Below are 134,751 nucleotides of genomic sequence, written 5' to 3' on the forward strand. Positions count from 1 at the left end.
CCTGGGCAGCCCCTTGCCCCGCCCACAAGGCTCTGCCCCAAGGGGAGGAAGCCAGTCCCCTCCAGACACATGTGGGGGGCACCGTCCCCAGGAGCCAACTGTCCCTTCACAGAACAGGGGTGGTGGGCCTCAGACCAGGCAGGAGACCCGGACCTATAGGGCCAGGAGGGTGGGGGTGGGGGGCTGAGAGGCCCTGTGGGGGGGCACCGTCCCCAGACACAGCCGGCTGGCTCCTGAGCGGCCGAGAAACCCTTCAGAGAGGGTGGGTCTGGGCTGGGTCCAGGCCAGTGGCCCAGCCTCCTTGGACCTAACCACCCTCTGCTCCTGTCCTGCCCCAGAACTTTCCGGCTCCGCCTCCTCGGCACCTTGGTGGGGGGAGGCGGTGTGTGCGAGCCCTGACCTCAGCCGGACCTGGCTCTTGGCTTCTCCTGTCCCACACATCTCCTTGAGAGCGAATAGCCCCCGAGGACCAGCGGAGCCCTGAGCCTCGGACGCCACCCCGCAGGGCCAGGCCAGCTTTAGAGATGGTGTCCCCGGGGTCTGGCCCATGGCCCACTGGCCCCACGGCCACCAAGGAGCCATCCCTGGCCAGGCTGTACACCCAGGTGGACCTGTGTCTGGGCTGCTCCCGCTGCACTCAGCGCCTCAATGAGAGCACCTACCTCCTGCGCCGCGTGGAGCACAGCTGCCCCCGGGAGATCCTGCTGGCCCGCTCCAAGCGAGCCGCCAAGAGCAGGGTCTGGCGCAAGGTGGACCGCAGGCCCAGCTTCCCGCGGCCTGCACGGTACGAGGTCTGCCGCTACTACAGCCCTGGGCTGGGCTGCCGGCGGCACCGAAACCAGTGCACCTTTGCCCGAAGCCCCGAGGAGGCGCTGGTCTGGACCTTTGAGCGCGAGCACAATGTCCACCGTCTATGGTTGAAGGCAGCGGTGAAGGGTGGCGGGGCCCAGGGCGAGCTGCGCAGCCCCGCTGACACCATCCGAGAGGAGTTTGGCGGCCACTTCCAGCTGCTCTGCTGCCACTGCTTCCGGCACTGCCCGCCACACCTCAGCCCCGTGGACGCCCAGGGGCGCTGCCCCAGGCATGGAACCTGCCCCTCGCTCCTGACCCACATGAGCTCTGAGGGCCGCAAGCAGCAGGTGGTGGAAGTGCGGCCACAGCCCCAGTACCGCCAGCCGCTGGCCTATTGCATGTATGTGGGGCGTGGGCGGCCGTGCCGCCATGGGGCGTCCCGCTGCCAGTACGCCCACAGCGCTGTGGAGATGGCCGTGTGGGAGGCTGAGCAGCTGGGTGGGCTCCAGCGGATGGACCTGCTCACACTCCCTGCCCCCAGGGGGGGTGGGCACACAGCCCCCCCCTACCCGCCTCCTGCACTCCAGCTGTACTGCCACGCCTGCCTGGTCACCTGCCGCTCCCAGGAGGCCTTCGAGAACCACTGCTCATCCCAGGAGCATGCGCAGATGGTGGCCCAGGGCCAGGCCATGGCCTGGGAGTACCGAAGCCCGCCCACCGGGCTCTCCACCTTTGAGCTCTGCCCTAGGTAAGGCCTGTGTTTGGGGCTTGGGGAGGGGGATGACCCACCTTCAGCCGGAACCAGGAGCTCCTTGTGCTCTCGGTGTGACTGGCTGGCACTTCGTCCACCTCAGGTGGGCAAGGGAGGTCTGTGGAGGTGGCTTCTGCTGGCCTTGGCCTGTGGGCACAGTAGTGGACAGGTTGGAGGAGGTCCCGCCCCCGCCCCACCCCCGCCTGGAATCTACTCCTGCTCCCCCACACAGGCAGGCCTCTTTTAGGCTGAGGGGTCTCACCCCAGTGGCCTGCTGACCTCCCCCCAGGCCCGACCTCTGTGAGTATGGGGACATCTGCACCAAGGCACATTCAGAGCAGGAGCTGCAGGAGTGGGAGCGGCGGGTGCAGACGGCAGAGCTGCGGGAGCAGGCGGCCTGGCAGGAGGGGCTGGTGTCCTACCGAGAGCGGCTGCTGGCCGAGTACCAGCGCAGCAGCAGGGAGGTCCTGGTGGTGAGTGGGGCCTCGTGAGTGGGCCAGGGTGGGCAGGGCCAGGGCCACCCTGCTGATGGCCTGGCTTCCCTGTGCAGTTGGCTGAGACTGTTGATGGTGTGTCCGTCACCTGCCACCAGCCCCTGGTGCATCAGGCCCAGGAGAGGAAAATTCAGCATAGCTGGACGTTCGTGGTCCACTCCGAGGTGAGGGGTCCGCATAGCCCTGAGTTGGCTGGGGTCTGGAGCCACTGCCCTGCACCGTGTCCCCCATGTGTGTGTGTGAGGGGTCTCTGTGCCCAGGGTCGTGGGGTTATTTTGTCGAGTGTCTGGCAGAGAGCAAGGGTCTGGGCCGGTTACCACCATGACTCTGCGCATCCCATGCTGCCTTCCCTCGCTCTGCATGCACGGGGCCCTCCTGGGCAGGTTCTGTGAACCCCCATGTGGGGGACACTGCGGTTCAGAGAGGCTGAGCACCTGCTGGGATCACAGCAAGAAGCGCAGCACTGGGAGGGGTCTGTGTCAACCTGGACCTTGGTGGGTGGGAGGGCCTCTTGCGCCACCTCACCATCCATTTTCTCTCAGGAGCCCTTGCAACATGTGGCCCTGCTCAAGCAGGAGCCGGGAGCAGACTTCTCGCTGGAGGCCCCCTGCCTCCCGCCGGGCCGGGTGTACGCACAGGGGGAGCGCTTCCAGGCGCCCGGCTGCCCAACCGAGTTCCGGGTGGCCGTGCGTGTGCAGAGCACCTCCTTTGGCACCTTCGAGCAGTGGGTGGTCTTCGACTTTGGCCGCAGGCCGGCCCTGCTGCAGAAGCTGGAGTTGCAGCTGGGTCAGGAGCACCACCCAGGGGGGACGCTAGCACCCGGCCACCATGAGGAGCTGGAGCGCTGGCACACTGGCAACCGCCACGTGGTCCCTGGTGTGGAGCGCACAGCAGAGCAGGCAGCCCTGATAGCCAAGTACAAGGTGCCGGCGCTGGCCTTGGAGTTCCGCCGCGGCGGCCCAGCCCCGGGCCCCCTGTCCTGTGCCAACTACCGGCAGAGGATGCACCAGTTCCTCTATGAGGAGGAGGCTACGCAGCAGCAGCTGGTGGCCAAGTATGTGGGGCAGCGTGTGTGGGCGGGTGCTGGGATGCCGGCTGCAAAGAGGTGGACTTGGTCAGCTGACCCACATCCTCCCCACTAGGCTGAACCTCCGGGGCCCTGTGTCCCTGAAAACCTCACTGCAGACGCCAGCCCTGGGCATGCTCTTCCCGCCACCGGGAGCTCTCTACGCCGAGGTCCCCATCCCCTCCTCCCTGACACCAGACACAGACCAGGGCTTTCTGCTGGGCCGGGCGGTCAGCACGGCGCTCGTGGCCCCTGTGCCCTCACCTGGCCACACGGTGTTCGAGGTGCGGCTGGAGACCCGGGCCAGCTTGGAGCAGGCGCGGTGGCTGCTGCTCCCCGCCCACTGCTGTGTGGCCCTGGGCTTGCAGCCTGAGGCCAGCCCCCTGCTGGAGGTGCAGTTCCAGGTTGACCTGCTGACCTTCCGCCTCTGGCATGAGGCAGTGGACGCACTGCCCGAGGAGCGCCTGGTGGTACCCTACTTGCCGGCCTGCGCCCTGCCCCGCCTGCGTCCCAGTCCGCCTGCGTTGCATGGCAACCACAAACAGAAGTTGGCGGTGGAGTTCATCGCAAGCAGCATCCCTGGGGGCACTCGGCCCGTGGCCCCGCTGCTTATCTATGGCCCTTTTGGCACAGGCAAGACCTACACACTGGCCATGGCCTCCCTGGAGGTCATCCGACAGCCCCACACCAAGGTGCTCATCTGCACACACACCAACAGGTGAGCCCAGAGCCACTGCTGCCTGGGCTGGGTGAGTACTGCTGAGGTGGTGTGACCCCAAGAGAAAGGAGGACCCTGGGCCTAGGGCTCTGGCTGGTTCTCAGGTTCATTGGAGGCCTGAGAGGCTAGAACGGATGTGCCTGGGCAGTCTGGGCACTGGTGGAGTGGAGCCTGGGCAGGGCTGCCCAGTGCACCCATGGGGTGAGTCCCAGTCGCTTCCATCTTTGGGATTCTCCCTGATAGACGGTCGGTCAGTCCTGGGCTGAAAGGGACAGGGGACGTCTATGCTTCAGGCACAGTCCCAGTGTCCTGGGGGTTGGGGTCTGCTGTTGGGGTGTGGGGCTGTGGGTGCCTCTGCAGAGGCTCTAGATGCGGGGGTGGGGAGAGGGGAAAGGGGGTGGGAGTGTGGGTAGGACGAGGCAGGGCCCACCAGCACTTTCCGGGGCAAGGTTCCACTGTCGCTTTTAAGTGACATGCAGATGTAAGCTCCGTCGGGCAGGCCACAGGGCAGTCTGCCTCACATGAGCCCCTGGCGTCCTGCAGGGCCAGGCGCACGGTAGGCGCTTTAGCAGACAGCTGCTGAGGCCCCTTGTGCCCTCTCCCCCTCAGCGCGGCCGACATCTACATCCAGGAGCATTTCCACAGCTATGTGAGTAGCGGCCACCCCGAGGCCACGCCACTGCGGGTGATGTATACGGACCGCCCGCCGAGCCAGACGGACGCAGCCACGTTACAGTACTGCTGCCTGACGGAGGACCGCCGGGCCTTCCGCCCGCCCACACGCGCTGAGCTGGAGCAACACCGCATTGTGGTGGCCACCACCTCGCAGGCCCGCGAGCTCAGAGTGCCTGCTGGCTTCTTCTCGCACATCCTCATCGACGAAGCCGCCCAGATGCTGGAGTGCGAGGCGCTCACCCCATTGCGCTACGCCCTGCCAGGCACCCGTGTGGTGCTGGCCGGGGACCACATGCAGGTCACACCCCGGCTCTTCAGTGTGGCCAGGGCACAGGCTGCCGGCCACACGCTGCTGTACCGCCTGTTTCAGCTCTACCAGCAGCAGACACACGAGGTTGCCCAGCGCAGCCGCATCATCTTCCATGAGAACTATCGTTCCACAGAGGCCATCATCACCTTCGTCTCTCGACACTTCTACCTGGCCAAGGGCACGCCCATCCATGCCCGTGGCAAGGTCCCGCGCCACCCCCGGCACTACCCGCTCATGTTCTGCCACGTGGCGGGCAACCCCGAGCGTGACCTGTCCCTGACATCCTGGCTCAACACCGCCGAGGTCCTCCAGGTCGCTGAGCAGGTGCAGGAGTTCTACAGCACCTGGCCCCACTGCTGGGGCATCCGTGAGCAGAGGCACATCTGTGTGGTGTCCCACGGCGCCCAGGTAAGCCCAGTCGTGGGGCAGCTCCACCCACTGCCCACAGGACGTGGCCTCCCATTGTGGTCTTCACAGCCTCAGTTTCCCCTTCTGTAGAGGGGCTGAGGAATCATCTCCCCGTGCTTGGCACCAGGTGCTGGGCGTGGTCGTTGGGGGCCCTCCGTGTGCTCCTCTGGGTCTGCTGATGTGGTCGTGTGTCTCCAGGTGAGTGTGCTGAGGCAGGAGCTGAGGCGGAGGGACCTGGGCCAGGTGTCTGTGGGCAGCTTTGAGATCCTGCCAGGTGGGTGGTCAGGGGTAAGGGTGAGGTGGGTTGAGGCGGGGCTGCTCCCCCAGCCGGCCTGACCGTGCCCCTCCCACAGGCCGGGAGTTCCGGGTGGTGGTGCTGAGCACAGTCCACAACCGCCAGAGCCTGCAGAGCCCGGGCGCGCCTGCCCTGGAGTTCTTCACGGACGCCCGCGTGCTCAACACCATCATGACCCGCGCCCAGTCCCAGGTGGTGGCGGTGGGGGATGCCGTGGCCCTCTGCTCCTTCGGGGCCTGCAGCAAGCTCTGGAAGAGCTTCATCCGCCAGTGTGTGGAGCATCGCAGCGTCCACCCCGAGGGCTTGTCGCTGGAGCACATTGAGCAGGCCGTTGTCCAGAGGCAGCGCTGGGCCCGCTGCCAGCAGCCCGCAGCCCCGCCGGCAGAGGGGCCTGTGGCAGTGGTGGCTGAGGACACGGTCCCAGTGGAGGAGGCGGCAGGGGCCCCGGCCACAGAGCATGCGGCTATGGCCGAGGCCGAGGGCGGATCCCTGGCCAGCACCTCAGTGGTTGGGGACATGGCCACAAAGAACGCAGAGGCTGGGGACATAGCTTCAGGGTCTGCGTCCAGTGGGTGCCCAGCAGGTGCGGATGGAGTGCCACCAGGGAACCCGGCCGATGTGGTGGCAGGGCCGGCAGCCACAGAGAGCAAGGACCCCGAGGACCCCGAGGACCCTGAGTCTGACTTTTGGCCCTCCGACGGGGAGCTGGGCGCCGACGACTCCATCCTGCAGGAGCTGCTGGACGAGAGCCGGAACGTGACAGTGACCGTGCGGGAGGACGGGCTGCTGGACACCGTGGCCAGGCCTGCGTCCCCACAGCAGTCCCGGCAGTATGTGAACCTGCCGCCCGACGCACTGCGGAAGCTGCTGCGCTCGGAGCCCCGGCTGCACCACAGATGTGCCTTCGTGCAGGAGACCTTCGAGCGGGCGACGGCCGTGCCGCTGGATGACACGGGGCCCGGCCCCATCCAGCTCAGGGGCCGCTTGCACTGCGGGATGGCCTTCAGTGGGGATGAGGTGCTGGTCAAGGTCCTCGGCGGCGAAAGGGGCCTGTCGGGGCGGCCACAGGGCCGTGTGCTGGGCGTGCTGAAGAGGCGGTGCAGTGATCTTGTATTCGTGTGCCGCATGGATGAGTGGGACTCGCGCATCATGACCCCCATCGACGGCTCTGTGACCAAGATCTTTGTGGCCGACCTGAAGGACCCACTGCAGGTGCCCATCCACCGCTTCCTGCAGGGCCGCGTGCAGAGGGTGGGGTACGAACGGCTCACGGCCCAGGCCAGGCGCCACCGGCTCTTCTGGGTGCGCATTGTGGTCTGGCGGGAGCGCTTCTACTACCCGCTGGGCATAGTGCTGGAGGTGCTACCCGAGGTCACCACCTGGGAGCAGGGCCTCCGAATTCTGGACCTGGAGTATGGCCTCAGGGAACCCTCTCCAGACCCAGCTGTGGTCTCCAAGGTGCTGCAGAAATACTGTGCAGAGCTCGGCCGGGCGCCAGGTTGCCGGGACGACTGCCGCAGCTTCCTGACCTTCACCGTGGACCCCCAGGGTGCCCGCAGCCTGGACGACGCCCTCAGTGTGCGAGACTTGGGCCCCAGGTACGAAGTGGCTGTGCACATTGCCGACGTGGCCAGCTTCCTGCCCAGGGATGGGGCGCTGGACGTGGAGGCCCGAAGACGGGGCACCGCATTCTATGCCCCCAACCGGGAGCCGACGCCCATGCTGCCCGCTGGTCTCTGCCAGGACGTGCTCAGCCTCCTCCCGGGCAAGGACCGCTTCGCCATCTCGCTCTTCCTCGCCTTCGAGAAGGGCAGCGACCAGCTCAAGAGCCTGCGCTTCGCACCCTCTGTGATCCGCTCCGACCGCCAGCTGTCCTACGAGGAAGCTGAGCAGGTGATCAGGGGGCAGCTGGGGGCCACCCTGGAGCTGCCCGCCCGCCTGGACTCCGTGGACGCCTGCATCCTGGCTGCGTGCCACTTCGCCCGGGTGCTGCGCCGACGCCGTTTGCAGGCAGCCTGGCACTACGAGCAGCCTGACGAGGACAGCGCGCTGGGCTTCCGTGCGGCCCACGCCATGGTCAAAGAGTACATGATCCAGTTCAACAGCCTGGTGGCTGAGTTCCTGGTGGGCAGTGAGCGCACCCGGACGGCCACACCATTGCGGTGGCAGCCCACGCCCAGCGGCCACCAGCTTGAAGCCGTGAGCGAGAAGCACGGAGAGCTGGTGTCTTTATCGCTTCACCTGAGACACCACCTGCGGGGGCGTGGCACCCCCCTTAAGCAGCTCCACCTGCTGGCTTCCCTCTGGAGGCACATCCAGCTTGCCGCCCATGCCCAGGACTTCGGCCTGCTGGCCGACCTCATCACCACGGACGACATGCACCCCTCGCTGGCTGCCGTGGGTCTGGACTTCCGCAAGGCCCTGGGCCGCTCTGTCTTCGGCCGCTCCAGCCAGGGTGAGCGGCAACCGGCCAGTCACTACTCGCTGCAGGTGGACTGGTACACCTGGGCCACCTCGCCCATCCGCAGGTACCTGGACGTGGTGCTGCAGCGGCAGATTCTGCTGGCACTGGGCCAGGGGGGCTCTGCCTACTCTGCCAGAGACATCAACGGGCTCTGCCAAGACTTTAGCCGCCAGCACGCACGTGCCCAGAGCTACCAGCGTCGGGCCTGCAGCCTGCACCTGGCCACGCGGCTCAAGGCCCAGCCGCGCCAGAAGCTGGGCTTCGTGGTGGATGTGGAATTGGGTGCTCGCTGCTTCAAGCTGCTCTTCCCGGTCAACCGGGAGACCCTGCCTGACCCCTGCCCTGTTTACTACCGCTTCCTGCAGCTGGCTAAGCACCCGCACTACCTGGTGAGCCAGCTGGGCCTGCGGCTTGAATGGCGACGCCGTGTCTACTCGGTGATGCCGAATGAACCATGTTTCCCACTGCCTGGCACCCTGCAGGACCTACACACCTGGCCCGTGGACACCGCCCTGTGGCAGCAGCTGCTGGAGCTGGTGGAGGAGCAGCGGTGGCCAGAGGTGGCTGCCCGTGTGCAGGAGCAGGACAGTGCCAGGCCGCCGCAGCGGGAGCTGGGACAGGTGTCACGCAGCCGCTGTGGCCACTTTGTGGAGGTGGCCCGGGAGCTGGTTAGTGGGGACACACTGAAGGTGCAGCTCAGCGCCACGCTGCATCGGGGAATCCTGGTGCCAGCCCTGCAGCTGTGGCTCGTGGCCCCAGGCCTCAGCCTGTGCCTGGAGCACGTGGAGCGAGCGGGTGACTGCTTCTCAGGCCGTGTGCCGCAGGCGGGGCGGGACCACTGCCGCAGCGTAGAGGACTACTGCCTCATGTGGGAGCCGTTTTGCTCCCTGGAGTCGGCCACCAGCGCCGTGGCCGAGAGCGACACCATCACGCTGCAGCAAGTGCGCATCGCCTGGGACGCGGAGCGGACGGAGCAGGGGCAGCTCCAGGGCAGCTTCTGCCTGGAGGCCGCCTTCCTCCGGGAACACAGCATCGATATCAGTTTTGGCCACTGCTACCTCTGCATCCGGCTTGAGGGGCTTCGGGCTGTGCCCGATGCCAGGATGCCGGACCCTGAAGCCAGCCCTGGCCAGCCGCCCCCCGGGCCCAGCAGCCTGGGCCCCACCCTGAGCATCGACCCGGACACCTACACCTGGGTGGCCCACGGGCTGACGGAGGACTGGGACCCAAACCCAGAGGGCCGTGCCGACCGGCAAGAGGCTGACAAGCAGGTGCACTTCTTCATCCACCACATGGCCATGGAGAAGGTTCCAGAAGAGGTGCTGCGGCCCGGCGCCCCATTCACCATTGAGGTGCTACCAAAGCAGCTACCTGACCTGTGAGTGGCTTCCCCAGGGCAGGAGGCCAGGGAGAGGCCGGTGGGTGGGAGGGTGAAACCTCCTTGGACTCCCCCTTCTGGGAAGGGTGGCCTGTGGGGCAGTGCTCCCTCCCTGGGAGAGTCCAGTTGAAGTTCCAGTGTCGGTCTCCCCCCCACCACATGCCCCAGCCGCAAGGAAGAAGCCGTGCGTGGGCTGAAGGGCGCGTCCCAGCTGGTCATCAACATCGCCCTGGGCCACCCCATCCCCCTGCCCCACCACCTTCCCCGGCACTCTCCCCGACACCTTCCTGGACACCTTCCTGGCCAGCAGCCCCTTCGCAGAGGTAGGTGGGGGCCCTCCAGCTTTCCTGCCCCTTCTTCCTGCCCCGGCCCGCCCTGCACCAGAGCTCAGGGAGCCTGGCTCCTTCCTCAGGAATCCCCAGCAGGTTTTTGGAGCGACAGACCTTTGACATCCCCGGAGGCCGCCACAAGCTGAACCCCAGCCAGAACGAGGCCATCAGAGAGGCCCTGAAGAAGCAATTCACCGTCATTCAGGGCCCACCAGGTGGGACCTGCACTGGGGCCAAGGTGCCTGGGCAGGCCGGTGGTGGCTCGGCTCACCTGCTCTCTGCCCACAGGCACAGGGAAGACGGTGGTGGGCTTCCACATCGTGTTCTGGTTTTACAAGTTAAATGAGGAGCCAGTGCCGGCCTGTGGCACTCCCTGCCAGGAGAAGCAGCTGGGGCCCCCCTGCATCTTGTACTGTGGCCCCTCCAACAAGTCGGTGGACGTCGTGGCAGGTGCACTGGGTCAGCCATGGGGGCTGTGCTGGGGACGGCGGGCCCAGGGCACAGTCGCTCACGCCCAGACTGCCCCCAGGAATGCTCCTGAGCAGAAGGGCAGAGCTGAAGCCCCTCCGTGTGTACAGCGAGCAGGCGGAGGCCACCGAGTTCCCAGTGCCGGGCGTGAGCAGCAGGGGCCCGCCCAGGAAGACCCCTCGGGAGGGGAGGCCCAACCAGAGCCTCAGGTGCCGCCTCTCAGAGTCTGTCTAGCTGTCTGTCTGTCTGTCTGTCTCTGGGTGGAGGGGAGAGGCCTAAACTGTCTGATGGTCCTGCCTTGGGCTGTGGGCAACACGGGGCTTCATGGGGGTTCCCCCTCCAGGACCATCACGCTGCACCACCGGATCCGGCAGTCCTCCAACCCCTACGCGCCCTCCATCAAGGCTTTTGACACCCGGCTGCAGAGAGGGGAGGTGTTCCCCGAGGAGGACCTCGCCAGGTAAGCGGCGGAGCCGTGGAGCGGCCTCCTGGTGTGGGGGTCCCTGGGTGACCCGACGGCGTCCCTGCGCAGGTATAAGAAGATCCTGGGGAGGGCGAGGAAGTTCGAGCTGGACCGCCACAGCGTCATCCTCTGCACGTGCTCATGTGCGGCCTCGCCCAGCCTCAAGAACCTGAACGTCCGGCAGATCTTGGTCGATGAGGCGGGCATGGCCACGGAGCCCGAGACGCTCATCCCCCTGGTGAACTTCTCCCACATTGAGAAGGTGAGGCAGGTGCTGATGCCAGGCAGGCATCACCCGGGGGGCCTCACACCTGGATGCAGGGAGCGCATGGAGGGCAGGATGAGGTGGGGTAGCAGCGGACGTGCTGGGTGCCTCTGGGTCTGGGGGTCAGATCCACACCTGTCCTCCAGGTGGTTCTTCTTGGGGACCACAAGCAGCTGCGGCCTGTGGTCAAGAATGAGCAGCTGCAAAGCCTGGGGCTGGACCGGTCTCTCTTTGAGAGGTACTACAGGGATGCCTACATGCTGGACACGCAGTACCGCATGGTGAGCCGCCCCACGCCTGTGCCTCTGACCACTCCCACCTCCTGCATTCACCCTGGCCTTCTCCTGGGACCCAGGGAGGGCGGATGGCAGCCTGTCCCTGGCTCATGTTCTTCCGGCAGCACGAGGGCATCTGCACCTTCCCTTCCATGGAGTTCTACCAGAAGAGGCTGAAGACCTGGCCAGGCCTGCGGCGGCCGCCCAGCATCCTGGGCCATGCCGACAAGGAGAGCTGCCCTGTCATCTTTGGCCACGTGCAGGGCCACGAGCAGAGCCTGCTGGTATCCACAGATGAAGGGAATGAGAACTCCAAGGCCAACCTGGAGGAGGTGGCGGAGGTGGTGAGTGTCAGGTGGTGCCCCTTGGTCAGGAGGGCTTCCTGGAGGAGGAGGCAGAGGAGCTGAGGAAACAGGCGAGGCCCGGGTGCCAGGGTGGGAGGCACCGGGGCCTGTTCCACTAGCACCCCCTCGGTCCTTCAGGTTCGAATCGCCAAACAGCTGACCCTGGACAGGACAGTGGACCCCAAGGACATTGCCATCCTCACGCCCTACAACGCGCAGGCCGCAGAGATCAGCAAGGGCCTCGTGCGTCAGGGTGTCACCGGCGTGGCAGTGTGCTCCATCACCAAGAGCCAGGGTGAGGTTGGAGGCCAGCCCTGGGTAGGGCTCCTGGGCCTTGGGGTCAGGAAGATGGGCCTCACTAACCCTGTCCCCAGGGAGTGAGTGGCGCTATGTGCTGGTGAGCACCGTCCGTTCCTGCCCAGAGAGCGACTTGGACCAACGGCCGACTAAGAGCTGGCTGAAGAGGTTCCTGGGCTTCGTTGTAGACCCCAACCAAGTGAATGTGGCCATCACCCGGGCCCAGGAGGGGCTCTGCCTCGTCGGTGAGAGCTGCTGGGGCAGGCCTGGGTGTGGCTGGGCACGGCTGCTATGGGGGTGGGGCCAGCACTGACTCCTCCATCTTGCAGGAGACCACCTCCTGCTTCGATGCTGCCCTCTGTGGCGCAGACTCCTGGACTTCTGTGAGGCCCAGCGGAGCCTGGTGCCCGCTGGCCAGGTGCGGGTCCGGAGGAGGCCAGCCGTGCTGGTCTGAAGGGCCCGCCTCAGCCATCCACTGCCCTCAAGCTGACCGGACGGCCAGGACAAGGCCCAGCCCTCCCCTGCAGGCTGCCTTGGCCCCGCTCCGCGGGATCCCACGTGCCTTCGTCAGCAGTCATCGCCGGCTAGGCCTGGCACCCTGCCCCTGGCCGGGCAGGGTTCGGAGGCCCGCCGTGGTGTGCACATTAGCCATTTCTGGAGCCGGGCTTTGTCCCCAGGGGAGCACGGACCTGAGAAGAAAGAGGAGGTCGGTGCTCATCCCCCGGGTGGCCTGCTTTTACTGCCGCTGTGGTGGCCGGAGCAACTCGGGTGGGGCCACTGGGAAGGTTTGGGGTCTGGAAGGAAATCCCAGCTCTTTGGTCTTTGGATGCCATCCCAGCCACACTGGTGCCAGCCATGGAGCTCAGCTTTATTTTCTATTTTTAAATAAACCCAAACTCAGGGCAGAGGGGCTTCCCTGGAAGCCAGGGCCTTTCTCTGCACCCACAGCGCCCCCTGAGGCCACCTCACCTTGACCTCCCCACCCACAGCAGCGCTCCCAAGGGCTGTGGGCAGGGCTGCCATCATGCCCCCCCCCCCCCCGCCATGCTACCACCCCCACTCCGCCCCCACTCCGCGGTGGGGCCAGGTCCGGACAGCCTGCCCACCTGGTGTGTCAGGAGGCATTGTGTTCTGCCTTCTCTGGAAGCCTCTGGCCCCCCCCGAGTCCGCCCTGAGGCAGCTCCGACCTGGGTCTCGGGGTGATGTTCCCCATGGGCTGGGGCTGCAAAGTTGTGTGTCCGAGGAGGGCAGCCCCCGTGGCCTTGCTGCGGGACCACGGGATGGGTCTGTTTCCTGAAGTTTTCTACAAATCAAATCTCTACATTCCAATTTTGTATCTTTTCTTGGACTATTATATGATTGAACATTAACTTTGTTATAAAGGCCACTCTGCTTTCTCACCCCTGGGTGTTTTGAGGCCTGTCTGGGGGCACAGAGGGTAGCCCTTCCTCTTACTTAGGTTGCAAAGGGGCTGTGAGGCTGTCAAGCCATTGTGGCAGGTGCTGGGTGGGGAGCACGGGGAGCACTGAGGACCCGCCGGCTGAGGGTCCTCTGCCAGCACCGAGGAAGCTGGAACCGGGAGGGTGAGGCCGCGCCGTGAGCTGTGTTCAGGTGTTGCAGGTGTGCCCAGCCTCTGAACGCTGATCTTAGGCCCGCAGTCTAGGTCCAAAGTCCCCAAGGCTGCCAGCGGGCCCGGTGCCACCCAGGACCTTGGGCACTGCCAATCCTGGGGATTGGCCTGGGCTCCTCATTCCCCTTGTGTGACTGAGCCCCCAGGCCTCCCACCCCCACCCCGTAGAGCAGCTGTGGGAAAAGGAAGGTGTGGCCGGGGCCCTGGGAGTGGATGGGTCGGGAGGTCACAGAGAGACCGAGACGTGGCAGGCCTTTGTGTACCATGTGTTCACTGTGAGGCCCAAAGTGAGTCGATGGGCCCTACCTGGAAGAGGCCTCCTCCATGGCAGCCTCCCCCAAGCATTGAGAAACTTGACCGTATCTTGTGAAAAACGCTTAAGGAGAGATGAGCAGGTGTCTGAGGCAGGGAGTTAAGACCTCACCAACCTGGAGTCAGGGAGGGCTTCCCAGAGGAAGAGGTGTTGAAACCCCAAGTGTGCTGTAGGAATCAGGGGGCTGGGGGGGGCGAGGCAGCTACGGGGTAGAGGTGAGGCTGAGGCGGGTCGGGCACAGACCAGCGTCCTGGCCTCAAGGGCTGTACTTAGCAGGTGCAGCAGAGCTGCTTACAGAGTAGGACCTGTGGCCTCTGGGTGAGGGCGCAAGCCAGGCCTCCAGCAGGAGACACAGAATGAGCTGCGTACCCCATGCACCTCCCTTGGTGAACCCCACTCCAGCCAGGCCCTCTGTTGGACTGGTATGACTCAGCACAAACCCCAGTTCCTGGCCTGCTCTTACCCCTGTTCCCTCCATTTCTGAGGAGCATGAGGCCTGGGCCCTGGGACCCCTGCAGGACATGCAGGAGTGCACCCCATAGCACACGAGGCCAGAGTGCGGGGCACACAGTGGGACAGGCCTGGGAGAGGACCCCCCCCGGGCTAAATCTCCACCTGTAAGAGCACCCTGTCCACGCTGAGGGGCGGTGCTGGGGCTTCTCTGGCAGAGTTGGGGACCCCCTTCACCAAACCACTTCTCGGCCAGTGGGAGAGGGGCTGTGTCCCATCATCCCTGACCACACGATTCTCCAGTGACCACGTGGTTACCTGTGCTGACCATCCTCCTCAGCTATGGCCAGGGACATAGGGCTGTCCCTCCTGGAGCTGGTGTCCAAGCCGCAGGAGCAGGTGGACACTGACGTCCACATTACCTTTGTCAGAGTGAGCGTGCGCACAGGGAGGGACACTGCTGGGCGCCCGGGGTCACAGGACTACTGCAGGGCAAGGGCAGACTATCAAGGCAACATCAAGGGGGTGGTCACCCACAGGGTGCTGGACAGAGGAGTTGGTGGGGAGGGCCAATGGACAGAAGGGAGTGCCACCTCCTTATGCTGGCCTGTGTGCTGGGGATGCCCCCGCCGGGCGCCCTTTCCTGGGACCCTCACCCACCTCCGAATGAGGTGCCGATGAACTTCAGCTTCATTTGGGGGAAAGATAAGACTTTTATTGTCATTTTAAAAATAAAATGTCCTTTTGGCCTCAGGCACTCTGATCCTGATAAAGCTGGGGTGAGAGTGATGGGCCATGACTGCCCCTGTGGGGTCTGGGCAGGACCTGGGGGATTGTCCCCCTGGGGAGCCTGGCCTAGGAGGGAGGAAAGGTGGCCAGAGCCTGTGCTGAGGTCACATGGCTGGTTATTGTGACGGGGGGGGGGGGGGGGGGGGGGGCTGGAGCTGACGTGGCCGAGCCCCTGGGGCAGCTGTCAATGCTGGAGGTGGCATCCAGGTGCCAGGGCTGGCGCTTCTTGCTCTGGGGCCAGCTGTCCTGGAAGGTCCAGCCTGGGGCCCCCGCCCCCCGAAAAGGGAGCAGGAGCTGCGGGGCCTGGGGCTCGTGGGAGTGCTTGGGCCAAGTCAGGAGAAATACCCATGTGGCTGCCGCTGCCCTCAGGACGGAAGTAGGTTTGCTTCTTTCATTGTGTGTGTGCGTTTATACTCCTCTTTATTAGTGGATAAATATTAGAAAACCATCTCTCGGAAGCTGCAGTCAGGGGCGGCCCGGCTTGCCCAGCCGACGGGGGGGCGGCCCTTCGGGCGGCCCCGGCCTGGTCTGCAGTGTGAGGCTGTCCCGCCAGGGCTCATAGACCAGCGTGTAGCTCTCTGCCCTCTTGACGGTGAACTTGTAGACACGGTTGGGCAGCAGGTTGTGGACGTCGAAGGTGCAGGCGGCCACGGGGATGATGCCGCGCTGCAGGTACTCCTGCTGTGTCCGTGGGTCCAGCAGCTTGAAGCGCAGTTCGAACTGTTCCGGCATCGCTGGCTGGATGGTGACAAACCAGCGCAGGGTGACCCAGTCCTGGTGGGCCACCGACTCCTTGCGATCGAACATGACGGGCATCTTGGTGCTGAGCATGAGCCGGATGTGCGGGATCTTGGTGGCGCCAACGTCAGACACCAGGCGGTGCTTGATATGCAGACGCCCTGGCACCATCATGGCCAGGAAGTTGTCCATGACGGCCGACAAGTCTGCCAGCCGCTGTTCCACGAGTGCCCAGCCCGCCAGGAAGGGCCGAGGGTCAGGCGACTCGAGCAGGGCATCCAGCTGGGCACGGCCGTGGTCCAGCTGCTCCAGCAGGTCTCCGAGCAGCAGGAGCTGGATCTTGGTCTGCGCGGTGCCCACCTTCTTCATGCGCTGGAACTTCCAGGGGTCGATGAGCTGGAACATGGTGCTGGGCAGCACCAGCGGGTTCTGGTCGCCCAGGGCCAGGTGCTTGGGGAGGATCTCGATGTGGTAGGAGCACTTCCTCAGCAGCTCCATGCGAGCGTGATGGCGCTTCAGCAGGTGGGGGCTCAGGTCGCAGGTCAGGAACTCCCGCAGCGCATTGCGGCGTGCTGTGTAGGTCCTCCAAGCCTCCGGCTCCAGCAGCTGCCGGTCCTCAGCCTCCTCCACCTCCTCCTGGTCCAGGAAGGACTGGGGACTGTCCAGCTTCATCTTGTCCAGGCCCAGGCCTGTCACCTGGAAACTCATTGTCTGGAGGGAGGGGTGGAGGGTGGGCCGTGAGCGAGAGCAGTCAGGCAGGCCTCTGCTGCCCACCTGGGGCTCACTTGGGGCTGTGTTTGTGTGTGGGAGTGATTTCAGGCCCATTAACCCCCACACTGGGCCCTCTATCCTTCCTGGAGGGAGCACCTTTCTCTAGAAGAGGCTGCCTGAAGGGCCGGGTGGGCAGGCTGCAGAGTCGTTAAAAGTAGACATTTAGAGCCTTAGCTGGTTTGGCTCAATAGATAAAGCATCAATCAGCCTGTGGACCGAAGGGTCCTGGGTTCAATTCCAGTCAAGGGCACATGGTCAGGTTGTGGGCTCGATCCCCAGTAGGGGGTGTGCAGGAGGCAGCCAATCAGTGATTCTCATCATTGATGGTTCTATCTCTCTTCCTCTTTGAAATCAATAAAAAAAATATATATATTTTTAAAAGTAGGCATTGAGGGGCAAACACTACGGATGATTGGTTGTGAGGACGCAGGGCAGGGCTAAGGCCTGGGCTGGGCTCTGGGGCCAGAATGACTTGAGCAGAAACCTCAGCCACGGACCAGCTGTGCGGCCTGGCCAAGGTTTCAGGACCTGTTTGAAGTGGGTGACAGTGCTCCTCGGGCACGGAGACTCAGTGAGGTCCTGCTGAGCAGCACCGAACTCCCCTTGGAACTCCACTGCCCTGCAGACCCACCACACCTCACCGCTGGTGCACCCCAGAGGGCCAGGCTCACCCCAGGACAGTCCAGTTGGGGACCAGAGCCAGCTGGGAGGCCGGCCCAGCTGAGCAATAGCCCGGCTAGCTCCCAGTTCCCAAGCACTGTGTCCCGGGCCTCCAGGGCCTTAAAGAGCCACGATTCCCTAGGAAAGGTCCAGAGGCTGAGGTCCTGTCACTCCCTCCTACAGGTGGACTCTCATCCAGGTGCAAGGCTAGCCATGGACCCCACAGCCTGAAGCTCCTTTGGGGCCACGACCCCCCTCCCCCACCAGGTTTCCAGCTCTGGGTGTCAGTGCGCCCCACAGCTGGATACAGCCACAGCGAGGCAGACCACTCCTGCAAGCTGGGGCTCCTTGGAGAAGGAGCCAACATCCCTGGCTGCTGTCCCAGGTCCCAGCCACCCCCAGGGTCCCGGCCTGCACCTGGGAAAGCTCGGGTTGTCCCAGCAACCCAAGGGTTGGGCTGCCTCCTCCCCAAAGGTCCTTGCCCTTCCTGGGGCAGAGGAGCCACATGAGGCCTGGGCACAACAGAGGGGCTATGGGGTGAGGTGCCAGCCGAGCCCAGGATCCCAGGACTTATGGCCTAAGTCCTGCTCTGGCCTCTGGGGGGAACTCTTGCCCCTGGATCTGGCCGCGGGTCAGGGATGTTCCCAGGCGTCAAGTCTTCCAGATGGAAAACCACAGATGGGTTGGTGTAAACTCCCAGGAGGGGTCGCTTGGAGTCCTGGCCTCCTCTACTCCGACACCACCCGTTCCCGCTCCAGAAGCCACCGCCCCCCACCCGCCCGCCCACCTTCCTGAGACCTACCCCCACCTCCGCGCCTCCCCACGTCCCCTGCATCCCCTACCCCAGGCCCTCCCCCAGCCCCGCGCGCCCACTTGCCCTGCCTCCCGGAGCTCCGTGCGGCTGACTGCGCAGAGCCGGGCGTCCAGTTTCGCACCCGTGGCAACCAGCGGTTGCCATGGGGATCGTGAGTCTTTGTGACGCCCGCGGCGCCCGGGAGTGGGGGCAGGGTGGGCGGAACCAAGGCTTAGAGTGGAGACCCGTTCCCTGGATTCCCAGACTTGTCTGCTGCGGGATGACGATCCCAGGACCCCGACGAAAGGAACCGCTGGCCTCTCCCCGGCTCCGCCCGGCCGGCGCGGAGGAACTGACCATGGGCTTTGCTCTCTCCGCTCGGACCAACCGGGAGCCGCCGCGAGTGCGGGAGCCAGGCCGCAGTCGGTCCCTTCAGGCTGGCGGTCCCTGAGTCAACCGCCTGGCACAGGGCTCCCTAAGCGGGGCTTCTGGTGGGACCTGCAGCCTGCGGGTGATTTTGAGGGGGGCTCCTGCTGCATCCCTGGCTGAGTGCCGCTCAGGGAACCTCTCATTGGAGCTGCCCAGAGTCGGAGCCATGGGCACTGGCAGGTGGGCAGTGCTGGTCTCCCTGGTGAAGGTGCTGCCCGCTTCCTCTCCCACGCTGGGGCCCCATCCGGGTCTGGACAAATGGGGTCTCCACAGCTCCCGGCGCCCCTCAGAGGTATTCTCAGCCTCTGGAGCCCCACCTTCAGGGGCCAGCTGGGCTCAGGGCCTCTGGGACCCCTCAGCCAGCCGGGGTGTCTCACCCGGAGTGGTAGGTCTGACTCCCCAAGACACCCCTTGCCCCCCTTGGGGAGGCTGAAGAGGCAGGGACACCCCAAGCCATGCTTGTCTGCTCCTCCTGGGAGGTCAGTGGTGGGGCCCCCTTCCAGGATAGAATGTCTGCCTGAGTCCCCTCCCAGTCTGTTCTGTGCCAGAGCCTGCCCACTGCACCCCTCCCCACTGGAGGAGTCCCCCTGGCTAGCTGCCCATCAGCCCTTCTCAGGCCCAGGCCTCGGGGGCACCAGAGGTGGAGCCCGAGGAGGGTGTGTTGGGGCCTGGTCTGCCCTCCTTGTCCGCCCTGGGCTCTGACTCAGCTATGAGAGCTACTGTTATTCAGGGATCCGCGGGGCAAGGGCTGAATGGTTTGGAAAGGGGGGTGCTGTCTGAAGACTGAGGGGAGAAGAGGGGCACACAGCAGCCCCACCCCTGGACCTCTTTGGCTTCACCCCTTTTGTTCTGTTTCTTGTTCCTAAGCTAATTTTTTACAATTAAATGTTTAATTTGAGATCATTGTAAATCACACCCAGTTGTAAGATGTAACAGAGACACCATGAACCCACTGCCCATTTCCTGCAGAAGCTGTGTCAGATCAAGCAGGGTGGTCCCACAGGGACCCGTCCATGCCCCTCAGCCCTGGCGGCCTGCTCTCTGTGGAGCCCTGCAGGCCGTGTGCAGCCCTGGTTGGTCCTTCCTCTTTTTTTTTTTTTTTTAAATATATTTTATTGATTTTTTACAGAGAGGAAGGGAGAGGGATAGAGAGTTAGAAACATCGATGAGAGAGAAACATCGATCAGCTGCCTCCTGCACATCTCCTACTGGGGATGTGCCCGCAACCCAGGTACATGCCCTTGACCGGAATCGAACCTGGGACCTTTCAGTCTGCAGCCGACGCTCTATCCACTGAGCCAAACCGGTTTTGGCTGGTCCTTCCTCTTTGAGTGCCGCTCCAAGGCATGGCCCCCATCTGTGTTCTCTCTCGCCCGACTCTGCAGTCACCAGGCCGTGCTGCCCTTGGCAGAGCGACCCTGGGCCCTGAGGGTGGGGAGCCTGGTGGTCTCGAGGTCACAGCCCTGGGGAGGGGAGTGCACCTGAGCACGGACACCCCCATCATGTGTCCTCCGCACACACAAACCCATCGGGTGGTGGCTCCTCAGCCTGCATGCTGGAGGCCCCTGCTCCCCACGTCACTGGGAGCTCAGTGTTCTTACAGATGGGAGATCAAGGCACAGGGAGGTCAGCACCTTGCCCATGGCTAGTGAGTCTGAGCAGGATTTGAACCCGTCATCTGACCACACCCAGAGTTGTGGAGGCCTCCGCGCTCTCATACCCACCCCCCCCACCCCCCCAGCACGGCCGCTCCTTAGGGCGATGGTGGAGCCAGAGGGCCTGCCTGGTGGAGGGCCCGTGGCGGGCTGTGGCGGCCAGCGGTACTCCTGGCAGAGCCTGGACCAACGAGGAGGAGCCTCTTGCCCTCTTCACTGGGGGAGACTGAGAAGGGCCAGCGTTCTTCGCGAGCTGGGAGGGGTGCCCACTTCCCACACAGGTTCCTGCTAGAAAAATGTCTCTGCTCTGACCTTGAGGAGGATGGACAGGATCTGTTTTCCTTGCCGGTAGGAGGAAGACCTCAGCCCATCATGGGGGTCTCTGTCTGGGCTTTTTGGGGGGCTAACAGGAGGCCTGGGACCAGGCGTGGGAGCTAGTCCAGAGGATCAAGGAGGGCCCTCCCTGCCTGCCCTGCACCCGAAGGAATGTGCTGTCCCCGAGGCCCTGCAGCTCTGGGGGCAGTGAGTCTTCAGGAGAATGTGTCCGGGTTGTGAGTGCTTGACCCGAGCATGGTCAGCACGAGTGGGGACCTGGCCTGAGGAGGCCCTGTGGCTGCAGGTCAGAGGCCTGGCTTCCGAGGAGGGGGAGCCATGTATCTGGACTGAGGGAAATGCACCCACAAATCCCAGGCTTGCACTCAGGGGAGCAGGTGGTGGCGGGACTGCAGGCTCTTCCAGGCCCCCCCCCCCAAGTATGTATGTGTAAATATTTCTTCTCGCCCTGACCGGTTTGGCTCAGTGGATAGAGCGTCAGCCTGTGGACTGAAGGGTCCCAGGTTCGATTCCAGTCAAGGGCATGTACCTTGGTTGCGGGCACATCCCCAGTAGGGGGTGTGCAGGAGGCAGCTGATCGATGTTTCTCTCTCATTGATGTTTCTGACTCTATCCCTCTCCCTTCCTCTCGGTAAAAAATCAATAAAATATATATTTTTAAAAGTATCTTCTTCTCACACCCCCAACAGGATGAGCCTCAGGTGCCCGGAGCTGCCCCTGGGCCCTTGCCCCTTCAGTGCGCTGTGTGGCTGCCACACCAGTTTGTAACTGTAGAGCTGCTCCCCAGGTGTGTGGCGGGGCCTCCAGGTGCAATGCAGAGAAAAGGGTCGGCTGCCTCTCGGGGGCCAGTTGGACAATCGTCACACCTGTTTATTGGGACCATTCACCACAGAAAGCAAACTTTTGGCCAGTTTTGCTCAATGGGAAGAGTGTCGGCCTGCGGACTGAAGGGCCCCAGGTTTGATTCCGGTCAAGGGCATGTACCTGGGTTGCGGGCTCAGTCCCCAGTGTGGGGCGGGCAGGAGGCAGCCGATCCATGATTCTCTCTCCTCAGTGATGTTTCTATCTCTCCTTCTCCCTTCCTCTCTGAAATCAATAAAAATATATTTTAAAAAAGAGAGAGCAAACTTTTGGGTGTACATAGAGTTCAGGGAGACGAAGGAGGGTTTGCAGCCATCAGAAGAGAGATGTGGCCTCAATAATGACCCTGGGTGGAGGGAGACACACATGGAGAGAAAGCAGGCTACCTGGCTGGAATCCCACCCACCACAGCCCCTGCCCACAGCCCCAGACCCCAGAACCTGACGGCTGGGGCTTGCTTTCCCCACCCAACTCAGAAGCACAGGCCGAGTTTGCTTCATAGTGCAGGAGGGCCTGGCCATGCACCAGGCTCATCCCCACCCCCTCCGTGCCACTGGGTTCATATCCTTGGCAGAGCAGCATCTCTCCATCCTGCCTGGGCCTGGGGGAGGGACAGAAGGGAGGAGGGGAGGGGCTGCCCCACCTGAGGCCACGCCCAGGACCTCACCCTGGCCCCGCCCCCCAGGCTGGTCTGAACACCAGCCTGGAGGCAGGCAGGGGGCTGTGCAAGCCTGCTCCTGCTTGTGGGGTGTGGGGTGTGGGGTGTGGAGTGTGGGGGGCCGCTGCAGTGACCTGCTACACCACACCTCGCACCAGCCAGGACGAACGCAGCAAGGCTCCGAGGCTCCAGGCTCCGACACTCGCCTTCCCACCAGCTCTTCCAGTTTCTCCTTTTCCGGAAGTCCCCTTCCCTGCAGGGCCTGGGCAGCATGGGGACCAGGTTCAGAACATCCTGGAACATGGAGCCCTTCCTCAGGAAGCGGCTGGCCTTCCTGTCCTTCTTCTGGAACAAGATCTGGCCAGCAGGTGCCCAGGACCACAGCATCCCCTGCTTCCCCGACCCAGGTGCCGCCCCGGAGCTGGAGCCCCCTGCCGCTGTGCTTGGCAGCCCCCCAGCGCCTGGGCAGTTCTTCAGGGCGCTGTGCGACTTCACGGCGCAGTATGCGGATGAGCTGAGTGTCAGCCGTGGGGACCGGCTCTACGCCCTCAAGGAGGAGGGCGATTACATCTTTGCCCGTCGGCTCTCGGGCCAGCCCAGTGTGGGGCTTGTGCCCCTCGCCTACGTGGCCAAGGCCACCGCTGAGATGCTCGCAGACCAACCGTGAGTACCGCCTGCTCTGGGAGTCAGGAAGCAGTGGCTGAGGCTGGGAGGCCATCTGGGAGTCTGGGATCGTTGTGGGGTCACTCATGCACGCAGCAGCGGGCTCCTCCAGGCCCTGCTGCACAGCAGTGAGCACAGAGCCTGGGACACAGACAGCAGTGACGGCCTGGCAGGTGGGGCTGGGCGGCGTGTGTGCCTGCTCCTGGCCGGCCACATTGGGACTCTGTCCGGCTGGCTAGCTGCCCCCTTGCTCTCACACAGGGACTCAGTCCTGGAGGCAGCATCTAGGAGGCTCTCGTTTTGCAGGCTGGCTAAGTAGTCACTGCTTGGGGGCAGGGGCGAGGGTCTGGGGTGAGACATCATAGCCCCTGCTTCCTAGAGCTCCCAGTGAGAACCTGAGTGTGCAGAGGCCATGGGTGTCCTCTTGTGCTCTGAGGGTGTGGTAAGGTGGTGACGGGGGATGGGGGTGGTATATCAGAGGTGCATTCCCCTGCCCCTCACTCCTGCACATTCACCAGCCCCTCCACCTGCACTGGGCCAGCTATGGGGCAGACATGACCTGGCCTTTGGGATTGCTCCAAGAAAGGCCTGTTTGGGCAGTGGACCCAGGTAGGGGAGCCCAACCATTCCCCCCAGAGCCTGAGCCCCGAGGCAGGGGCAGTCCCCAGGCAGGAATATCTGCTTGTTGGCATGACAGCCTGTCACCATGGAAGGAAGAAGAAGGGGGGGAGGCCTCTCCAGGCAGGTTCCTCGGGGAGGTCACCTCTCAGCTCAAGCTCCAGGTCCAAGGACAGGTGGTCTCCTGGGGCAGCTGTGTGCCAGCTCTGAGCAGGGCCTTGCCATCTGGCAGTGGGCACGGTCCATAGGCCTCAAGCATTCCACCCAAACCCAGGATGTGAGCCTGACCCATCTTTCCGCTGAACGCAGTGGTGGCCGTGGCAATCTCAGGTGTCTGAATGGACGGGGCATTGGCTCGAGGACACTCGGGCAGTCTCTCCTCTCAGCCCAGATGCATGGAGGTGGCATGCTGGGTGAGAACAGGCTGCCTGCTTTGCTGAGCAGACCTCACCTCAATGTGGGTCCCGCACCCACTGAGCCAGGCCTGAGCCCTGGACATGTCCTTGCCGACCAGCCTAGGGTCTCAGCTTCAGACAGGCCACTGCCAGCCTCCTGGGAGAAGCCTGAGTCACAGGAAGGTGCCTCCTGGCCCCATCCCACGCCTGGGACCAAGCAGGCACTCCGATGGGGAGGTGCCCACAGTCACTCCAAGTGTGGAGGACAAAGCCAGAGCTGCTCCCGGAAAAGGCTAGCAGGGCTGTGGGGAGGGGAGGGGTTGCCAAGAGGAAGAGCTAATGACTATTTGCCTGGGCTGGAGATGAAAGGGCTGACCACACTCCCAGGGTCATTAGCCCCAGACACCTGTTCCTGGGCCAGACCGGCTGGGTGGGCTGGGCCCCTCAACCCCCACAGTGAGGCCTCATTGCTTCCAAGCTGCTGAGGGCTCCCCTACAATCTTATTTCGCCCATGGCCCCACGCCCCAGGGAGGGACCCAGAGGACATCCCTGCAGCCCAGGTCTCAGCTCCCTCCCCAGGCCTGGGGCTGCAGGGAGGCCAGGCTTGGGAGCCTCTGGTTCTCCTTGTCTCCCAGGGCCCTGCTGTCCTGGGGAGGCCTGCTGAGAGCCTTCACACCTGAGATGTTCTCCCCGCCAGCAGGCCAGCAGGCCCAGAGGCAGGGCCTGTGTGGACGGAGCCTGGCCGCCTCAGAGCTCCCCAGTCAATGTGTCCCTGAGCTCGCAGCCCCACCAGGTATTGTCTCTGGGGACACATGTAAGGTCCCCCACCCTTCCCCACCCGCCCTGTCTGCTGATTCTATCTCCCAGTGTTTCCCAGACCTCTGCCTCTCCACCCACTTGCACCCACTTCTTCTGCCTCCAATTTTCCCTCCAGCCCAGGCCAGCCCCACGGCCCTGGCCACATTGGTTCCCAGCCCCTCTCCATAGCTCCCCAGGTGGGTGCAGGTTTGTCTCTGCCCCCTCCTGCCAGGCCCTGCCCTTGCCCCTGCCTCCAGCAGTACCCACCTGCACATCTATGTTCACCTGATCCCCTCTCTGGGGGGCACCCCCACCTTGTGCTGACTCTCTCTGAGTCATACTTTGGGCCCCCAGGTGATCTGAGAGCCAGTACCTCTGCTGTCCCTCAGGGTGGATGAGGGGCTGTGCTCCCTGGGCTGTCCCTGGACATAAGTGGTCCCGTTGGGGGCAGGCCTCCTGCCGCTGGGTTTCCAGGGATCCTGGGTGTGGGGAGGCTCCCGGGAGGGAAGCTAACTCAGGTGTGAGGTTCCCCAACCTGGGCCTGGGGGAACAGACACAGGGGACAGGGTGGGCCAGCAGCCTCACCTGGCCTGATTCTTGGCAGAGTGCTGGCCCAGATGGAGAGTCAGATGAGGAAGCCCCAGGCAGGTCCCGCCCCACCCCACTCTCAGGTGTGGGGGTTTCTGGTATCTGGACCAGGGGCTCGGGCTGGTCTGTGCTGGGCAGGGCTCCTCAGAGGTGGACGCTCAATGCTTTGAGCCTCCCAGGTCTCCCAGCCTCCCCTGACCACCTGCCCAGCCAGGCTCAGGCCACCTCCTTGAGGGCCTTCCCAGCTGCTCCAGCATTGAGGCTGCTTCTCCCACCCACCTATGACCTCCTGAGGCATGTGGGCCATGCCCAGCCAGGTGGCACCCCTGGTTCTCCAGGCCACACCTGCAGCCCAGCCCACACACCTGAGCTTCATCAGGGTGCCCTGGTTCCCAGTGGACCCCTTCCCTCTCAGGGCTCAGTTGTCTTGAGTTTGACAGGTTTGGTCTATGGCCAGGCTGTTAGCCTGTGGCCAGGGCTGTGGTCACTTTATGAGCAGGACTAACGGGAACCTGTGGCTGAGGTGAGTGGACAGTCTCACATGGCATGGGTCACTGCGGGTGGCTGTCAGCTCCATGCCAGCCCAAGCGGTTCGCCTGTCCAGTCCCTGAAGGCTCGGGAGGCTGAGCACTGGGGCCAGGGCTGGGGGCACAGAGTGGGCACCTGGGGCCTCTGGCCAGTGTGGGGCTGGGCGCCTGGGGCTGGGCCTGCCTAGTGACCGATGCACCTACCCTTTGCAGCTGGTACTTCAGTGGCATCAGCCGCACCCAGGCCCAGCAGCTGCTCCTGTCCCCAGCCAACGTGCCCGGTGCCTTCCTCATCCGGCCCAGTGAGAGCAGCCAGGGCGACTACTCGCTGTCAGGTACAAGGGCCCCTCATGCCTCTGTCCCCCTGAGGCACCCTGGGCAGCCGTGCCAAGGTAGAACACTCTTTTTTATTGTTGAAAGTATTACATCTGTCTCCTTTTTCCACGATTGACCTCCCCCTGCCACTCCCGCCCCCCAGGACAAGCCCCCACTGCCCCAGAGTCCGTGTCCATTGGTTATGCTCCTATGCATGCATACGTCCTTTGGTTGCTCTCTTATGAGAACACTCTTGACCTCAGAGTCCTTACTTGTGCCCAGCCCCACCTAGGGCCTGACAGTGCCTACTGCGGGTCACTTCATGTTTGTCCACTGCCTCCTCAGGAGCTCACCCCGCCTTCATTCCCTTTGCAGACTCTCACTCACCAGCACCGCTCTGCACCCTGTCTGTTCCTCTGCCTGTAGCTACCCACACTCCCCCCTCCTCCACGAGGCTCTGGCTGCCTTGGCTCCCCAGAGGGTGGTGGCAGTCTCCTGGTTGTAGTGGTGGAGGGTCTGGACACAGCCTCCATCTCTGCACCTTCCCAGTCCGGGCCCAGGCCAAAGTCCGCCACTACCGCATCTCCACGGCGGCTGACGGCAGCTTCTACCTGCAGAAGGGCCGTCTCTTCCCCAGCCTGGGGGAGCTGCTCACCTATTACAAAGCCAACTGGAAGCTGATCCAGAACCCGCTACTGCAGCCCTGCGTGTCCCAGGTGGGCCTGACCCTGCCCTGCTCCTGCCCGGCCTTGCTGGGCCTCACATCTTGCCAGAGGGCCAGCAGGGGATCTGATGAGGCCCAGGAGCCCACACTTGGCGAACCTCCACACTCTGCTCAGGAGTGGGGTCTGCTCTCCTCCGGGAGCCCTGGCCAGGAGTGTGCCAGGCTCTGCAGGCAGCAGTGAGGAGGGCAGAGGGGCTGGGGGCGCATGGCCAGGGCTGTGCCCCACGGCCCTGGCCACATTGGTTCCCAGCCCCTCTCCATAGCTCCCCAGGTGGGTGCAGGTTTGTCTCTGCCCCCTCCTGCCAGGCCCTGCCCTTGCCCCTGCCTCCAGCAGTACCCACCTGCACATCTATGTTCACCTGATCCCCTCTCTGGGGGGCACCCCCACCTTGTGCTGACTCTCTCTGAGTCATACTTTGGGCCCCCAGGTGATCTGAGAGCCAGTACCTCTGCTGTCCCTCAGGGTGGATGAGGGGCTGTGCTCAGGCCCAGGGCAGAAGCTGTGGGAGGAAATGCTGATCCTGAGGACCTGCCCCAGGAGCTGCCCCTGAGCTGGAGCTGCAGTTCTCCACCACGGTCCCAGCGTGGCCGTTTGCTGAGGGGCCGGGCAGCGACCTGGTTCCTCTGGCCCCTGAATGATAGCCTGAGGGGCAGTGATGAGTGTTTGTGGACAGTGGTCCTTCTTCAGCAAATAGGGCCCAGCCTCAGGGAGGTCAGCACCTGGCACCCCTTGCTCCACCCAGAGCCAGCATTGAGCACATGCTGGGGGGAGGCCTGGTCCCTGGAGAAGCTGCCACTCTGACAGGGCCACACACAGAGGCCCTGAATGCCCCCAACCCCACAGAAGCCCCCGGAGCAGGATGAGTGGGAGCGGCCGCGCTCCGAGTTCACCCTTCGGAGGAAGCTGGGCAAAGGCTACTTCGGGGAAGTGTGGGAAGGCCTGTGGCTCGGCTCCGTGCCCGTGGCCATCAAGGTCATCAAATCAGGTGGGTGAGGCCCTGCCACCCCTGACCCCTGGAGCCCCGGGGCAGCCACGGGTGATGTGGACGGGTCCTGGAGTTGCACCTTCTCCAGCAGCCAACATGAAACTTGCTGACCTCGCCAAAGAGATCCAGACCCTGAAAAGCCTGCGGCACGCGCGGCTCATCCAGCTGCACGCCGTGTGCTCCACTGGCAAGCCCGTGTACATCGTCACCGAGCTCATGCGCAAGGGCAACCTGCAGGCCTTCCTGGGCAGTGAGTGCACCCCTACTGGCCGCCTGTCTGTGGGCAACACGACCTTCGGGCCAGGACAGCGACCCCTGCTGCCTTCTGGCACAGGCCTTTGACAGGCTCCAGGCCTTGTTGGTGGCTGGATTTTCCAAGGCACAGAGGGCTGTGGCGGGCTGGGGCCAACAGTGAGCTCAGGGCCCTTGGTCTGAGCCAGCCTGGGCCTAGTGGAGAGAAAGTCAGGGCATTGGGTTCCAGGCTGGGCAGAGTGCAGGTGGGGAGTGGTCCATCTTTGTCACCAGCCCCTGAACAAGGTCAGTATGGACCCCGTCCAGCGCCCCTCCCCACTTTGGTCCTTCTCTATCTCTGTTGGGGACCCAGGCTGGTTGCCAAGGAATAGCTTGCCCCACATGGTCACTGCAGCCGCACAGGCCCACCCCTCTCAGATGAGGAAACTGAGGCACAGAGGGCAGTGGCCTGAGTGTCGGCTGCCCCTGCAGGCCCCGAAGGCCATGCCCTGAACCCTCCAGTCCTGCTGGGCTTTGCCTGCCAGGTGGCCGAGGGCATGCGCTACCTGGAGGAGCGGCGCATCGTGCACCGAGACCTGGCCGCCAGGAATGTGCTCGTGGACGACGACCTGGCCTGCAAAGTGGCCGACTTCGGCCTGGCCCGGCTGCTCAAGGTCAGTGCGGGCTGGGGCTGCTGGCCCCGCAGGCGGTGGAGCCGGTGGGAGCGGGGGGCGCCACCTCACTCACCTCACCACGGGCGTCCCCTCACCAGGATGACATCTACTCCCCGAGCAGCGGCTCCAAGATCCCCATCAAGTGGACAGCGCCCGAGGCCGCCCACTACCGCGTGTACTCCCCGAAGTCGGACGTCTGGTCCTTCGGGGTGCTGCTCTATGAAGTGTTCTCTTACGGCCAGTGTCCCTACGAAGGTGGGCCTCCAGGCAGCCGAGGGAGGGCGCACCCTGCCCTGCGGGTTGCTCCCCTCAAGCAGGGGCACCTGGCCTCGAGGCTGCCCATGGAACAGGGTCTGGTGAAGGCTGGGGGCGGGATCCACGGTGACTCCTCCTCCCCAGGAATGAGCAACCATGAGACGCTGCAGCAGATCGAGAGAGGGTACCGGCTTCCGCGCCCGGCCGCCTGCCCCGCGGAGGCCTACGTGCTCATGCTGGCGTGCTGGAAAGGCAGCCCGGAGGAGCGGCCGGCCTTCGCCATGCTGCAGGCGACGCTGGGCACCATCCACAGGCGCCTCCACCCCACCCTCACGTGACCTGGGCGCTGCCGGGGCTGGGCTGCTCCCTGGGCCTCTCTTCAGAACAATGTTTGCCTCAACTCATACAGGGTGCCGGACCTCCAGCCTCAGAGCCCCTGGCCGTGGGCCTCAGTGCTGACACACACAGGTGTGCACCCACAGGCCAACATACGAAGACATGCACTCAGAGAGCAGAGGGGCTGGCGTCCTCTGCCCGGCGTGGCCACGTCCCTGGCATGGGCAGGACACTGAGAGAAGGCCTGTCGAGCTGGGTTTACTCCCCCTCAGGGTGACTGGGGGAGAAGCTCTGAGCCGGCTGAGGTCCCTCCCGCCTGGGACCCCCTCCCAGGGTCAAGAGCAGCAGGTGGGGCTTCCCAATTTTCCCCAGAGTTCCGCCAGGGCCTTGTTGAAGGGGCTGGTGCGGGGCTCCCGGGCACGTGGGATGCAGCACCGCCTGTACACGCACGCCTCTGCCTGTGTGCAGCCCGTGTGTGCAGGGAGGCAGCCCTCAATAAACATGCGTGCACTAAGTCAGCGGCACAGACGTGCGTCACCACAGGCCTCAGCCCCAGCCAGAGCAGGGGGAGGGAGAGCTGGCCCCTGTGTCCCGGCCCCCATCCTGGGCAGCCAGAGGCAGACGATCCCCTGACCCCCTGCAGGAGCTGCGAGAAGAGCCCTTTCCATCTCCCTGGGCTGGGGTTGAGGGCGGCTGGGGCTGGTCTTGCCATGGGAAGGTCAGGCAGATGGCTGGGTGGCCGTCTGGGGGGCGGATGACTCGTCTGCCTCTGTGGTATAGAGTCCAGCGCGACCTGGTTGTGCAGTCAGGCCACGTGGAGGCGGCTGTGGGAGGCGGGCAGCTGCGGGCAGCTCTCCAGGGAAGGGGAGCAGCGTCTCCAGAGCGAGACAGCTGCCAGCGCTGATTCCAAGCCACCAGCTGACATCACTGAGTGAGGAGGTGCCTCACCTGCCCAGCTCTGGAGTGAATGGATGAACAAACGGAGGAGCAGGAGGAGCGGGTGGGTGGGGTCTGCCTTCAGGGTCCCCAACCCCCACCCTCCTGGGAGCCCCACACTGGCAGCTATACCCCAGAGGCTTGTGGAACAGAAGGGACAGAGGCAGGCAAGCCCCTCGGGTGCAGATAAGCGACCCCCCAGGGCTGCTCAGAGAGCAGAGGCTGCTGGGGCTGGGTTGGGGAAGGGACTCCATGGTTGAGGGCGAGCGGCAGGGGCAGCACAGGGATGAGGTAGGAACCAGACACATCAGGCTCAGGTGCATCTGGCTTTGGATCAGGGTTGAGTGGGAGGGCAGGAGTCCCCAGAGCCTCAGACCCCCGGTTAGGCCGCCCCAGTCCTGGTGGGTGTGGGGGCAGGAGGGTTTGGGCAGCAGCTGCTGGCCCTTCCATCCTGGGCTGGGCCGAGGGGCTGGGCCCCAGAAGGTGAGGGCTGGAGCTGAGCTCTTCAGGTTCGGGGGGAGCAAGGGACTCCTCTGGGCAGGGGCTCCGGCCACCAGGAAGGGCTCACCCTCTCTGCCTGGAACTGGGGTGTGTGGGCGGGCTGGGCAGGCAGCCTCAGAGGGAAGGAATGAGCGAGGCGTTGTCACAGGCCAGAGAGGCAGGTGTGTGTGGGGCTCACCTTGGGAGTCTCACCAGCCACGCGCTGGACAGGTTTGTGCTCCGGAGCCTCTGGGCGGGGCTGGGACATAGCCTCGAAACTGGAGCTTCCTGGTGTGACTCAGGCAGAGCCCCAGGCTCGTCCGCACCAGGAACTCGAGGCCCCTTGGACTGGAGTATATTGGTGAGCAGTTGAGGAGGGCTTGGAACCCCCTGGGCCCAACAGGCGCTAAGCTGCCCACCACCCTGTGTCCTGCTCCCTCTAAGCCCTGCCCCCTCCAGGGTGCCCGGGGCCACTTTCCCACGCAGCTTGGTCAGCGCTGAGTGGCGCTGCCCAGCACAGCACATGGATGACCTTGTTAAACAGCACGCCTCCTGTTCTTTCCTCGAGATGGGTGAGCAGGGCCATTGCTCCTCCTTGATGAAGGGGGAGTTTCAACAAGCAGGACTCTCGCTCCTTTGTCCTCACAGCCTCCTGATGTAGCAGCAAATCCTGGCACCTCCTCAGACAGGAAGTCACTCAGGCCCCAGGCCAGCAGGCTGACCCCGGACCCACGTCACTCTGGACTGCCTGTGGCAGCCACACCAGCTCCTCCCGGAGGTCCTGAGGTCAGGGAAGGGAGTGCCTTGTCCATGGTCTCCGTCCCTGACCCAGCTCCAAAACTCCCCATGGTCCAGGTTCCACTAAGGCGGACCCAGGGGGCCCTGGCTGGTCACTCTGCCCTCCCTCTCTTGAGGCTCAGGCCCAGCCACGTGGTCGCTTGGTGGGCACATTTCCCACAGAGGGTGGGCAAGAGCAGCGCCCAGACTGACCTGGCCCAGGAGGTAGAACAGGTGGGGCTGCCAGGCCCTCCAGGGTGGAGCCCAGGTGCTTAGGGAAGTGGGCAGCTCATTGGCTGGGTGTGTGTGTGGGGGGGTGTGGCCTGTCAGAATTGGCCCTGCCCTTCCACACCTCCCAGCCAGGGTGTTCGGAGCAGCCGAGTGACAGGCAGGGAGAGGCCAGGTGGCTGGGTCCTGCCACGTTAGACACCATGGTGTCCCGGGGCCGGGCCCGCCTGGGCCCCCAGTATGTGGGCCTCTGGGACTTCAAGGCCCGGACAAACGAGGAGCTAAGCTTCCGGGCAGGCGACCTCTTCCACGTGGCCCGGAAGGAGGAGGAGTGGTGGTGGGCCACACTGCTGGACGCAGAGGGCGGGGCCCTGGCTGAAGGCTACGTGCCCCACAACTACCTGGCCGAGAGGGAGACTGTGGAGTCCGAGCCGTGAGTGCCCTGTGGTCCTTGCGGGCCACCAAGCTGCTCCCCCACCCCCACCCCTCGTCCCTGGGCCCTGCAGTCCATCTAGAGCTCAGAGCAGGGCAGGGCCTCCAGGGAATAGAGCTCGGCGCCCTGTGGCTGGGCTCGGGGAGGGTCAGGGGTGCAGGGCTGGCCAAGGAGGGTGAGGACTTGTGGCTTCGAATCCTTGGGCCCCCAAGTCGGGGCTGGACCCCACCATCCATGGCTGTACAGCATTGCCGGCTGGCATCTGGGGGGAAGCCGAGGCCTGTGGCCCCTCCCCTGGGCTCCCACATGATCACTTTGTGGTGCCAGGACCCAGAGAGGACAGAAGAGGCCGCAGGGGGCTCCCGGGTGGCTGGCCCGCAGTGAACCCAAGGCAGGGCTGGACCTTTTGGGGAGCCAAGTTCTGCTCACCTTCCAACCAACTGAAACCAGATGTGCGACCTAGTTAGGGAGGAAGGAAGGTCATTGCGACATGCCCTGCTCGGGTGTGGGCTGCAGGCACCTGCTCCTTGCACCTTCATGGCTGCCTCGTCATGGCAGGGTGGCTCTGGGAGTGGGCAGCCGCCCTGAGAGGCTGCCCAGGATGCTTGAACCACAGGGGCAGCTTTCGATGGGCGCATCCATGAGACTTGAGCTGGTTCTCCGGAGCTCTGGGAGGGGGGTGTCCAGCAGGACAGACCCAGTAGCCTGCCTGTGCACCCACCTTGTTTGAGCTCGCGCTGTATGTGGGCAGCACAGTGAACACATGTAGGGATGACCACCTACCGAGGGGAGACTGGCAATGAGCAAGCTCAGCCGGAAGCAGGTCGGCTTCAGAAGGCAGGGTCTCTCAGAGGGTGTGATGCGGGGTAGGACCAGCTGGAGAGGCAGGGAGGAGGCAGCGTGGTGCAGGGTGAGCAGGGAGTCCTCTGAGGTGTGCAGGCTGGGCTGTGCTGGGCAGTGGTCTTCCGTGCAGGGGCCCGAGTTCCAATGGTGCTGAGGGAGTTGGGGTGCCAAGGACAGAGCAGCTGGCAGCAGAGGTCACCTGGGAGATGGTGGGCCCCACCCTGCAGCCCAGAGTCCAGGGCTCGCCATGCCCTGGTGCTGGCGTGTAGGCATGGGGCGAGTGTGTGGGTGAGTGTGCAAATTTGGGTGTGTGACCAGTCAGGTGTGCACAGCCAGCTGCTCAGGTCCCTGGTGCTGGAACACAGCCTGACTGTGGCCCAGGCTGCGGAAGGTGGTCACAGAATCACAGAACCATGTGATCCCCTGGGATGGATGGCACATCCCTGGGACAGGGTGAATCTGACCACACACAGGGGACAGCCCAGGCCAGAGTGGTGGGAGATGCCTGTTCTGCAGCCTCCGGGTCACTAGGGACTTTCTAGAACCAGCCACTTGGGACATTTGGGGTCTGTGATGGGCAAAGAAGGAGCCTCAGGGTGGAGACAGTATCAGCTAGCAGCCGGGGGTCCCGGTGCCAGGGCTGGGACTCAGGGTGGGAGGGCAGGGATCAGCGTGGAGTCAGTGTGGGCTCCGGGCCTCCTGCCCCACCTGCAGGTGGTTCTTTGGCCGCATCTCCCGCTTGGAAGCCTTGCACCGACTGCAGGCAGACGGCACGGAGCCAGGGGCCTTCCTGATCAGGGTCAGCGAGAAGCCGGGCGCCGACTATGTCCTCTCAGGTACAACAGCCCCTCTCCCGTTCTGCAAGGGCACCAGGCTTGGTGCCTCCTCACCCCAGACCCTTTCTCCCTCCTTCTGGCTGTGACGTCCAGGACATCGAGGCCTGTCCCGGGGACCTCAGGCCCTGCGGGGGTGGCTGTCCTGTGGTCCCAGCCTGGGTTTTCTCCTTTCACTGTTGGGAGGACACAGGGCAGGAGGCTGAGTGTGGTGCCCTCCTGGGCTGTACTCCTCTCGAGACAGTGGTGCTCACACCGGCTCATGTGCCCTCCTTTGCCTATGGCCCTGCGCTCCAGTGCGGGACAGGCAGGCCGTGCGCCACTACAGGATCTGGAGGTGTGCTGGCCGGCTGCACCTCAGCGAAGCTGTGTCCTTCCCCAGCCTGGCCCAGCTCGTGGGCCACCACCAGGCACACAGCCTGTCCAAAGGCCTGCGGCTGACTGTGCCCTGCTGGAAGGTAGGCCCCGTGCCCCCTCTGCCCCCCGCCCCGGATCTGCCCACCGCAGCCCTTTCTCCTCAATGACACGGATCCTCAGGGTCATGCATGGGACTCCAGGGGACTCCGGCTGAGGTCCTACAGAGCTGGAGTTGCAGGTGGGGCAGAGGATGGTCCCCTTTTGCCGGTCACCCTCACCTTTGGACCATAAGAGGTCAGGGATGTCTCTGCTGTGTCCTTTGTCTCTGAGACAAGGCCATGTGCCCAGCTGCCAGCTGAGTGGCAGGTGGGCCAATGTCACAGGCCCAGGGCAGGCAGTGAGGGTGGGTGTTTACCGGACACAGCAAGGGGCAGCCCCTGGAGAGCACAGCATGCCCTGGACGCTGGGACCCTTGACCAGGGCTCCTGTTGCTGGGGTCAGAGGGACTTCTGGAAGGGCTGGGCGATGGGGTGGCACCCCCTGCTGTGTCCCTGCCTGTCCCTGCAGCACGAGCGGGAGCCCCTGCCCCTCTGTGCCGACTGGGAGCGGCCCCGGGAGGAGTTCACGCTCTGCAGGAAGCTGGGGGCCGGCTACTTCGGGGAGGTCTTCGAGGGGCTCTGGAAAGGCCAGGTCCGCGTGGCCATTAAGGTGATTGCCCGAGGTGAGTGGCCCCAGGCCAGGGGACTCTGCCTGACCACCCTCCTCCAGTCCCACCAACAGGGACTTCTGGCCTCACTCACTGGGTGTGGGGGCCAAGGCAAGCCCGGGCCTCACATCCCGTGAGCCATGCGCTGCCCTGCCTGTGCCACTGTGGCACCTACAGCCACGTGGAAGTGACATTTCCTCTCAGTTGCAACTGTTCTTACCTAAATGCATTTATTATAAAGGGCACAATCAATTTTTTTATATTCCATTTTAATTACATTGCTATTTCTTTTCTAAAGAGATTTTAATTGATTTTTAGAGACAGGAAGGGAGAGGGAGAGAGAAACATTGATTGGCTGCCTCCTGCACACCCCATACCAGGGATGGAGCCCACAACAGGGCATGTGCCCTGACCGGGAATTGAACCGCCAACCTTTCTGTGCATGGGAGGATGACCAACCACTGAGCCACACTGGCCAGGGTGGCTGTTAAATTCTTATAGTTAATGGAAAGCCACCAAACCACAGTTGCTAGTAACCTGACAGGCCCATCTGCAATCTCCTTGGTAGGCACCAGGGGCAAGAACCAGCGGCCCAGGGCCCACGGGAACACATGGGCATGTTTCAGCTCCTCATGTGGCTGGGGCAGGGGTGGGCCAAAGTGGTATGAGGGTGCCTGGGTGTGGTCAGAGTGGAGTGGGCGTGGCGGACCCTCATGGAGACCCCTATGGGGTGCGGGGCTGCCATGGGACCAGTGCATCTGCCCCGCACTCTGGCCTTGGGAGCTGGCCCCGGAGAGCACCCACAGTTATGGAGGGTGGGTGCTGGGCCTGCACCCACCGACCTGCCCATCTTGCAGACGACCTCCTGCACCAGCACACGTTCCAGTCGGAGATCCAGGCCATGAAGAAGCTTCGGCACAAGCACATTCTGGCGCTGTACGCGGTGGCGTCCGTGGGGGACCCCGTGTACATCATCACAGAGCTCATGGCGAAGGGGAGCCTGCTGGAGCTCCTGCGGGGTAAGTGGCGGGGGGGCCTGGGGCTGCTTTCAGGGACCAGAGTGACTCATGCTCGCTGGGGGAGGGGTCAGGAAGGACGCTGAAGGAAGAAAACCCTGACTGCCCACACCATGCACAGGACGCCGGGGTCTCCTGACGCATTGCCGGGCCTTTCCTGGGTAAGGAACGTGTGCAACGTGTGTGATAAATGTGCTGTCTGTTCATTGTGAAGTTTGAGGATTAGAGATAAGGACAAATACGACAAGGAAAGGCCCTCTCACTCCTTATCCTCTGACAAGCCCCAGCGTCTCATGTACCACTCAGCCGGACAGTGGCTGCGGCTGAGCGGAGGGCCACAGGGGGCAGGTGTGGCCCAGTGTCAGAGATGTTGAAACGGGAAGAAATGTAGGATGACGGCCAGTATGTGATGTGTGCACCTGGGATCTAGTCTTCCTGACCAAAAGTCTGTCGAGTTGCTCACAGAAGCAGCGCGTTGCAGGCACTGTCCCATGTCACTGACAGTTCTTCAGAAAAGACACTGTTGGTTGACGCACTCCCACACAGGTGTGCTGCCTCCCTTGGCCAGTGGCCTGTGGGACCTTTCTGTTTTCCATCTGATGGGTGCCTGTGTACTTACAGCCGGAGTTCCCATCACCCTGCTTCAGATTCCCAGAAGCGAAGTATAGATGTGTATGAACATCTTTAGGGCCGAAACGGAACTGCCTTCTGGAAGGGCTGCACAGGGGCCGCTGTCCCAATTTTAAATCAGCCCCCACGCTCTGCCCAGCTCCTCCACTGCAGCAGAGCCGGCAGAGAGGACGCCGCTGACCGGCCCCTTTGCCTCTGCAGAGTCTGATGAGAAAGCCCTGCCTGTCTTGGAGCTGGTGGACATTGCCTCCCAGGTGGCCGAGGGCATGTGCTACCTGGAGTCGCAGAATTACATCCACCGGGACCTGGCTGCCAGGAACATCCTCGTGGGAGAGAACAACATTTGCAAAGTGGGGGATTTCGGGCTGGCCAGGCTCATCAAGGTGGGGCCCAGGAGGGCCTGGGGCATAGCGGGGCATCCTCTGTGCTCAGAGCTGGGGATGCCCATGGGGTCCGAGGGGACAGGAGCTGAGGGCTGCGGCTCTGGGAGGGGGGACACAGGAAGCTGCTCACAGGGACTTTCAGAGCTGGGGCGGGGGCAGGGGGGTGAGGCACTTGGCCAGTCCAGGAACTACAGGAGCCAGTCTCTGCTGAGTGGGAGAAGCAGGGACCCAGCCTTCACTTGCTCATTTCTTCATTCGTGATGCTGCCTTAGCTTCTGTGGTTCAGGCAGCAGAGGATGTGTGTGGTGCGTGAGCTCAGGGTAAACACCTCCCAACCCCCAGAGAAAGTTTTATTGTGGAGACTGGAAGACACAAGGGTCAGAATCATGCAGTGGGCCTCGTGGTCCCTCGGTCGACAGCCACACCTGTTTCCTGCACACCTGCAAGTGCCAGTTCATGCCTTTGCTCCTTGCGTGGGCCGCTCAGGAGCTGCTGTTTCTGTGGTCCCTTCCTCATTGAGGCATTTCCCTCCCCCACTCGGTGGCCAGCGTGGGACAGGTCACTTGAGAAGGCAGGCTGACTGCGACTGCCAGCCTTTCTGTTTGTCCAGTGGTGGCCAGTCAGCCTTTCTTGGCATCTCTGAACTCGTGAACTTGAGCACATCTGCAGGCTCCACCACAGTGGCCACTGTGCTGCTGGGTCATGCGGCCCCATGTCTGGGCTCTGCCACCCTACTGGCTTCTCTGCCCACAAGCCCTGGGTCACCACAGTGGCCACTGTGCTGCTGGGTCACGCGGCCCCATGTCTGGGCTCTGCCACCCTACTGGCTTCTCTGCCCACAAGCCCTGGGTCAGCCTGTCTCCAAGGTGGGCTGCATCCCCCTCTAGTGGTGGCTGTGATGGCCTGTGTCCCAACTGCTCACACTACAGGCAGGCAGCCACAGCCCTGATCACCAGGCACCGGCTCCCATGCCTGTCCCTGCTCTGGAGGTGCAGGCAGCCCCTGCCTCCCCCAGCGTGTCTGTCATTGTAGGAGGACATCTACCTTTCCCACGACCGCAACATCCCCTACAAGTGGACCGCCCCAGAGGCGCTCTCCCGAGGGCACTACTCCATCAAATCCGACGTCTGGTCCTTCGGGGTTCTCCTCCATGAGATTTTCAGCAGGGGCCAGATGCCCTATCCAGGTACTGGGCCCAAGCACTTGGACCTGTTACCTGGACACCATTCTGAGCCCCTGGGTGCTGTCCAGAGCGAGGGCCTAGGAAATGGGTGTGGGGGTGCCATGGGTGAGAGCGTGGCCCAAGGCGTCCGAGGAGGCACAGTAGCCGGTGGGCACTGGTCTCCCAGCCGCCCTGTCCCCCTTCCACAGGCATGTCCAACCACGAGGCCTTCATGAGAGTGGACTCTGGCTACCGCATGCCCTGCCCCCCCGAGTGCCCGCCCAGTGCCCACAGGCTGATGCTCGCATGCTGGCACCGGAGCCCTGAGCAGAGGCCCTGCTTCCGAGCCCTGCGGGAGAAGCTCTGCAGCTTCACCAGCTACGAGAACCCAATCTGAGTGCTGAGTGGTCCTCCCCACCCACTGCCTGGAGGTGGCAAAAGGCACGACAGCACCTAGATCCAGACTGTATACTCGGGGCAGGAAGCTGCGCCAGCCACCAGGGCGCCCTGCCCTGGGCAGAGATGCTCTCTGCGGCCCGGAACTGAGACTGCCTCTTCTGAGACACCAGCACCAGAAACATGCCAGGCCCTCCCACCTGCCTCGACGTGGAGCCGTGCAGGAGCGTGGAGCGGAGCTGTGCCTGGCACCGACCCAGTCCACCAGCCGTCAGGACCAGTGCTGGGCCCTGCAGGCCAGTACATGGTGGGAACCTGGGTCCTGGCTGTGCCCTCCTTTTGCCATCTGGCCCCTGCCTGCCCTGACTCAAGGCTGGGAAGACACCCCAGCACTCAAACAGGCTCTGTTGGTGGTTGGGCGCTGCCACCTACCATCCCAGGACCAGGTGGCTGCCCCAGTCTCCCTGCCAGTTATCAGGAGCTGCCTCCGAAGGCTCTGGGGCCTGGTCTGGACACTATGGCCAGAAAGATGGGGTGGGGCACTTGCCCATCCAGCTTTGGGATCACAGGAGAGCCTGGGTAAGCCCCCATCCTACCTGGACACACTGAGGGCAGGCAGGACAGAGGTGCTGCCCTTGGGGGCCCCAAGCCCTCCCAGTTGCCTTGGAATAGACTCATGCAGCTATCTATAGCACAGGGTGAGAGGGGAGGGGGCAAGAGAGGAGGGCTCCCTCAGCAGCCAGCTGAGTCCCACCTCACACCATGCCCCCACCCACTAAGCTGCCCTCTCCTGGCCAACAGATGGGGGTCATTCTGTTGGCCACTGGAGACCTGTGGACACCAGGCAGGCAGATAGATTGCACAACCACCCTTCCCAGCTCCCTGAGCTGGACTTCGCCCAAAGTTGGGCTGCCTGTGAGAACACCCCCCTCTGGAGCACCCCCCTCCTCCAGCCTCAGCTGTAAGTGCCCGGGGCCATGGCCCGACCCCTCCTGGGCTGGGAGAGCCCTGCTCAGTGTCCTACAGGGGCTAGCGGTGGCACACTTATGGGAAGTCACCTGGCACAGTGTGGCTCAGTGCTTGTTCCATACCAGTTGGAAGGGACAACCTTTGCCTGTCCCTACCCCTCCCTCCCTGGTATTGAGGGGCCTCGTGTCCTTCAAGGGGCACCAGGTCCCTCTAGCTGACAGCTCCCAAACCCATAGCCTCCCAGAGGCCAAGGGGCAGGGGCTGAGTGACCTAGTAGACATGACCTCAGGGTTACAGATCACGGACCACCCACTCTCCCAGGTGCCCACCTCTCTCAGGTCCAAGGCTCCACACGTATCACAGCAGCTCACCAGGGGTGGAGGATCGGCCAGGCCTGAGGTAGCCCCCCAGCAAGGAGTCCCCGGGGGCAGGGCCAGCTCCCCACCTCCATCAGGAAGTGAGGAGGTTGCGTGACTTCTCCCACTGCCTGGGACACACAGCTCAGGAACACCATCAGGGATGCTGGCTGCTTCTCATTTATTTTCCACTTGGTGCAAGGCACATGGCTATGGGGTGTTAGGCAGGTTTGCATGTGGCTTGGGTAGTAAAGAGTGAGGCTCTCTCAACTTCCTTTTTGGTGTGTTGCTGTTTTGATATAAAAGAACCCAACTGCTTCTGCTTGCTGCAGCCGCCTAGTCTCCGCCAGGTGGGGTGCGAGGGAAGGGGATGGAGGAGGGGGGAGGGGCTCAAAGAGCCTAGCGCCTCTGGAAGTCTGGTGGCTGGTGGGGCCACTCAGGATGGGGGCCCAGCGTTGACTTTGCCAGGCTGGCTGCCAGGCTGCTTCCTTGTGGCTTCCCGAGCCAGGTCACAGGTGATCATGCTGCTGGAGGCCTGGGGAGATTCCGAGCTGGGGGAGAGCGTGTGGTCAGAGGTTGCTCCCAGCTGCCACACCTCCCCCGCTGGCCCCAAGCAGGTGCACTCACTGCTCTGGGGACTCCAACACTGTGGCCATGAATGGGAGAGTGGACTTCCCAAAAAAGAAGCTTGCCCACCAGTGACCCGGGTCGGCTTTGGGGAGACCTGAGAGAAATACAGTGGGGTCACAGTGCTGCTGCCCAGTCCTGGCACCCCCTCCAGATGGTTCCCACCACAGAAAGGAATTGGGCCTGCTGCACTCACCCGGGGGGTGGGGGATGGCTTCCCCAGGGTACTCGGCACTTCCACAGGAGCTGTTACTGGAAGTGGAACCCAGGCGGCCTGGAGAGGAGAGGAGGTCAGCTTCAGCCTGCAGCCACTCCCTACGCAGCCTGGGCTTCTCAAAGGACTAGAGCTGGGCGGGGGGGCAGTCAGAGCTGGGGGCAGTGGGCGAGGGGCTGACTTACGTCGGTAGTAGTCGTGGGTGGCCACGAGGGAGCCGCTGGAGGGGATGGCGGCCATGCTCTTGCTTGTGCACCGGTGGAAACCTGCGCACGGGGGTTCGGGGCCCCTTTGGTAACCAAATGATCCTGGGGAAGGGCTTCCCACCCGGGCTCCCGGGTCCGCTCCATGGGCTCCCGGGAGGGGCGGCGGCGCCGGTTTCTCGAGCCGAGATGTGGCTCCGGAACGCCCGGGTCGCGGACCGCCTTCTCCACGCCGGGCGCCAGCAGCTCTAACCAGCCAGAACCGGCCGCGCGCGCGGAACAAAGGCGCTTTGTGCGTGGGGCACCACCTGCGCCTCCGGGAACCCGCCCGGCTGCCCCCGGGGATACCGAACCCACCCGCCTCCCCGGCCCAGGGGCCCGTTCCCGCCCCACCGTAGCCCTCGGCCCCGCCCTTGGCGCCTCCAGCGCCGCGTCCCCCAGCCCCGCGCCTCCCGCTCCGCCCGCTCCCGGTGCGTCCTCGCTTCCTTCTGTCGACCCGTCCGGCCAGCGTCACGCACGGGGCCGCCCCCGCCGCCCTCACCTTGGCGGCGACCCCTCGCGGACCTCGGCGCGCGATCACGGGGGCGGGAACCGGGGCGCTAGGCCGGGGAGCCCATTTGCAGAGGAGACCGCGGAGGCCACACCACGACCGAGACGCGCGGATCTGCGCACGCGCGGACGCGCACGCTTATATGCGGCTGTGCGCTTACGTCACGGGGCGGGGCGCCCAGACCGCGCCCCTCGACCTGCTCTCCAGGGTTGGCCCCGCGGAAGTCCAGCCCCGCGGAGTTCCTCAGCCCTCGGGCGCCTGGGAAGCGTGGTTCACTGACTCTCTCCCCTGTCCTGGAGCAGGGCCTGTCCCCTCTTCCGGCCCGGCCACCCTCTCGGACCCCTGTCGGTCCGGCCTGTCTCGCCCTGTCCGCCCCGTGGAGGCGGCGGGGGCCCTGGACCGTGGCCCCTGCACTACCCGATCGTTTGTGTTGCGGTGCACAGCCCTGGACCGAGCCCGCAGGCCCAGCCTCCGCAGTGTCCCTGACCTCGGCCTTTTCCGCTCAGGACTCTCTCACCCGGCACAGGAGTGGGCCCAGCGGCATCTCTGCCCCCAGCTGCGGGAGCTGGTGGTACCCAGGGGATGCTGTGCGCCCTGAGCCCTCCGGACATGGCCCTTCAAAGCTTCACGGCTGGTGAAACCCTCCTGTATCCCCTTCGCAGCTCTGGCGGTTCTGCAACCCACATCCCAGTTCCCAGCTCCAGCCGGCCTCCAGGCTGCTTGTGAGGCCCAGGTGGCATCCAGGGCAGGGCACTGGCAGCAAGGGCGTTTATTTGAGTGGCTGGGGTGAAGACTCGCTGTTTGGGGGTTTCTCCAGTAGCTGGAGGCAGTGGTCCCCTGTTTTGGGCGACCCCAGAATATTTCCCCAAGGTGCCTGGGGCTTGTAAATCAGAAGGACTTCCTTTCTGATATGGAAGACTGCCCTCGACCTCCTCACACAGACCCAGGCCCCAACCTTCCTCTCAGGGAGGGGCAGTCAGCAGCTCTGGACGTTTGGCTCTGGACGCTGGGCCCTGGCTGGCCCTGGCTGGCTGCACAGTTTTCTTCCCCGGCGGTTGGGAGGCTCTCAGGTCTGTGGGGGCTTCAGGAGGATGCTGCCGGAAGACGCCACACCCCTTCTGCCAGGCTCTCCACATCTGCATCACCCTCAGGACCCCCTCCAGCATTTCAACTTCCTGTGCAGCAGGGAGGAAACCAGAACCCTGAGAGGGGAGGGGCCTGGCCATCCCTGGACACAGAGGCTTTTCCAGGCTGGGTGGGGATAGAGGTTGCCGACCTTGTGACTGATACCTGGTTTGGGCAGCAGTGTGGCCTGGGAGACCCTGGGAGGAGGTGCAGTTGCCTGTCCCAGGTAATTCTCATCCTTCTCCACCTCTTCCATCTCTCCTGGGGGTCCCCACTAAATGGGCTTCTGCTGGTCCACTGGGAAAGGAACAGTCCCAGGGGCTCTCCCAGCCACTTGTCCAGCTGGGTCTTCCACGAGCCCCCAAGATTACCATGCTTCCTGTAGGAGGTGAGCTGGATTGCATGTATGGACTGAGACACATGACCCCGCAGGAGAGGCACATGGCACCCACCAGGTTGCCCACAGAGCACTGCAGCCCCAAACCCCACTTCACAGCCGACCACCTTCTCTCGTCGTTTATTCTCAGTGTCTCTGGATCGAGACCCATAGTCACATCCCGGCCAGCTTCTGCCCCCTTCAAGGGATTAATTCTGGATCATAAACTTTAGTGCAAATAAAATTAAAGTTTTAAAGGACATCTTCTCCTTCCCCCTCCCACTCACCAGATCCTGAGCCCGGTCGTGGTTGAATGCACCAAAGCCATGCCCCAGTAGTCCGTGCTGGCCTGGCCAGCAGCTCTGCTCCTGGGGCCTCAGAGAGCTGCCCGGGGTGGGGAGCAGCCTCTTCCCTCTGGCCTCTGCTCTGGTGCAGGTCGCTGTCTGTCCTGGGAGGGGCCAAACTTGCCGGTGCCTATGCATCTGCCCCCGGAAGGGCCCCCAGAGGGCAGGAGGGCCACCAGGGCTTCTGCAGCTCTTGTTTGGGGCTGGAGGCTGGTTCTGGCCTTGCTGCTGTGTTTGTTTGTTTGTTTGTTTGTTTGTTTAATTAATCATCACCTGAGGATATTTTTACATTGATTTTTTAGAGAAAGTGTAAGGGAGGGGGAGAGACAGAGCGAGAGAAAGAAACATAGATGTAAGAGAAACACATTAATTTGTTGCCTTCTGACCAGGGCCAGGGATCGAGCCTGCAACCAAGGTACATGCCCTTGATCACAATCGAACCCGGGACGCTTCACTCAGCAGACTGACGTTCTATCCACTGAGCCAAACCGGCCAGGGCACTGCTGTGGTTTTTGGGCTGATACACATCTATCTGATCATCCGGAGCTCATGGAAGAACCTACTGTGTGCCAGGCAGTGCGAGGCCTGGGTGCGCAGAGGTGGGCAAGCAGGATCTCTGCCCGCTCCAGGCGCAGCCCCTGGAGGCTGAGAAGGTGCAGCGCCAGAGCAGGGAGGTGCACAGGCCTGGGGCCCGCAGGGAGTCCTGGTGCACTGGGCTGTGGGGGTGGGAGGCTGAAGCCAGGTCTTGCCTCTGGGTGGGAAGCAGAGGGTGAGATGTCCCAGAGGCTCCCGGGAGAGGGCCTGGGTGGGCCTGTCCTGGGCCGCGGCAGCACCTCCTTCCTGGGGCTGACAAACAGTTCTGGGCCCTGGGCCACCCTGAGGAAGCTGCACTCAGCATCCGCCGCTCAGGTGGGATACAGGCTGTGTCTCCCTCGGCTCCCTGGGCTGGTTCAGCCTGGGCAGCTGTGGTGGGTTTGGGAGAATAGAAGAGGAGATGGGCAGTTGGGGTCTTGACACCCCTCTTCTGGACCTCAAGAAACAACAGCTCCACCCCAGGCAGAGCTGCCCGTGGAGGGCCAGGGCTTCTGACCTGGAGGAACTCTGGTGGGCTCGGAGTGTGGTTCCATCCTGCCACTGCCGAGCCTCCACTCCCTCCCTGGAAGGAGGGGGATAATGCTCCTTCCTAACAGGTGTTCTCTGAGGAGGGGACGGAGAGGGAGGGGCTGGTGCCTCGAGTGGAGGCTCTCAGCAGCCGTGGTCCTGGGAACTGTGGCTGTTCTGTTACCTGTATCGTTAGTTACCTGTACTGCTACTCTGATTGCTGGTATTTGGGGGCGAGGCGAGAGCTTTGCCAAAGCCCTGGAGCCCCGTGGCCTCGCCCCTTGCCTGCGGGGTCAGAACACCCCTCGCCTGGTGGCAGCCATTGCCCAGCTCTTAAGCACAGCTGGAGCCACTGTAGGTAATGACACCGTTTGCAGAAGAAATTGCCACTACAGAGTAATCCATAATAATGAAAGCATAATATGCTAATTAGACCTGACGTCCTTCCGGAGGGACGAAGGGGGGCGGCGGGGGGGGGGGGGGGGGGGCTGCGAGGTAAGCCCGGGTCCTGGGTGCCAGAGGGAAGCTGGTGCCGGCAGTGGGGGGAGGGGGGAGGGAGGCCTGCTCTTGCACAAATTTGGCGCATCGGCCTCTAGAGTTAATAAACGCCTACTACGTGGGAGGCACTGGTGTGGCCAGATGATGTGCCGGGGGAGCAGCGCAACAGCTGTCCTGCGTTTGCCTACTCTGAGAGGTGGGGAGTGCAGGACTCACAGGGCTATTTTGAGGTTCAGATGCTCCATGTGCATGCTTGGACTGGTGCCTAGCACTTAGTAGGTGCACAGTGAAAGTTAGATGCGGTCGTTGTTTACAGCACGTCTTACTCTGGAAATAGCGCAATCGGTTTACTTGTTGGTGAAGCAAACTTTCCAGGAACAGGGATGGTGTCTCTTCTGCCCTCAGCTGCGGAGCACAGCAGCAGCAGGCTTTCTGCAGGGGCATTTGGTGAGAGGGCGAGCAACGTAACAGAAGGCATTACAGGCTTTCAGCAGGAAGGACCAAGGAGGTCAGCACACTCCCCATGGCAAGTGTTTGATCTTGGGAAACACTGAGCAGCAACCCCGCTGGGCTTTGGAGTTCAACCCAAGGCACACAACCAACTGATAAGAGTTTATTCATCAAAAATGCTAAACTGCAGGATAAAATGCAAAATTACTCAGCATAAAACACCAGGAGCACCTGGGCCGGGGGACGCACTCGCTGGCTGTGAGGCGAGCTGGCCCGGGTGCCGGACGCTCAGACAGGCCTGCAGCAGCTGCTGTAGAAACACCCATGTGAGCGATGGAGGGAGCCTGGCGAAACCTCAGCAAAGAGGAGTGGAAAGGGCGGCCGCTGCCCAGTCAGAGCTGTGAGCCCTTCAGCCAGCGGCCACCGCCCTGACGGAGAAAGGCTAGTCCTTCCCCAGGACTGAGCGAGGCCAGGGCGTCCCTGTTCATGGGCTACATGATGATCTGGCATCACGGAATCTACAAAAAGCTAACTGAAGGATGACTGCAAGATGCAAAATCAATACACAAAAACCACTCCAACTTCTACATACTAGCAATTTACACATACAAGTAGATGCAGAAATTTAAAAAAATTTACAAACACCATTCGTGGGCAACTCTCTGCCCATGAAACACCTAAACAAACCTGTGCAGAACTTGGGCGCTAAAAAGGAAGTGCTGACAAAAGAAACCAAAGACGGCCCAGGCCTGGCTGGGTGGCTCACCGGTCAGAGCATCCCGATGCGCCAAGGTTGGGGGTTCCTTCCCCAGGTCAGGCACAGATGGGAATCAACCAATGAACACAGACATAAGTGGAATGACATCTCTCTCTCTCTCTCTCTCTCTCTCTCTCTCTCCCCTAACTAAATAAATGCCTAAGTAAATGGAGAAAAACCACTTATTCACTCCAAATTGATGTCTAGATTTCATGCAATTCCAGTGAGAATCCAGCAAGAGTCTTGAAGATAGAGACAAGCAGATCCTAAAATTGGTATGGAAAGAAAGACAAATAACTAAGGCATTTCTAAAATAGAAGAATATGGAAAGTTGTAATACCCAAGTCTTTTTACTGAGATAAAATTCTCATGACAAAACTAACCAAAGTGCACAGTTCAGGGTTCCAGGGCCAGGTCTCCGTCAGGACCCCGTCCTTCCCCGCACCACGTCCAGCCTCCTGGGGCTTGCGGGTGTGGGGAGAGCCTTTCCTGGGCAGGGAGGCTCCCGGGCTCCGCCACCTGCCAAAGGAGCTGCTGCCTGCTTCCCGGGCCTGCTCATGGCTGAGGGCCGCCCCTGTTCTCCTGCTCTGGAGGCAGGAGGTGAGAACAGGCTCTAAGCTGCTAATGAGCTTCAGGTTCCCCAAGGCAATTCTGCCCAGAGATCTCCCCCTTGAGCCTCTGGGGGCTGGCTGAGCTCTGTGCCCCTCCTTCGCTCAGTGCAGGTCCCAGGAGGGCAGCTCTGCTTTTGGTCAGCCCCCAAGAGAACCTGGACCCAACTGGGGAAGGAGGGCCCCCGAGCCTGCAACTCCCGGGCTGCCCCTTCTCTGCCCCCAGCCTGTGTGGGTAGGATGGTGTGTGAGGCCCCTGCCACTCTATTCTATGGCCGCCAGACCCCCTCCCCTGGAGCAGGTGGGCACTGGGCTTGTGCAGGGCAGAGGCCAAGCTCTAGTGTGGGCGCCTGCTGCACACACGTGCCACCCTGGCTCCTGGGGAGTGAAGGCCTTGGGCAGGGGAGAGAGGAGCCTGTGGAGCTGCCTGCGCCTTCACTATGGCAACGGCTCCCTCCTTCACTGTGCTGCAGGCACAGGGGACCCAGATAGCTCCTATGGCCCAAGTGCCCCTGGGAAGGAAGCGGGCAGGCCAGGCTTCCCTCCTCCTCCTGAGGGTGTGGGCTTCCCTGGCAGATTCAGGCTGGCCTGGTGCCCTCCCAGACCCAGAGAGTGGTAGGGTGGAGTGTTTGGGGGCCTAGATTGTCCAGTAAATCACCCCTCCTCCTGTTTCACTTGGCTTGTGGGGCCCCTGGCTTGCGTGGGATCTAGCTGGTGTGCATATGGCTAGCCTGTCCCCTCATCCCTGTCCCTGCCCCCTGCCTTCCCCTCCTCTAACTTAGGGGCCATGACCTTGCTTTGGTGTACCATGGAGAACACTTAATTTGCACCTTGCAGACAGCTCGGTTTCCTGGGTGCTGGGCCCAGAGGACGGGGGGGGGGGGGGGGGGGGGGCGGGGGGCTTGTCCCCAAGGGCCCTGCTGCCCAGGTAGTCTGGGAGACTGACTGACTCTACACAGGAGGGTGCACACTGATGTCCTGGGGACAGAGGGCAGCCTATGACCCAAGGCCAGGGCTTGAGGTCATTCTGAGACACCTGAGGCCAGAGTTAAGCTCAGCCCTGCCCCTGCCCTGCCCAGACTCAGCCTAGTGACAGTCATCTGCGTGGCAGCCCCCCCTGCTGTCCCGGCCCCACAGGACGGCCCAGGCCCAGGGGCTGCCTTCTGCATCCGCAGGTTATTGTTAGCCGGCAGTGACATCACCGGCAGCCAATGGGAGACGTGTTTATTTCCAGGCCTGACAGCTTGAGAACCGTTAATTTTAGCAGGATCTTCTTTCCCAGGCTTGAAACCCCAGCCAGCCAAAGAGGGGGTGCCTGTGTCTCCCAAACTTCCCATTGGCTGGGCCTGGGGGCCAAGGGAGGGGGCGGGGCCTGCACCCCTTCCTCCGGCCCCTGAAAGTATGCTGTGAGGCTGCACCAGCCTGGCTGGCTAAAGTCCTCAACTGCTGGCTGCTACAGGGTCACCACAGGGGACCAGAGGCTGCTGTGTGAGAGAAGGGAGTGTGAGGGCGGGCAGCTCGGCTGAGCTCTGGCTCAGGCCTTCAGAGCACACTGCAAACTGCCGTCCTGGCTCTGCGGCCTTGGGCACTGTGCGCTGCTTCCTTGTGCCCAGCTGGCCCTTGGTCCGTGGGTGCCAGCCAGCCCCGCACAGCACTCGGGGAGTGACCGTGGCTGTGCACAGGTTGTGCGTATCTAGCAGTTACTCAGTACTAACCCCTAGTTATGGCCACTAAGCGCCGCCGATGGTCAGTGGCTGTGCAGTAGCTCTTTGGTGCTGGGTGGTGGTCGGAGCTGTCCTGCATGGTTGGCGTGTTGTTCTGGAGTATCTAGCTTACTTAGCCTCAGAGTCCGCGTGCGGAGTGTCTCCAGATGGCTGAGTCGCCTGGTTCCCTGGGTCTGCAGGGCAGCTCAGCTGCAGGCGGGCCGCTGTGAGTTGGAGGCCCTTTGAAGAAACCACCTGACACCCCTCCCCAGGTCAGTGTGCAGGCCTCGGGCGGACACTGCATTCCACCAGCAGCGGCGACTGCTCTGGACGCAGCAGGCCACGGGCCCGGCCAGCCCTGGCACCGGCACCACGGGGCAATTTGGTGCCGCCAGCTGCCAGGGAGCCGGATGAGAGGGTGGGGCTCAGCCCTTTGTGTGAGGGTGTCTGACAAATGCCCTTTGAGGCTACAGGCACGAGGGTGCTGATGCTGGGGTCTCCCAGGGGAAGCTGGACTGGGTGTCCCGGGGACCCTGGCCTCCTGCCCCCTTTCTGGCCCATCCCCACCTCGGCCAGTCCCAGTGGCTCCCAAATCCCAAGTAACCTTCAGGCCGGAGGGGATGCATTAAATATAGAGAGCAGCTGGGGGCAGGCGTGGCGTCGCTCTCTCACCAGGCGTTTATTTTTACTCCCTGGCTTCTGTCTGATGGTATCAGCAGCACTGGGAAGTGTGGGGTCATCTGCCCGGTCTGTGGGTCTGAGGGTGGGGCAGACCCGGGACAGCCCTGGGCTGGGCCCAACCTTCCCTGAGAGACCCTCTCACTGGCCCGGGAGACCTGCTGGGCCCTAACCACTGCTCTGGCCACGCTTCACTTCCTGACCCGTGGGGGCTCCCCACTGCACCCCCCAGTGGGGAGTGCTGGGCACTGGGCCTCTGCACTCACCCACTCAACACATTTCCTGAGACCCTGCCCCACCTCCTCCCAGAGCCTGTGGTTACAGAGAGCGACATGCCTGTCCTCAGGGTCCAGGCAGATGGGAGCAGCCACCGGCCACGTGATGATGGAAACATGACCTGTCAGGACGCAGGTCCCAGGAGCCCCATAGCCTTGGTCTCCACACAACACAGGGCTTCCCCATTCCTCTCCTTGAAACCCCCTGGCCATTACCTTGGTCTGGCCAGGGTCCCCAGGCCGCCCCCCTACAGAATGGGGCCATCTACGGCTTGAAACTCTACCCCCACCAGGACCTAGAGCGAGAGAGGCTGAGGGGCCACAGCCTGGGACTCCTGGAGCAGATTACTGCATTGGCAACTCTTTGTCCCTGGGGAGCACCAAGCACACGTAAACACCAGGACAGCCCTTTAAGATATTGGGGGGCAGTGCTCTGGGGACAGACTTTGAGTGTCTCCACTGAGAGGGGTCCAGGTGGAAATGGCCCTCTCCAGGGGCCTTAAGGGAGGGTGGTCTGAGCAGATCTGCCAAGCAACCTCAGGCCACGCTGAGGGGCCCTGGAGGCCAGCGCTCCCGGCCGCACCACGGGGCCAGGCAGGGAGGAGCCTGGCTTGGGGGCCTGCGTGGTGAGCCTGTGTGGCAGGCAGGTGGGTCAGGGGCCTGCAGACAAGCAGGTTCCTCCGGGCTGCATCCTGGAGATGCCTCAGAACAGGCACCAAACACGCAGGGCCAGGCCTGCCCCTGGCCCCAGAACCCCACCTCAGGCTGTCCCCAGCCCCCAGGCCTGCCCTGCTACCTGCCCAGCACCCCTGCCACCTTATCCCCGTAGGCCGCACCCCTGGGACCTCCGTTTATGTTCGAAGTATCTTTCTGCAGGTTCTCTCCCCACTTCTCTCTCTGGGTGAGCCTGAGCCTGGCCTCCGCCTCTGCTCTCCGTCCTCGGTCTCTGGCTGTTTCTCCGCTGGCACCTCTCTCCATCTCGGGCCTCCCTCCTTCCCGTCTCCCTCTCCCTGCCCCCAGCTCCCCCGCCCCCCTCCGGGTGCGTCTGGTCTCGGCGCCTTTGTACCGCTCCCTCCCGCATCTTCCTCGCGCGTCCCTGCTCCGCGCCCCGCCCGCCCGCCCGCGCGCCCGCGCGCCCGCGCGCCCGGCTGCCGCATTGCCGAGCTGCAGGCGCCGCGCACTGCGCCCGCGCGCCAATAGGTGGACCCCTCCCGGAGGATAAAACCGCGGCGCCCGCGCCGCCAGTCCCTCTGGCTGAGACCCGGCTCCGGGTAAGGACGCTCGGTCCCGAGTCCCCGCCTCCGCCCCCAGCTTTCCGCGGAGGGTCCCCTCCCTGCCAGGGACCGGTCCTGGGGGCAGAGGGCTCTGGACCCCGCGCCTAGCGAAGCTGCGCTGCTCGCCACCGCAGGGACCTGCCGCCCACCCCGCGCGCCGGGACCCGACACCGGGTCGGTCTCCACGGCGGGCGTGGGGTGGGGGCTCCTCGGTGGTGCTTGTTTACGCGGTGGCGGTGGCGGCGGCCGCTGGGGCCGGGCTCCTGGGCGGTGGCTGTCTCCCTGCCCTGCGCCGTGACCTTGGGACCGCCTGGGTGTCTGCAGGTTTGGGGCAGGGGAGTCAGTGCTGGGGCTTGTGGGGGTGTCCGGGCGACGGAATGGGGGAGGGGGAGGCGGAGGGACCCGGGGACCTGGTCAGCAGCCCCTCCCCTCACCCCTTTGGGGTCCACCTGGGGTCCACACGCCAGTGTCTGCTCTCCCTCCCAGCCGCCTGGCCCCTCTTGGGCAGCCTAGGGTTCTTCATGGCCTCCAGGATGGGGCAGGGGCTTGGCCCTGGGCCCTGACCACAAGGAAGAGGGAAAGGGTGCCCCCCTACCTTGGTCCCTACCAGGCTGAGGGGCCAGATTCTTCCTCCTGTGGACAGAGCAGAGACACCCCCCCTACTGTCTGCCCCCTGCCCAGAGGGGGAGGGCTGGGCTATTCTGGGCCCCTGATCTGGGCACCTCCGTCCTGTTGGAGCTTGAGGCCAGCGAGTCTCTGGTGCCAGCCAGGCAGGGAGAGGAAGATGGCGTGTCCCTGTCCCTGCCTGAGAATGGGGAGCACTGGCCTTCCTTCTGCGCAGCTCTGCGGGTGGGGGTGGGGGACAGTGTCCTGCCCAGACCTGGGGTGAGAGAACAGCATGGGGAAAGGGCACTGGAGAGCTGGCAAGGTGACATCCCCGGGCTCCTGACTGGTCATGGGGCTTGTCCACCCTGTGTGTTTCCGTGTCTCCAGGTGGGGGTCAGACTCTTTCATGGGGGCTCTGTGGGCCTTGATATGTTCATGGGGGCTGTTTGGATTGCCACCTTGCTCAGCTGGGTCAGGCACGGCTGGGTCTCACCTTCCCACGGAGCGTGGGGACTTGGCCTGGCCTGGGGGCTAGGTCTGTGGCCAGATGTGCTGCTGCCTGTGCAGGGCTGCATCTTTGCTGGGTTTCTTTCTAAGGTTCTGCCCCCTGTGCCCCCACCATCACCCCACAGAGCCACTGCTCAGCATCTCCTGCCCGAGCCAGAGCCCCCCAGGTCGCACGGCCCTTCCCACCCCCGAACACCATGGGCAAGGAGAAGACCCACATCAACATCGTGGTCATCGGCCACGTGGACTCAGGCAAGTCCACCACGACAGGCCACCTCATCTACAAATGTGGGGGCATCGATAAGAGGACCATTGAGAAGTTTGAGAAGGAGGCTGCCGAGGTGAGTCGGGGGCGGGGGTGAGGGCGGTTCCGCTCCGAGGCTAGGCTGGCCTCAGCCCCCGGGGATGTGACTGGCATCTCTCCTCCAGGGCAAGAGGGGTGTGAGCCCTAAAGGACCCTGTGTGGGGATGTGTGCCTCAGAGGGTCCGGATGGGAGTGGTGTGGGGGGAGCACAGGCTGCCTCTCTCTGAGGATGTGCTTGGTGGGAGGAAGATGGCTTGCTGGAACTGGCCCAGGGTAAGGGGTAGCTTGGAGATCGCATTTCTGCCCTGCACAGACGGTTCTGGAACATTTTGCCACGCTGGACTTGAGAGCCCTGGAGCCTGTTTTTCGTGCCCCCCAGGGTTGGGTTCCCGTGTCCCCAGCGCTGAGGTCTGGGGCTGGAGGTGGCACTGCCCTCGCTTGTTCCAGGGCTGGGCCAGGACTCAGGGTGCTATTAATAGCTGATTGATGGGCACTGAGCCCATCAGCTCCATTTTCTCGTGCTAGACTGGGGAGGGCTGCTTGTCCAGGGAGGTGCCCTTTGTTGAGGGAAGGGGGAGGGGGGCTTGGTAAGGATGAGGGCGGGTCCCGTGAGCTGACCTCCCCTCTCTTGAAGCTGCTCTTTGGCCACTGTGGGTGGGAAGTGGCCATGGAGTGGGGGCCTGCTTTCTGCACCCCTTGCCCCCACCCTGAGCTCTGTGAGAAGCCCCCATTTGGGGGAGCTGTGTGGGCTCTCACCGGGATGACAGAGTAGCTGGGACCAGGGCCAGGGAGGGGACAGCTTCTGGCCATGGGGCGGGGTCAGGTGCTATGAGCTACCTCCCTCCATGCCTGGGTCCCAAAGCTGTGTCACTTCTCCCTGTGGGCCTGGAGCTGGAGGGAGGTTGAGGGTGTTTTCAGGGCATATGGTTCCGGTCTTTGGGGTCCTGTCTGGGTGGCCCCTTCTGGCTGGGCAGCCTCCGGGAGGGCAGAGCCCTGTCTGCACGGCCATGGGAGGGAGCTGTGTCCACCTGGGCAGTGACCAAGGCTGCTCTCCTAATGACAGCCCTGGCCCCCAGGCATGGGGGTCTCTCTGGCACTGGGCACAGGTATGTGCAGAGAGCAGCCTGGCTTTGCTTCCCCTGCTCAGGTGGGCCAGGAAGGGGCGCAGGAGCCTCGGAGCTGCGGGAAGCCGGGAAGCCGGGAAGCCGGGCTGACTAGGGAAAGAGCTGGAGAGCGGGCCCTTGCTTGTGACCTCATTCGATTTCTTTCTTTCTTTAAAAAGAGATCTCAGAGGGGTTTTGATTTGACAGCCTAAACCCAGTGGTGGTGTCGGCCTCTGGCTGAGGCAGGGATCTTGGGGGAGTGGGTTTAGCTCCTAATAAAGGGGAGCCACCACCAGGGGAGGGCTTTGGCCTGCGGCTTCTCTCAGAGCCGGTCACAGGCCCTTGCGCCACCTACTGGTGGATGCCCGAGTTGCGCCCATTTAGGAGGCAGGAGGCTGGGCCTGGGGAGCCAGGGTACCGCACCTGGGTTGAGTTCTGAGTGTTCCTCAGAGAGTTCCAGGTTCCCAGTGGGACGTGCTGTTCCCATGGCCCCGGGTCTGCTGGCCAGGCGGGTCTGGGCCTGGGTCTCGGGCTCGCCCTGAGCCGCCCCCACCCCTCCAGATGGGGAAGGGCTCTTTTAAGTATGCCTGGGTGCTGGACAAGCTGAAGGCGGAGCGGGAGCGCGGCATCACCATTGACATCTCCCTCTGGAAGTTCGAGACAACCAAGTACTACATCACCATCATTGACGCCCCGGGCCACCGAGACTTCATCAAGAACATGATCACTGGCACCTCCCAGGTGGGCAGACTGCGGGGCCACAGGGGCCCGGGAGGGGCGGCAAGGGCTCCCATTCAGAGGGCACCTGGGTGCGGGCTCGAGTCTTCGAAGGGTAGTCGGGTCTCCTCTCCTTCCTCATCAGGGCACAAGACCCACCTTTGCCCCTCTTGCCCCACCTGGTACAGAGTTGCGAAAACAACTGATGAAGCGCCTCAGTATCTCAACCAGGCAGGGTGCCTGTACGGACAGTCAGCCAGTGTCCGGGCCACCTGTGCCACAGACAGACTCGGACAGTCCCTGACCTTGCCAGGGCATTCATACCGACAGACAGACAGATGAGCCCCTGCCACTGCCCCTCAGGTCGAGATTCCCAGGTCCCATCCCAGGGACTGTCCAGGCCCCTGTGTGCTGCCCGGAGGGGCCTGGACACTAGGTGAGGTCTGGGGCTCACGGTGCTGTGCCTTCCGGGCAGGCGGACTGCGCTGTGTTGATCGTGGCGGCAGGAGTGGGTGAGTTCGAGGCGGGCATCTCTAAGAACGGGCAGACCCGGGAGCACGCGCTGCTGGCCTACACACTGGGCGTGAAGCAGCTCATTGTGGGGGTCAACAAGATGGACTCCACGGAGCCTGCCTACAGCGAGAAGCGCTACGACGAGATCGTCAAGGAGGTCAGCGCCTACATCAAGAAGATTGGCTACAACCCGGCCACCGTGCCCTTCGTGCCCATCTCTGGCTGGCACGGCGACAACATGCTGGAGCCCTCCCCCAATGTGAGTGCCTGGCGGGAAGTGGTAGGGCTGCTCAGACCTCTTCCCCAGGGCCCAGAGCACTGGATCAAAGGTCAGGCAGGTCAGGGTGGGGCGCTGGGTCGGAGGGCTGTCCCCAGACTCTCTGCACCCTACTGGTCTTCTTTAATCTGTATCAGTGCCTGAGCCAGCCCCTGTGGGTGTCCTCGGGGACCACACGAGGCTGGCAGAGGCTTCTGCAGCCCCTTCTCTGGCTAGGACAGTCCTCTCAGGTCAACACTATAGAGATGGCAGCTGCTGGGCCCATGGGCCGTCTCCAGGAGCTGCTGTGCTGGGTTAGTTTTCATAGCCTCCGGGCACCCATTGGAACCTGGAGCTAGCTGGGCTCTGGGAAGGGCTGAGGGCTGGCTCTCTGCTGGCCACTTGGGCAGCCACTGTCCCCGGAACTCTGACTGGGCAGGAGGTGATGAGTGGAGCTGGGTGTTTTGAATTTGTTGAACCCGAGACCTAGTGCCTTGGCACTGTCAAGCCAAGGACACCCTGGCCCAGAAGGGTGGCCACTCACTCTGGCCAGCACTGCAGCCACCCACACGGAGAGTGGTGGGCATGGAGGACACCTGCAGGAGAGCCAGCCCCGGAGCCCTGTGGCCTGGGTGCAGCCGGAGGGCCGCCCATCTTGCTGGGCAGCGTGTTTGCACGTTGCAATTGAACGTTTCCTTGTGGGACCTCATGTAGTGCTGGGGGGCTGACTGCACCCTCTGCCCTCCTGGGGAGGCCCACAGGGCCCTCACCTCCACTTTCCCCTGCCTGGCCTGCTGGCAAGTGGGGACCTCTCACTGCTGTTGAGCTGGGGTGTCTGGAGGACAGGGTCCCTGGGGATGGACCTGGGCATGGTGCTGCAGGCCTTGTCTTCCTCTGGGGCTGGTGGGCAGGGGGCTCGGTGATAGGACGGGGCTGGGTCTGCTGTCAGGAGAAGCCTGGGTAATGCTCTGTTGGCCGTGCCTAGAGATGGTGGGCACCGTAGTCTCTGGGGCGGAGGCTGGACTCTGTGCCTCTGGTTCGGCCAGTAACCCTGTGTGTGGTTGGGGCCGAGGTGGAGGCTCTGCGTCCTTTCATCTCTCTGCCCAGTGTCTCTGTGGTGTTCGGAGTGAGCTGGGAGGGGTCAGTTGTTTAGCATCTCGATGGGCCTTAGACAGTGGAGGGCGGAGCTTAGCTCCCCTGCCCTCCAGCCCCCTCAGGTTGGTGCCCGCACTAGGATTCCCCCATTGGGACTGGGGGTGGGGTGGGGTGCAGGCTGTCTCTACGATGCCTGCCTGCTTCCTGCCCAGATGCCGTGGTTCAAGGGCTGGAAAGTGGAGCGTAAGGAAGGGAACGCCAGTGGCGTGTCCCTGCTGGAGGCCCTGGACACCATCCTGCCCCCCACACGCCCCACGGACAAGCCCCTGCGCCTGCCCCTGCAGGACGTGTACAAGATTGGTGGTGAGTGAGGGTACAGGGCTCTCTTATAGGCGCCCAGCCTACTTCGGCCAGCTCTGCCCCTCACACCTCTTTCCTGAGACGAGCTCCCGATGTCAGGGTCTTTCTGCCTCTCCCCCCACACTGCACACTTTCTGGGTTACCCATCCATCTATCCATCCCCCATATATTCATTCAACCATTCATCCATCCTCTATCTATCTGTTCACCTACCCACCCCAAAACCCTATCCATCTATTCACCCATCCCTCTATCCCTCTATCCAGCTGCCCACCCCCACCCATCCATCGGTCTGCCCAGTGTTTGCCAGGTCTTCCTCCCTCCAGATAAGTGCTTGGTCCAATGCCAAGAGCCGGTGGCACAGGGGTGCCAGCCCTGTGGCCTGAGTGCAGCTGGAGGGCCGTTTGTCTTGCTGGGCTGCATGTTTGCACGTTGCGATTGCACATTTCCTCATGGGACCTCACGTAGTGGCGGGGGTGGGGTGGGGTGGACTGACTGCACCCTCTGCCCTCCTGGGGAGGCCCACAGGACCCCCACCTCCACCTTCCCCTGCCTGGCCTGCTGTTGAGTGGGGACCCCTCACTGCTATTGACCTGGGCTGTCATATCCTCCTTGCCCAGGAGTGAGAAATGCTGTTCAGGAGTTGACACAGAGACATAACCAAGTGTGAGACCCATGAGGGTCTGTGGCTGGAGGTGTCCGGCCTGTGTGCAGGGGCAGGGACATGCTCACCCAGTATAAGCGCAGCCACCAGCCCATGTCTGTCACACTGTGATGTCACACGAGCCTCCATCACAGCCAGGGAGATGGGGTGGAACCTCCCCTGGGCTGTGGAGAGACCAGACTCCCAGTGGGAAGCCACACAGGTGTGAGCAGGCCCATGAGAAGGGTGGTACCAATGTCCCTTGAGGGACAGCTCCGGGCCAGGGCTTTGAAGCTGGGCCGGTCATTCCGGTGGGTGGTGCTCCCCCCTCACGAGGAGGAGCCTCAGAGGCTGGGCCCAGTGCCTCACCTGGGGGCAGGGAAGGGACCCTCAGCCCAGATGGCCTCTCCTTGCCCCGGCCCCCTCCTGAGAGGTTCTGGGAACTCTTGTTCAGTCCCTTTCCACCTCTGTGTGTCTGCTTCGTCTGGGGTCTCCCTGCCCCCGCACTCCCTCCATGTGGCCAGGCCCCATGCTTGCCAGGGAGGACCAGGGGCACCCCTTTGGCCCGCCTGCCCCTCACAGCCCCCTTCCTCTGGGCCCAGGCATTGGCACTGTGCCTGTGGGCCGAGTGGAGACGGGCATCCTCCGACCTGGCATGGTGGTGACCTTTGCGCCGGTGAACATCACCACCGAGGTGAAGTCGGTGGAGATGCACCACGAGGCTCTGAGCGAGGCCCTGCCTGGCGACAACGTTGGCTTCAACGTGAAGAACGTGTCTGTCAAGGACATTCGCCGGGGCAACGTGTGTGGGGACAGCAAGTCCGACCCTCCCCAGGAGGCCGCCCAGTTCACCTCCCAGGTGGGTGGCCCATTCCCGCAGGTGGTCAGGGGCCATCCTCGGTGAAGTAAGTGGCTGCCCACAGCGGCCGAGCACTGGGCACCCCCTGGCCTGGCATTGGGAGAACTCAGACCCTTGCTTTGCACACACGACCTCCAGGCCTGGAGAGGTTGGCACAGGGTTGAGGGCTCCTAGGAAGGGTGCACTTGTGGGGAGCCCAGGCCTGTCACTTGGGGCTTCACTGAGGTCCCACTTGGGTCCTGAAAGTGCTTTTATCGCTTTATTGCCAGAGACGTCTCTGGTGCTTTTATTCTCTACATGTTCACTGCACCTCTTTGGTCACTTCCTCACATGACAAAAATCGGCCTCATTGACATGTAATTGAAATATAAAAACTGAGGCCCATTTCATCATCCCCGCCGTAGTTCTGGCCAGGGTTGATATACAAGCGCCCACTAGCGCTTTCAAACAGTGCACCTGTCTGTTGTTTATCTCTCGTGGTTGGTTTATCTCCGTTTATTTCAATGCTTAGTGCCGACCTCGGGATCCAGGTCTGTCCCATCACTGGACCTTTTTCCACAGTCAGCACCCCGGGCCCCAGGGACCTGGGAGGTGGGCGTCTCCCTGCCTTGATGCCCACCTGTCACTGATGGTGTCATGCCACTCTGCCCGCAGGTCATCATTCTGAACCACCCTGGGCAGATCAGCGCGGGCTACTCCCCGGTCATTGACTGCCATACGGCCCACATTGCCTGCAAGTTCGCGGAGCTGAAGGAGAAGATAGACCGGCGCTCCGGCAAGAAGCTGGAGGACAACCCCAAGTCCCTGAAGTCGGGCGACGCAGCCATCGTGGAGATGGTCCCAGGGAAGCCCATGTGTGTGGAGAGCTTCTCCCAGTACCCGCCTCTGGGTGAGTGGGGTGTGAGGGAGGCCGAGCCCCAGGGCCCCGCCAGGGAGGGGCCTTGACTTTCTGCTAGCCTGGAGCCTTAGCAGGAGACGCAGGGCCCGCTCCGGGAGCACCCGCGGCACCTGGGCAGGTCTGGGGTGGTGCCCCCTTTCCCAGTGACTCGCCCAAGGCGCACAGCTAGTCTAGCGGCTGCCGCGCAGACGCAGGGACACGCAGATTTTACCGGGGCCTGGAGCCCAGCGAGGGTCCCAGCCCGGCGGCCACAGGCTGCATCCCGGCGGGCTGGCGGGCGGGCGGGCAGGGCGGGAGCGCCGCGCCCTCACACCCTCCCCGCAGGCCGCTTTGCCGTGCGTGACATGCGGCAGACGGTGGCCGTGGGCGTCATCAAGAACGTGGAGAAGAAGAGCGGCGGCGCCGGGAAGGTCACCAAGTCGGCGCAGAAGGCGCAGAAGGCGGGCAAGTGAAGCGCGGGCGCCCGCGGCGCGACCCTCCCCGGCGGCGCCGCGCCCCGCCCCCCGCCCCGCCCCGGCGCCCCGCCCCCCCGCCAGAAGCATGTCTGCACCTCCGTTTGTCAGAGGCTGTCCGTGAGCGACTGGATGCTCGCCATCAAGGTCCAGTGGAAGTTCTTCAAGAGGAAAAGAGCCCGCACCGCCGCTTCCGCATCCAGCCTTCGCCGCGCTCAGTGCCCGTTTTACCAATAAACTGAGCGACCCCACAGCTGTGTGCGCCTGCTGGGGGGGCGGGGGGGCTGGCACGGGTCCTGTGCTGCCCAGGGAGGCGGTGGGGCCCCGCCCAGGAGGCCGTCCCAAGTCCAGCTGGTCTAGCTTGCCAGGAGGGGGCTTTGCAGTTCCCCCTGAGATCTGCAAGCGTGGGGGGAGGGGGGCTGGATGTTTTGGGGTCTCTGAGAACCGATGAGAGCTGAGGGCCCCTTCCCCACGAGTGATTCTCTCACACCACCGTTCCTCATCCACTTTCCTGGGGTTCCCTCCCCAGCCGGTCATTTGCAGCAGCACCGTGTCCACCCTGCTCCTCAGCTGGGCCCGGCACACCCGGGAATGCCACCCCCAGAAACCCTGGTCAAGCCTGACCTTGGTCAGCAAGAGCAGGATGGCAGGGGGACTCTGCTCAGCCAGCCTGCCCGTGGGGGCTGCACCAGGAGCTGAGGGTGGAGCACGCAGACCCCAACCTGCTCCCAGGGCAGACTCCAGGCCAAGAGCAAGCTCCCGGAGTGTGTGAGGTCCTGCAACAAATGACAGCTGGCTGTTTAAAGCGACAGCAAGGGGCTCTCACAGTCCAAAATCAGAATCAGCGGGACAAAACCAGGTGCTGGTAGGGCCCTCCTGGCCTTGGCCCTGGGCTGTGGCTGGAGCTCCATCTCTGCCTCTGCGCCACGTCTCCCTCTGCCTCCCTCTCACAAGGACACTTGTAACTGCATCTAAGACCCACCGGGGTCACCCAGGATCATCTCGCCCCAAGACCCTTCTCTAGGAACTTCTCAAAACCCCTTCTTGCCACGCGGGTCACAGCGCAGGTCTCAGGGATGGGGCCTGGAATGTCAGGGGGTGCATCCAGCCCACAACCCCCCCGGGGGTGCTGCCAGCCAGGAGGGGTGGGGGCACGTGGCTCAGAGAGGCCTGTGGAGGGGCTGCTGGTGTCTCCCACCCGCCCCGTGGAGGGGGCCAGCCCTTGAAGCTGCGTGTGGGGAGTAGGACCAGGAAGACCGGGGAGCAGAGTGCCCTTTGGACTCACTTCCGGGGGTGGGGTCATGCTGGCGGCTGACCCGCAGAGACCTCCCAGGAGGGCGGCGAGTCAGCAAATACAGACACAAGACACCCAGGCCCAGTGGGATTTGGGTCAGTGGGATAATCTTCAATATAAATCTCCCACACAATATTTACACTGACAGAGTATTTGCTGTTTCCCTGATACTGAGACCGGTCTGTGTATTTTGTCTAGTGGTGGGACCCTGCCCCAGGAAGTTGTCTTACACACATGGCCCAGTTAGAATTGGGGTCAAATAAGAGAAACTTGCCAGCCAGAGACAGGATCTTGTGTGGCCCCTGAGGGGTCCTCAACCTCTGGTCCTGGTCACTGGTCCCTTCTGGGGACCCTGGTCACCCAGACGCTGAGGGTGGGACGATGTGAGCTGCCCACACAGCAGAGGCCTGGGCTGGGGGCCCACTGCTGGCCCTCCAGGTGGGTGCGTGGAGGGCGGGGCACCGGTCCTGGCAGGCTCGTGGACTCCCAAGAGCAGGTGAGGACAGAGGCAGAGCACGTTCCCATTCCCATCTGAGTCCTGGCGGTGGAGGGCAGGCCTTCTGGGAAGGGTCTCTTCCTTGGGCACCACTTTTGGGGTGGGTTGATGAAGGCAGGTCTGAGAAGCCCCAAGCCCACAAGTCTGAAGCCTGGCCTCGCCCCTGCCTTGCTGCACCCTGGGTGCCTGGCTCGGGCTGGCCCCACGGGGTGGGAAGGGTTGGGGAAGGACAGCGACAGAGGAGGCTGAAATCTGAGAGCACGGCCTGGTGGGGCATGCAATAGCTCCAGGTGTTCACAAGGGGGCAGCACACGCAGGCACCTCTCCTGGGATTTTCCCACTGACCTCTGGGTGGGGGCTCCCCTGCCTCCAGCACTGCAAACTGGGTCCCATTTCCGGCTGTTCCTGGAGCAGCCCGCATTCAGTGGGTCTTGGCCACACCGGGGGCCTGTGCTACAGAGTCAGAGTGAGATGCGCCCGCCTGTCAGGAGGGAGGCTGTGGGGGTGCGGGCAGAGTCCCGAGGTTACACTCTGGGCTGTGCGTCTCAGACCCTCACAGTGTCAAACGTCGCTGAGATTGCATCTATGGATGCCAAGTAGACTAGAAATGAAAACAGAGAGATTTAAAACAAGAATGCAGTGTGGCCCGGCTGGCGTGGCTCCGTGGTTGAGCACTGACCTATGTACCAGGTCATGGTTCGATTCCCAGTCAGGGCACAGGCTTGAGTTGTGGGCTCGATCCCCTGTGTGGGGCGTGCAGGAGGCAGCCGATCATGATTCTCTCTCATCATTGATGTTTTGATCTCTCCCTTTCCCTTCCTCTCTGAAATCAATAAAAACATACTAAAAAATAAAGAGCCAAATCTTAAACAAAAAAATGCAGTGTGGTGATTGCAGGGGCGGGGTGGGGGGAGCGGAGGCAGAAGAGGGTATAGGGGATAAATGCTGATGGGAAAAATAAAATAAAGAGAAAAACAAAATGACCCATAATCTCACTACAAAGGAAAAATAATAAAACAAGAATGCCTGGCACACACACAGCGCCATGATGCACTGCTGGAGACGCCACTGTGCAGGGCAGAAAGGAGGGAAGAGAAGTAGTCCGGTGTTATTGCAAAAACAGTTCTGGCCTTGAGAGCCTCCGGAAGGTTCTGGGGACCTGGGGCACTGATCTTGGCCCGAGTGCCTGAGTCCTGCCCCCCCCCCCCCCGCCCCCGCCCCGCCAAGGACAGGGCGGGTGGCACCTGGCCGGCGTTGGGAAGGGTGGATGACTGCTGTGGTCAGGTGCTCTTAGGCACAGCGCTGTCCAGCTGAGGCCCTCGGGCAGGGCTGAGACGCAGGGACAAACTTAGGTCTAGGAGCTGGGGGCTCTTTCCCTCCACAGGTGGGCAGTGGAGCTGGGTAGGTAGGGGTGACCTCAACTTGGAGAGCCCTAGGGGCAGCTGGATAGGACAGTGCGTGGGTGAGGGGGACACTAGCCTGGACAGTGTGCCCTGGCGGCGGGGGCGGGGGTAGAGCCTCAGGGCCGGGGTTGCTAGGAGGATGCAGGGGCCCAGGGAGGTGCATGCAGGGCTGGTGCTGAGGCCTGAAGCCAGCCTAGGCAGGCGCTCCCGCCCCCCACTGGGCTGGCGGGTGGTTTAGAGCAGGGCCGCCAGGACCCCCAGTGGTTTCCATCTGCACTGTGGGAGCCTCTGAAAAATTCATGAGCTGCTGAGGCTTCGGGGTCCGGCTGAGCTGGCCGAATCTGATCTGCCTCCTGCCCTTGTCTGCCAGGGCACCCTGCCCTTCCCCAGGGTACAGGCTGGCCCTGGTGGTGACAGCCCAGTGTCCTAACAGTGGTTTCAGACTGGCAACTGTAGGCTAGTCTCTTTCTGGGGGCCCTGGTGTGTCTGTGAGGGGCCTGTGGGTGTGCTGCATGACATGCGTGCATCTGGTATGTGAGCCCAGCAGGCCACATGCTCCTGTGTGCGTGTGGCCTGGGTTTGGGGTGTGCAGTGGAGTGTCCCAGAGCCCTCAGGAGCTGAGCCAGTGAGCGCGTGCATGTGTGTGTGTTCATGGGTGTGCATGTGTGTATGCACATGGGTTTAGATCCATGTGTGTGCACACTACAGAGAGAGCATGTGTGCATGTGTGTGCGTGCATGTGAGCACGTGTTTTGATTCTACCTGCTCTGCTGGCTGGCAGCTTGGATTCTGGGCTGAGCCGCTGGGCGGCGCTGGGCAGCTGCCCCTGTCCTGCAGCTGTGAGGGAGTGGGGGAGGCTGGCAGGCAGCTGGACTGTCCGGGTGTGAGCGGGAGGAAGGGAGGAAGGCAGGAGAATGTCTGGTCGGAGGTGCTGGGAGCTGGCTCCTCCACAGGCTCCACTCGGAACTCCTGGTGTCTCACCGTGGGGTCGGCTGGGGATAGGGTTAGGGGAGGTGGGAGCCAGGGGAGCCGGGAAGCCCATGGAGGCTGTATGAGGCAGGAACCCCCAGGTGCGGTAGCTGCCAGACTGGAGGTCGGATCAGCTCAGCACGCCAGGGTCTGGGCCTGGCCTGGGGCTGCGCGGGGGGGCGGAGGCAGGGTGCAGGAGGCAACGTTGGGAGGAGGTGAGAGAGCACCCAGGCAGACCCTGCCTGCCTGGTGTCCACCCTGGCCAAGTGGGTGGGCCTGCAGGGTGGGGGGCGGGGACGAGACCAGACTTTGGGTGGCCTCCCTGAGGATGCACCTGAAGGCTCCGTGGAGGAGCTATGGTGGCCGTGGGCTGGGCTTGCGCCATCTCTGAGGCCTGGTGGGCCCAGCTCCCGGGGGACTCTGTGAGGAGGACACCACCAGCACCAGCGCAGTTTGACGCTGTGGAGCCAGCGGGGCTCCTGGGTTCCAGGGCTTGGCTGCCTGGAAAGGGGTGGTGGAGGGGCAGGCAGAACAGGGTGGGAATCGGAGGATATGCCGGGGGGCGGGGCGGAAAGAGGGGCCATGCTCAGTCCCATGCTGGGTGTGTGAGGTCCCCCTTTCCTCGCCCAGTGTCTGGGTAGAGCTCTTGCCCCTCGAGGGGCAGGGCCTGATGGATGTCCCACACCCATGACGACCCAGAGCCCCCTCCCTGCGCCTGGCTTTCTTGGAAAGCTGCTGGGGGGAGGGGGGCCTGGGGACACTCAGTGCCTTAGTGTCCTCTCTCCCCCTTTCCTGACATGGGGGCCGTCCCCCTGCAGGCTGGGGACAGCAGTGCACGCGGAGCCAGCCCTGCCAGCGATGCGTTTACTTTCACTGTACAGCTTATATAGTGCTCAACGCTTCACAGACCGAACCCATTGCACCAGCTCAGTCCTGTGGCGTCTTTACTGCTATTGCCCCCCATTTGCAGCGAGGAATCTGTGCCCAGAGAGGGCCTGCGACTGACCCAAAGTCATACACGCAGTGAGGCCAGCGAGCAGCGACACAGCTGTGACAGTGCATTTTGTCATCAAGGTAGAGAACAGCAACATGGAAAGCCTAGGGTTACTGTGCTGAACTCTGATGATGGCCACTCTGTTTCCACTTGGCGGGTGTGGCCCTCACACGGATGCCTGCCCAACATCCCTGCCTCCTGCCTTCTTCCCATGAAAAATCCTCATCCCTTGGCTTAGGTATTTTCCCAAGCTTTAGGGAGAAAGTCCATTTGTTTGCACTATTTCATGCTAAGGTGTGAATGACTAACTTGCAGGGAATAGCTGCATTTAAAAAGAAAACTTCTGTCTTAACCTCAGCACTATTGACATCAGGACAGGCAATTCTCCCTGCTCCCGGGCAGTAAAGGAGCTCCACCCACTAGATGCCAGCAGCATCTGCTCTGTCATGACAACCAGACGTCTCCAGGTGACAGCGATTGGCCTACCTGGCCCTCATTCTGTGGGTGGGACACGGGAAAGGATGTGGTCAGATGTGAGTGGGGAGGGACACAGATGGTTCCCTTCAATGACAGTCTGAGGGAGAGTCTGTAAGAAACCAAGACGGAGTGTTTCTAAGCAGGATCTGGGGTTGCCTGGCACCTTCCTGCCACTTCCTGGACCCTCCTCTGTGCCCACGCCACCCAGGACGTTTGGATACTCTGCAAGATCCTCTCGACTTGACCCTCAGCAGCTGGCGGCTGGCCGCTGGCCGCCCTTCTCTTCCCTCCACCAGCGAGGAACTTGGCCTCCGTGAGGTTACCTGACCTGCTCACAGTTACACCCTGTCCACGCTCTGCAGCCACAACACCCTGCCCTCAGCGATACCGTGGTGGAGCCCGTGTTTGCTGGCAGAGTGGTTTGTGGGGCCCTCTCGGCAGAGCCTGGTGCTGACCAAGCGTGCCAGCTCTGTCCAGGCTGAGGGATCGCTGGTTTGCTGGTCAGAGTCCAGCCTTCCTGTCCCACCCTCTGGCTTCGTGTGGTGACCTTGTCTTGGGTGAGCGGGGTGGGGATGGGGACTCTGACAGCCCACAGGTCCTGCCCCAGACTGGACAGCTCTGTCCGAAGCCTACTGGGCATCTGGCCAAGCAAGCAAGGCACTCAAGTGAGCCTGGGCCAGGCGGGTGGGGCAGTGTCCAGATACCGGCAGCCTGTGTGTGGGCAGGCGGCTGACCACGCTCCTGGCTGTGTGCCTGTCTCCATGGCACGGAGCTGCAGTGGTCCACATCCTCCCCGTCCTCGGGCCGCACAGCCCAGGCCGGTCAGTGAGGGCGCGTCCTGGCTGGAGGGTCCAAGTGATGCCCACCTGAAAACGTGACTGCTCACTCATTCAGGGAGAGTTGATGAGCTGGGTGAGGGGTGTGAGTGTGTGTATGGGGTGTGTGCACAGTTTGAGCATGTGCTTGGGGTGTGGGTGTGTGCAGAGGGTGTGGGTGTGGGCACAGGGTGTGGGTGTGGGCACAGGGTGTGGGTGTGTGGACAGGGGGTGTGGGTGTGGGCACAGAGGGTGGGTGTGTGCACAGGGTGTGGGCACAGGGTGTGGGTGTGTGCACAGGATGTGGGCACAGGGTGTGGGTGTGTGCACAGGGTGTGGGTGTGGCCACAGGGTGTGGGTGTGTGCACAGGGGGTGGGTGTGTGCACAGGGTGTGGGTGTGGGCACAGGGTGTGGGTGTGTGCACAGGGGGTGGGTGTGGGCACAGGGGGTGGGTGTGGGTACAGGGTGTGGGTGTGTGCACAGGGGGGTGGGTGTGTGCACAGGGTGTAGGTGTGTGCACAGGGGGTGGGTGTGTGCACAGGGGGTGGGTGTGTGCACAGGGGGTGGGTGTGGGCACAGGGGGTGGGTGTGTGCACAGGGTGTGGGTGTGGGCACAGGGGGTGGGTGTGGGTACAGGGTGTGGGTGTGTGCACAGGGGGTGGGTGTGTGCACAGGGGGTGGGTGTGGGCACAGGGTGTGGGTGTGGGCACAGGGGGTGGGTGTGTGCACAGGGTGTGGCTGTGGGTACAGGGTGTGGGTGTGGGCACAGGGGGTGGGTGTGGGTACAGGGTGTGGGTGTGGGCACAGGGGGTGGGTGTGGGCACAGGGGGTGGGTGTGTGCACAGGGTGTAGGTGTGTGCACAGGGGGTGGGTGTGTGCACAGGGGGTGGGTGTGTGCACAGGGGGTGGGTGTGGGCACAGGGGGTGGGTGTGTGCACAGGAGGTGGGTGTGTGCACAGTTTGAGCTCCCTGTCTAGCGGGGAGGGAGGTGAATAGGAGGCAAGCAGATAAGTAAAACAGCTTCGGCTGTGATGAGAAACCAAGGCTGAGGGAAGCGGTGAGGCCCCACTTCAGGGAGGGCCACAGCAGAGCCTCCCTGAGGAGACGCACAGGGTCCTCAGGCGCCAGTGGCGGGAACAGCATTCCTGTGGAGGGAACACTGCAGGAAAGGCTCCTTTGCTTGCTTGAGGCCCCCTGGGGTTTCACCTACTTGCCGGTGGGCCATGGGGGCTGGAGGGGGCATGCGGGGCATGTGGGGTGAGGTAGTCTGGGAGTCACAGGGCCACAACACCTGGGGGTAGAGTCCGTGGTGGGGAAAGCATTTGGGGAGTGTCAAAGAGCGACAGGAGCACTGACTCGGTCAATCTCAGCATCGCAGTGCACGAGCGTGGGCCTGTCTGCCCCCCACGTTTCATCTGCACGGCACAGGGACACTGTCACAGAGACCTCTCTTGTGCACAGGAGTGGGAAGGGCAGTGTGGGGTGGGAAATGACAAAACCCACAGCCTCCCAAGCACCACCCTTGCTCTTAGAAGCTGCCTGCAGAGCGGGGAGAGGGTCTGTGGGACCTCGAGGGCCCGCCCTCCCCATGCACCCAGGCTACCTCCACTGTCCAGCCGGCTGTGCACACCTGCTGTCCATGGGTTACTGGTGGCTGAGGAGTCCAAGCCAGCTCCCTCCTGCAATTCGCTGGTTTGCCAGGGGCTGGGAGGATGGCTGATAACTCTGATCCTTTGAAAAATGTCTAAATTTTTATTGAGTTTAGTGTAAGATGCTTTTTAAAGTCAATGCTTTCATATGTTAAGTCTTTTCCTCACTTCCCACTCCCCCATGAGCTGGATAAATGCAGCCCCACCTCCTCCTAATAATGGAAAATTCCTGGGGGGATGGCGGGCTGGGTCTGCACAGGCACTTCCTGTTGCCCAAACGATAGGGTGAGGACGACAAACTCTGACCCAGGCCAAATGATTGAGAACCTGTCCGCCCTCATTTCCCCAAATTAAGTCTCGTTTCTCGGGCTGGTGAGCTTTCCCTCTGGGCCTCTGCCGGGATCATCTGTTTCCGCAGGCCGCGCCGGGAAGGAGCGCGCTCCCTTTCTCCTGGGAGGAGACGGGAGCTGGTGCTGGTGCTGGTGCAAAAGGAAGCTGCTTCTCAGGCCGAGGCCTGGCCGGCGGAACTCCACCTGGAGATAAACACCTTCTGTGTGACTTGTGAGCAGACAGGGATGTAACAGAGCAGCAGATGGCTGTTCCAAAGGGCCCACAAGCAGGGCATCAGAGCCGGTCCCCCTCCACGGCAACAGGGGACCGGCCTCACCGCTGATGTCACTGAGCCAGGCCCGCCAGCCAGGAGAAGCCCCTGCCCTGTCCCAGGTTAGGGCCGAAAGAGTAAGTAGTCAGGACCCCCTGGATTGGGAGAAGTGGGTTTCCAGAAAATGCTGTGCCTGCACCACCCCTGGAGGGGACATGCTGGCGTGCTTTGATCTGGCCTTAGCCACCAGCAGTGGCCACATCTGCTGACCACCATGGGGCCTGATGGTGCCAGGCCCTGTGGGACACGGCAGTGTCGAGATGAGTGCAGAGGCAGGGAGCTCCCTGTGGGGTGGGGACAGCAAGAGCTGGAGGTGGGTGGATGCCTGAGACCTCTGTGCTGGCCTGGGTGGTGACAGTGGCCACCATGGTGCTCAGCTCACTCACTGGTCAGTGCTGGGCTGCTCGGTGTGGCCACCTGCGACATGGGGGATGGAGGAGGAGACGGGGTCTGGGGACAGTGTTCGATACAGAGGTGCTGACAGGACAGCGCCCTGCTGGGCAGCTCATGCTGGCTGCAGGCCTCTCCAGGCTGGAGCTGGGCATCTGTGCACCTGAAATTTTCCACTCTTCTCTGGATCCTCATTGCTGTCTTGGCAAAGATGTCTTGAACCTGAAAGCTTTTCCATCTATCCTATATAATAAAAGCGTAATATGTAAATCGACCAAATGGCCGAACAGCAGAATGACCATCTGGGACCACGCTATGACACCCATTGGTGCCAGGCCAGCCAAGGCAGGTGCGATGCAATTGGTCCGGGGCCCCATGATCACCCTGCAGAGAGAGGTCCAGGCCACTGGCCAGCGGGGTGATCAACTGGGGGGCTCCACGATGGCCCCAAAGAGGGAGGCCCAGGACACTGACCGGCGGGCTGTGGTAGGTGGACAGGGCCTCCCTCTGTGAGGGAAGCCCAGGTCCCGGGTGCTGGAGGGAAGCCGGTGCCAGCAGCCGGGGGAAGGAAGGCCTACTCTTGCATGAATTTTGTGCATCTGGCCTCTAGTTTTTATTTATTTATTAATTAATTATTTTTTTAATTTTTTTAAAAAAAATATTTTATTGATTTTTTTTACAGAGAAGAAGGGAGAGGGATAGAAAGTTAGAAACATCAATGAGAGCGAAACATCAATCAGATGCCTCTTGCACACCCACTACTGGGGATGTGCCCACAACCAAGGTACATGCCCTTGACCGGAATCGAACCTGGGACCCTTCAGTCTGCAGGCCGACGCTCTATCCACTGAGCCAAACCGGTTAGGGCTGGGCTTCTAGTTTTTAAATAAATGGAATTCCTGTCACTTGTATGGAATTCACCCCAACTGAACATGTTCATGACTTGCTTCACCTGGGTTGCAGGTGCTGGGGGGACACCAGACAGTTGACGATGCACAGGACACAAAACTGAAGACATTAGATGATCAATGAGTCGGCTCACTGAAAGGACATCATAACAGGAAGCAGAGGCTCACACCTTGACGCAGGGTGCGCCTCCCGGAACCTACCAAGCGCCTTTGCAGATAAGAGAAGAGAGGGTCCCAGCAGTCATTCTCCCCTCCCCAGCCAGGCTTCCCTCCGGAGGGGCCTCCCTCTCACCCCTCACCCCCAGCATCGCTAGTCTTCAGGGGCTACTTCACTCGCACATCAAAGTCCCGGAAGAGACTCCCCTGGGAGGGACTGGCCTGTCTCAGGGGACCCAGGTGGCGGCCCCTTCTGGAGTTTGCACATCTGAGTTGCAGCCACTTTGTCCAGCCCTCTGAAGAGTGAGAGTGAGGGTCACCCAGATGGCATCCCTGTGGGTCCAGCTGTGTGGGGAATGCAGGGCGCCCCTCCTTTCCTTTTGCCATCCAGCCCGCCCCCCACCCCCTCTGAACGGACCAGGGTCCATTCCTCAGTCTGGGCTCCGCAGGGTGCAGTCCCCGGGGCTGACCACTGGGCAGGTGGGGTCAGGAGTGCGGCCCTGGGACCTGCCCTTGTGCACAGTCCAACCCCAACACTTTGGATGACTCACACATTAGCCCTGTGCCTGCAGGGGCCATTGTTTTCTGTCAAATTAAAAAGAAAAATCAGGCCACATGGCTGCTAGCTTTGGAGGCCAAAGGGTAGGGCTAGAGCTGTTTTTGAGCCAAGTTACCAGTTAGGACAGCGACCACTGCTGAACAGGCCGTTCACTGAGGAGACCCCACGGTGCTGGGCCAATGCGGGAAGAGGCGGGATGCGGCCCCGAGAGCCCCTCCCCCAGAGGCGAGGAGGCGGCGGCTTCTGGCCCCGGCCGCGGCCACCGACCCGCCGCCCCCGGGCCCTGCCGCGCGGCTCTGGCCCGGGCCTGGGCTCCGGCCGCCCCCCGCGTGCCGCCCGCGCTGCCCCCGGCGGAGTCCTCGCCCCTTCGGCCAGGCGCAGCCTCAGGCCCCTCCGGGGTCTGCAGACAAAGCGCGGCCTCCAGGCGAGCCCCTCACCCACCTCTGATCCCTGTGCCCACGGCTGCCGGCCGCGGGCGGGGAGCCGCCCTCCCTGCGCCTCTGCCGGACCCTCCTCTGGGCCCAGCTCAGGTCGCCTCTTAGGACCTCTCCCGGCCTAGACGCTTCCCGGCACGTGCAGGGTCAGGGTGGGGCGGGGGTGGGGGTCAGGCCGGTCCACCCGAAAGCCACCCCTCCCCGCGTGGAGGTGCCGGGACCGCTCGCGGGGGTTCGCCTGGTCCTGTCCACCTCAGAGGAGACCAAGGGCAGGTTCTCCGCGGCCGCGGGAGCGGGAAGGGGCTGACCGGAGGCACAGAGCCCGGCCTCCTCTCGGTGCCCGCCCCTCCCGCGGCCCGCACGGCTTCGCAGGGGTTAACGGGGGCGGGGCAAGGCGGAGGGCGGAGCGAGGTGGCCGCCCGTCTCCCCTCCTCCCCCCGCCCCCCGCGAGGCCAGGCCGGCTGGAGCGCGGAGCCGCTGCCGCCGCCGCCGCCCCCGCCGCCCCTGCCATGCGGCTCCCGCGACGGGGGCCTGGGCTCGGGGCGCCCCCAGCTTGCCGCCCCCGCCGCCCCCGCTGAGTCCGCGCCCCTTCCGCCGGGCGCCGCCGGCACCATGGTGCAGAAGTCGCGCAACGGCGGCGTGTACCCCGGCCCGAGCGGGGAGAAGAAGCTCAAGGTGGGCTTCGTGGGGCTGGACCCCGGCGCGCCCGACAGCACCCGGGATGGCGCCCTGCTCATCGCCGGCTCCGAGGCCTCCAAGCGCGGCAGCATCCTCAGCAAGCCGCGCGCGGGAGGCGTGGGCGCCGGGAAGCCCCCGAAGCGCAACGCCTTCTACCGCAAGCTGCAGAATTTCCTGTACAACGTGCTGGAGCGGCCGCGCGGCTGGGCCTTCATCTACCACGCCTACGTGTGAGTGTCCGGGCTCCGCGCCCACGCCGGGAGCTTGGGACCGAGCCGGGACCGCGTCCCCTGGGTGAAGCGAAGGGCGCAGACTGGAGAGATTTTTGGAGAGATCAGGCCGGAAGGAGTTCTGGGGTGCGGGGTTCAGATCAGAGTGGGGGCGCCTGTCCCCCGCCCTCTCCCGCCTCCCCCATGCGGCTTGGCTGGGTTGCCTCAGCCCCTCCCCTGCGGGATGGGGTTTGCGTAGCCCCAGCCACCCCTACTTGGCCCTAGAGAGGCCCCTCCCCACGGCCATTGCACCAAACAAAGGGCCTGCGGGGAGGGAGGGCGGCGCTGCCCGTCTTGCCTCTGGATCTGGACTCCTGGGGCTCCCTCTAAGCTGGGCTCCCCCAAGGAAGGGGATGATGGGGGAAGGGCTGGCCTACCTTCCCCAGCCCCCCAAGCAACTCCATCTGGGGAGAGCTTCGGAGTTGCTGAACTGGGGAGGGGTCCTAACATGACTCCCCTCCCCCAACCCGAAGCTCAGGGAAGTTGAGTCCTGCCTCTGGTGCTTGGAGCTGGCCCTGACCCTGCCTGCGTCCCTGGATCCCCCTCCCCCCCACCCGCCTCCCGCACAGCCCTGAGGCCTCTCTGCCTCTCTGCGGCTGCGAGCGGGAGGAGCAGGGGTGTGCCTGACACCGCCTGCTCATCCCAGGTTCTGACCCTCCTTGGCAGAGTGGACACCCAGGTGGAGGGGTGCTGCCTCTGGGGCCTGCCAGCCCTGACCCTAGAAGGGTGGTTGGTTCCCCAGGCCTGGTGTTCAGGGAGCTCCTGGCCCTGGGTCAGGGCCAGTGGCCTCTGGCTGGCCTCTGTGCACATGAGTGTCGTGGGTGGTGTCTGAGAGTGCGTGTGCCTGTGTCCTCCGTGCACGGGCTCTGGGAGTGCAGGCACTCTCCCATCCCAGCCAGGCCGGCGCTCGGCCATTTTGTGTGCGAAGCATTTTGGGATGGGAGTGAGGGGCAGATTCTGGGAAACTGCCTCCCCCTGGCCTGATGCCCACCTGGATGAGGGGTGTGTGCTTGTGAGTGTGACCCACTGAGTGTGACCAGGGACCTGGGCCCATGTGTCTGGACAGACCCTCCATGGGAGGGGGCGGTGACCCTGGGAGGGAAATGCCAGGCTGCTTGTGAGGAGGGTGTCCTGGGGGGACTATGTCCCCAGCCCCAGCACCCAGTTGCCCTGGGAATCCCAAGAGGCATGGGCTCCTGGCATGGTAAGCGTTAGCCCCAGGGCCCCCAGATGGCTCTGTTCTTCCTGGGCTGGCTGCTCAGATGTGCTCTTCAGCCTCAGAAGGCCCAGTGTCTGCTCACCAAGGACCCTCCCCATCTGGCTGGGGGCCCAGGGGACTCTGGGTGGGACAGGCTGTGGTCATCCAGGTCCTGGCCCGAGGTGACCTCCGGTACATACACAGCCCATCCCCACAGCCCAGCTGGTGCTGGAGGGTTTGCCATGCTTTGGGCACAGATGCCCCTGGCTGGCAGCTTTTCCTGGGGGTCCTCTCCGGGTGGCCTCTCCCTGCTTGGGCCTGAAGTGGTCGGCTCTGTGCCAACTGCCTCCTGAGAGCGGCCGTGTTCAGAATGAGAGCAGGGTGTGTGGGGACCCTGGGCCGGCTCTGCTCTTCTGTTTTCTCTCTGGGCAGCCCTGAATCCGGGCATGGGGCCAGCAGCATGGGGGGCGTCGTGACATTAGCCCTCACTGCCAAGGCAGCCCTGCCCTGCAGCCTCTCAGGCCTCCTCGGCCCCTCTACCGAGGGCACGAGCTCCCCGAGCTCCCCGACCAGTGGGGGCTGAGACTCATGGAAAGGCAGCTCAGTGGTAGGCGATTTCTCCTGGGGAGTGGGATAGGCAGGAGGAATCTGCAGCTGCTGTTGGTTTAGGCGCTTAAGTCTAGTCTGTGCAGGCCTCAGTGATCCTATCAGTAAAGTGGGCACAGAGGGTCTGGTGGAGATGAACTCCCAGGGCAGGTGCAGTGGGCTCTCCCCACTACGACAGGGCCGTCCTGCTGTTGTGACTCGTTGCCTGTCATCCTGTCCCCAGGTGTGGAATTCTCCACTCTCCCTGTGCCCAGCCATCCATGGATCCCAGCCCCACGCTGACACAGGAAGCCTTCACTGCCCACTGACCCCCAGGGTGTGGTCACCCGGTGCCCTGCTCCCTTGCCCAGCTTGGGCTGACAGCCTGACTCATGCTTTGGCTTGTGGATTCATTAATTAAATGAAGTGCAAGTTCCTCCTCCTCCTCGCCGGTTCTGCACGGGGGTTCTGCACCGGGGTTCTGCGTCGGGCTTGGAAACTGTTGGAGGGTGGGGACACGGTCTGGGGCTGGCAGTCCTAGTGGAGACCCATCCTGGGCCTGGGGCAGCACTGAGCCCTCGTTGGTCACCCTTTAGCGTTTTGTCTTCGCGCCTGGTTTCTGGAAGATGGGGGTGTCCCAGTGGATCTCGGAGGACAGCTGCTGCCAGAGGTGGGAGGGAGGCGACTGCCCTGTGGCCTCTGGGCTTTGTGGGCCTCAGGCCAGGTCCCCCTCCCGTCCACCCCCTGCGAAAGGGCCTCTCTCTGCAGACATGCCTGGGCACAGAGCCGTGGCCATCCCTCTCCTGGCCTGTGAGCTTTGCCAGAGGCACTCGAGACAGGAGCTGTCCCTGAGTTGCGGGGGGGGGGGTGGGGGTGGGGGTGGGGGGGGGTGGGGGGGTGGGGGGGGTCGGAGGTCCGGAGATGTGGGCCAGCCTTGGCAGAAATACCTGGGACCTCCCGCCCGAGGCCCCCGGAGGGTCCTTCCTGTGCTTGTGCTGGATGGAGAGTGGGCCCCGGGCAGGCGCCCCAGGGCACACATGCGCTCAGGGTGGAATTCTGGGAGGGCAGCTTGAGAGTTTCCAGGCTCCCTCAGTGCTGCCTCCCTCAGGTGTCGCCTCTCAGCAGTGACCCCTAGCAGTGACCCAGCCCTTCCATGAGGAGCCCGGAGCCCTGTAAGTGCTCCTCCCCATGTCCACCCCTCACACCACGGGCAGGAACTCGGGCCCTGAGGGTCTGTGCACCTGGAAGCGGGGGATTCTCCATGTAAGAGGATTTTCAGGTACAGGGTCCAGAGTTTGCAAGGGTTTCTCAAAGGGGGTTCAGAGGATGTGCCTGGGAGAGGGCCTGTGGGGGTGGCACTGCGGGCTCTGGGCCAGCCTGGCTGGGACCTTGTCTCCACTGATGCTCCCAGACCTCAACCCGAGTCTCCTCATCTGTAATGTGAGGGTAACACAGAGCTGGGTGCGTGTGACGGCCATGCAGCTCGTCACCATGACTGGCTCAGCAGGAGAGGCCTCGTCCTGAAGGGGGTGTGGAGGGCCCAGCAGACAAGGTCTGGCGTGGGCTGACAGCGTCCTCAGCCTCCTGCCCCTCAGTCCAGCCTTGGCCAGTTCTCAGTCCCAGCAGCCTGAGTGAAAGTCTCACTGCCAGCAAGGGCCTGCTGCCTGATTCGCATGGGAGATAACATGGTGGCACTGGCTTTTGTAAAAAGAAAAAGTCTTTTATTGTGAGGTCTACAGGCAAGGGGACAGGAGGTGGTGCTCAAATCTGTCTCCCCACCCAGGGCTCCAGCCGGATTTGAGGGTTTCAGCACCGGGCCTTCCTGGACAGCGCACCTGTGCTTCTGAAAGGCTCAGGCCCTCATGCTGTCCCAGCCTGAGGCTCTGCGGGGGCAGCCGCTGAGGGTCCACAGCGTTCCTGTGAGGTGTCCAGGGTGTGACTCGGGAGTGAGGTTCACAGGTGTGACTCATGAGTGGTGTATCCAAGGTTTAAACTTGGGTTTTGGGTTTTGTTAGAAATAGGACAGGATCAGTTTGAGCTGGCTCTGTGGTTGCCAAGGGGTTCGGGGCTGCTGCTTAGACACGAGGGCGCCCTTGGACGTGAGGCCTGGGTCTGACGCTTGTCCAGGGGACTGGCTGCTTTCCTAAGGAGACTCGAGCTCTGCGCTGCCCAGGCATTGGGAGATGCTCCTGCTGTGCTGTTGGCAGACGTTCTGGCATCCTGAGGCTCCCCACATGGAAAAACACCACTGTGGGCAGCTTGTACCCATGAACCCCTGGACCGTAAAAAAACGCCACATGGGCCCTGGGACACTGGGTTTCCACAAAGGCTGTGTCTGGCGCCCCTCCCCCTTTAGGCTAGTCATGTGCTGACCTAGCTCACGTGGGCCACGAGGCTGAGCCCACTTTGGATGGGACTGTCCCAGGAGCGTGGGAGATGCCTGCCAGGAGGCTGGAGCTCAGCTGAGCTTTCTGACGCCCATCTGCGGACGGCGCTGGCAGCCTCTCCCACGCGCCTCCTTCATGGCCGTGCACAGGCCTTGCTGGCAGAGGAAGCGCGCCTTCCTGTTACGACTGCGTGGCGCCTGTCCAGCCCCCCCTACAGAGCCCCAGCAGCGGTTAGGGTCCAAGGCAGAAAGAAGAGCAGCAGACCCAAGATTGTCACCAAGAGCTCCGCCATCCACGCTGGGGGAGGCTGCTGAGGAAACAGCGTGTTGCTGGGCCTGACTCAGGCCTGCCCTGCCCCTGGCCAGGCCCCCATCTCCCCTCTGAGCCCAGGCTGGTGTCCACAGTTCCTCGTCCGCTGACCTGTTTGCTCGCTTCCCTGGCAGCTGGTACGCAGGGAGCGTGTTCCTGGCAAGGTGGGAGTGTGCGGAGAGGGCCAGTGCCAGAGAGATGACTGTTCCTAAAGCCTGGCGTCACTCATGTGAAGTGAGAGTCAGAGCCGTTTATTTAGCACATGGGCTGGGCTGGCGTTGGGGGTGGGGGCTGGGTGTTTGTTATTCAAGGCTGAGACAGACCATGCTTTGTTGTTGTTGTTAATCCTCGAGGATATCTTTCCATTGATTTTCAGAGAGAGTGGAAGGGATGGGGAGACAAAGAGAAACATCAACGTGAGAGAAACACATCAATTGGTTGCCTCATGCACGCGTCCCAACCGGCACCATGCCCTTGATGGGAATCAAGACCCTTCAGTGCTTGGGCTGATGCTCTAACCACTGAGCACGCTGACCAGTGCGTAGACCATGCTTTTAATTCATTTGGAAGGAAATAGGGCTGAAGACCTTGAAGGTCTCAGTGCCCCTCAGATGGGCACGCCCCGGCCCTGCTCGGGCCTGCATTCCGGAGGCTCCGCTGGACCCAAGTGGGAGCTGTGAGGACAACTTTGCAGAAGAATAAGGTGCTTCCTACATGATTTGCCTCAGGAAGTTTGTGTGGCTGTTTCTGCAGCCCATTCAGAGTTGTCTCACTGGAGTGCTAGGCTGGTCGGCATCGGGAGCCTGCTGTGGAGGCGGCGAAGGGCAGGAATGCAAGCCCCAGTGGAGGGGCTCCTCCTGTAAGCAGGTCTGAGCTCTGGTTAGGTGTGGGGTCAGTCACAGGGGTCTTGGAAAGGCGTTTCCCGGCTCCCATTCTATAGGGACTGGTGAGACGATGGGTGTTGGAGTTTGATGTGATTCCTCTCAGGTGCTTCACACACCTGCTGTCATTTAGCCCCAGACACTGAGCTGCGGGGCCCCAGGTGAGGTAAGGGGGGCAGCCAGAGTGCAGGCCTGGCAGACACTGGGCTTCAGCGGCCCCAGCTTTCCCCTGTGGCCCCCGCATACAGGGAGGGAAGGCCCGCTAGGGGTGGTGACCTGCCTGCCCTCCAGGAGGCTGTGGCTTCTCTCCAGCCACTGGCTGCCCAGAGCCTCTGTCCCGCTGCCCAGCAGCAGGCGTTGCCAAAGGGAGGGGACGCTGGGGCAGGCAGGACCGTGCTTTTTTTGGCAGCTCCTTGCAGAGGCTCTGATGGTCGGGCTGTGGCTGCTCCACTTGGGAGAAATGGGAGGGTGGGTGAGTCCCAGGCCGCCAGCCCCGAGTCTGAATTTTGTCTCCGGGATGTTGGATGGTGTTCCTTCTGGATCATTCTACAGAGTGTAGGCCCCTCCCTCCCCCAGGTCCAGTCCACTCGGCTCCAGCCCTACATGGCCCCTCCGTCTTCACTTAACTAGACAGCTTAGAACTTAGAGTTTGCTTCCTATTTAGGTTTGGAAAGAGTACTTGAAGCTTTGTAGGAGGATGAGGCCATGTTCTCCTGGGAGCCCAGGTGTGGGGAAGTGGTGAATCACTTCCAGAAGCTGGTCCCTCGGCAGGGGGTGTGGTGGTGGGAGGAGCCTGGGCAAGCACTTTGCCAGCTGGTGTCTGCGTCCTGTGTGCAGGGCACTAAGCTGGGTCCTGGTGGACAGGTTGTCACGGGAGCCTGGCTGGGTCCACAGGAGTTGAGAAGTTTGTTCACCCAGAGACACGGCCTTCATGAGGACTCGGTGGCTTCCAGCCTAGTATGCTGAGGGAGAGGGCCGAGCCGGGCGCTGGTCGTGGTCCTGAACACGAGCTCATGGCTGTCTCTCCATTTGGGCAGCAGCCGGCCCTCGTGGAGTGGGGCTTGGCCCCACTGGTGCTGGGGAAGGGGCTGCTCACCTGGATCTCTTGCTTCCGACTCCAGATTCAGCCCTTTGTGCTCACAGGGCCTCTGCTCCCCAGAGAGCCTCCTCTCTGACCGGGCGTTAATGAGCTGAGAGCTGAGTACGGTCCTGGGGAAGGAAGTTGGTGTCTGACCCAGGCAGCGGGCCGACAGTGCCACTCTGTCTGAGCAACGGGATGCTACGGCCTCTTAAACACTTGGTTATGGTTTATTACCTTTTCTGATTGCAAAAATGACAATAACCATCGTAGGAAATTGGAAAGATGCTGGAAAACGCAAGGAAGATTGCTCACCCTCCTGAGTTATTCTCAAGCATGTGGGCTTGGCTGTGCCTTCCTTCCACAAGAAAGGACGCAGACTCTGGGGCCTGTCTGTGCGATGGTGCACAGTGACCGTGTCCTTGAAGAATCCCAATGGAGGCATAGCTGGTGCCTCCTCGTGCAGGCAACAAGGTCACCCTGTCCCCAGCTCCCCTTCGTCCGGGGCCCTTGGTGGCTCAGGGGAGGAGACAGCAGCCATGGTGCTGTCTGGAGGGTGGACGCTGAGGGATCACACATCTGGTGGCCTGGGAGGGGCATGTTCACATGAGGCCTGAGGCGGGGAAGTGCTCTCGCTGAGGCCGAGAGGACACTCACTAGAGACGTTTGTAGGGCACAGGTATGAGGAGGCAGCCTGAGAACTGATTGGAGGGTCTTTAGGATGAGTTTAGGGGAGACTGTCTTGGGGGAGGCAGGCCTGGCTGTCCGGTCAGGCTGGGGGCAGAGGCCAGTGTCCCCCTCCGCCTCCCTGGCCCTGCATGGTGCTTCCTGTGTGAGGCTGAGGGCCCAGCAGGGCGGGGACGTGGTTACCTGCAGGGGCAGGAGTCAGCGTGGTGGCCCTCTGCTCAAGCCAGCTCCTCGGGCAGAGCTAGGATTTACAGGACCCCAAAGGTACCGCATTGGGGGTGGTGTGGCAGGGAGCTCAGGATGGGCAGGCCCAGGGGACACAGGCCAGGACTGGGCCCACAGAGTGAACTTGGGGGGTGGGGCTGAAGCTGACAGACACGGAGCTTAGTGTAAGCTGTGGAAGGGACACTTCTGTGAGGGGAGCCCCCACAGCAGGAAGCCACCCCCCTGTGGGGACACACGCAGTGTCACCCCTCAGGCTTCCCGAGCAGGTGTCCTTGGTTTGGTGGGAGGGATGGGGCCCTTGCCAGTAGGGGGGTGCCCGTGGCTCTCCCCACCCAAGTCTGGCCTGTCACAGAGGGAAACTGAGGCACGGGTGGGGAGGGCATGGCCTGGACAGACCAGAGCTTCCCGAAGGCTCGGACCTGCCAGCATGGCCTTGTCTCGCTTTTTCCTCTTCGTTTCTTTGCCTCCGTTTTCTTTAGTTGTGAGATTCACAGAACACACAAGTAACCATTTCCAACCAAACAATTCCATGATGTTGAGTGTATTCTCTGGTTTCAAAATTTCCCCATCACCCCATAAAACGCCAAGCCCGTCCGCCCCGTGTCCCCGCCTCAGCCCTCGGGACGGCTGGCTGCCCTGGAGTCACACCGTCTGTCCCTCAGGTGGCAGCCCCGTCTGTGATCCTTCCTGCTCAAGGCTGAGGGTATTTGCCCACACGGAGGCCCCCCACCTGTTCGTTTCCACCTGTGAGCCACTGTGACATTCATGTTCCAGTGTCCGCGTGGACACATGTTGCCATTCCTCAGGAATGGGGCCTTTTTAATGAGTTGCATTTGCCCCATTGTGGGCTCCCTGCGGCGGGCAGTGCCCCTCCCAGACCCCCGCCCTCCACCTCGCAGCCTGCTGTGCGTGGCCCCGTGCAGCCTGTCTGAGTGGGGCTTGGGCTTTGGCTCTCAAGCTGGATCTGACCATGGCGAGGGCAGTTTCGGCCGCCCCTCGGCAGCATGTGGGGGCCGCCCCTGTGTGTGGGTTTTGCTGTGCACTTGGGGAGCCTGGGAGCAGAGCAGGTGAGGAGAGCAGCGGACCCCTGCTCGGAGGGGTCAGGACCCCGTACCCCTGGAGAGTAAACTGGAAAGAGTTGGGTGCTGGGTAGCCTCTTGGGGAAGCTGATGTTGAAAAGGAAGCCTGGGAGACAGGGGCGGCGGCTGTGATGGATGTGGGGCAGGAGAGTCCCAGGCAGCAGAGGAGTGTGCACAGGCGTGGGGTGGGGGTGGGGGTGGGGGCGGGGCTGAGAACAGCAGAGGGAGTGGCGTGCTCTTCCTCTGGGCTCAGTGGCTGCCGGGGGCACCTGGAGAGATGGGACAGTCAGGGCCTCCGGGTGGAGGAAGAGCCAAGATGCTTGAGGTCTTGGGAGGGAGAGGGATGTGCACGAGGACCCCTGGTGGGGGTTGTTGTCTCTGTGGAGGTGGGGCTGGGAGGTGAGGAGACCCAGACGGGGTGGCTGCTGCCCGGATGTGTGTGGGCGGGCAGGGGGTGGGCTCTGGTGTGGATGGGGAGGCACTCAGGCAAGCCATTGTCCAGCCCTGTGCTCTGAGTTCGGACAGGTGACTAATAGGGAGCCAATCACCCAGGTGCAGCCACTGTCTCTGGGGGTCGCCTGGAAGGCCCTGGGAAGCCGCCTTTGCTGCGTGCGGAGACGGCGGGTTCCTGCCAGGCCTGGCTGCCCGGGACAGCCCTCCACACAGTCCGCAGCTGCCGGGGCACGAGGCCTCTCCCGGAGGCCTGCTCTTTCCGGAGGAGGGTCGGAGCCTGACCTCCACACCCCGGTCCTGGAAAGAGCCCGTGGCCGAGGCTTGGGAGGGATGCTGGCCATCCTGGGTCCCCTGAGAGCACCCTCCTGCCCTGGTTTCGGGAGAGAAGGGCTGGATGAGGGGCTGGTGTGAGAAGGCTGTGGACGTGGACTGGCTGTCCGGCCAGCAGGGGAGGGGCTGTCAGTGGGGGTGGGGCACAGGCCAGCCAAGGCTGCTGGTGGAGCCTTCAAATGCTGAGGCAGGAGCCGGATCCGAGGATCTGGGGCCTCTTAAGTCGTGGACTCCCAGGTCCAAGTCAGTTATTGAGCATGTGCTGTATACAGGGTCCTGGGCGCTTGCCTGCATTTCCTCCCTACACCCTTAGGCCCAGGTGGGAGCCACCAGAACCTTCCACCCTCAGATTAGGTGTCGGGTTGGATAGGAGTGGCCTGGGGGCCACCGCTTGGTGAGCCTTGGCCCCAAGAGGATGGTCTGTGTGCACCGTCTCCAGACTTGGGCCCGCTCCCTCTGACCCTGGCGGGATCACAAAGTGATTTCTCACGTCTGGTTTCCGCCTGGAGCAGCCGTCAGCAGCTGGGCTTTCCGTCACTCCGCAGATTGGAAGTGGCAGTGGGTCCTCGAGGCAGAGCAGTTTATTAGGGGGCAAAATTAGATTCCAGGCTGAAGTGCTAGCCGAGGTCCTCCCAGACGAGGCGGGCGGGGTTCCCCAGGGAGCCTGGCCAACAGGCTGCAGGGGGACCTGCCTTGACCTCACACTGGCTGCGATGATCAACCGGACCAGTCCCTGGGCACTGGCTGGAAGGGACATCATTCTGGGAAGGGGTGTTTCTGCAGACCCCTCCAGCAGAAGGGGGGGCTCGACCTTGTAGGCCCCCGCTCCTCAGAGCATCCTGTTCTCATCTGTGAAATGACAAAGAACGCCTTCCAGCCTTTAGGGTTGTCATGTGCCTGGTGTTGCCACCAGTTCTAGCCTGTGGAGAGCTTGATGTTAGGGACCCCTCCCCATCCACCTCTCAGCTCTGCCTGAGAGCAGCCTGCAGGGCCGGGGGAGGGGGCTATGAAGTGACTTGCCTTCATCCTACCCCTGCTATTCACTTGTTAAATGTTTGTTTCATTAAGTATGTAAAATGAGATTAATAACCCAGACATCTCTTGAGTCAGTCTTTGGGGGGAGTGAGGGAGTCTGGGCTGGGGACCCTAGGAGGGGATAGGGCTCCATCCACCTGCGTGGAGGTACTGCCCTATTGCCCCCAACCCCCCAGTGGAGGGGGGAAATCAGCAAGGAGGCAGCATTGGCTTTGTCATGTTTTTCCAAAAAAAATATTTCCTGCATTCAGATGGGGAGGGGGGAGGGCAAGAGGAGACAGAAGCAGAGGGCGTTTCTCTGAAGGTAACGGGGGCGGGGGGGTGGTCCCCTCCTAAGCACGAGGGCAGGCAGAGGGCATGTGACACACCTGCATGCAGACATGCACCTGGGCCTGCAGGTGTGGCAGGGGCCGACCACCTGGTGGGCGTCCTCAGGCCTTGCCTTGGGCTCCTCTGGTTGGTGTCTATGCCTCTCCACCCTGGTGGCTCCCATCACCTCCCCCGGGCCCAGCCTCCCAGCCCTCAGGACTCTGCGTCCCCCTGTTTCATAAGAGGGGTCCTGCCTCTGCTCAGTGCTCAGGCTGCACCTAGAAGCCCCCGATGTCTGGCTGAGGTGTCTCCTGCTTCTGTGAGTCCTGGAGGGTGGGGCCAGCCTCCCTTGTGGACGCTGGTGACTGGGTTGGCGCTCCTGATTCTGGGGGCCTCTCAGTTCAGGAGGCCGTCCTCCCACCGCCCAGGTGAGCGCTCAGCCTGAAGTCACTGCCCACACTGGCCACCCTGCCTGCCTTCCGTCTTGACCCCTGGAATCTGGACCAGCTGCTTGAGATGCTTGTCTCCTTGGCAACTGCTGCCAGGATGGACTCTCCACTTCGAATTCATTATCATAATTAGCCTCAGCCTGCGGGAAACCACCCTTCCATCTCCCATCTTTTCTTTCCTGCAGCCTGGACAGTCACCAGGGCTCCCAGGGCCTGGTCCAGGTGTTGGAGAGGCAGGACAGGGCTGGCCTGTAGGTGCGGGCAGGTAGGGCTGCTCACCTGCCATCTCTCTTGTCTCTGTGCGGGGGTTGGGGGGGGGGGGAGTGGACCCAGGTCCTCGTGAGCTGCCCTTGTCCTCCAGGACTGGAGGGGGCAGCGCTCTGGGCACACAGGGCTGGCTCGGGACACATGGAGTGCAGTGCTGCCCCTCGCCTCTCCCGAGGGCAGGAGCGGGAAGAGGGTGCTTTCTTTCTTTCTAAAATGTTTTTATTGACTTCAGAGAGGAAAGGAGAGGGAGAGAAGTAAAGAAGCATCAATGATGAGAGAGAATCATTGATCACTGCCTCCTGCACACCCTACACTGGGGATCGAGCCCGTAACCCGGACATGTGCCCTGACTGGGAATTGAACCGTGACCTCCTGGTTCATAAGTCATGCTCAACCACTGAGCCACGCTGGCTGGGCGAGGGGTGCCTTCTGACCCACAGCTGCCAGCTCCCGGAGCCCAGGGTGCAGGAGCTGGGAAAGGTCTGCGGGGAACGGGCGGGAACACCGCCTGCTCGCATCCCGAGCAGGTGGGAGACGCGGGCTCGGCCCACGGTGAGCCCCGGAACCGCAGGGCTGCATTGGTTACCACGCCCTCACCCCGCAGGAGGGTGAGCCTCCTGCCTGAGATCGGTCGCCCCGGGGCTGGCTCAGTGGAGTGTCCCCTGTCACTGAGGATGCTGTGCCCAGAGCCCACTGTCCTCTCAGAGCCTGCTCCCTTCTCCAAGTTCCCTCCGGCCGGGGCGCCCGTGTGCTGGGTGGCGGGGTGGCGGGTCACCAAGGTGCCCGCTGATAGGAAGAGGCCTGGACATAATGTCTTTTCTCTGCTGTCCAGCTGCTTGGCGGGGGCGGCGGGGGAGGGGGGTTGCAGTCTGTAGGAGCCCAGGCCTGTCTGTAGGATCAGACCTGTGGGCCTGGCTTGTGGGAATCTGTCGTCTTTGGGGGAAGCCCCCTGTCTGAGCCTCCTCGGGGTGGGTGCCAGGAGCCTCACCCACTGGGTGCCATCTGTGCCCGTCTGTTCCAAAACTTCAAAAACAGGCTTGGAGCTGTTGCTGGCACTTTCTGGGGTGGGGCCACTGGGGAGGCGTGGGCTTGTCTTCTTCCTACTCTCCCACCACTGCACGGGGACAGAATGTTCTGGAATGTCCATCAGAGCTGACCTCAGGAAGTGGGGCTGAGAGGGCCTGGCCACTTTGGGACTTCCGAGGAATGCCTGTGTGGGGGAAGCCCTGCGCACGAGGGTGACAGCCAGGCATCTCCCTGCCCGCTCTCCTGTCTGTCAGACTCGCCTGGGGCTGGCCTGGGACACACAGTCCTCCCCACCGTGGCACCCCCTTCCCTCTTCAGGAACACCTGCCCTTCTCCACTCCAGGCCCGACAGGAGCCTCCTCATGGACACCTCCTCGGGGGAGCCACTGGCTCCCCGCATCCCTGGGGCCCCTTTTGTGATGGGTGATGCCTTCCGTGCCTCCCATGCCAAACCTTCAGGTCCCAGCCTGGAGCTCCCATCCCACCCCTGGCGGAGCCACTCTGGGCACGGGCGCCCCTTTCCCACGGCCAGGTCGGGAGAAAACACCACCAGGCAGACAGACAATTACAATTATAAGACACAGAAGATGTTTGGACTTTTTTCCAGGGCTCAGTTAATTGAATAAATGGGCTAATGAATGAAGGAAATGAATTGCGGTTTGAAATGTGACTGGTTCTCCGTGGGCACTGTGTCAGCAGGACTGTCGGTGCCCATCACCCTCTGCCAGCGCCTCTACCATGCCCATGCTCCCAGGGAGGGGCCCTGTGTCTCTGGGCAGTCACAGGCTGTGGGGCGCATGGGCAAGGCCACCGGAGGCTTCTTGGTGCTAAGTGCATGCTCGGGGCAGCCAGGCTGGGGCTCAGGCAGGACTCCCAGCAGTAGGGCACTCGCAGGACTGGGGTGGGGCTGGGCCCGAGAGGGTGTTGCCGTTGCCAGGCTCAGGTTGGACAATGTAGTGTTGGCCCCAAAGGATCTCAGCCCCTCCACCCCCTGGGACACTCATGGTCTCGACTCTTGGGACCTGTGGAGCTGGAGCTGGGAAGATGGGATGTCCAGGTCGTTAGGACATGTGGGAGGGGTGTGACGTGGGGCCCTGGAGCAGACCCTCAGCCACCACGGACTCTGCTCCCTGAGACCCCACCCCACCCACCCTGCCTGTTCTGGCGGGTCCTCTGGATGCTCAGGGTGCTCTGGGTCCTCTGGGGGCTCTGGGGGTTCTGGGGGCTCTGGGGGCTCTGGGTCCTCTGGGGGCTCTGGGGGCTCTGGCTGGGGCTCTGGGTCCTCTGGGGGCTCTGGGGGCTCTGGGGGATCTGGGTCCTCTGGGTCCTCTGGGGGCTCTGGGTCCTCTGGGGGCTCAGGGGGCTCAGGGGGCTCTGAGGTTCTGGGGGCTCTGGGGGCTCTGACGTTCTGGGGGCTCTGGGGGCTCTGGGGGCTCTGGCTGGGGCTCTGGGGGCTCTGGGGGCTCTGGGTCCTCTGGGGGCTCTGGCTGAGGCTCTGGGGGCTCTGGGTCCTCTGGGGGCTCTGGGGCTCTGGGGGATCTGGGTCCTCTGGGTCCTCTGGGGGCTCTGGGGGCTCTGGGGGCTCTGGGTCCTCTGGGGGCTCAGGGGGCTCTGGGTGCTTAGGGGGCTCTGAGGTTCTGGGGGCTCTGGGGGCTCTGAGGTTCTGGGGGCTCTGGGGGCTCTGAGGCTCTGGGGGCTCTGAGGTTCTGGGGGATCTGGGGGCTCTGGCTGGGGCTCTGGGGGCTCTGGGGGCTCTGGCTGGGGCTCTGGGGGCTCTGAGGTTCTGGGGGCTCTGGGGGCTCTGGCTGGGGCTCTGGGGGCTCTGGGTCCTCTGGGGGCTCTGGGGGCTCTGGCTGGGGCTCTGGGGGCTCTGGGTCCTCTGGGGGCTCTGGGGGCTCTGGCTGGGGCTCTGGGGGCTCTGGGGACTCTGGCTGGGGCTCTGGGGGCTCTGGGTCCTCTGGGGGCTCTGGGGGCTCTGGCTGGGGCTCTGGGGGCTCTGGGGGCTCTGGGGGCTCTGGGGGCTCTGGCTGGGGCTCTGGGGGCTCTGGGGGCTCTGGGGGCTCTGGGGGCTCTGGCTGGGGCTCTGGGGGCTCTGGGGGCTCTGGGTCCTCTGGGGGCTCTGGGGGCTCTGGCTGGGGCTCTGGGGGCTCTGGGTCCTCTGGGGGCTCTGGGGGCTCTGGCTGGGGCTCTGGGTCCTCTGGGTCCCCTGGGGGCTCTGGGTCCTCTGGGGGCTCAGGGGGCTCTGGGGGCTCAGGGGGCTCTGAGGTTCTGGGGGCTCTGAGGGCTCTGAGGCTCTGGGGGTTCTGAGGTTCTGGGGGCTCTGGGGGCTCTGGGGGCTCTGAGGTTCTGGGGGCTCTGAGGTTCTGGGGGGTCTGGGGGCTCTGGGGGCTCTGGGTCCTCAGGGGGCTCTGGGTCCTCTGGGGGCTCTGGGGGCTCTGGGGGCTCTGGGTCCTCAGGGGGCTCTGGGTCCTCTGGGGGCTCTGGGGGCTCTGGGGGCTCTGGGTGGCACTTTGGATGGGCCTTGGCATCCACGCTGCCTGCACAATGGCTCCCGATGCCTGTTAGTCAGGAGCTGACAGCACAGCCAACACACGGAAGCCTATGGATGGGACCCCCACCAGGGCACCGGGTCACACAGGAAGGGCTGCCCGCAGGAACACAGGCAAGGGTTCTGGGCTGGCTGTGCATGAAGGTCGGTATTAACAGGAAGACAGAAGAGTTTCTGCCTCAGAGCTGAGGAGGACACGTGAATGAGGAAGCGTGGTGTTTCGGAACACAGCCAGCATCGCGAGGCCAGTGGGCGTCTGGCTGCGGTTCTTACATGTCCAGGAAGCTGGACCTGTCCCCTTTTACTCTGAGTTTTGGGGCTGACCAGGCAGATGAGGGGCATGGGCGAGAGTGTGGGAGGGGTCCTGGGGCTACTCTGGGCTTCTGTTTTGTGTCCTGGCTCACGGGCTCCTTCGCCGCCTTGGCTGGGCTGACGGCGCCTCCCTGGTCCCAGGTTCCTGCTGGTCTTCTCCTGCCTCGTGCTTTCCGTGTTCTCAACCATCAAAGAGTACGAGAAGAGCTCGGAGGGCGCGCTCTATATCCTGGTGAGCCCGCGGGGGAGGGGCTGGCCTCGGACAAGGCGTCCCACCTGCCTCTCCCCCACACCCCAGCCCCCAGTTATGCCCCAGCCTGACCCGGCCTGATCCCCACCCTGTGTCATCACAGCGCCTGACAACCCCCATTGCCCCTACCGTCCGTTCTCACAGATCCTGGGGGCCCACCTGGCGCCCTCCACCGCGGAGACGTGGGTGTGCCCCGGTAGACGTGGGTGCGGGTAGGGCGGAGGCTGTGATGCTCACGGCAATCCCATGAGGGCCAGAGGTGGACGCTATGGCAACCACTGTAATTTCGGTGCTGCTGTGAGTGACAGAGGGGCCTCCCCGGTCCAGAATGCACCTCTGAGGAGCCCTCCCACCCCAACCCTCCCTTGGGGCTGCCCCAGGCTTCGGGGAGGATCCTAATGACACCAGCTCAGCCAGGCCTCCCCAGCCGCTGCTGTAGTCCCTGCAGTGGCTCAGCTGCGGCTTCCCCTGCAGGAAATTGTGACCATCGTGGTGTTTGGCGTGGAGTATTTTGTGCGGATCTGGGCCGCGGGCTGCTGCTGCCGGTACCGCGGCTGGAGAGGGCGGCTCAAGTTCGCCCGGAAGCCCTTCTGTGTGATCGGTGAGGCCTGGTGGGGGTGCAGGAAGGACATAGGCTCTGGAAAGAGTGGGGCCAGGGGAGACTGCAGAATGCTCCGCCCTCTTGGCATCAGAGGTCGTGGTTAATGTGGCCTGAAAGGCAGGGGCGCAGGGCAGCTGTGCCCAGGGCAGGGCTGGCGGATGATAGTCAGTCTCCACACTGGGTGGGTGCTCTGCATGCACCCCTGTCCATCTGTCCATCTTCCTGGAGCCCAGGTGGAGGGTCCTGTCCCCCACGCACAGCTGCCTCGAGCTCCCCCTCTCCACAGACATCATGGTGCTCATTGCCTCCATCGCCGTGCTGGCCGCCGGCTCCCAAGGCAACGTCTTTGCCACGTCTGCGCTCCGGAGCCTGCGCTTCCTGCAGATCCTCAGGATGATCCGCATGGACCGGCGTGGCGGCACCTGGAAGCTCCTAGGCTCTGTGGTCTACGCCCATAGCAAGGTGAGCCGGCCTTAGCGGAGGGTGCAAGGGCTGGCTGGACAGAGCCCAGGAATTCTGGCCAGCTTTCCCGCACAGCCCTTAGCCCGTTTGGCCCTGTATAAAGCCACTGGCCCCGAGGTTGGATGGGAGTGCTGGGATCGATACCCGTCACTGCCCATTTAGGCTGCAGCTGGTGGTGGCCGCTGGCAGTGGGACCCTTAAGGTGGCTGCAGCTGTGTCCCAGCCAAAGCCTCTTCCCACGTTCTAGGGAGCTACCAGGAGGCCCAGACCCTGCCCTGCCTGGCTGTGCCCCCCTGGTGTGGGTCGGCTCCATTGCGGTGCTGGCCGCCAGCTCCCAAGGTCCCATGTCCCCCTACCCACTCTCCCTCCTGTCTGAGCCCTGAGGTGGGGGCTTGTTCAGCAAGAACAAGGGTGTTGGTCCCTCAAGGTGCTGAGGTGCTGGACCCCTCAAGGGTGGCAGGCAGTCAGGTGTCTCCCCAGGCTCAGGGAAGTTGAGGTAGGGTGTCAGGTTCCAACATTCTTGCCTGATGGCCTGTCGGCTGCTTGGGACACTCCCAAATCTGCACAGATGTGTGTGCTGGGCTGTCCTTGCCACTGTCCTCCCAGGTGTGAAGGGCACAGGTGTGGGGACACCCAGGAAAACCAGCCACCCTGTTGCCTGCTCTGAGCTTGGAGCCATGTGGCTGGGCAGCTGCTGGCCCAGGCTACTGGGGGCTGTGCATCCACTGCCGACGCCCTGGAGACACCGAGCCTCCTGGGACGACCAGCCCTGAGGCTCTGGGGGCTGGTGGGCTGGATGCTGGCCAGGTGCTGCGACACGGCTGTCTCTTCCAGGAGCTGGTCACCGCCTGGTACATCGGCTTCCTGTGCCTCATCCTGGCCTCGTTTCTGGTGTACTTGGCAGAGAAGGGCGAGAACGACCACTTCGACACCTACGCAGATGCACTCTGGTGGGGCCTGGTGAGTCCCAGCCGCTGGGCTCATGGTCCTTTGTTGAGGATGTGCTCACTGGGCATGGCCTTCCTTGGGGACCCTCATCTACACCCTACCGCGTGCCCTCTGTGCCCCTATATGGCCACTGCCAGGCCTGGCATGTGACCTGACTCACTGTCCTACAGATCACCCTGACAACCATTGGCTACGGGGACAAGTACCCTCAGACCTGGAACGGGAGGCTCCTGGCGGCCACATTCACCCTCATTGGTGTCTCCTTCTTTGCTCTTCCTGCCGTGAGTCCTGCTCCCCTTCCTGCCTCTGATGGAGGTGGGATGTTGGGCTCCCAAGGTAACCATAGGCTGCCCTGGGCACCTGTCCCCTAGGGGAACGTGGGACAAGACCGGGGTTCCAGGTAGGGCCCACAGCCCTCTGGGAGCTGGAGGTGGAAGCTCAGGTGCAAGTAGGTACCCTTCCTGGGAACCCAAGTGGGGCTGCTTGGGCTGGCCTGATAGCTTCCAGAACACATCATTAGCGTGCTCCGAGTGTCCCCAGGCTGTGGCTTCTGACCCCATATCTGTTGGTCACTGTCAGCTCCTCCCGGTCTGGGGGGACTGGCCAGTAGGGTCCTCATGACCAGGATCAGTGCTGTGTGATGAAACGGCTCCCTTGTCGGGTCTCCAGGGGACCAAAGACCCCATCTCCTCAGAAAAGGCAAAGACTCTGTTCTGCCCACCTACCCCCAGGCCAGGCAGGGGGCCAGCAGGTGAGCGGCAGGCAGCCTCGGAGAGTCTGGCCTGCACTCGCTACAGTGTGGACAGATCAGGGAAGGATGAGTAACCTTTGGGCCCAGATATGTTCAGTATGGGCACTGCCATGCTCCTGCAGGCTGACATGTCCTTTACTTCACATCCAAGTGTTTCCCCCCAACCTGGTGTTCAGGGGATTAGGGACTGAGAAGGTGGGAGGTGGAGCCCAAGAGGCAAGTGTGGGGTGGGGGTGGGGCACTGCAGTCCCAGGCACTTTCTGACACCAATGACTTGTAGGGCATTTTGGGGTCTGGTTTTGCCCTGAAAGTTCAGGAGCAACATCGGCAGAAGCATTTTGAGAAGAGGCGAAACCCTGCTGCAGGCCTGATCCAGGTGAGCCCAGGTGGCCCCCACTTAGGACCAGTGGAACCCCCACCTGGTCCCATTGTGTCCAGGAGCAAAGCCCTGCTTGGTGTTGTCCCTGTGTGTGGACAGGCCTTTGTCCCGCTAGGAACTTGGGCAGGAAGGCTAGTGCATGTGCTGAGAACCAGTTCAGAGGCCCAAGGCTGGACAGTAGCACAGGGCACTATCTCACGGGTCCTGCACATGTGGGTTGGGGCTCAGAGACTACCTCTCACGGAGCCAGTAGTGCTGAGCCACATCTGTGCTCCCTTCACACAGCCAACTCCACACTAAGGATACAGCAGCACTCCGTGTCCAGCGGTGCTTCCTGAGCCATCTAAGAGTTTGCCTTTGCTTTATTCACCTGGAAACTCACAGGGCTCGGGGTGTCTGTCCAATGCAACCGCAGCTGTACTAGCTGCAGCCACTGGGGCCAGGTGCAGCAGGTGTGACCAGCCATGGGCAGATTGAAAAACCTGGAAGGCACGGTTTGGGAAGCAGACACAGGAAGAAATTAGGACTCCGGAAAGACCCAGTATGTGAGGGAACTACAAGACCACACACATGTCCAGGGCTGGATGCAGGGTCAGAGGTGACTGGAGAAGACCCCAAGCCTTCCCCTCAGGCTGACCTCTGGCTTTGTGCAAGCAGGAAGTACAGGCTAATGTGGAGTTGTAAGTGGCCTCACCACATGTTGAAGGAGTGTCCAACACAGAGCCAATTGGCAAAACTGAATTGTGTTCCTCTTTGGTTCCTTGGGTTTAAGGAAACCTCCATTAAAGCAGTAGCTGACCACTGGCTAATGGAGCAGAGACACAAAATACAGCGTGTCTGAAATAATTTAGAAAAGTCAGTAAACAAACAACCACAATCAACAACAGCAACAACATACCCTGAGGAGGGGCAGAATCTGACTTCCAGAGGTTTGACGTTACAACATCCAGAACATCCAGTTTTCTTTTTCTTTTCTTTTTTTTTTTAAATTTAATATATTTTTATTGATTTCAGAGAGGAAAGGAGAGGGAGAGAGAGATAGAAACATCAATGATGAGAGAGAATCATTGTTCGGCTGCCTCCTGCACACCCCCTACAGAGTCTGCAACCTCAATATGTGCCCTCACCAGGAATCAAACCATGACCTCCTGGTTCATAGGTTGATGCTCAACCACTGAGCCATGCTGGCCAGGCCAGAACATCCAGTTTTCAGCAAAAAAATTATGAGGCAGAAGAGAGGGAAAGAAAGAGGCAAAAAGAACATTTGAAGAAATAAGGTTGAAAACTTTCCAAATTTCATGAATGATGTGAATCGACACATCTAAGAAGTTCAGTGAACTCCAAGGAATAAAACAAAGACACACTGTGGTCAAACTAAGACCCAAAGACAAAGACAGCATCTGAAGGTAGCAAGGGAAGTGGCTTTTCAGGAATGAGGATCCTCAGTAAGACTAACAGCTGATTTCTCATCAGAAACTATGGAAGCCACAGGCAGTGGGATGACATATTTAAAGTCTTGAAAAAAAATGCTGTCAGACAAGAATCATATTTCTGGCAAAACTATCCTTCAGAAATGAAGGAGAAATGGACATTCCCATGTAAACAAGAGCTGAGGGAGTTTGTCACTGGTAGACTTGCCTACAAGAAACGCTAAAGGGCATCCTTCAGACTGGTCAGTAACCCAGGCCGTATGAGCACTGGGAGAGGTAACCAGAGGCAAACAGAAGAGCGGTATTAAATTTTTGGTTTGTAATTCATTTTTTTCCTATATGATTTCAAAGACATGCATAAAGCCATAATCACTAATCTACATTTCTGGGCACACAATGTATAAAGGTGTAATTTGTAACAGTAACAACATAAGGGGGACTGCATAGCAGCAGAGTTTTGTATCCTACTGAGGCTAAGTTGGCGTACACTTTTAAGTACACACCCAAAGGAATTGAAAACGGTGTTTACTCAGAAATGTGCACACCAGTGTTTGTAGCAGCCTTATTCACAACAGCCCAAAGATGGAAACAACCCATGTGTTCATCAACAGATGAATGGATAAACGGAATTGCTGTTACCCATCACATTGAATATTATTTATTCAGCCTTAAAAAGAACGAGGCACGTGGATGGGCCTTGCAAACACGCTACGTGAAGGAAGCCAGCACCAGAGGCCATGCGTTCTAGGATTCCCTTCCCTTGGTTGGGAACCCAGGAGGACTGTGTGGCCCGGGGGGTGCCAGAGCCTGAGGTGTCCAGGGGTGATGGCTGAAGGGGGAGGGGTGGTTGATTCTGAGGTGATGAGGATGGAACCAGATGCTGCTTTGCTGTCCACTTTAGAATGGTTGAAGTGGGGAATTTTGTGTTACTTCACCACACAGACACAAGCTGGGGATGGAGACCCAGGCCAGGGCAAGGGCGGCTAGCCAGCAGGCCAGGACCCCACACTGTGCTCACGTTGACTCCCCCATGGTCTGTGGGCCACTACGCTGGGAGGATGGAGGCCTGTGGTCCTCGTCCCCCAGCTCCTGTGGTCCCACAGGCCATGTATGTCCCTTCAGGACTGGGGAGGCAGGAGGGGACCACGAAACCAGGCTATACACTGCCAGGTGTCAGGTAAGACTGAGGAAAGGAGCAGCCTGCTGGTGTGCACCCAGTCCCGCCGCCAGACCCTGCCAGCTGCGGCGGGAGGCGTGCCCTCCAATCTACAGGTGAATCAGGGCCTGCGGGGCAGACAGGTGGGAGGGCCCTGCCCTCGTGGTTGACCCGTCATGTCTCCCCTGCAGTCTGCCTGGAGGTTCTACGCCACCAACCTGTCGCGCACGGACCTGCATTCCACATGGCAGTACTACGAGCGCACGGTCACCGTGCCCATGTACAGGTACCGCCACGCCGCCCTGTGCATCACGCCTCCTCGGCCTTCCATTTCCCATCTGTTCTGAAGCCCCATTTTTTGATGTTCATTATTTTTATTGATTTTTGTTTCTTTTTTTCTTTAAAATTTATGTGCTTTTCAAAATGGAGTTCTGTGTGTGGTTTATTTCGCTGTTGGTTTAGCTTTGTTTCATAGCTCACAGCTTTTTTTCCACCTCCATCCCCCCACTTAGCCTCCTCGCCAGGTCCATGGTGTGGGCACTGCAGGGACGGCCCCCGAGAGCTCGGCACACGCCCAGCACAGGACCGTGGGGCAGCTCCCCACTTCAGAGGACCGGGGTCTGTGCACCGCAAGGAGGGTGACCCCTGACCACAGCGAGGCTTTAGGACCGGGAGATACATGCACCTGGGGTCCCAGGCTCCCCTGGTTGGGCGGAAGGGGCTGGAAGCCCTGTCTAGGCGTGGTTGGTGGGGCGCTGCCAACAGGCCCATGAGTCCGTGTGGCCAGCAGGCAGAGCTTTCCAGGCAAGAGCAGCTGGCAGCCTGGATGAGAGTGGCTGCCCAGGGTTGGTCTGTGCCGGGCTGTTGCTTTGACGTCAGTCTGAGGTCATAGGTGCTGGGGGCTGCCCGGTACCTGCCCAGGCCTCATGCCCTTGGGAGGGTGGGTGCTGCCCTGCCCTCTGCCCTCTGCAGTGAAGCTTCCCAGCCCAAGGATGCCCCTTGTCCGCCCCAGGATTTGTGCCCATGGAACCCTCACCTGAGGGGCTGGGCAGGGTCCTCCCGAGGTTCCTAAAGTCAGGGAGGGCCTGGCAGGACAGAGGCTGTTCCTGCTGCCACTGGCCTCAGAAGAGACTTGCCATCTGGGAGCGTGCGCCCCACGTCCATGGGGAACGCCTCCCGCCCTGCAGCTCCAGGCACTGTGGCCCCTCCCGCTGGGCGGACAACCGTGCGCTAATTTTCTCTGTTCTGTTGTTTCCCCCACTCTCCTCGACTGTTTTTTCATTTTCTTTTCCTTATCCCGTTCTTTTTAAATGTCCGTTCTCTCCCTTGTGTGCGTGTGAAACACTTGAAAGCTCGCAAGCTCAAACCTACGGGGCCTCCAGGTAGGACATGCATGGGACGAAAGCGTGGTGTGGTCTGTCCCCCGTGTGACTGTCACGGCCACCCAGTGTGCCGGCCAGTGGCCGCCCTGCCACGCCCCTGCACCCCTGCCCAGTCTGGGCCTGGCTGGGCCCTGCCCTGTCCCCCTCTGTCCCCGCCCGGAGTGCACTTTCCTCGCCTCCCCCCATTCCCTCTCTCAACGGTCCCCCCCCTCCCCCGCCCCCCCCAGCCGCTTTCTTGTGTTGGATCTGTCTGTCCAGGTCTTGGTCCTTGTCCTGCTTCTTGCCTGTCTCATGACTGGGGTTCCTCCCTCGTTCACCCCCACCCCATGAGCCTATGTGTGCACAGCACAGATGTGCTGGAGCTGGAGACTCCTCCTCCCTCTTGGGGCCACTCCACACAAGGCCTGCCGGGCAGCTGGCCTCTGGGCCTGCCTGGGCCCTCCCTGTAGATTCGACACCCCTTCTTCCTGCTGCCACAAGAGGGAGACACAGGCCCTGGGAGGAGAGGTGGCCCGCGGTCCATCCCGTCCACTGGATCGCTGTGTCCCCGTCTGCACTGGGGCTCTCCTGCCTGAAGGGAGGAAAAGATTGGGGGTGCTGAGCTGCTACAGGAAATTTCACCCCACACAGCACTCCTTCCCTGCGGAGTGGGGGGACTGTGCTGGGCGCACACAGCCCTGCAGCGCGAGCGGCCTCTCCGTGTGGACAGAGCAGGGTCCTGGGCAGAAGCTGTCCCGCCTCCTCCAGGGGCCCCGTCCTCTGGTGGCGCGGAACCTTGTTAGGAAGTTAACCCGCCAGCCCCAGAGGGGAGAAGGGTGTCGGGCTGGGCAGTGCAGGGCCAGGCTCCACGATGGGCAGGCCCTGAGCCCCCACGGCATCTCCACTGCTGACCCCGAGGCTTCACGCTGAGAAGAAGGTGGTGGCAGGAGCCGTGTCCTCCCTAGTCTGGGACCCGGGGTTCCTGAGGCTCCAGGCTGCCTGGGCAGTTGGGGAGATCCTGACAGACTCTGGGACCTGGACGTTTCCCTGATCACCCTTCTGGCCGGCCCGGATCCTCCAGGGTCTGCGGAGGCGCCCCTCCCCTCCCCACGGGGCCTCGGTGGCTCCAGGTGCCCTCAAGCTGGCTGACCCCCAGACCAGCTGCTGTGCCTCCTGGGAGATGACCCTGGCGTGTCCCCACTCCTGTCAGCACACTGCACCCCCATCCTCCACGGCCGCTGCCCTCGGAGATGACGGCTGTGTGCCTGGCCCTGCGTGTGGTGCCTGCGTGTTCCTGCCCACACCCTGCCCGCCTGTGTTCCGTCCCCTGTGCTGTGTCCCGGGCATGGCGTCCCCTCTGAGTGTTCCTGACCTTGGACCTGCATGTGTGGGGCCGTGCCGGGCTCTCGGCTCCAGGCCCGTGGCTCGTGGCCGAGGAGAGTGGGGGAGCAGCTCTGTCCCTGTGTTCAGTCCTGGGGGAGGGAAAGGGCTCCCAGGGCCACCCCTTCTCCAGCAGGTCCCAGCACGCCAGGAAGCAGGGCTGTGGCCAGGGAACAGGGCTGTGCTGGGAGCTGGGGGGCTGTGTCTGGACCCTGCTGGGCGGTGGTTGCCTGTGGAGGTGTGGTCCCTAAACCAGTTTCCTGTGCCCCTGTGAGTGCAGGCCACGCCCCTGAGGTGGGGTTTCTGGGAGGAGGCCAGACCAGGCGAGAAGTCCCAGCAGGGGCAGTGCCTGGGGGTCAGGTCTTCGCTGCTGAGGGGCAGATCCGGAGTTGAAGGTTTCTGGCTGTGCTGGGCCTGCAGATGGGCAGTGACTGGCAGGCCCGGGGGAGGAGGGTGACTGGACAGAGGGGAGTGTGGAAGGGCCAGAGGGAAGCCAGAGACGAAGGGGCAACCATCAGAGTCAGGTGTGCAGTGGAGTCCACGACCTTTCTGAATGCGTGAGCATGAGAATGACAGGAGCCCGTCACATTGAGGGACCGGACTCTGAAGGCCTAGGCTGAAGCGTGGGAGGGGAGGAGCGGGCGTGGAGGGGCTGGGCGTGGAGGGGCTGGGTGAGGCCTGTGTGATGACGCCAAGCGAGGTCGCCAAGGTGAGGCTCAGACACAGTCCGGGGGGTGGGGGTGGGGGGCGGTCAGGGGCCCCTGGAGTCTAGAAGGATGGAGGCTGAGGAGAGGGCTGGGGCTGGGGCTGGAGCTGGGAGCAGGTCTTGGAGCCTGGTTTCAGGGAGGGACTGGGACTCAGCAGGCTGAGGGGTGAGTGGGGTGTCACAGTGATGGGGGCTGGGTCAGGAGGGAGAGGCCTGGGGTCACACAGGGTGAGTGGAAATGTGGGGGCAGGAGGTGGCGAGGAGCTGAGAGTGGGGTGAAGACGTCTCCCTGACGTTGGAGGGGACTTGAGCCCCAGAGGCTCCTGCCCGTCCTGCAGGTGGAACTGGGGGGCCTGGGGCCTCCCCAGGAACCTCCTTGTCCACAGATCTTACGCTCTGGTGTGAAGCCAGGCCTGTATGGAAGTCCGCCTGCACCTGCCCCGGGGCCAGCAGGAGGGGTGGAGGGGGTGGGGGGAGGCTGTCTGTGTGTGTGACTGGGTCTGGGGAGAGGGGGCTTGGAGCAGAGCCGGGCCAGCCGTCCAGGCCTCTCCCTGTCCAAACAGCCTCTTCACAGTGACCCTGACCTTGCCCTGACTTGGCAGAGAGGGGTCTGGGAGCCTAGGCTGTTGGTACTGTGTTTGTGGCTGTGCTGCCCTGGGGTGTTCAGGGGCGGGGAAGGGGACAGGAGGGGACGGAAGGGGACAGGAGGGGACGGGAGGGGACGGGAGGGGACGGGAGGGGACGACCCCCTGCCTGTGCCCGGTGCCCTGCTTGACCCGCTCCATGCGGTCAGGAGTCAGAGTCTCTGTGGATGACAGCCTGGGCTCTGCTCCCTTCCCTCTGCCATGCATGCTGGTCACTGGCAGCTTCCAGGGCCAAGGCCCCAGGACAGGTGTGGCCAGAGCACGCAGATGGGCTTCTTCTGCTGGCGACCACCCCACCCCTGTCCCTGGGCTCCTGTGTGTGAAGTGAGAGCTGGGGCGCGGTCCCCGGCTCAGGCGGCGGGCTCACTGCCCTCTTCCCCTCAGACTGATCCCACCGCTCAACCAGCTGGAGCTGCTGCGGAACCTCAAGAGTAAATCCGGACTCACGTTCAGGTCAGCGAGGCGCTGCGGGCTGCAGCTCGGGCGCAGGGGTGGGCGTGCAGTCCTCCTGCGGGCACTGCTGCCCATAGGGACCTGGAAGGGGGGCACGCCAGACACCGGCTGGCCACAGGGCCGGGTGATGTCCGAGTGCTCGACAGAGGTGGGTGTGGAGTGGAGAGGAGGGACCCGGTCCCCATGTCAAGAGCTCTGAGTGGGCAGAGCAGCTGCACGGTCCGTGCTGCCCCGCCCCCCGGAGACGGGTCTGGGCCCTGGAGCCTGTGAAGGGGACGGTAGTTGGGGAGCCTTGTGGGTGTGAGTAAGTGAAGGGTCTCAGTGGGAGGTCGCTCTGGGTCAGCGAGGCCCTAGATCCAGGCACGTGTGTCCTCACAAGGGATAGCGGGAAGGGCCGTGTGAGTGCAGGGGGAGACGCGCCCTGGAGCCTCAGTCCCAGGAGCCAGGGGCAGGACGGCCCCTGCAGTCCAGGGGAACCCCCTCCCCAGCTTGGACCTGGCTCCAGAATGGGGGGGGTGTAGATTTCTGTGGTTTAAGCCCCCAGTTGGTGGTCCTCGATCCAGAAGAAACAGGAAGCTCATACAGGTCCCGGGAAGCGGGCCAGCACGTGCCGAGCGGCCTGGCGCCTGGGTGCAGGGCAGGCAGTTCGGGGACAGCTGTGAAGAGGGCGAGGGAAGAGCCCAGGTCGTGTGGAAGAAAAGGCTGCTGGGAGCGGGACGGGAGGGGCCGTGGGTCCCACGCTGCTGGGACTGCGGTGCGAAGGAGCCCTGCGTGTGCGGCAGGAAGCGGCTGGGGCGCCGCAGGGCCGGCTGGACAGCAGAACCTGCAAGGCCGAGGCCCTCGGCGAGGTTTCCAGCTGCGCCTGTGTCCCCCGCTGCTGGTCCCTGGTGGCAAAATGCACTAAATGCGGGAGGAGAGGCGAATCTGGGGAGGAACTGCTGAGTGAAGACGCCAGCCTCAAAGACGTGGGGGTTGGCCAGCCAGATTGCGGACAGTAACTTGGGAGGGAGACCCAGTGCAGGAAAGCGCGCTTCAGGGAGGGCCCGTGCGGGCGGACTGTGGGCGAGATTTAGGACTCGTGGGTCCAACCAGCCCTCCTTGCAGGAGCAGGCGTGGAGAGGGGCCTCTGGGGAGAAGCGAGAGCCCCTGAGCGGCGACCCCTTTCCCAGGCCCTGCCTCCTGGGGCTCAGGAGTGGTGGCTGTGGGTGCGGGCAGGGCGGCGAGGGGGTGGTGGTGCCAAGGGGGCCTCCTGGTCCCTGGCGGGCGGGGTGTGCCTGGGGGGGTCGTTCCTGACCGTCTTCTTGCTTCTGTTTGAAGGAAGGAGCCACAGCCGGAGCCATCCCCCAGGTCAGTGCGTGCCCACTCCCGTGTCTGCATGCGGTGTCGGGGGGCCAGGGCTGTGCTGGGAGCTGTGGGGCTGTGTCTGGACCCTGCTGGGCGGTGGTTGCCTGTGGAGGTGTGGTCCCTAAACCAGTTTCCTGTGCCCCTGTGAGTGCAGGCCGAGCCCCTGAGGTGGGGTTTCTGGGAGGAGGCCAGCTCAGGTGAGCAGTCCCAGCAGGGGCAGTGCCTGGGGTCAGGGTCAGGGCCACTCTAGGAGGGGTCTTCACTGCCCGAGGGGCAGATCCGGGTGTGCTGAAAGTTTCTGGGGAGAATGGGAAGTTCCCTCTTCACACAGGGTCTCAGCAGGCCCCCCATTCTGCTGCGGCAGCAGGTTAGAGATCCGAGGAGGGGCTCTGTGGGTGACCTCTGTGCAGGTGGAGCCAGGGTGTGGCCCAGTGTCTCCCTCGTGGCAGCAGAGAATTCAGGCCATACCACAGCTTCACGTCGTGAGCTGCAGCCTGGGGGTTCCCCAGGCCCCATCCACTCACTGCAGAGGGAGGCCAGTCCCCCGCTGGGGGCCAAAGGCACCACCCTCCTGCTGCTCCCCACGCGGTGCCCTCTGGGACCACAGGCGGCTCAGCTGGCTGCTCTGGTGGGGTAGACGGAATCGGCTGAGCCCACCCTCTCCAGCCCTGGAGGGCATGCTGCTCCATCCCTGGGCCCCAAGCAGGGAATGCTGGCCGGTGCCTGGAACTGGAAGGGGCCGTGCTTCTGTCCTGAACTGCCCAAAAGGGCAGAAGCGAAGGGACCCCTCAAAGAGGCTGAGGAAACGCTTTTGGACAGGAGTTGGTTTAGCCCAGGGGTGGTGGGGGCTGGTCTGTGCCTCCTGGGCACCTGTGGGTGGCAGCCTCCGGGGCGTGCCCACCTGTCCTCTGCCCATTGTCTGCGAGAGCCCCCGTGGCCTGAGGCGCTCCGGTGGGCTCCCTGCGCTCATGGCCCCGGCTGTTCTCCCCTCCGGCAACTCTGGTCTCAGCCTCTCTCTCTCTCTCTCCTCCCCTGCCCTCCCCTTCCCCAATCTGGAAATCTCGCCCCCAAGTGCCTTTAATCATGGCACTGCCTTTCTTGGGCCCTTTCACGTGCGCTCTGTCTTTGGGGATGAGGTGCTGGCCCTGAAAGCAGGACTCAAGGTGAGGACACACGGGCGCCTCGGGCTCTGTGCTATGCTCCCTGCCCCTCACCAGTCCTCCGTCCTCCCCGTGTGTCCTGTGTCCCTGCCTGCCCCTGGCCCAGCAGCTTCCCCCAGGGCCAGCCTGGCCCCGCCTCCTCCTGGGAACCAAGGACTTTGCCTCACCTGAGAGGCACACCTATCGGCCAGGTAATGGTGAGCGCATTTCTGCCCTCCCCTGGGGCAGCCACCCCCTTTTTAGCACCATGGTAGGTGTGTAGGAAATCGTTCTGCACTGCACTTGTCCCCAGGGTGTCCGTGGGCTGCCGGAGCGGTCCTGTTCCGTAAGTGCAGGTGGATGGGTGGACGCAAGGACCCTTGCTCAGCTCCCGTGAGCCGGGCTCATGGTGGGCACACACCACGGCTGTGGCGGCGTCAGACCAAGGCCATCTGCACTAGGGCTGGAGCTGGGGGCCGGGGCAGCCAGGGGTCTCGGGCTGTGCTGCTCTGGGTGTGTCCCTGACCCTTCCCATTTCTGACTGCCCCGCCCCCACTCTGTCCCTGGAGGAGCCCCCTGCTCCCACCGCTTTGCCCTTGTCCATGTGCGTCCCTCCTTGTCACAGGCGTGTCTGTCCAGTCGGTCTTGGTGAGTGTCTGTAATGGGTCTTCTCCCTCCTGGGCCTGGCCTCCCTGGGCTTGAAGCCGAAGCTCTAAGACAGGTGACGCTCGGGTTGGCTGAAGGAGGCGGGAACACCAGTGCCAGCCTGGAGCCCAGAGGGGACAGGCAGAGTCCGGAGTCCTTGACACCCCAGGCTCAGGGTCGGGGTGCCAGTAGCCCACGGTCCTCAGCTCCGTCAGGCTCTGAGGCTGCACTGCCCCACACAGGAGCCACGGCCACGTGTGGCTGTTTAGGTTCCCACTGACATGAATACAGTGAGCGGCCGGCCCTGCCCCCAGTGCTCTGGAGCCGGGTGTGGGGCGGCCGTCAGACCACAGTGGGAGCCGTCGTGCGGGGGGCTGCGGGGCCCTGGGAAATGCTTCCAGGGCAGGCGACTGAGTGGGAGGTTCGCAGCAGCAAACCGGGACCCTTCACAGGCTGGGAGCTGAGCCCCGCATCGCTCTCTTTCCCAGGGGCAGCCTGAAGGCGGAGCTGCATGTGCAGGCCTGAGACCCCGGGGGCACAGCAGGCTCTGGTGGACTTGTGGCTGACATGGAGGGGCCCGGGAGAGAATGTTTGCCCCAAATTTGAGGGGCGTCTGTGAGCAGCCAGAGCTGCCAGGTGGGGGTCTGGGTCCTGGGAATACTGAGGCACAGGGAGGTTTGCCCCATGTGAGACCACTTGCCGGGCAGCTGGGCCCCAGCTCCCTCCCACCGGGACTAAGTCGCCTGGCAGGTCCTGTTCTTCACCCAAATGACAGGACAGGTCCCACAGGAGGAGGCTCGAGGGGCACAGGTTCTTCTTGGGGGAGCATGGAGGACCAGGGGAGGGCTTCGAGGACCCTGGGCTGGCTGGCTCAGAGGTCGTCACGTGGTTCCTTTATGTGGGAGGGGAGAGAGGTGTCTGGACACCAGCAGGTGCCACCGATGTTTCAACGAATGTGTGTGGATGCTGAGCCCTCCTCCGGGAGCTGAGGCCAGCAGGTGTGTCTGGGTTCCTCAGGTGCACAGTTTGAGAACTGCTGTCTCAGGAGCAACAGCTTCGAAGGTGGAGAAAGAGGGAGAGGCCCCAGGAAAGCCAAGGATTTCTTGTAGTTCTTGTTTCTTGCGTGTTCTGGTGCAGAGATAAGTCCCCTCTCGGGAGGTCCTAGGGTGCTGACCGTTGGAGGACACCCCCAGGCACCCCCTCCCCGGCCTGGCAGGTTCACCGACTTTGGCCCCCAACCCCCTCCCTCCTGAGCCCCTAACTGGGCAGCTGGCTTGGCTCAGCCAAACCTTACGATTGGTTTGTGAAACCAAACTGCATGTTTTCCTCCCCAAACATGTGCTTTCCAGAATCCTGTCCATCTAGTGCCAGCCTCTTGCAAAGTCTTAGCCCATGTATTATTTTTTTTATTCGCATGAATGTAGCAAAAAATAATACATCTTTTAAAAAGACGTGACCCCAAGCTCTGACTCTAGAAGGAAAAGGCATTTTGGGAGGGAAACACAGGGAATTTTGTTTTTTCTCCCCAAACCGGGGACTGCTTCTTTCCCAGGCCGGCGGAGTACATGATGTGCAGCCTCCGCAAGGTCCTTGCTCAGACACACGCTCTGTGGCTGGTGGACCCTGAGCCCAGAGCTACGCCAGGGGTGGTCACGGTGCCTCAGTTTACCTGCCCACTCGCCAGCCCGGGCTCCCTGCCAGGGGACTAACTGTGCTCTCCTCATTTCCAGTAAAGGCAGAACGTGCAGAGAGGGCCTGTGTGGCTGCTGCCCTGGACACTCTAGGTACCACGGACGCATGGCACGGACGCCCTGCTGCACGGCTCTTCCGCTCCGAACACAGCTTATTAGAAGTTCTAGATGAGCCGGAGAGGCCCCGGCTCCCCCAATTCTGATTGGCAGCTAGGCCCACAGCCCGTGTGGGGCAGCGCTAGGCGCCCTCTGATTCCCAAACTCTTTCTCCTTAAGCAAAGGAGCCCTGCTCCCAGCAGGAGGGGCCGGCCAGGGGCTTGAGGACCCAGAAAGGGCGCTGGCCCTGGGACCCTGACTGCTCCAGAAGCCTCTCTCCAGGGCCAGTCTAGCACCTCTACTAGGCACCTGGGTCAGCTCCCCCTCATCCGCCCCCTCGCTGCCTGCGAGGCAGCTCCGTCCTGTGTGTGCCGGCTCCCGTGGTGCTCACACACCAAACACCAGAAAGCCAGAGGCCCCCAGCTCCCCTTCCCACATACAGGCCTGGTTGAGGGCTGACTGGAACGGGCCAGCGGAGAGGCGCACCCCGTGACACCATGAGCACCTCCACTGCACCGTGTGCTCCTCTGTCCGCTGTCAGTGGTGGGTGCAGGACTGTCTGTCTTTCTGCTTGCTCAGAGTGCACCCACCCGTCTCCCTCCTGCCCGCCTCCCACCCTGACCGGGGCAGCCCTGCAATGTGGGCAGCTACTCATTTGTCCTGTGCATGTGGTCAGTGCCGAGGGGCAGGCGTCGGGAGGGGCCGTGCAGCAGGATCAGGGCCCCAGGCGGCCGCATGCTTGCACCTCTGCACCTCTGCATCCGTGCATGCTCCAAATCCTTCTCCACCCTGAGGGGGCTCAGAGGGTCCCCCTACCTGTCCATGCTGCCTGTGTGTTCACGGAAGTGAGTGCTTGTGGGATGACTTGTGAGAGATCTGGGCTGGGCAGAGGCGGTCCTGCTTGCCCGGAGCTGTGTCCATGGTGCATCTAGCCACAGGCTGCTCCCTCAGGTCAGGGACTGTGGTCAGGCAGCGTGGGGATAGAAGGGCCAGGAGGCCAGGCCAGGTGTAGTCCTGCTGTGCACAAGCCTCAGGAATGTCATTTCATCCTGGGCATTGGGGCCCAGCCATGCCCGGCAGCTCTCCCACCACTGAATGGCCCACTGTGCAGACCTCTTACCCGCCCCATCCCAATTTGCAACTGGCCCCACATATTGAGAATTTCGCCCTGGGCGTGGCGGGCAGGGAGGGGAGCTGGGCCTCGGTGTTCTCTCCCAGGCCCTCCTGAATGTGCCCCCAGCCCTATGTAAGAGCCAGAGCCTCAGCCCCTCCAGTGGGCTGACTCTGTCCTTGGCTTGCGAGGTGAGGGAGGGAGGACCGGCGTTTGGGCATCTGGAGTTGGGGCAGGTCCGGGTGGCTGGGGTGGGATGCAAGTGGCTGGGGGCACTGAGCCTCAACGACTATGGAGGTCCCGGTGTCCACCCTGTGACACCTTCCAGCAGGGGACCCTTCCTGGTCTAAGCAGGTGCACGGTGGGGCCAGGCGGGGCCAGGGGAGGCTCCTTCCTGTGGCTCCGTCCTCGTGGGGCTGAGTTCCTGGGCCCCTGTGTGCTGCCTGGGCCGTAGGTCCCGCCAGGGTCCCCAGCTCTCCTGGCTGGGCGGGGCCACACTGCTCAGGGTCTCCCTGGACCAGCTGGTGGCCTTTGTTGGGACAGGAACACAGAAGAGGTCATTTGTCCAGAGGCCCCATGCTGCCTCAGTCCCCACCTGCCCATTCAGGCCTTGCCTGCCCTCAGTGGTCGCCAGCTGGGGGCCAGTGTCCTGAGCAAGCTGACGCCTGGCCTTGTGCTCGCAGGGGGCTCGGGGGGCGGGGCGGGCTGCCCACAGTGGGCTCCACACCTTGGGGCCATCTGCGCAGTTCTGTTCTGCAGAGCCCCTGACCTAGTGCACGGTTGCGGGCTGAGGCAAGGAGGGTGCCAGCCAGGCCAGGTGGGCGGGTGGTGGGCTGCCTCTCCATGGCCGGTCATCACTGTGCCGCCAGACGGTGTGTCCAGGCTGTGTGTTCTGTTGGGGCCGAGGGAGGTGGCTACCCAGGGTAGCACGGGGGGCTGGCGATGTCTGAGGTTAGCAGGTGTGGCAGTTCCCACAGGAACCCCTGGGCAGGTTTGTCATAAGCCAGCAGGGGCAGCAAGGGGCCCAGTTCACAGAGCCTGCTGTCTTCTCGAGCACATGAGGGGACTGCCCAGTGGCCGCCCGACTCCTGGCTGCTGCCCAGAGGGTATGGGAGCCAGGCACACTCAGTGTCAGACCCATCTCCACAGTTACTAGACGTGTGGACAGGGAGGCCCGCGGGGCTGTGGCCGGCCGGCCCTGGCCACCCCTCCCTGCCAGGGCTCAGAACAGCCAAGTGGCCGCAGAGCATGCCCACCCACTCTATCCTCCAGGAGCGGACCGTCAGCTCCCATGCGCCCTGGGGGTGGGGGTGGAGCCTGGGCGGCCCCGGGCAGAGGGGAGGTGGACAGGGACCCCCCAGGATGCTTCTTGTGCCATGCCCTCACCCTGCTCCCCGGGCTGCGGAGCTCACCCCTCCTGACTCTGGGGCAGTGCAGAGTGTGGAGGGGAGACAGGGAGCCTCGGTGGTCGGGTGCCCACAGTGATGCCCAGGGAGAAGCCGCTGGTGCTGGGCATTCGGGGGCTCGTCCTGCTGTGGGTGTCACCGTGGAGAGGGAGGCCTGGCTGGACAGTGTGGACAGGGCTGGGCCCCTTTTGGTGGTAGGCAAAGTGATGTACGAGTCCCCTGTCCAGCCCCTGAGCCAGCCCAGGACCCCATGGTGGAATTGACCTGCTGACCTCCGACCCCCGGGCTCCAGGTCAGGGCAGCGGCCCAGCGGGCATTTCTCTGGGGCTGGGCTGCAGCTGCTCGCCATGTGGGAGGATATTGGCTAAGAGCAGCTGACGGGTGCCAGTGTGCTGTCCAGAGTGACACCTTCTGCTCTCTTTCTGTGTGTCTGTCCTCCTGGGAGCAGTCAGAAGGTCAGTTTGAAAGACCGTGTCTTCTCCAGCCCCCGAGGTGTGGCTGCCAAGGGGAAGGGGTCCCCACAAGCCCAGCCCGTCAGGCGGTCGCCCAGCGCCGACCAGAGCCTGGAGGACAGTCCGAGCAAGGTACCCAAGAGCTGGAGCTTCGGGGACCGCAGCCGCGCGCGGCAGGCCTTCCGGGTCAAGGGCGCCGCGTCTCGGCAGAACTCGGAAGGTGGGTCAGGTCGGCCACCGCTGTGGCCCAGCTGCTTCCAGGGCTCACCCCCAAGTGCAGGCCCACTTCATCCATTGCTTCCTTTATTGAGGTGAAATTCACGTCCCATAAAATTAGCCATTTTAAAGTGAACCGTTCAGGGGCATTTGACACGTCTACTCTCTAGCTCCAGGACATTTCATCTCCCCAAAGGAGCCCCCTTAGCAGCCTCCCCAGCCCCTGGCCACGCCAGTGGCTTTCCTCTCGGGAAGTGTCCTGGACATGTCGCGCAGGCGGGCCGCGCGGCCTCTGTGTTGGGTGCCCGGCTGAGTTCATGGGGTGCTCTCTGGGCTCCTCCATGGTGCACGTTCCTTTTCATGCTGAGCGGTGCTCCACCGCTACTGGGTGTGGACTCGCCCCACTCTGGCCCTCCGTCCGTCCACTCACAGTGGTGCCCCTGCAATCCTCACGTCGCACCCCCGCAGGCCAAGGCCAGCAAAGCCGCTGAGAAAGAACAGGTGGAATCTAGAGCATGTGGGCCCGACGGGGTGCCTGAGGGGTTCCCTGACGAAGGGCGCCATGGCACCAAGGGACTCGTCTCCTCATGGGCCATGTCCCCTTCCACCCAGAAGCAAGTCTCCCCGGGGAGGACATCGTGGATGACAACAAGAGCTGTAACTGCGAGTTTGTGACAGAGGACCTGACCCCAGGCCTCAAAGTCAGCATCCGGGCCGTATGGTGAGTGACCCTGGGTGTCTGGGGTGAGGACGCCCCCCCTCACAGGGTCCTGAAGGGCAGTCACTGTCCCTGGAATGCAGGGCTTTGGGGGGCTTGTGTGAGGGCACACGCTCGGGGGGGGGGGGGGGGACACTGGCCGACACCCCTTAGTCCCAGCTCCTTGTGGCTCAGAAGACCCCTAGTGTCATGGGGTTCCCTTGCCCATCACCTGAGGGTGTTAGTGAACAGCCAGGAGCTGCCCAGGGGGGTTCTCGGGTGGATGCGGGTCTGCTGAACAGCTGGGACCAGGAGCGGCTGGTGTCTTTGGTGGGTGGGTGGCCCAGATAATAGGGACAAGTTTTCCAGTGCACATTCTCAGAGATGCTGGGGGCGGGGCCAGGAAGTGGACTCTGGGGCTGGCCCTGCTTGGAGAGTGTCCCGAGGTGGCCTCTGCCCTGGGCTCACGGCCCTGCCCAACCCTCAGTGTCATGAGGTTCCTGGTGTCCAAGCGGAAGTTCAAGGAGAGCTTGCGGCCCTATGACGTGATGGACGTGATCGAGCAGTACTCGGCCGGCCACCTGGACATGCTGTCCCGCATCAAAAACCTGCAGTCCAGGCAAGAGCCGCCCCTGAGCCCTGGGTGCGGAGGCCGGCCCTCCTGGGCCAGGCTGACACGCCGTGAGGTGGGGAGGCGGGTCCAGTGGAGGGCTGCTGTGCTCTCCGCCAAGCGGGGCAGGGGGCAGGGCTGAGGTGGGCACAGTGGCCAGACCTGCTTGCTGCCACCTCTGGGCCCTTCCTCTCGCCCCACACAGACTTTCCTTCATGCTTGTTTTTAACGCCTCTCTTGTCTCTCCTTTTGCTTCCCTCCTTCCTGCTCTGTGATGGGAAGCATGCATGTGTGAATGCACATGTGTGTGGGTGCACGGTATAGGTCTCTGTGTGCATGTGTATGGGTGCATGCATGTGTGTGCATGTGTGTGTCCAGTGTGCCGTGTGTCATCATGTGCACACGTGCGTGTGTGTTGAGAGGTGAAGCTGTGGGCATGCACAGACCCATCCAGTGTCACTTATGCACCTTGGCACCTCTTCTGCCAGGACAGAGGGCCTTGTCCCCCTGCCCCACCTCATGGGGCTTCTCACCTCCTGGGCAGTAAGTGGGGCTGGGGTGCGTGTCTGCGGTGTACAATGGCAGGGCACACACTGCTATCTCCAAGCCCACGTGTGTGAGAACTGGCTTGCTCACCCTAAAAGGTACCTGTACATACATGTATACAGGCATGAGCAAGGGCCCGAGGCACACACAACACAGATGTGCACACAGTGCACACAAAGGCCCATGTCCACCACCACATGCACACACATGGTAGTACACATGTACACACATACATGCTGTTAGCCTGGTACCACATGCATGTACCACATAATTACACACACAAATGCACTGCCAGTACAGGTGTGCTCACAGGCACCCACCCTCCACATATAAATGATCTGTGCACACGCATGTGTTTGTGGTGTTTGTGAACAGGTCACAGCTATTGTTGTGGGTGTCGCCTGAGGTGGGTCACATGCTCCCGCCTGTCAGAGCCCCTGCCCAGCCCCCCCCCCGCCCCGCACCCCCCACCATGGCTCCTCAAACAAGGCTGTCCCACCGGGGAAGCCTGGGCCCCAGCTGGGAGGGTCTGAGTGGTCGGGGGAAAGTCCTGGAGGGCAGCCCAGCTCCTAGCCCCTGGGAAGGGATGAAGTCCTCATTCTGGAAAGTCGGTGCATGCCGCTCTGGGGGGCCTCCCCTGTCCTGCGCCTGGATGCCAGGGGTGGGTCTCGCTGGGCCTTAACCGGCTCCTGTGGGCAGAGGTCAGGGAGTGACGCCTCCCTCTGCCTGGACTCAGGCCAAGAGGCCAGTCCTCCCAGAGCATCGACTAAACCTGTGTTGTGAGTGTGAGCAAATGTGTGTGTAATTGTGCACATGGAGGGAAATGTGTGAGCATGTGAGTGAAAACACATGTGAGTGTGTGCAAGCATGTCAGGTGTGCATGTGTGGGCAACACGTGTGATTATGCATATGACTGAGTGTGCACAAGCAGATTGTGTGAGTGTATATGAGTGTGTGAGTCTGCCTGTGTTTGTAAACAGACATGTGTAGTGTGCATATGACTACGTATGCCTGTGTGTGCATAAGCAGGCTGTGAGTGTACATATGAGTGTGTGAACCTGTCTGTGTACACATAAGCAGACATGTGTGCATGTGTGCACATGAGCAATTTGTGTGTGCATGTGTGTCTGTGTGAGTGTGTGCATGTGAGCAACATGTGTGAGTGTTATGTGTGAGCGCAACATGCGTGCATGTGCATGTGTGTGCGTGTGAGCAATTGGTGTGCGTGTGAGAGAACAGTCTGCCTGCTGTGTCTCCCTCGCTGCAGCTGTGGTGCTCCCAGGTCCTTCTGTCCTGAGCTCCCCTTTCCTTCCCTTTCTGTGGGAAAATGAAGTGCTCCCCAAGGAGCCGGGCGTGGTCACTGGCCAGCAGTCCGAGTGTTGTGAAAGCTGGCTCTCTGGCGCGGGGCCGCTGGCCTTCGCCCTGCACATGTGCGTGCCCGCCGGCAGGCTGGGCACGGCGAGACGCAGCGCAGGGCCGTGCTCGCCTGAAAGGGGAGCATCAAGTGAGCGTGGCGCCCACTGTGTTGTTGCAAGTGGACGTAGTTGTGAGAGGCCTGCTGCTTCGGCCGGTTCTCCTGTCTCAGCAAGCCCAGCCGGCCCTCGCGGTGCTCACAACGTGTTTGCTGGTGTCTCTTCTCTTGTTTACTCGCCAGGATAGATATGATTGTGGGCCCCCCACCCCCTTCAACTCCCCGGCACAAGAAGTACCCCACCAAAGGACCCACGGCCCCTCCGAGAGAGTCACCCCAGTACTCGCCTAGGTCAGGACGCCAGCCTCTCCTGCCTGTGTCTGTGGAATGGCCAGCCCCCTCGCTCCAGGCCACATGACGGCAGACCCGCACTGCTCTTCCGAGGGGTGGAGGGGACGTTTCTCTGTCACTGACCAGCCAGACCCGGGAGCAGGCATTCCTCTGCAGAGCCCGGGTGGGCTGTGTTGGGGCTGCTCCTCTCGGCAGGGCCCTGGGGAAGCTTTCCAAGGACACCCTGTGTGCCGTCCTCCTGGGGCAGGGCTCCCTGGGCAGAGGCAGAGGCCAGGATTAGGGTGCCCAGATGTGCAGGGAGGACCTTCAGGGCTCCGGGGACCATGGTGTCCTTGCCACCCAGCCCCCGGTGCAACTCAGACCCCAGCACCCGCACACCTGCGGGGTTGACCTGTGAGGATCTGAACAAGTCCCATCACTTCTCTTGCCTTGAACCTGTGGATAAACATGGGTCAGCATCATGGTAGCATTACGAGGAGGACGTCAGCTGATGGGCAGAATGGACGGCGAGTTAGCACAGGCAGATCCTTTAGGAACAAATGCAGACGGTGGAGCCCTCCGGCACCCCTGGGACCCTGCAGAGGAGGCTGTGGCCCGTTCACCTTCTCCGGCAGGCCTGGTCAGTCAGGAAGAGTGGGGTCCCAGAGCAGGGACGTGAGGGTAAGGAGAGATGCCCCCGGCGGTGCTGACAGCTGGGGAGCAGAGGGGCCCAGGGCACCTGGGGGCCAGGGTCAGCGTGTCAGACATCTCCACCTGGCATTCTCAGGGGAGTCGGCCTGACCCAGGGCAGCCCCAGACAATACTTTCTGGGTTCCCCACTCTACCATGTCCCCCAGCCCCAAGGATGTGGTACCTGAGACCCAAGCCATCCTGGGAGTTGCTGCAGGGGCGGAGCTGGAGGTTGAGAGCCCAGAGCTGGGAAAGCCCTGCTGCCTTCGGAGCGCCAGGCCTCCCGGGACATAGTCCGAGCGCTCAGCCATGCAGAGGAGGGGCAGGAGGACAGTCTTGGCATGTGGGGGCTCAGGGGTTAAGCCACCTCCTCAGCCTGAGGCCCAGGGGCAGGGTGCACAGGATCCTCAGAGGACCCTCCCTCAGCCCCAGCAACAGGCCGAGCCCACGGCCAAGACTCCCAGGGGACCGGCCAGGCGGGTGGTCATCATGTGGCAGGGGTGAAGGCGCTGAGCCGGGCCTGGCCTGTATGCACATGTGGCAACACCACGAGCCCCTTCTCCTTGTCCATTTCCACGGGCATGTGCTTGGAGCCCAGGGTCCCCACCGCCCTCCCCCGCTGCTGGTCCTTGGGTGCATGCGTCCAGCATGAAGCCTGTGAGAGCATGCGGAGGCTGCACCGTGGCAGACGCAAGCCTGAACCTTCTGCTTCCTGCAACAGAGAGAAAATCACCCCAAGTGCCCCCATCAGTGGCAGACAGGGTGGTCCTGTGGTCAGGAAGGAAGCCCAGCTGTGGCCCCAGCCATCTCACAAGGTCCCTGCACCCCAAACTTGAGAAGTGGGCTTTGTGCTGGGGGCTCCAGGCCCGAGATGAGGCAGGGGCTGCGGGCCTTGGCCTGGGTCGCTGTCCGGCTCGTCTGCATCCCGGCTCAAGTGCTGTTTGCCGGGCAGTTTCGCAGCAGCTGCCCCAGGGCTTGCAGACAGCGAGGCCCTTGATGCTGAGTGGCGTCCACACGCTCGCCATTCAAAGGCCCCCTCTGAGCCCTTCCTGCTCAGCGTGGGAAACAGAAGCCCTCCCTGAAGGAAGCGCCTTCTCCGCCTGTGGCATTCATGGCCTAAGGCCTGTTTGAGATAAGCTCAGTCCCTCACGTACTCACCCGTACACAGGCACACACGAGACACACATGTGCACACAGTGGACACAATGCATGCACACATGTACACATACATAGTGCACACAAATGCACAATACACACAAAACACATGCACATATAGACACACAATGTACACTGTGCATGCACACATGCGCACACATGCGCACATGCAAGCACACAAAGACCCCCTCTCTGATTGTGGTGGGCAGTTTCCGTGCTGGTCTGTGTCCCAGCTCCCTGTCCTGGTGCATGGAGCCCCAGCTCACTGTCCCCGCCTCCCTGCCTTGTTGTTCCCCCTGTAGACGTTTAACTGTCCCCATCGGACTGGCTGGGCAGAGGGCTCCGTGGCACATTAGGAAGGATGGAAGCTCAGGCGGGGCAGTGCCGGGGTGGACAGAGCACAGGGGGCCGAGCTGAGGGGTGAACGGCCCCAGTACCTTCCTGTGCCTCCTCACCAATGTGCCGGCCCACTGGGATGGGGTGGGCAGGGAACAGGCCTGGGAGTCCAGAACCAGGCGAGAACAGGTGCTCGGTATCCATCTGTCCTGGCACCTGCTGCCCCCCAGTCAGCTCTGGGTGTGGCCTGGAACCTGGATCTGGAGGCTGTGGCCTAGCCCAGGAAGAGAGGGTCATGGGCCACCACAACCACTTGAACTCGTGCTGTGGGGCGGGGTCTCTTCCTGGCAGAGTGGACCAGATTGTGGGGCGGGGCCCGGCGATGACAGACAAGGACCGCACCAAGGGCCCGGCCGAAGCAGAGCTGCCGGAGGACCCCAGCATGATGGGCCGGCTGGGCAAGGTGGAGAAGCAGGTGGGCGGAGCCTGGAGAGCCGCCGTGGTGTCAGCCTAGGGTGGACGCTGTGGGAGGGGTCCTCGAGCTTCCAGGGACCTGGGCCCATCACAGCTTAGGGTACTGCATGCCCCCTGAGCCCATCCCCAGTCTAGGGTATGTTCCCTTCTTTGGCCACAGGCCCTCAGGACCAGGAGCACCATTTATGCCCCTCCCCTTGTCTGGGTGGGGGCCACTGAGCGACACCACGTCCCGGGGCCTGTGGGTGGACTCTGTCACCTGGGCCTCATCCCCAGAGCCCTTTCGTGTGGACACACACAAGGACTCCCACCAGGCTCTGCTCCTGCCGTGTAGGGAGGAGAGCCATGCGTCCCTCTGTGGTGATTGCTCTGATGGGTGGGCCCACGGTGGCAGGGGGCAGCCAGATGAGCAGGAGTACCCAGGTCCAGCGCTCTGAAGCCCTGAGGCCACACACAGTAATGGGGTCAGAGTCTGAGCTGCTGGTGGGTCTGCCTCCCTCTGCCTCTGCACCTCTGCAGGGAGCAGCCCGGGTGCCCCCACTTCTGCAGGGAGCAACCCAGGTCCCCCCACCTCTTCAGGGAAAAGCTGGGTCTCCTCACCTTGGGGAGCAGCCTGCCAGCAGCCCCTCTTGCAGGTCCTGTCCATGGAGAAGAAGCTGGACTTCCTGGTCAGCATCTACACGCAGCGCATGGGGATCCCACCCTCAGAGACTGAGGCGTACTTTGGGGCCAAGGAGCCCGAGCCGGCACCGCCGTACCACAGCCCCGAGGACAGCCGCGATCAGGGGGACCGCAGTGGCTGCATCGTCAAGCTCATCCGCTCCACCAGCTCCATTGGCCACAAGAATTTCTCAGCGCCCCCGGCTGTGCCCTCCACTCAGTGCCCACCCTCTACTTCGTGGCAGCCTCAGGGCCATCCGCGCCAGGGCCACGGTGCCTCTCCCGTGGGGGACCACGGCCCGCTGGTGCGCATCCCGCCACCGCCCACCCACGAGCGCTCGCTGTCTGCCTACAACGGGGGCACCCGGGCTAGCACGGAGTTCCTGCGGCACGAGGACACGCCAGCCAGCAGGCCCCACGAGGGCGCGCTGCGAGACAGCGACACGTCCATCTCCATCCCGTCCGTGGACCACGAGGAGCTGGAGCGCTCCTTCAGCGGCTTCAGCATCTCCCAGTCCAAGGAGAACCTGGACGGCCTCAACAGCTGCTATGCGGCGGTGGCCCCCTGTGCCAAAGTCAGACCCTACATTGCCGAGGGCGAGTCGGACACGGACTCGGACCTCTGCACCCCGTGCGGGCCACCGCCCCGCTCGGCCACGGGCGAGGGCCCCTTTGGGGACGTGGGCTGGGCGGGGCCCCGGAAATGAGGCCCCACCCCCTTTTCCCTGACTCTTGGCCTTGAGGTTTCGAGGCGGGACCCTCCGGTGCCCATGCCTGATGCGGTGGCGGGCAGTGGGGGCGCCTCAGTCTTCACGGTGAAGGTTAACGAAAGTCCTTTTCCAACAAGGGGCACCCAGGCTGCTGTGCCCACTCTGTAGACCGCCGGCCCAGGTGTGAGAGGGTGGGTGATGCAGAGGACAGGTCCCTGGCAGAGGCTGGAGGTGTGGAGTCAGGGAGCAGGGCCAGAGAGGGTGCCCAGTGCGGGACAGGCCTGTCCCCTTGAGGGTGTGCCCATGTGCACGGCTGGGAGGATGCCTCTTGCCTCCCGTGCCCATCCACTGTGTTCTGAGTGTCCTGTGTGGGAGCCAGCCCTGCGTCCAGGGCCTTGGCCGGAGAGGAGGGGCGAGGCCTCAGGACACACAGGAGCATGGGGACCTCTGTGCTCCACAGGCTTCTGGCAGAGGGTCCTTGGAGGCTCTCCCGGCCACAGGAGATCTGGGGGGTGAGCACCCCCTTGTCCTCTGTGCTCTGCCCTGTCCGGGTGCTGGTCAGCAGGCTGCGGCCAGCACGTTCACGGAGACCTGCTTGTGGGCAGTGGTGCTGGGCAGGTGGGTGTGGTGAGCAGACTTCCTGCTGCCCTTTGCAAGGGTGCTGCCTCCCCTGTCCCCACGGGTGCCCTGACCGGACCCAGGGCTGGAAGAGGGTATAACCACTGGCAAGAGCTGTCCAAGTCCCCACACGACATCAGACAAAGGCAGCTTGCTATAAGTTGTCTCTTCTGTCCCCGCTGGAGCTGCCCGCCCCGCCCGCCAGTCTCTGCGGCTGGTCCCTTGGCTGTGGCCTGCTGGTGTCTTGAGAGAAAGGACACCGTCCCCACCCTGGCCCCCACTCTTGTGGGCACCTGGCCGGAGGAGCAGCAGCTTTGAGCCGGGAGCCCAAAGGCGGCGGTGGGCCCCCAGCAGGCAGTGCGGGGCACCTGGCATTTGGGGTGATGGACAGCAAGCCTGGCACCTGGCGCCCTCTGAGGCAGTGACCCCATGGGTGCAGGGCTGAGCTCAGCTAAGGCCACCAGGTAGGACTGCCCCGAACGCTGGGTCCAGGGAGAGCTGGGCTGTCTCCTCACCCATGCGAGCCCACACTGGCTAGGGGTCTCTGAGGACGCAGTAGGTGGGGCTCAGGCCACGGCTCTGTGTGGGGAACAACCTCCTCAGGGCCCCAGGCTCAGTGCTGACAGCACATGTGCCCTCGGTGCCCGCCCACTGTGGGGCCCCCCTTCGGAGAAGCCTTGTGCACTGTCTTGGGTGTGCGTGTGACAAGACAGGAGTGTGGCTGACACCCCACACCTGTGCTCAATCACAGGCTCACACATGGGCACACACACCACACACACACTCACACATACAGAAATTGCACAGGCACACCCATGCACACACACACCACTTAAGCATACATGCATAATACACCTCACACAGTGCACATGCGCACACGCATGCATGCCTCACACACATGCGCAGGTGCATACGCACACAGCCATGCACATGCATGCCCTCATGCACACACACACACGCATCGCATTCTGACTGGGCAGTCCCTTGGCCTCTTGGCTGCTTTCCGGCACGAGGACTCAGGGACTCGGGGAGCTACAGTGGCTCTGCCACCCCAGGCCCCTGGGCAGAAGTGGCAGAAGGTGCCCTGGAGCCATGCAGGGCCTCACACTGCCCTCCCCTTGGCACAGCAGTAGCTGTCCAGAGTGGTTGGGTGGCCAATGGCCAGGGACAGCCTGGGCTGGGCCAGGGAGGGCCCAGCACCTGTGGGGTGTCTGGATGTGATGCTGGGGCTCTGGCCGGCTCCCTGGGCCCCTTGGTCAGTGGCCTGGCCTCATCACCACCAAGCAGGAGGCTGCCCTCTCCCTTTATCGGCCTACCATCTCCCTCCTCTGTCCCTGTGCAATCATGAGCCACACTCATGCTGGGCCACCTGGGAGGACGGAGGGACCAGCCAGGTGGCAGAGGGCTCCCTCCCGGCCTGCCCACCGGCCTGTCCCCACCGGAGGCCACAGCTGCCTGCTCAGCAACACCACCCGCCCCGCTCCAGGACCCCATGCTGCGAGGGCTGCTCTGGGGGGGGTGGGCAGCTGCCTCCAGTCACCACGGCTGAGCCCAGAGCTGCCGCCAGCCAGGCAGCGTCACGCGTCTCCAGTGTGTTAACTTATTAACCCGCCTCCCCCTCACTAGGCTGTCCCCTCCCCTGGCGGTGGATTTGAGATGTGAACATGGGAGAGGGGTCGTCCTCTCTGTTGCCCCCACATTCAGGGGCCACCATATGTCAGGTCCCCGCCCGCTGTTCTTGGAAAGAAGTCTGTGCGAGACATTGCACACGCTTTCTGAAGCCCAGAGGCGCTGCTGCTGGTGCTCTGGGCCTCTGTAGAAACGCTGGTGTTCGCATCTATTTCACTTTCGCCCCGAATTGTAAATAATGTACAGATGATCCTCAGCTGCCCTCTGGGGTGGCGCAGACCTGCCTTGGTGATCTCCAGGCCGCCCCCCTTATATACTGACGTGGGTGTGAGGCAGGAAGGCTGCTTCCAGAGCCCGGGGAGCCTCTGTGGCTGTCCCCAGGGGCAGCCTCCACTTGGGCCCCCACCAAGGACAAAGTAGAAACAACCAAGGAGGGCTTCCTGCGGGAAGCAGTGTGGTGCAATCAGGGCTGCGCCTCTCCTTTCAGGGGCCTGGGAGAGCCGGCAGCCCAGGGCAGGACACTGTGGCCCCTGGAGCAGGCAGAGCCCTGAGGGGCGGGGCTGCCCGCTGACCCAGAAGGCTGCTCTGCTGGGGGCGGGGCTTTAGGACACAGGGTAAAGAGGGGGAGGGAGGCCTGGGGAGGGGAGGGCCCACAGATGACAGCCTTTGGAGTCATCTGTGGGGCTGGGAGGGGTTGGGTGGTCTTTTGTCTTGGACACTTGCGAGGGTGACACACTGACTAGGACGTGAGGACCGGAGGGCGGCCCTCGTCCTGGGCTTCTGGGCAGGTGTGCACACCTGGCTGGGCTGCACGTCCAGCTCTGACTGGGTCTCATAAAGTTGTTGCCTTAATGCATGTTGACGGGGAGTCGCCGAGGTCGCCCCTGTGCCCTGGGTGACCTCCAGGCGCTGATGCCGGGCCCGCCCCCTCCTCCCCCGCCTGTGGTCCGCAGACCCGCTCCACAGAGGGCACCGAGCAGGCGGTCTCACCATCTCACACCCGCTGGCCCGAGGTGCCGCCTGCCTAGATTCGCCGACCCCACCGTGCCCATCGGCTCCCGTGGCCCAAGGGCGGCTGCAGCTCCCCCATCTGCGCTGTTGCCTTGGCTGTGTTTGCACTTTTGTTCATGCTCCAAAGAATATTTCATAATGCCTTGCGTGTGACACGCACTGGCTCGGCGTGCGCTCGCACCACAGCGACCGGGCCTTTCTCCGTGACCGTGTCACCACCGCACACTTGTGTCTCAACCGCACTGTTGTTTTCCAAGGAAAGACGCCAGGGGACCGGTCCAGGTTTGCTAGGAGCAGTGAGGTGCGTGCGCACGCAGCTCACTGTCAGGCCAATGCTCCCGGTGAGAACGGGCCCAGCACAGGTTCCCCGGGGACCTTGGTGTGGAATCTGGCGTCAGGGATGCATATGGAAAGTTCTGGAAAGTTCTGTTGCCACAGGGACGAGTCTGGGTGCCCAGAGGGCCTGCGCACCGAGTAAAACACAGTGATCCACCGGGCAGTGCGTGCCTCCTTCCTCCCGTGTCCTCTGCGGGCGGCTGTCCTCGCCGGGGCTCGTGGTGACAGGGACAGCGACAGCCTCCCCAGGAGGCCGCTGTGCTCCCACTGGGGAGGGTTCTCACTCTGCAGGGTCCGGCACTGGCTCTGTGGCGCCCTCTCTCTGCCACCACCAAGCACCACCAGCCGGTGGCCCCAGAGCAGAGACTCCGGCTGGCCCACTGCAGGCTCCTGCCAGTGGCCTTTTCTCCGCCACCCCGACAGCTGGGTCCTGGGCTGCGGAAGCATCAGCCCCTACCACTCCCCCCACCCCCCTGGCCAGGTGAGGTGCTAGGGGCGGGGGTGACATCCTGTCTCCCACCTGAGGGTCTGGGCCAGGGCCTGGCTGTAAGGGGCTTGTGCTGAGCAGCTATGCTGCCCGCCTTCTGGAATGTTCCTCCCACCAGACCCCTTGGGCCTCTGGGGGCTCAGCTGAGCAGGCAGAGCAGATCGGCAGGGCTCAGTGGCCCAGAGGACTCATGCCCAGCCCCGCACAGATGCCTGGCCCTACAGTGGTGGGATGGGGTGGGGTGGGGTGTGAGGGAGGGCCTGGCAGGTCCGGGTGACAAACCAGAGGTTTATATTGTAAGGCTTCCAGAAACTTCTGGGTTGGGGTGCCTTTCTTTGGGCTAACTGGATGGTGCTCCCGGCCCAGCTGGGCTGCTGCACTCACCTCTGTCCACCCACAGCGCTGACGACGGTCCTCAGCGTCCCTGGCCATCCCTGGCGGAGACGAGGACCGAGGGCTGCAGAGTCACCGGGAAGCCCGAGCCTGGGCCCTGAGTGCGGGGACGGGGACGGGGATGGGGGGGGGGGGGGCGCGACAGCATGATCCACGGCCCCCGGGCTCTCTGCAGGCTCAGGGGCCTGGTGAAAACCCGGACCCCCGTGTGCTCGGGGTCTCCAGCTGCCTCTGGTGCTGGGGGCTGCAGTCGGGGGAGGAGCACCCCATCTGACCCCTCCACACCCACGGGGCAGACGTTTCATTGCCTCCCACTCGGCGGTTTGGACTGCTTGCCTAAGAAAGTTCTGTTTTTCCAGGAACTGTCCCTAGAATTAGGATTGGATCTGGGCTTGGCTGTGATGAACAGAAACTTTAAACAACCGCGGGTTCAACAGAAAAGACTCCATTTGTCTTTCACGGTCGACAGTCCAGAGGGAGGCTGTCTGGACTAGTGTGGTGGGCCCCCTACGGTGCCAGAGGCCCGGCTCCCTCCTGTCCTGTTTCTCTGCTCTACATGGTTTCTTCCTCAGGGTCACCACGTGGGCCAGTGTGGCTGCTGGAGGCTAGCCATTGCACCTTCGTCCCAGCTAGCGGAAGGGAGTGTGGGGGAGAAGGGCACCCTTTCCCCTAACACACACACACACACACTAGCACACTAGCACATACACACTAGCACACACACTAACACATACACACACACTAACACACACACTAGCACATACACACTAGCACACACACTAGCACACACACACTAGCACACACACACCAGCACACACACACTAGCACACACACACCAGCACACACACTAGCACACACACACTAGCACACACACTAGCACACACACTAGCACACACACTAGCACACACACTAACACACACACTAGCACACTAGCACACACACTAACACACACACACTAGCACACACACACTAACACACACACTAGCACACACACTAGCACACACACACTAGCACACACACTAGCACACACACTAACACACACACTAGCACACTAGCACACACACTAGCGCACACACACTAGCGCACACACACTAGCACACTAGCACACACACACTAACACACACACTAACACACACACACTAGCACACACACACTAGCACACACTAGCACATACACACAAACACACACACTAGCATACACACACTAGCACACACACTAGCACACTAGCACACACACACTAGCACACACACTAGCACACACACTAGCACACTAGCACACACACACTAGCACACACACTAGCACACACACACTAACACACACACTAGCACACACACACACTAGCACACACACACTAACACACACACTAGCACACTAGCACACAGTAGCACACACACTAGCACACACACACACTAGCACACACACTAGCACACACACACCAGCACACACACTAGCACACACACACCAGCACACACACTAGCACACACACTAGCACACACACTAGCACACTAGCACACACACTAACACACACGCTAGCACACTAGCACACACACTAACATACACACTAGCACACACACTAGCACACTAGCACACACACACTAACACACACACTAGCACACACACTAACACACACACTAGCACACACACACTAACACACACACTAGCACACTAGCACACACACTAACACACACGCTAGCACACTAGCACACACACTAACACACACACACTAGCACACTAGCACACACACACTAACACACACACTAGCACACACACACTAACACACACACACACATTAGCACACCTGTGGTGTCTGCTTACATCCATAGACCCCAGTCACATTCTGTAGGGACGACTGGGAAATGGAGTCTTTATACTGGGTGCCCATGCTTGGCCAACCCAGGGGTTTGTCTCTAAGAAAGCAGGGGACAGGCTCCTGGGGGACCAAGCTGGCCTGGGCTCTGCTCCCAGCAAGACCGACAGGCCCCGGGTGACCCTGGCCACCAGATGACAGAATAAGCAGAGCAGGGGGCAGGACAGGTGTTAGAGGGTCTGTGCTCCCCAACAACGCCCAGAGCTCTCGCTGCCCTCTCCGTGCCCGGCCCCAGTTCCAGGTAAGCGGAGGGGCAGGATGTGGCCCCGAGCCTTCCTGGGGATGTGGCTGGAGCACGTGCAGAGCTGGGCCCTAACTGAGCTGCCCTCTGGGGTCCCCTCAACATAGCTGCCTTGGTTTCTGGAACTATCTGTGTATCATCCCACCTCCGCCCAGGACCAGATGAGCCAGGCACACCTGGGTCCCATGGCACCTTGTCTGATCCCAGGGATGGTGCGGCTCTGCCGTGGAGATGCAGGGCTGCAGGTGGCTGAGGCAGCCAGCAGCTTGACGGTGGGCAGGTGGCATCCAGAACTGTGTCCCCAGCTGTGGGGTGGGGTGCTGTGGACAGGGCAGGGGGACTGAGGGCCCCGTGGCTCTGGGCTCAGGTGAAGGGCCACTGCAGAGCTCTGGGGGCTGAGCTGTCCCTCCCACGGATGCCGGCCGAGGGGCAAGAATAGGGGGCCTGTTGTCCACCACTGGAGCCTGCTTACCACTGAGGCCCCTCCCCCATCCTCTGGACAAGTCCCCAAGAGGGCGGGGAGGTGGTGACAGCACATTGCCCAGCACTGGTGGGGCCCCCACAGACACCCTGCCCTGCTTGCTGTCACCCATGTCCCCCTGGGTTCCATCACATAGGGCAGATTGCAGGCACCTCTGTGTCCAAGTCTGCGTGGGCACAGGGGATCCAGGGTGTGTGCGGTGGCCTGCAGGGCTCAGAGGGGACTGTGGTCAGTGGTGTGACAGGACACAGTGTAGGCAGGAGCTCTGGGCAGGGGCAGGAGGCCCAGCTCTGGTAGGGGGAGGGCTCCTTCAGTCCCCACCCCAGGTAGACACCCCTCTTGCACCCAGAGGAGGCTGCCTGAGGAGCCGGCCAAGCTCCGAGTGACCCACCACACCCATCCTTTCACTCAGCGAGGCCACCTGGAAAGGCCGCCCACGTCCCGAATCCCGAATCCCGAATCCGAGGCTTTTTCTAGACTGATGTCCTCAGTCCTGGCCCTGGACTCCACTGAGCCTGAAAGGGGTCAGAGGAGGGCCCCTGTCCTGGGGGAGGGGGCTCCGGCTGGCGGGGGCCTGGAGGGGGGCCCTCAGGCCTCAGTTCAGTGGGAGGTGCTGCTCCAGGTCCAGACCTGCCTGGCCTGGCTCCTGGTGCCCACAGACTCGCCCAGTGCCTGTCGTCCAGCTCCTCTTCCTGCTCTGTGCCCTGGGACTCACATGCGCCACCCCCCCAGACTCTCAGGCCTGCAGCCCCCAAATAAAATAAAACCTGCAGGAAACTGCTGTGAGCTCCTGCCAGGAAAGCTCCCCTCTGAGTGGTTGTCAGGCCCACAGCTACTGTGTGCATGTGTGCGCATGTGTGCGCATGTGTGTGCGTGTGTGCACATGTGCGCGCGCGTGTGCGCATGTGGGTGGGCGCTGGAGCAATCAGCCTAGGAAGGAGCTCACAGGCAGAGGGGCCTTGAGGCCTGTGGCACACCAGCTCTGGGGTCTCCGGCAGCCCTGGCCAACATGCTGGGCAGCTTTTTTCCAGGTAGAGCTCTATCCACCCTGGATCAGCATTTCTGGGGAGCCCTGAAGCAAGCCTGGAGCCTGGACTCTTGGAGGTCCACAGTGGGCTGGGGATAGTGAGGGCCAGTGCTGGGGTCCCCTCAAAAAGTAGAAACGCAGGGAGAGAACCGTGGGCAGGAAGCTGGCCGGTGGCAAACCAAAGTTGATCTGTTTTGGGGGCCAGAGACTGGAACAGAAACGGAGCCCCCAGCCTGTTCCCCACCTCCAAGGCCGAAGCTGCCCAGAGCAACGCCTCTGTTGTAGGTCTCACTTTCTGGACGCTCGTGCCCAAATCTCCCCTGGCCTCCTACTGCAGCTCAGCTGTCCTGACCGGAAGCAAGGGCACGAAGGGTGCAGGGCGTGGGGACTGCTTGCCAACCTTGACTATCTCCTCCCGCCAGGCTCCCCTTTGCCCTCCTCTCCAGGGGGCCTTCTCCCAGCCTCCAGCCAGGGCTCTGTCCCCCACCCCCTGGCTTGTCCCTGGCCTGGGCAGCCGTCCTTGAGGACTCGCTGGGGGTGGACATCAACAAAGTCCCAGAATCCGGGTACCAATGGGTCCTCAGGAACCCCTACCTGGTTGCAGCCATCACCTACTTTTATAAGATGCAGAAATGTGATTTCTTTCCACGTAAAAGTAAAATGTTTAGCCCACGAAGCTGGCGTTTACTTCTGCCAACGCAGAAGAGGTGTCACCGGAGACCCTGGCGCGTGGGTCCTCTGACACCTTCCCACGGAAGCTGCCTGCTGGTCTTCAAGGGCGGCCGTGGGTGGTGGCGGGCTGGGCAGGAGAGAGCCCAGTGGGCAGTGTGGAGCCGAGGATCGTCCCAGCTGACCCTCCTGCCAGGAGGGAGCTGGAATGGGACCTGTCTCGATCTACAGTCGGCCAGTGGACAGAGAGACCTGGGACCAGGAGTCCCGTTCAGCAGAGCCAGAGACCACGTGGCCAAGTGCATCTACGGATCACCTGCTGTATGCACCCACTGTGAGAAGCCAGGAGAAGGCATGGCCATGCCCTTGAGCCCTCAGAGCCTGCTGGACTAGGGACAGCGGGATTCCGGGGGGCTGAGGGGCAGCTCTTTGCTGCCCTGGCTGCAGTCTCTGACCCCCTCCCTCAGATGGCACCTAGCTCTCCTCTGACTCAGTGCTTGGTCAGTCCTGAAGCCATGCCGATGGTCACGCGGCCTTGGTTGGCCCTAGCCTGTCCACTGCCCTCAGGTGGCCTGTGTCGCACCTGCTGTGACTCCTCTTTGCATGCAACCCACAACTGGGCACAGGAGCCCAGGGCCCTCACCCAGTAGAGGCCAATGGCCCTATTCCCTCCCACATTCCAGACAAGAGAACTGTTGTAATAAAGCCAAGCTGTATCCTGGGCAGCTTGCGGCCCATCAATACCTTCAGCCCTTTCCTCGGGACCTGACCTCGGCCCGGACAGTGAGATGCAGGTGTCAGTTTGGCAACTCAGGTCAGATATTTTCTCCCTGTTACATTTTTAAAAATATATTTTACTGATTTTTTACAGAGAGGAAGGGAGAGGGATAGAGACTTAGAAACATCAATGAGAGAAACATCGATCAGCTGCCTCCTGCACACCTCCGACAGGGGATGTGCCTGCAACCAAGGTACATGCCCTTGACCGGAATCGAACCTGGGACCCTTCAGTCCGCAGGCCGACGCTCTATCCACTGAGCCACACAGGGTAGGGCTCCTGTTACACTTTATCTCTGGATCTGGGCAGGTCTCTCCCGCCCTGTGCTCTCCTGCCAGAGTCCTGAAGCTGCCTCCCTCCCGTGCTCGGCGTCACAGACAGTCCAGTGGCCAGTGTGTGCCCTGTGGAGGCCCCACTCCGCTGCCACCTCCTCCCACAGCTGCAGCCTGGGAGCTGGAGATGGCTAAGCCCTCCCCCACCAGCTGGAGCAGAAGGAGCTGAGTCCCTCCATGCCACTCAGAGGTGCTGAGTTTTCAGCGCAGGCGGGCTTGACATTTGCATTGGAATCAGTGTGTTGACTTGCTCCCTGTGCTCCTGTAGACTCCAAGGCCTCCTGGCTGCTCCTCAGTGAGCCCTCACTGCCGGGGGCAGACCTGGTGTGGGCACCTGCAGCCCGTCCAGCCCGTGTACCCTTGCCCTGGGGCCAGTGTCCCCATTATTTTAGTGCCTCACTCTCCTGTCACCTCCCAGGGGTCAGGGGCTGGCTCTTCTTTCAAACTCAGTGCTGACACAGGACATGTATACACTCGGTGCCCAGTCATCTGGCACAGGGTATGTATACACTTGGTGCCCAGTCAGGCAGAGAAGCATTGGCGACTCTACCGTGTGCCACTCCACCCTCTGCCTCCTGGAGCTTCGGCAGATGCAGCTGACACAGATGGATGCCCACTGGCTGCAGTGCGGAAGGCTCCCTCCTCTGTAGACAAATGCAGCCTGAGTGGGAGCTGAGAGGACCCGTGGGAGGCGCGACAGGGCCCTGGGCAGATGTGCTGGGAGAACTCATCCCAGCCTGGTCCCTCCCAGGCTTGTGATGGGTGTGGAGGGTGGGGCTTGGGCTCACCTTGTGTGTGGGGGCGGGGAGCTGGCTGTGAGCACAGGCCAAGTGGTTAATGGGGAACAAACACCAAACAGGGTGCTGGGCCTGGCTTCCCAGTGTGAACATAAGAAGCATTCCAGCCGGTAAAGAATCTGTGTGAGTTATTTGAGCCAAACTGTCAACAATTGCCAGGAAGCAGAACCTCAATGGCTTCAGACAATGCTCCGGAGAAAGGTGCTTTTTACCTATTTTTATAAATTACCATCAAAGGTGAAGACATAGTGAGTGACATGAACTCCACTGGTGGTGGATGAGGGGGGCGGGAGAAAGCAAAACAGGAGGCCTCTGGGATTGGATAAAAAAAAGTAAAATGATGGACACATGCTTCTTTTACACAGGTGGGTGCAGGATGGTTAACACTCAACAATTAACACAATAATGATAACAATGAGGGAATCTGTGGCCTCCGCCCTGGCACCCTGGCACATTGGTTGTGCCCTGAGGGGTCCAGAAAAAGGGAAGTTACAGGTTACCCTGACAGTCCACAGGAATAGTATCTTAGATGCAAAAAGACAACAGACTCGGTAAAGATCAAAAATTGATCTTTGTCCGGGAAGACACTGGCCTAGGACATGACTACCCACTCTGACTGGAAAGGTTTTAATTCCGGACATCCTGTGGTTGCTCCAGGTCTGTGAGCTGCAAGGCTGGCACGCAGGCCTTCCCTGAGTTAGTCAGGTCAGCAGGTGCCCCTTTCGTCCACACCAGTCACTGTGGGCCAGCAAGATGCCTGGAGACAGCCCTCTCCCTTGGCGGCTCCTGGTACTCAGCTCCCGTGAGTTCTGGGGTGTACTTGGTCTTCCCCGGGGCTTCCTGATGGTGCACCCCACAGGACAGGCAGAGGTGGGGTGGTCCAGGTGCTGGGAGAGGGGCCCTTAGACTCGATCTCCTTGGCCCCTGAGACAGGGAACACACAGGTGAGAGCTTGGACCCGTGAACAGGCTGAGAACCACCAGAGGGTTCAATGTCAGTCCTCACAGCCGAGGCACTGCCCTTCCCCACCCCCAGGGAAAGGCCAGCGTCCAGGTGAGGCCCTGGGTCCTGCCAGCTGCTGCTCTCCGCTTCTGCGCCCTCAGCTGTGGTCTGTTCTTGTGTCCAGGAGGACACGTTGGCCCTGAGCCGTGTGGGCAGCCAGGGCTGTCCTGGGGGAACCAGCTTCCCAGTCCCAGGATGGAGGGAGGCTGGTCAGGGCTCACGGACGCAGGAAGGCCGAGGTCTGACAGCACCCAAGGTCATACTGCTGCCCAGTGGAACCCCTGACAGAGGCTCAGTGGGGAAGCCACTCACCCATGGCCACGTGGCAGCAGGAACCAGGTGGCTGCAGACCCCTGCCCTGCTCTCTGCACCCTGTCACCCCCATTTGTGCTCCGGTCGCAGGAGACTGTTGGGGTGCAGGTGGGCTCACTTGCCAGGAGCAGTGGTGCCTCAGGAGCCTTGGTGTCTCCCAGTGCTGACAGATGGGGGGACACAGGGAGCAGGATGGGGTGGGCGGCGGAGAGTCTCCTTGATCCAATTTTCTGTATAACTCTACGGAAATGGTTACAGACACCGTGCATTAGTTTTGTGATTTAAAACACTGAGCCAATTTCCAATCAGTTCATCACTAAGGAAATAAAATAATAAGAAGATCAAGGTAGACCAGGCAGTGAAACCTGCTTGGGGGGTCCCAGGCACCGAGGCTGGGCCCCGCCAGGCTGTCCCAGAGCCTGTGGCCATGACCTCCCAGGCCGCAGGCCTGGTGCTGAGAAGGTGAGAGAAAGGACCAGTCAATATTTTATGTGCCTTTATGTGCCTTTTCAAAAACGGGGCCTAGAGAGGCCTCTGTTTGCCAGACAGCCTACCGGCACTGGTAAGCCAACGACACGGAAAGCCGCACGCATGTCAGCGGTTGGACGGTTGGACACCACAGCTCAAAGTCCTGCCTGTCACCTGCCACTGGGGGCTGGGAGGGAGGGCACCTGCTGTCGGTCTGAAGCGGCTGTGGCCGGGGAAGAGGGGTGCCTTTGATGGCAGGCCCCTGACTGTAGGGGCAGGACAGATGGACTGTCCCTGTGGGAGAGTGTCCTGGTGAAGCTCCATGCAGAGACGGTGGGTGGTCCAGCTACCGGTCCACAGCCCGGTTGCCCACACAAGGCAGAAGGCAAGGCTCAGATTGCAGGGGTGTCTGGAGCCCCTCATGGGAATCACCTTGCAGGGAGCAGAGTGGGCCAATGGGGTTTTCTTAGTCTCACTGAGCCACTCTGCCTGATACCACCCCAAGACTGGCCAGGCCAGGGCATGGTGGGCCGAGCTGCCTGCCTCCTGCCAGTGGGGCCTGAGTCTGGACCAGGGAGATCCCCCGTGCTGGGAGGGTCCCCCCTCTCTCCTGTGTTTATCTTTCCTGCCAGTATCCCCCCACTTCTGTCCAACACATGCTCCCCAAGACAAGGGCACAGACCTCGACAGCTGCAAATACATGGGGTGCTGGCAACCCCATGTTCAAGCTCACATGGAGGAGTCAGGATCCTGTCACCCCCAGGCCCGGTCACCAGCCACACCCCAGGCCCAGGCTGACCCTTTGCCAGCATTTGCTCAGTGCTCAGCTCAGCCTCTGCAACACCCTGACGTTTCCAAGGTGGGTGCTAGGATGCGAGCACCTTCCTGTGAGAGGGGAGCACCCCCAGGACAGCGGTGCTGCCGCTGAGCCCCACTGAGAAGCCACCACCACACCCAGGTGTTGGCGTCCCCCAGGCTTGGGCAGCAGGAGAGCAGGTGTGGGCCTACCCATGGCCCCAAGGAAAGGGGGTCCTGGTGGGAAGGAGGAAAGGAGGCGGCAGACCACCACTCTCTCCCGGGACTCCCCCAATGACACTCTTCTCCTTGCTGAGTTCTGTCTTCTGTGTGCTCCTAGAAGGGGGTAAGCTTGTGCCCCGTCTGCATGATCCCCCTCTCACCAGAGCTGAATGGAAAGGTTCTGTGGGGGAGCCCAGGAGACTTGGTTGGAAAGTTTGTAAGGAGGAAATTCTGGAAAAAGGTATGGGCTGAAGGCAGCCCGCTCTGTTTATCAGAAATCTGACTTAGGGGAGTTGGGCTGAAGGCGGCACCCCTAATTGTTCCTTGACTTTTCCAAAGAAGTCTGTGCACATGCAGACCCTCGGGTGTTTACCGGAATCTTTATGCTTATCTTTGGGTGTCCTTGCTTAAAGGACACACAATAAAAGCCTGAAGAGGCAGGCGATCGAGGCTGTCTGGTTCCTTTAGCCAGGCAGTCCCTTAGCCCTCTCTTTCACAGCAAACCTGCATCAGAGTAATCATTCATCTGTCGCTCAGGGTCTGCTGGTCAGCCCTGGCAAGGTTCTCTTCTGGGCCTCAGTTTCCCTATCTTCAAGATGTCCACCAGAATAAATGAGACCATGGACACAGCACCCCTGTTCACTTACCTGCCCCCTTGGGAGCTGAGCTAGTATCCCCTCTTCTCCCAATCTCACAGCAATCCAGGTCAGGGCCAGAGACTTCAAAGAGCTCACAGCCAGCCCAGCTGGCATGGCTCAGTGGTAGAGCGTGGATCTATGATCTGGGAGGTCACGGTTTGATTCCGGTCAGGGCACATGCTTGGGTTGTGGGCTCAATCCCCAGTGTGGGTGGTGTGGGAGGCAGCCGATCAATGATTCTCTCTCACCAGTGATGTTTCTATCTCTCTCTCGCTCTCTCTTCCTCTCTGAAATCAATAAAAAATGTTTTTTTAAAAAACAACCAAAATACAAAGAGCTCACAGCCGGAAGAGATGTGACCAGCAGAGGCACGTTCAGGTTGCTATGGAAACATGCAGGCTGTGGGCTGGGGATGGGCCCCAGAAGGTCTCAGCTGAGGTGTTGAAAGATGAATGGGTTTCTGAGCAGAGCAGGGCGGGGAAGAGGTGGGTGCTGGGGACAAAGCTGGATGATGACAAAGTTGCTGGGATGCTGGAGAGGAGGCGCCCTGGGCCCACACAGGTGCCAGACTGTTTCTTTAGAAACCTCTCGGCAGAACCAACAGCAGGACTCACAGGCTGTCTCCCTGGTCTGGGTGCACACAGATGGCCCTCGATGGCCAATTGCTCCCGTCTGTAAGCACATGCTCTCCCCCACGCGCTCCTGTGATGCTCCAGGTAGACCCCAGGCCGAGTGTGGGTGCCGCAGACAGTCAGCCGGGCCAAGCGCCAGGGTCCACCAGGTGGGCCTCGGTGGGGCACATGAGTCCCCCGCTCTGTCTGCACTCAAGGTCCCCTAATCGAAGTCCTTCCCCAGCTCTTCCCAAACAGCAGATCACTGGGGAAGGCTCTTTCCTGGCTACAGCTCCGAGCTGTGTCCCTAAGTGCCTGGCCCCAGCCTGGCCCTTGGCAAGTGCTGGGGAGCAGATGGCTGTCCTGCTGGGGGCTGGGCACCAATAGAGCTGTGATTGGATAGGGAGACCCGGGCGACCACACGGCCTCAGCCCTGCACATCACAGAGCCCCTCCCAGGAGCAGCCTGGTGTTCCCTTGCAGGACTGCGGGCGGGTGGGGCTGCAGCCGTCTGCAGCACCGGGTGCAGGGGCTGTGTGCTGGCAGCCCCTCTTTGGAGAGGCAGGCTCCCTGGCACCTGGTCTGAGGGAGAGGCAGGGAGGGGTGCCTTTGTTCTCGAGTGGCTAGGGCCTTGCAGGGACACCCCAGCTTCCTCTGCCTTTCCCTTTCCTGGAAAAGCCCTTTTGCTGTTTGCCTTGAGCCACTCAGGGTCCCAGACCCTGCGTCCAACGCCAGGGCCACGCGGCTGCTCCTAGTGGCTGCCAGTGGTGGCCAGATGTTTGTCCTCTGGGTGCTCACTGGACGTGCTGCCTCGGACCTCCCTGTTTTCTTCCTTCTCTGCCTGAATCACCACCTTTTGACTCATAATCAGCATGAGTGGAAAGGGCCCACCCACACAGGAGCCAGACCCATGGGCTGTCTCAGGAGGCCTGAGCCAGCAAGGTCACCCAAGGTCGTCTCCTTATGTCCTGGTCATGCGTTGCTGAGGATTCAGCTCTTGAACACCCTGGATGAAGGGTGTGGGCTGTGGGGACGAGGGGGTTGGAGAGGAGAGTCAAAGGGAAGGGGGTTGGGCATGGTCCTGCCCTGGGATGTTCTCCCCCGCCCGCCCCTCCCCCAACCTCCCTAGAGGCTGCATGCAGCAAGCAGGACCAGGAGCATAGAAATCCCATTAAAACCACTCAGCTCTGAGCTAATGGTCTCTCCCGCAGAAGCCACAGGAGCCCCTGGTGAGTGGAGGGCCTGTGGCGTCAGCATCCGAGCGGGCAGATGCAGGACCCGCACGTTCTGCTGGCTCAGCTTAGCTGCTGGCATCCCGGCTTGGGAGGAGGCAGGAGGCGCTTGTTCGGGCAGAAGCTATAATTACAAGAAATATCAGCCATGCTCTGTTAACTGTGATGGTTTTGTGCTGAGTAAAGAAAACAATGCTAACCTGGCTGGGGTTGTACACGGGACCTGGGGCTCACCTGGAAATGCGGCCCATCCTCCCCATCCGGCAGCTGCCTGTACAATGGAAAGATGAACAGCCCTGTTGCAGACACCGGAGGCTGCAGCCCTTTGCAAACCCCCAGCCTGCACTGCCTGTGATCTGTAACCTTTATACCCATCTTACTCCATCTGCCTACTTCCCCAGGTGATCTTTGTCCTTGCACTCCATCTGTGCAGCTGGCCTGTGAGGGGAGGGGCAGAGCAGATAGATGTCTGTGGCTGACCCGCTGCTCTCCCAGCTGCTGCAGGATTAGAATAGACGCTCGTAGGGATTCAACCCCGTCTCTGCTGAGTTGGCTCAAGTAGTGACAGCAGCCCATTGTTGTCCAGTTTCAAGTTCACTGTAGGCAAGGGGAGCGTTGCAGCTAATTAGCCAGGGAGGTGAAGTGTGGGGCCCCTAATAGGAGCACCATCATCCGCCCTAGGGCCTTTGGGGGGGCTCATCAGGCAGGAGTCTGATTTGGGTGAGCGGGTACTGTAGGCAGAAGAGGGGGAGGCCCCCCCTTCCCACAGAGCCCAGCCCCGACGTGAGGCCGGGACTTTGGCTTCGAGGGCCCCTCTCCCTGCAGTCCAGTGGCACAGCCCCCACCCCCCTGAGGTCCTGCTGTGACCCTGGCCCTCATCTGTGGGCACCCCAGGCAGGTCTGGCCTCAGGTCTGGTACCCTGGGGGCTCATCTGAGGGGTTTTGCTGCAAAGGGCCTCTTTCTACTTGAGCTCTGGGCCTGTGCAATTAACCACGACAGTGAAGAAAGGCCTCCATGTTACCAAGTGGCCCCGTCGCCCCGGCCTGCAGCTACATTGGTCTAGTGTGTTCCCCACACTTCACCTCCCTGGCTAATTAGCTGCAACGCTCCCCTTGCCTACAGTGAACTTGAAACTAGACAACAATGGGCTGCTGTCACTGCAGGGAGCTGAGCGTTGATGGGAAACCTTTGAGCCACTTAATTCTGGGAGAAGATTGGGGTCAGGCCTGAGCGAACTGGCTCCCTCCCGGGGCACCAGGATGACATCTTTGCACAGGGTTTTCACTATAAAAATGTTCAGGGCAGAAATAGAATATTGGGGACCAGCTATAATTATAAGAAATAGTAATCATGCTCTTTTAACCGTGATGGGTCTGTTCTGATTAGAGAAAGCACAAACTCACCTGGCTGAGACCCCTTGACTGTCCCGTTACAAAGAGCCAATTCTGTGCCCTCCTGTAAGCCTTGTAACGGAAGCTGAGCTCTTCCATGGGGCCATGGGCAGCCCACTGGCTCTGAACTGTTCCCTAGTGTGCACACTTTAAACCCAGCCAAGGTGTAACCGGACAGCCAAGGGGTCCGGCTGCTGTCACTACTCGAGCCAACTCAGCAGAGACAGGGTGAAATCCTATATGAGCGTTTATTCCAATCCTGCTGGCAGCGTGGGAGAGCAGCCAGTCACCCACAGACATCTGCTCTGCCCCCATAAGCCAGCTGCTAATATTGGGTAGAAGGACAAAGCTTACGTGGGGAAGTAGGAATTACAGGCAGGGGAAGTGGGCACGGGATAATGTTACAGGCAGTGTGGGCTGGGGGGTCGCAGAGGGTGGGCACTTCCAGGACTAGCCTGTCTCAGGCATGAGGTTGGAAATCTTTCCATGAGGCAGGTCTCAGGACAGGAGGATGGCCGCTTTCCTGTGTGAGTTGCCATGTCCAGGGCGTCCAACTCCCAGCCAGGTTAGAATGTGCTTTCTAATCAGAACAAAACCTGACACTACGGTTAACAGAGCATGGTTGATATTTCCAACGTTCCATTTCTGCCCCCAGCAAAGGCGCCCGCGCTGACATTTCTCATTGCCCTCACCCTCGGCCTCCTCCCGCGCCTCGCAGCAGGCCGTCCGGATGTGGTCGGTGATGACCAGGCGATGTGGGCTGGTCCTGGAGCTGCTCACTCCTCACCAGGTGAAGGGCAGGGCCTGGCATGGCCTGGACATGATTGCAGGCCTCCGTCCCTCCACCCTCACTAACACCCCGATTTGAGCTCTGGAGCGCAGGGACCATGCGCCTGCCCTGCTCAGTGCCCCGGGGCTGGCCAAGCAGCAGGACATGGGGCTGATGGGATGTTTGTAGTGAGAGGGGTGTTAACTAAGAAACATTCAAACCTGTGAAGAGTTTTTGTGAGTTTATTTGAGCCAAACTGTCAACAATTGCCGGGACACAGAATCTCAACCCATTAAGACAATGCTCCAGAGAATAGCAGATTTTTCACCTTGTTTTATACATTACAGTCAGATGAGACATAAGTGGGTTCCATGAAATCCATTGGTGATAGACTAGGGAGGCGGGAGAAAGCAAAGCGGGAAACCTGTGGGGTTGGATAAAAAGTAAAATGATAGACACATGCTTCTTTTACACAGGTGGGCGCAGGATAGTTCACAGTCCACAGGATAACAGTAACAATGAGGGGATCTGTGGTCCATGCCTGTGGCCCCATTTGTTGTAGCCAGAGAGATCCAGGAAAAGGGAAGTCACAAGTTACACTGACATTTCAAACAGACGGTATCGAAATGCAAAAAGACAATAGGCTCAGTTAAGATCAAAGATGATCTCTGCCAGGGAAGATACTGGCCCAGGACATGACCACCCCCTACACGACTTGTTTTAATTTCAGACCATCCTTTGTGGTTACTTTAGGTCTGAGCTTGCAAGGCTGTCCACAAGGGGCAGAAATATAATATTAGGGACTAGCTATTAGTTATAAGAAATAATTATAAGAAATATTAATCATGCTCTCGTAACCGTGTGGACGAAAAGGGGCCACCTGCTGACCTGACTGACTCAGGGCGGCCTGTTGGCGGCCTTGTAAACATTTACCGCCACATTGCCCACATTGCCTGGAATCTGTGACCATTATACCCATCCTTACTCCTTTGGCCGACTTCCCAATTGTGAGAAATTCTCACCTGTCCAAATTCAAACAACAGACTTGGAGACATGAAGCATGGCAAAAGCGAAACCTTTAATACATTCTCCGTTCTTGGTTCTTGAGAGCGGGTGTCTGTGGGCAGACAGGATGCCTAGCGCAGTGATCACAGGCAATTTAACCCTATGCGCGAGAGTCTCTCCTCTGGTTCCTCATTGGCTGAGTACTATGGGGTTAACAGTCTTTCCCGTAGGTAGCCTAGGTCTTATTGTCTCCTATTGGGCTATTTTAAAAAAATGGGCTGAGGCCTTTTCTAGTTGTCTCCACCTCCCTTTGTCTAGGCCAGTGATGGAGAACCTTTTGAGCTTGGCATGTCAAAATTTTGAAAAACCCTAACTTAACTCTGGTGCCGTGTCACATATAGAAATATTCATAATTTTTTTTTTGATATTTGCAACCATAGTAAAAAGAAAAGGTTTATATTTTTGATATTTATTTTATATATTTAAATGCCATTTAACAAAGAAAAATCAACCAAAAATATGTATAAAATGAACAAAAACAGAAAAACAATGTACATTTAGGAAAAAATAATAATAATAACAATGGTAATCAAATGGCACAAAAACTAGAAATTAGTGACTTTTTTGGTGCTGAAGTTTGTCTGCTAATTCTTCGATTGCAGGTTCATACTTGGTGCACTTCAAGGCCAAGCAAGCGCCACTAACTTCATCTGTTAGCTGGTTTCTTTTGTTCGTTTTAATATTATTTAATGCTGAGAACAAAGTCTCACAAAAATATGTTGATGAAAAAATTGTTAGCAAAGCCATCGCTAGATTTTTTATGTCGCTAAAAGTGTCAGGTACTCTGTTCCAAGCACTCCAAATTTCTTGTTTGTAGTTGCACTGTTCTTCATTATTGAAACGATTTCGTTCCAGATTTTCAAGTTTCGACCTTAAGTCGACAAACACATGAGTCCAAATGCTACCTTGAAAATCTGCAAGTTGCATCTCTAAATCGTCAATTTGCATCCATTGGAAATCCTTTAATTCCAAAGTACTGTAAACAACTACATCCGGATACTTAATTATTTTAATGGTCTGTTCTAGGCTTCTAAATTGGTCGAATCTTTCGCTGAACTGTTCAAATAACGAGTTTACCATATTCTGGCACATAAGTAGGGACTCCATTACACTCGTTGTAGTGGCCTTCTTGAAATACTTTTTTATCCGAGGAAAATACTTATAAGTTTTAGTTTCAATATCGTGCTTGAAAATTTAAGTTTACTTTCAAAAGATTTGATGTATCCAAACATAACGTCAATACTTTGCCAAAACCTTGTAATTTTAAGTTCAGTTCATTCATATGAACAGAGATCTGTAAAAAACATCAAATTGCTAACCCACTTAAGATCATTGATCTGAGGAAAGTTTGCCAGATCCTTATTCTCAATAAATACTGTAATTTCTTCAAAGCACTCCACAAATCGCTCAAGTACTTTACCTCGACTCAGCCATCTCACATTGTTGAACATCAGTAGTCCACTGTAGGTTGAATCAACTTCCTGTAAAAGTGCAGAAAATTCTCGCTTGTGAAGGGGTCAAGAAGCTATAAAATTCACAATTTTTGTTACAACTGACATTAAATCATTCAATTCTGAGAATCCCGATTTGGCACACAACACCTTCTGATGGATAATGCAATGAAAAGGTACAAGTGGATGTCTAATAGCTTCCATAAACAATTTCAGGAATCCCACATTTTTCCCCACCATATTTGGTGCCCCATCTGTTGTGACTGACACAATTTTAGAGATATCAATGTTTAGGTCACTGAATGTTTTTATAACAACCTTACATATTTCGTTTCCTGATGTACTTATTGGCACTGATTCTAACTTTATCAACTCTTCTCTCATTGTGAGACCATCAGAATATCTAGCAATAATGGCCAACCGAGCATTTGATGTGACATCAGTAGTTTCATCAAGAGAAATCAAAAAATATTTACAACTATTTAAGTCTTTTTTTAATTGATGTTGTACGTTTTTGTTAAGATCTATTATTCTGTCTTTGATAATATTTCTACTGAGTGGTAACTCAGAAATTCTTTTAATAATATCATCTTTATTTTTCATATCGTGAAATAGAGCTTGTGCACATCTTAGAAATGTTTCCTTAATAAATTCTCCGTCACTGAGGGCTTTTCCATGCTGTCTATGGAGTGAGCAATACAGTAACTTGCTGATGTTAAATTTGTAGAGCATCTTACAAATTTAATGATGGAACTTGATTGACTTTTATAGAGGTGTAGCTGCCTAGAAATGCATTCCTTCCTTTCATCGATACTTTTTTTCAAGAGCTGACAATGATTAGTTTCAAAATGTCTCTTTACATTCCGAGTTCTGCTTACTACCGTTTCATTACACAGTATGCACAATGATCTGTTGTTTTCTGTCGACAATCCCGTACATCTCGGTCCATATGTCTTGAAAGGGTCGGCTACTGCTACTTCCACTTCCTTTATCATTCAATCTTGCTTTTTTATTTTTTTGATTCTCCATCACAAGGCTGCAAAAATAAATAAATATAAATCACGGCGTTTTTTATAAAAGGTTGATAGGTTTCTTACCTATTAACTTTTTGCAGTGTTGTTGCACTGACTCCCGGTGCAAAACCATTCAAAGATAGTATGTATAACCAACAGATATATGGTGCTGTAATCAATGATCCGACACGCAGAATGTCTCGTCGAGCACTGTTGCACTGTATATCTTTTTCTTCTAACCCTCCCACTCCTGTCTCCTAACGAACATGGCGATCAAGTGGGTCCGTTTGCTGAACGCACCTGAACGCACGGGAAGCTTACCCGAGGCACATGTTGACAATAACGAGGCCGTTTCCAGAATTGGGCATTTTGTCACTCGAGTAAAAATAAAATGTCATGAGTAAAGATTAATCTCTTTATAGTGCAATTCTTAACCTTTTTATATTAATGTCAATATTGGAACACTGTATCTTGGATGTTTTCACTATGTATCTTTGCTACGCAACACCGATGTACAGGTTTACATCGGTTTTAGAATTGCATTATTGATCATGAGTAACGTGAGTAATAACATTACTTGAGTGATGCCCAACTCTGGCCGTTTCGAGAGACAAATATTTGAATTATGCAATTTTTTGTCTCTGTCGATGCGTGTCACCCAAAATGAGTTCGCGTGTTACCTCTAACACGCGTGTCATAGGTTTGCCATCACTGGTCTAGGTGGATCTTCCTGGAAAATATGCTGCTGGTCCCGTGCATAGTTCTTTGTTCTCATACCCATCCTCTACCTCCTCCCTATATCCTGTCTGTCCTGAGGAAATTCAGTAACCCACTGGCTACACGCTGTTATGCTGAAGATGGATCCCAGAGGCCTGTCTCCTACACCCATGTAATCTTTGTCCTTGTGAGGAGACAGAAGAAAGTTAGGTAGGTAGGACCACGGGAGGAGGAAGTGAAACCGGAACCCAAGCAGGCAGAGTT

At 61.6% G+C, this 134,751-nt stretch overlaps 7 protein-coding genes across 15 annotated transcripts; 5 read left to right on the plus strand and 2 right to left on the minus strand.

Annotated features, from left to right (window-relative positions):
• Window positions 1-218: 218 nt before the first annotated feature.
• Window positions 219-13,192, plus strand: HELZ2 (helicase with zinc finger 2). The gene is made up of 19 exons (XM_070419586.1): window positions 219-1,540; window positions 1,833-2,016; window positions 2,094-2,201; window positions 2,580-3,091; window positions 3,180-3,821; window positions 4,431-5,214; window positions 5,413-5,488; window positions 5,568-9,351; window positions 9,520-9,674; window positions 9,764-9,895; window positions 9,969-10,130; window positions 10,210-10,357; window positions 10,492-10,608; window positions 10,681-10,873; window positions 11,023-11,157; window positions 11,277-11,495; window positions 11,634-11,790; window positions 11,870-12,037; window positions 12,122-13,192. The coding sequence occupies exons 1-19, from the start codon at window positions 525-527 to the stop codon at window positions 12,244-12,246; spliced, it is 8,817 nt and encodes a 2,938-aa protein (XP_070275687.1). The 5' UTR covers window positions 219-524; the 3' UTR covers window positions 12,247-13,192.
• A 2,010-nt stretch (window positions 13,193-15,202) lies between these two features.
• Window positions 15,203-16,645, minus strand: FNDC11 (fibronectin type III domain containing 11). Its single transcript, XM_070421343.1, has one exon. The coding sequence runs from the start codon at window positions 16,535-16,537 to the stop codon at window positions 15,440-15,442; it is 1,098 nt and encodes a 365-aa protein (XP_070277444.1). The 5' UTR covers window positions 16,538-16,645; the 3' UTR covers window positions 15,203-15,439.
• Window positions 16,646-22,173: 5,528 nt separating this feature from the next.
• Window positions 22,174-29,315, plus strand: SRMS (src-related kinase lacking C-terminal regulatory tyrosine and N-terminal myristylation sites). The gene is made up of 8 exons (XM_070421344.1): window positions 22,174-22,535; window positions 25,676-25,797; window positions 26,327-26,493; window positions 27,346-27,487; window positions 27,579-27,737; window positions 28,211-28,392; window positions 28,491-28,647; window positions 28,792-29,315. The coding sequence occupies exons 1-8, from the start codon at window positions 22,174-22,176 to the stop codon at window positions 28,983-28,985; spliced, it is 1,485 nt and encodes a 494-aa protein (XP_070277445.1). The 3' UTR covers window positions 28,986-29,315.
• Window positions 29,316-31,559: 2,244 nt separating this feature from the next.
• PTK6 (protein tyrosine kinase 6) lies at window positions 31,560-39,758 on the plus strand. Its single transcript, XM_070419587.1, has 8 exons — window positions 31,560-31,837; window positions 33,395-33,516; window positions 33,811-33,971; window positions 34,438-34,591; window positions 35,434-35,595; window positions 36,424-36,605; window positions 37,638-37,791; window positions 37,977-39,758. Exons 1-8 carry the CDS (start codon window positions 31,608-31,610, stop codon window positions 38,162-38,164), a joined length of 1,353 nt encoding a protein of 450 aa, XP_070275688.1. The 5' UTR covers window positions 31,560-31,607; the 3' UTR covers window positions 38,165-39,758.
• Window positions 39,646-41,162, minus strand: PPDPF (pancreatic progenitor cell differentiation and proliferation factor). The gene is made up of 5 exons (XM_070419588.1): window positions 41,074-41,162; window positions 40,515-40,595; window positions 40,312-40,389; window positions 40,116-40,212; window positions 39,646-40,039 (listed from the first exon to the last, which is right to left on the minus strand). The coding sequence occupies exons 2-5, from the start codon at window positions 40,567-40,569 to the stop codon at window positions 39,925-39,927; spliced, it is 345 nt and encodes a 114-aa protein (XP_070275689.1). The 5' UTR covers window positions 40,570-40,595; window positions 41,074-41,162; the 3' UTR covers window positions 39,646-39,924.
• Window positions 41,163-50,169: 9,007 nt separating this feature from the next.
• EEF1A2 (eukaryotic translation elongation factor 1 alpha 2) lies at window positions 50,170-58,835 on the plus strand. Its single transcript, XM_070419589.1, has 8 exons — window positions 50,170-50,268; window positions 51,510-51,725; window positions 53,353-53,532; window positions 53,984-54,280; window positions 55,585-55,735; window positions 56,978-57,234; window positions 57,889-58,123; window positions 58,457-58,835. Exons 2-8 carry the CDS (start codon window positions 51,582-51,584, stop codon window positions 58,582-58,584), a joined length of 1,392 nt encoding a protein of 463 aa, XP_070275690.1. The 5' UTR covers window positions 50,170-50,268; window positions 51,510-51,581; the 3' UTR covers window positions 58,585-58,835.
• An 11,410-nt stretch (window positions 58,836-70,245) lies between these two features.
• On the plus strand, window positions 70,246-115,892 carry KCNQ2 (potassium voltage-gated channel subfamily Q member 2). 9 transcript variants are annotated; one of them, XM_070419590.1, is made up of 18 exons: window positions 70,246-70,698; window positions 86,037-86,127; window positions 86,620-86,746; window positions 87,033-87,208; window positions 88,043-88,168; window positions 88,327-88,437; window positions 89,188-89,283; window positions 92,064-92,158; window positions 93,225-93,254; window positions 96,348-96,416; window positions 97,734-97,763; window positions 101,275-101,328; window positions 104,297-104,520; window positions 105,129-105,237; window positions 105,701-105,832; window positions 108,024-108,131; window positions 110,643-110,766; window positions 111,401-115,892. In XM_070419590.1, exons 1-18 carry the CDS (start codon window positions 70,403-70,405, stop codon window positions 112,130-112,132), a joined length of 2,730 nt encoding a protein of 909 aa, XP_070275691.1. In that variant the 5' UTR covers window positions 70,246-70,402; the 3' UTR covers window positions 112,133-115,892. The 9 variants fall into 9 exon arrangements, with proteins under 9 accessions (XP_070275691.1, XP_070275693.1, XP_070275697.1 ...); XM_070419592.1 differs by having other exon boundaries at window positions 105,132-105,237; XM_070419596.1 differs by lacking the exon at window positions 108,024-108,131.
• Window positions 115,893-134,751: the final 18,859 nt, after the last annotated feature.

Source organism: Myotis yumanensis, unplaced genomic scaffold, assembly GCF_028538775.1.
Source record: "Myotis yumanensis isolate MYYU_CA2020_CCGP unplaced genomic scaffold, mMyoYum1.0.hap1 SCAF_7, whole genome shotgun sequence".
Lineage (NCBI taxonomy): Eukaryota > Metazoa > Chordata > Mammalia > Chiroptera > Vespertilionidae > Myotis > Myotis yumanensis.

What these genes read in the sequence shown, in the direction of transcription:
- HELZ2 (XM_070419586.1), top strand. Translation starts at nt 525, where the DNA reads ATGGTGTCCCCGGGGTCTGGCCCATGGCCCACTGGCCCCACGGCCACC. An exon ending in TGGACACGCAGTACCGCATG is followed by an intron (nt 11,158 to 11,276) that starts GTGAGCCGCCCC and finishes TTCTTCCGGCAG; the next exon opens with CACGAGGGCATCTGCACCTT. An exon ending in CTCCATCACCAAGAGCCAGG is followed by an intron (nt 11,791 to 11,869) that starts GTGAGGTTGGAG and finishes CCCTGTCCCCAG; the next exon opens with GGAGTGAGTGGCGCTATGTG.
- FNDC11 (XM_070421343.1), bottom strand. Translation starts at nt 16,537, where the DNA reads ATGGGCCTGAAATCACTCCCACACACAAACACAGCCCCAAGTGAGCCC.
- SRMS (XM_070421344.1), top strand. Translation starts at nt 22,174, where the DNA reads ATGGAGCCCTTCCTCAGGAAGCGGCTGGCCTTCCTGTCCTTCTTCTGG. An exon ending in GGGCGACTACTCGCTGTCAG is followed by an intron (nt 25,798 to 26,326) that starts GTACAAGGGCCC and finishes GCACCTTCCCAG; the next exon opens with TCCGGGCCCAGGCCAAAGTC. An exon ending in GCCTGGCCCGGCTGCTCAAG is followed by an intron (nt 28,393 to 28,490) that starts GTCAGTGCGGGC and finishes TCCCCTCACCAG; the next exon opens with GATGACATCTACTCCCCGAG.
- PTK6 (XM_070419587.1), top strand. Translation starts at nt 31,608, where the DNA reads ATGGTGTCCCGGGGCCGGGCCCGCCTGGGCCCCCAGTATGTGGGCCTC. An exon ending in CCTGCTGGAGCTCCTGCGGG is followed by an intron (nt 35,596 to 36,423) that starts GTAAGTGGCGGG and finishes TTGCCTCTGCAG; the next exon opens with AGTCTGATGAGAAAGCCCTG. An exon ending in GGCTGGCCAGGCTCATCAAG is followed by an intron (nt 36,606 to 37,637) that starts GTGGGGCCCAGG and finishes CTGTCATTGTAG; the next exon opens with GAGGACATCTACCTTTCCCA.
- PPDPF (XM_070419588.1), bottom strand. Translation starts at nt 40,569, where the DNA reads ATGGCCGCCATCCCCTCCAGCGGCTCCCTCGTGGCCACCCACGACTAC. An exon ending in CACCCACGACTACTACCGAC is followed by an intron (nt 40,390 to 40,514) that starts GTAAGTCAGCCC and finishes TCTCCTCTCCAG; the next exon opens with GCCGCCTGGGTTCCACTTCC. An exon ending in GTGTTGGAGTCCCCAGAGCA is followed by an intron (nt 40,040 to 40,115) that starts GTGAGTGCACCT and finishes GCTCTCCCCCAG; the next exon opens with CTCGGAATCTCCCCAGGCCT.
- EEF1A2 (XM_070419589.1), top strand. Translation starts at nt 51,582, where the DNA reads ATGGGCAAGGAGAAGACCCACATCAACATCGTGGTCATCGGCCACGTG. An exon ending in TTGAGAAGGAGGCTGCCGAG is followed by an intron (nt 51,726 to 53,352) that starts GTGAGTCGGGGG and finishes CCACCCCTCCAG; the next exon opens with ATGGGGAAGGGCTCTTTTAA. An exon ending in CCGCCCAGTTCACCTCCCAG is followed by an intron (nt 57,235 to 57,888) that starts GTGGGTGGCCCA and finishes CTCTGCCCGCAG; the next exon opens with GTCATCATTCTGAACCACCC.
- KCNQ2 (XM_070419590.1), top strand. Translation starts at nt 70,403, where the DNA reads ATGGTGCAGAAGTCGCGCAACGGCGGCGTGTACCCCGGCCCGAGCGGG. An exon ending in TGCTGCCCTGGACACTCTAG is followed by an intron (nt 101,329 to 104,296) that starts GTACCACGGACG and finishes TCCTGGGAGCAG; the next exon opens with TCAGAAGGTCAGTTTGAAAG. An exon ending in TGGGCAAGGTGGAGAAGCAG is followed by an intron (nt 110,767 to 111,400) that starts GTGGGCGGAGCC and finishes CCCCTCTTGCAG; the next exon opens with GTCCTGTCCATGGAGAAGAA.